The sequence below is a fragment of the Psittacula echo genome (assembly GCF_963264785.1).
Source record: "Psittacula echo genome assembly, chromosome: 7".
NCBI lineage: Eukaryota > Metazoa > Chordata > Aves > Psittaciformes > Psittacidae > Psittacula > Psittacula echo.
The window spans coordinates 26233049-26344435 of record NC_137740.1 but is presented as its reverse complement, the minus strand read 5'-3'; the positions used below and the strand labels follow the sequence as shown (position 1 = coordinate 26344435).

At 44.0% G+C, this 111387-nt stretch overlaps 1 protein-coding gene across 1 annotated transcript; it reads right to left on the bottom strand.

Moving 5' to 3' along the window:
* Positions 1-19202: 19202 nt before the first annotated feature.
* On the bottom strand, positions 19203-82659 carry MB21D2 (Mab-21 domain containing 2). The gene is made up of 2 exons (XM_080623901.1): positions 81700-82659; positions 19203-20918 (listed from the first exon to the last, which is right to left on the bottom strand). Exons 1-2 carry the CDS (start codon positions 81908-81910, stop codon positions 19654-19656), a joined length of 1476 nt encoding a protein of 491 aa, XP_080480027.1. The 5' UTR covers positions 81911-82659; the 3' UTR covers positions 19203-19653.
* Positions 82660-111387: the final 28728 nt, after the last annotated feature.

Genomic DNA, 111387 nt, shown 5'->3' with positions numbered 1-111387 from the left:
AACATTGCATATTCTAAGTGACAGTTAAATATAAATGTAGAAAATAGTGGAGATTCAAGGAAGAATCTGGGATTGCACTCAATGTAGCCAGCAAGTTACTCAAACCCTGTTCACTCTACAGCAGCTCTCCATCTCTACTCTTGTTGCAGACCTCTCAAAGGATGAAACAAAACTGGTCTTACAGCATTTGTAACCTGCTGCCAGTTAGATGGTCATACGGACCACAGCAAGCATAGCACTGAGTTAGAAGAACCACATACTCCTGTGCAGATTCTTCCTTTATTCTAGAGTCCAGTATATGTTAAGTATAAAAGGTTGGCTTTCCCCATCATGGATATCAGTCCAAGTTGGGTTTTGGAGGTTTTCTCAAGAACCAAGTCCAGAAAGCATTCAACTTATCCCCTAGTCGAGATCAGAGAAACTCATATTTTTCTGCCTGTAGGCTTAAATTATAGGTTTAAACTAACAATAGTGTGTGTGTGACTTTCAACTAACATAGTAAAGTACATCAACCTGTTCTAACTTGCTAATGCATAGGCAGTCCAGCTGACAGGGAAGGAACATCATGGGACTGATAACTAAGGAGGCAGTAAATAAGACCAGGGACGCTAACCTTCAAGGTAACAGAGACTGGAACAGAACAGAAGCAAGGACATACCAACTGCTAACGCAGCACTAGGAACTTGTGAGCATGCGCAAACACTGAGGTCCCTCAGTAAACACAGTGAGGAAGACTACCGGTGATCATCAGAGACCCCTACTCAGCAACAAAGTGAATGCATAATTAGAATGCAGATATTATAATTAGTTCCTGGAAATCTCATGAGTATGTAAATAGTTTCCTGGAAAAGCTGTGAATATGCATGAATATGCTAAATTTATAGATGCTGTCAGCAAGTAACGGGCGCGCTCACCTTTGCGAAACTATTTGCATGTGCACCCAGTGCTGCAATAAAGAATGCCTGCTTTCTAAACTCCAAATTCAGTCTTAGAGAGTTTTGTGGTAATATGCCCATCTTCCAGCCTTGCCCTTGAAGATCCTGCTCTGGCCCAGAAGCCCTGGAATGGCAAAGTTTTCTAGCTGTGTCAGTGGTTCACATATCTGCTACACAGACCAGAGCTGGTCATGACAGCCAGCTGAGAGGATATGTCAAGGAGCACATGCCTGACACTAGCCATCCCAGCCATGCTCAAAGCTGATCTCCATGTGCTTCAGGAGACTCAGAACAGAATCACTATTGCACTTTCTGAGGATCTCCTTTTCTACTGCACATAAAATTAGTCTTTCCACCCCTGCATTTCTAGAACCTTTTTCTTAGCTGACTGACGAGGTAGAAGGGTATTTCTGTTTCTTATTCAAAGTGGTTATCTTTCAAAACTGAAATACCAGAACCAAGCAGCAGCTTTAGCAAACAGTGCTAAGAGGACATTCCTCTTGTCAGAGGAGCAGCTGTGCAGAGAATGAATGGTGGGAAGAAGAAAACAGCTCCTTGGGCTTGCCTTTTTTTTTTTTTTTTTTTTTTTTTTTACAGTTTTACAGTATTTGCTGCATTTGTGGTTGGCTTTGCAGGAACACCAACCTTACACAGTTCCATGCATTAAAATAGCTGCAACCTGAAAACCCAGTGACCTAACCAAGTCAAGTGACATGCAGATTGAAGAGCTGGTGGCATTGTCCACTGTCTTTTGAAAAGCAGGAATGGGGCTGTAGATGAGGAGACACTGAAGAGGTCTGCTCTAGACTGATTGAAGCCAATAGCTGGATCTGCATAGAGATCTTCAGGATAGACCAGTTTCCTCCTGTTCTCAGATTGAGGAGATATGACAAGGCATCCACAAAGGCAATTTACTGTTTGGATGAGATCAGTCAAGTAAGATGTATAGGGAATAAAGAAAGAGCCTGAGAACAGAATGATATCGGACACTTGCACAGTTTTAATTGGAAAAGGCCAAAAGGAAGAACAGCATCCTCCAAGGCACTTTGTGAAAGACAGTCTTGGTGGAAAGGAAGAACAGAGGAGGAATATTCCATGTGGTAAGAGTAAGGACATGAGAGGAACGAAAGGCTGACTGATGAAGGCACTTTGCAAGTCAAGGTGAAGAGATGGGCTGTATTTAGAGAAACATGTGGGTGCTTGAATAGCAAGTTTGTTTTGTAAGGAAGAGCTGCCAGAAGAGAGGGTGGACTGAAGGGGAAGAATAACAGCATGGATAGGAATAGATACAGGGAGTTTAGGAGATGGGAGAAGTGCCTGTGCTCACATCCAAGGGCAAGAAAAGAGAGGACATCATCTTGAATTTCTTTTTAAACTTAGAAGAAGAGAATTTGGTCAGAAAGAGAAATGAAGGCAGTGGAGGAAGGTTTGGACTGACTCAAAGTGGCAGGAAGCCAGTTGTGACTGAATCCCATGCCAGCAAGAAAGCTGGAGAAGGAAAACTATTTAGTCAGCAAGGCGGCAAAATTGGAAAAGTTTAGCACAGTCAGCATGGCAATAGGTTTTGAGACCCTCCAAGTGACAGAAGCAGATGAAGCCATGGGTGGGGTGAAGCAGGCAAGAGATTCAGGATGACAGGGGAATCAGCTGTAGCAATCAAAAGGACAGACAGCAAGGAAACAAGAAGATGTAATGTCAAGGCTGAGAGCAGCAGAAACACCAAGTGATGGGATGTGCAGCCAACTGGCAACAGCCAAAAAAAGCCAGTAGCAACATAAAGTGGAAAAGGAATGGGGTTGTTTTCCAGTGGGAAGGTGTTTTCCTGCCAGCACCAAGAAAGCAGTAACTGGCAAACAGCTCCAAAATAAAAGCATTTGCTGGAAATATTTTCTGCACAATCCTGAAGATTTCCCATGCTGTGAATATCTAAGCAACAAAATTACATTCTCAGTGCAGTGCACAGGATGCCACCTCTAAGGTGACAGCATCAGGTAGGAGTAACGTTGAACTGAAATACCCAGGGCCAGTGTGTGCAAACTCCTTCTCTAAGCAGCTCTCAGTCTGTGAGCTCCAGCTAAGCCATCTCCCCCATTCCCTGGCTGCAGCCCTCCTACACTCACGATGCATTGCAATTCTGGCATTTGCACACAGACATGAGCCACGTTTGCCACATGGAAGAAAGCTATCATCTCCCTGCCCAGCACCAAGGCTTGCCACTGCCAACTGCTGTTCCTCCCCTCTCTGCAGTACCCATTCTCTCTCTTGTTTTTTTCATTCCTCCTTCCCCTGCTTTCAGCTTCTTCTCATCCCTGTACTAGAAGCAGCCTTCTTCCCCAGACACAGCTGAGCACTGTTGTCTCCCAGTTGCATCATGCTTCCTCCAGTGTCATGATCTAGGAGGGGTAGCACCACCTTAGCTGTAGGTGCCTAGCCCCTTGGAGGTAACCATTCCAGACAGTCATTAGGCATCAGCAGCCTCCCGAGGCCACACGTGGTTGTGCATGAACCTCTGCCCTCTCCTGGCTGGAACTAGAAATGTCGATCTCTTTTTCCCCCCCATCCCCAGCGCTGTACACAGCGTGAGCACTTCCAGAAATATTTACACTCCGGGCTTATTTTAACAGTCCTTGCAAAGTTGTGGGTCTGCATAGGATACATTTTATACCTCTAAGCATATTAGAGTTTTTCAAATGCCTTTTCCATAGCACACATATGCACTGTGGTTTCAACATAAATCATGACACTCGGCTATGCATGGAGGCTGCTCCAAGTGCACCTGTTATCCTCTAGCCTCTATCTTGCAGCATGCATCCGAAATGCTAAGGCACAACCAATCATCCTTGATTAGGAATCTGCTTAGCTACTAGGGTCAGGTTCATAGAGTTGCTTCTTTATAGTCCCTTTAGGAGTTCTTATTCCCACGTGCATGTGTTTAAGTGGGTCTTAAGGTCTTAATTTCAGGTTTGGGGAGGCTGGATATACTGGGTGCCAGTTCTTCTGTAGGCTCTGGTGCTCCAGGTGTCAGGCAGTCCAAATCACTGCCTTTTGGACCAAATTAGGTAACATGAACAGAGCCCTCCTTTAGGCACTTCTACAAACACAAGCTCAAGCAGCTTCATTCCAAATCCATGCTGGGGTAGCCCTTTGCCAGAGACGGGATCAGGACATGGATCACCTCGCTCAACTCTCCCACAGCAGTAGGCAAGGAGCCCTGCCTCTGTGTGACGGGCAGGTTAACACCATATGTTGTTCTTGCTGGAGTACATCATTCTTTTTGCCATCCCAATTTGTGTAAATTGGCATCATATACCAGTCCCCTCACGCACACACTTTGTATGAATTCAAGCAAAGCAAATGCAGGAAGCTGTCACCCCAAGCCACTCAATAACTGACTTCTCACCTACAGTGAGAAATAACAGGAGACTCCAGTTACAATGCCCATGGCAACACAGCTTTACCACATGTGTATATTTATTTAAATGCATTACAGATATTGCCATAAACAAGGAGTTCCAAGTAAGACAGATGCACAAGGGGGCATTCGTCCATTATTTCTGCCTGATCCTGGCCCTGCAATCCCCATCCTGATTAAATTACTGAGGCTAGGATTACCAGCAAGATAATCAGATGCAGTGTCTAATCTGGATAACCCAGTATTACTGGGCCTCACAACCCAGGATTTCACTGACTATCCAGCCAGGGCATTCCAGAGCATTACATCTCATTTCCACCACTTAAAGGATTCAAACATCTAAGAGACTTGTGCAGAGGGAAAGGCTAAGGAACATTAATCACAATTTCAGTTAAATGCAATAGCTTGCTTAACTGCTGTGGTTCTGAGAGCCCCTAGATCCAGTACAACTAGGATTTCAGAGCAATCACTTATCTGAGCATCTCACTGCATATTTAGAGGCTCCAGAATCTATATCTTTGGTTTTTTAATAAAGCCTTCAGATCAAACCCTATCTGTCAGGAGCAGGAGGGTGCAGCTTCATCGATCTCAAAGCAACAGCATTGTCTAAATAGCTCCTTTTGTCCTGGATACCCCCTTGACCCTCCTCCAAGCTTTCTACTTTATTGGCTTTAGCCTTGCCAAACAACCTATGTGCTTGTAGGTGGCCATGATGTCTTTCGAGAGGGAGATTCCAAGGATAGGTACAAGATCTGGAAGTAAGGATTATCTTGTGCTTGAAGGACTTCAATAACTCTACAGAAGATTTGTCAAAACTTCTTGCCTACCACCTGCAAGTAATTGCTCATCCCCACTCTTACCTCCCTTCAGCTGACACTTTCCTCCCCATGTTTTTGCAAGTTTGTCATTCTGGAACAGAAGGCAAGGGCTCAGTGATGCTCTGAAAAGAAAGTCCAGCTTCGGGAATCTGAACCTCGGCTAGCTGCTGCGCTACACAGCAAGCAGGGTTTTGTTCAGCAACAAAATGGCCTCGATAGGGTACAAAGACAGAAAATGAACCTGATCTTTCATCAAGTCCCTCATTGTTCATAGACAGCATGAGAGAGTATTTTAAAATCTCTTCTGCAGACCTGCACAACCTGAACTCCTGTTCTGCTAAAAAAATGAATCACTTAGATGCTTTCATCACCTTATCAAAGTCCTTGGTGGCTCCTACCTGCCCTCCCATGAAGAGTTTGCTCTCCTTTCAGGAAGAGGATAAAGCTGTCGTTTGGCAAAGCTGCTTTTCAGTGAAGTATTGTGCTGGTTTTGTGAGAACATCAGACATTTCCAGGTGTCCCTCAAACAAGTGTCTATCAATAGTTGCAGCTCAGATTTTTTCCAAGCAGCTCACAGAAAACAGACTGGGCATCTGACTTCCGTTTGAAGGGCATGTTAGGAATGTGATTCACAGAAGAGATGTCCAGATTATATTTCTGATGCTGCATAACTATGTGGGTCCAGCTTATCTCCAATTACAAGGGCAAACAGGGAGAAGAGTAGTGTGATGGAAGAAGTTGAGCTGAGAACAGATGAAAATGTTGGTGGCTGCCATCAGTTCATATTCACTGCCAAAAGCAAGGTCATGTAATGCTATCTTTCTGCATTGTTAAAAATCTCAAGGGTAAAAGGGCACTATCATTTCAACAATATAAATGGCTGCATGAAACAATCTTATCTCCCACCAGAGATGATGACTTGTTACCCAGCATAACCAAATCCTTCAGCAATTATGAAAATCCACAAGATCTGGAGCCCTCATTCATTAAGCATCAGGGACAGGAAACAGGCACAGCAACTGGCCACCCAGTAGGTAAGGTAAATATCCATAAGGAAGATCAAAATTTCCCCAAAAAAAACCCCAAAAAATCTTTAGAGACAGCTTCTAGAGCCTCATAGGATGGAGGGTACAGGAGAAAGAAGATGGTGGATCTTGTTTTCATACTTTACCATTAAAACTCTGAAGTTGTGAACTCCAGCTTCTGCCCATCTCCACTGATGTGCTAATCAGGCTATATGGAGAGCAATGACAATGCACCTACCACGTGTGCCTTAGGACCTGCCTGAAATTCTTACTTCAGGACCAACAGAACCAGTCTCTCCAACACTTGTTGGATTTACTTCTCTGGGGTTTTGTTTGCCTTTTTAACAAGTCACTCATAGGGAAGCTCTCCCTTGGGCCCACACTCTTAAGACAGCTCACATGACGGCTTCACTAAGATATCAGACAGCAACTGCTCTCATCTCTATGTGTAGGATAGTATAATCATACCCTTTAGCTATGCTTATAGGCAAGCAGAGCTGTAATAACACAACAGTAGGATAGACATCGAGTTCTAAACAATAATCCTTCTCAAGAGCAGGACATGGCTTTTCCAGGCTATATTTTTTACTTTAGAAAGGCAGATAAGTGAGGCATTATAGCATGGAGAAGAATTGCAACCTTTAAAATACAGTAAGACAAAATCAGACTGCACTGGGTAAGCACTCATGAGCAGTGGTAGACTGAAGAGCATATCAGTACATAGTTTCTGCTTTTAAGAAGCTGGAAACTTTGTGGAGGCAACAACGACTTTGAGAACACAGCCTAGGACACTGATGCATTAGCATTAAAAAAAAATGCACACTTATGCTCTGCAGATGACTCTCATACTGTTTCAGTCAGTGAAGCCACTACTGCAAGCATTTCAGCAGGGGTAATCCGAAGTCAAAATGCAGACAACACTCATCAGGTAAGGATCTAACCAAGCTACTGAATTTGCTTGATCATGAGAGCTCAGCTATTTCCCCAGCTGGGGCAGTCTCCTGGCTTCACAGCAGGCAGCCTTGCAGGGCTAACAGTGCTGCAGCCCAACGAACCCAGCACTAGCAGAAACATGGCTCTTCATGCTTATCTGCTCCCAGACTGTGCTCAGGTGAGCACCCCATAGGATATGTACAAAGTGCATGGGCAACGAGACTTAGCAGGATTTTCCTCCCTCAACTCACAGTGTAAAAGAATACCCCATTCCTAGCAACTTGTCATACAAACCAAGGAAACATTTCACCTTCCCTCCAAGACACCTCATAAGGATTTACAACAACTGATAAATACCTGTTGGTATCCAGCTTACTAGTGGTAGTAGTAAAAAAATGATGACTATGTGCCAGGATACATCCTTTCTTTACAGTCCGATCACTCACTGCCCCACAGATGAACATGGGCAGGCCCTGCAGGCTGAGCCAGTGTTATCACACAAGGAACAAACATCTACAGACAACTTGAGGACATCAGCATTTCTAAGGCTTCTTGTCTTCAAGATCAAGCAGATTTCTCCTGCTCTTCCCCAACCAAGCTCCTCCAGATATCACATACACAAGGCAATCACACTAACAACTTCTCCTTGTTTTGTTACCTTGATCCCTTCCTAAGCAAAAAGCAGGCAGCAGGACACTTGCTGCTACAAAAACTCCTAACATTGCCTCATACTCTCGAGGCACCCCAACTCCTGGAATACACAAACCCTAGCCTTTCATCTTACTCAGCTCACAAGTTTATTTGCAGCTTTGCTGTAATCTCTAGATGATAAGAAGAAATGGAAAGGTGAAAAAGGTGAGTGCACACATGCCTCAGAACAGGGGACCCCCTTTTCCACCATTTCACAGCTGAGGATCTAGCTCCCTTCTGACCTCTTTATGAACAGATCCATACTAGTCCCACATAAAGGCTCACATACTTCTCAGTCCATCACTGCCTTTCCACTGATTGCAGCTCACATCCAATCACCCTTCAGAACACAGAGCCCCATCAGCACAACCTCCCTAATGCCTCCCTTCTTTATAACTTTGCTTTGCCACATGGCTGCTGCTGCATGTACCCCTGATCTGCACTGCTGCTGCTGCACCCAGCCTTCCTAAGCAGTCAGCTGTGTGAGTGTACAGCAATGGCCAGGTGTGCCACGAAGGTCAGGGAAGAAAGAAATAAGTGCAGAAAGAAACAGAAAAACTAAGTTGGTTTTCTCCTCCTACTCTACTGTCCTGTGTATTACAGAGGAGGAGTGCAGTCATAAAACTCAGTCATCATCACAATTACTCCAGCCTGCCAATGGAATAAGAAAGTGATCCCAGACCCTCCGGGCCTGCCTGTCATAACAGTGGCCTCCCTCCATGTATGAGCTGTGTGCTTAGAGCAAATGAATACGCTTTTGCATGAACAAATTCCAGATTCAGCCACTGGCAATCCTGAGGACATGCAGCTCCTGTTAATCTGGTGAGAGCAGCAGGTGCTCAGCTACTTGGGCAATCAGGCCCAGCTGCAGGCTGAGTGGCTGGTTAGTGGATAACAACGTTGGATGGAGCATGGAGGCTGCCAGAAGTTGTGCAGAAAGATGTAACACACATGCATTAGTTCTGCCTGAGAGCCAAGTCAGGGATATGTGTCCCCTCTTTGGTCTGTGTCAGGATAGGAATTTGTAGGCACTAAGCAGATAAGGGGGATAGAACTCAGCTAGCTGTGTTCTGATGTGCTTGGAGATAGCCCACCTGCCTTTGAGTGTATGGTTAATGCACATTTTTCCCAGAAAGAGTGGTGTTCTTTCCTTAATTTTGGCTGGTAATACCCCCTGCAGTTTCAGCAACAGTTGTTTTCGTAAGATACGCAAACCACAGAAAAAAAACTAAACAAAAAAATATTGAGAATCATTTAGCAAATAGAGCAGTCAATCTTGTTTCTTTGCTCATCTGAGCAGGTGTGCTCTCTGGTGAGTGTTAACATTTGCATAAGGAACATTAGAGCAGCACTTAACAGTTTCAGGCACTGCATTTCCTACTATTGATTGCTACCATTCAAGCCCAGTTATAATACATGTCAGCAGATATAAGCCAGGAGGCAGCTATGTCCCCACTGGGAGCAATGATATATTATCACTCTCTTCAAATGAACCTGGAGAAATACTATATATATATATATATTTAACAGAAATTCCTGGCTCTGACAGCAAAGGAATTTCAGTGGCTACAGAATTGCAAATCAACATAATCTCCCCGTGACTAGACTAAAAATCAGGTGCTAAAACTGTGTTATGCATACAAGACATTATTTTACAAACACATTCATTAATTTGTGTTGCTATTCTGTCCTCACACCCCTCTCTTCATCTTTTGAATTCAGGCTGGCAAACATGGACATTTGCTGAAGTACTGTGTAAAACTGAGAACAGCAGATATCTTCCCCATCATCACCCTGACCCTCAAAATAATGTTTTATGTTGCCAGACACATGAACGGACAAGGCCACTGGCAGATGACGCCAGAAGTTTATTTCCAGTAAGAACTGGAAGGCTGCAATTCTGCTATGCGATATTATTTAGCTTCCTAAGCAGAGTGGGTATTTCCAAACTGGCAAATGCAATGCAGTTGAGAGATACCTGAGTTGGCTCTAAAAGATCTCTTCCCAGAAACAGGAGCTGCTTGTGGTCTAATTAGTGCCACTGAAGGGACGAGCAAATCAGCTTGTGTGCAGAGCTGCCTTGCCTGCAAGCGCTGGATTGATCCTGTGTGGGGCTGTGCTATATAGGCGCATTAGCTCTGCTTGCTGAATGTCATCAGTGCAAGACCCAGGTCTTATTTCTAATCCAAGCACAGGGTGCTGGGAAGGGATGACAAGATGCATCACATCTCCTCCTGGCTGGTGATGGCCCTTGGCTCCTGGTCACAGCTCTTGCAGTTCACAGAGTGTCTTGCTGAAAGAAGTGCTCAGTGACAGAGTGATGACTATTGAAAGAGAGATGGTATTTGTATTTGGAGGACCTTTTTGCAGTCAGGTCAGAGGAGTACATGTTACATGTGGAGCCTGCCAGCCAATGGGCGAGTTACTATATTTGAGGGACTAGGTCTGTGCCAACAAGCACCAGTGATGCAGGAGGGGCAAGACACAGATGTCTAAATACCTTGCTGGTCCCTTAAATCTCAGATCTGGTTCCACAGATAGTCAAATTAACTCAGTTCTTTGTGATAAATAAATCTTACCCCTGTCATAAACTGCAGCAATTCACGACACACACACACAGGTTTGTGCAAAGGTATGTTAGTTCTTTGGGTCATATGCAACTGTATAGGTGGAGTTATTCATGCCTGAAATAAAAGGTGAACAGTTAACAGGATTTGGCCTCTGGGACAGCTGGACTCCAAAGAGACATGATCACCCATACCTAGGACTGCTCTGCTGGGCTGAACCCAGAGCTGATCAGTCAGGGAAGGGGAGCTGTAGCCATCCCTCACACCTCTGGATCACACCTGAGATCTCTCCTGTGCGTGCATGAGTGTGAAGGCACATAGGGGCAGGAAAGGCAAACCAGGCAGGAAAGGCAAATTAGGCAGGGCCATTTTTACAAACACCATGAAGATACCCCGGCACATTGCATGGAAATTACCAAACATGCCTCATTCTTGTGCTGTTGCCCTGTACCGTCATGTAATTTTAGACAGAAGTACTGAGGTGAGAAACATCTCCTGGAGATTTTCATTGTTCAGCAGAATTCTAAGACACTAATATAGCAAGAAACTGGAAGACTAGAAGTTTAAGGATCTGACATACACAGCCACACACAAGCCACTGCTGTGCCTGATGCTCAGTATTGAGGTGGAGCGGTGGGACACAGGTTTGCATTTGCCTGTAAGACTGCATCTTTCCAAAGTTACCAGAGCTGTATAGCTAGACTAAATTCCCTTCCAGAGCACAATACTGGGGTTCCTTGTTGGTTGGCAGCTGGGCAGGAAATCCAAGTCTACTTGGATTATTTAAACTGATCATGTGAAGTTCCTTTTCACCCTTGGCTCTGTTGTGTGGAAGTGTTGTGCATGATGTACTCCTTTTTAGATGGTCGTCTTTTGGGGAGGGGGTGGGCCTTTGTTTTTTGAGCTGTTATTCAGAAGTGGCTTTCAAGCTCCAGCACTGACTGTATTCAATCAGTTGCACAACAATGCATGGTAGTGCAACCACAGGTGCCCGTGTGCAGGTACAGCAGCACCAGCTGAGGAGCCCACCAGCCTGCTCACGCTTATACTGCCCCCACACCCTGCAGCCTCATTCCAGCCCTCACACTGCAGAGCTTCCACCTGCTCAGTATGCTGGGAAGTTAACAGGCTGGAGGATTTTCTCAGTTTTCTCCATAACTTGCTTTTACTTGGAAGAGCGTGACTTTTGTGCATGTTGAACTAGTATGCCCTGGCAGCCCTGGGTAGCACAGTGTACCAGAACAACAAGCCAGTGCTTCTGAATTATTTACTGCAACTTGCATGAACTTGCACTTCTCTTCCTTTTCTGCACAGTCACCATGATGCTTGTGGCTCCATGAATAAGCTGGAGGGACAGACGAGGTTGCTCTAGGTGATTATAGCAACATACATCAAATCACTTATCCAGCTCCTTTTAGCAGCATTTAATTTAATTTTAGTTCATCAATGTGTAGCAGAACAATTCTGGACAGTTTATTTAAAGATGCTCTGGAGAAGGCCATGGGCAGGCTGGGTGCAATACAGAAACAGACTGGAGGAACCAGTTGAGCATTTCTTTCCATGGATCCTGGTGGGCTGGGTTTCACATTCTGCCTTCAGTGGGTTTTGATGCTGAATAGAGCCATGCGCTGGGGAGAAAACAAGTGAGGAACTAGTTTTGTACTACTGACCTGGTAACATATAGCTTGGTGGATTTACCAGTCGTTAGCCACAACATGCTGGTGGGATTCAGGACATTGGGTTCCATTTCTAGAGTTTCCTTTAACTGATGGGCTCATATGTTTCCTGGAGGCTTTCTGTAGCAACTCTCACCATCATTCCCTCCATTTTAATTAGTAGCAGAGATCATATTAGTGCAACCAGTTCAAGTATTCAGCAAGATAACATCCATATGTACTCCTAGCAGTCCAGGGGTTAAAGACAACACCTGCCAATCCCAGTGTTGCCACCAGCAGTTAACAAAATAATGTAATGAATATGGCACTGTGTAAATCAACCAAGATGAGCCAGAAACATCAGCAAATAGAAGGAACCTCTGGGGGAAGCTAAATGAAGGTTGCAGCTTTGATTTTTTCCTTGCTACAGCCCTTTTGCCTTTTACAGTGTTGAGTAGTAAGGGGCTGGGGTGGATTAGACACTCTCTAGAGCCTAAACATCAAAACCACCAGTGTCAGTGGTTTTGACTGTAGTGATGGCTGAACTCCACAACTGAGTAGGTCCCTCTGAGCCCTGCATCAATAATTAATAGTTGATGGAGGATCCTTACAGGACAATCACAGCTGAATGTGTATGTACTGGACACCACGGGAAGTAGAGAGGAAATGTGTCCTTCACAGAGACACTGTTGCTCAACTCTCCTTCATTACTTTATGCACCTGCAAAGAAAGTGTAAGGGCCTTGCAGGCACTCTGCACTTCCCTGAGTAGGGAGGCACGGCAATCACTCGGCTCACTGCAGGCTTTCCCTGAGTGCCATCTTTGCCAGGTAAGATCCAGCCTCTTCTTGAAAGCTCCACAAACAGTATCTTGTCATAGAAGTTGCAACCAGTTGCTGCAGATATGGTGGCATTGCAGAGATTGGAGGTCAGAGTGAGGGGAGAGTGTGCCCTCATCCACTCCAGCTTCCCCTCTGCTGTCCTTGCTGCATCATCCTAAAACAGTCCTGGTTTCCATCCCACATGGTGGCAGGAGGCAAAAGAGCCCCAATACCTCTCAGCGATAGTGGCTCTGCCTGCTGATCAAAAGCTCTTACACAAAGGTGCTTTTATGGTACCAACAGTCACGGAGTCTTTTCCTGGTCACTACAGAAATCATAGTGCTGGTGGGAAAGGCTGGACTTTGCAGTGGCCTCCCTGCAGGAAGGATTTTCTCCTCCATACTGTTTCAGATCAGCCAAGTGGAGTTACCTCTTGATGTGGCAGTTGTAGGAAGCTGTCCCCTGGCCTGCCATCAACTGCAGATGCAGACCCAGCCTGTACCCTGTAAACACAACCTGCTGAAGTCTACTCTGAGAGCACTGACTTCAGCTAAGAGCACACCTGCCCTGCAAGGGATGCCAAAGGCTGGGGAATGGCCAGGTTTGCACAGAGCACCTTGGCTTTTATTCTCTGGTCAGCTGAAGCCTTGAGAAGTGGCTATTAACACAGCAGATGCATAAGCCTTGGCACACAGGAGGGAGGAGAAGGACACAAGGTCACTAGCCCTTCATGAAAAAAGACCATTCCTTCCTTCACACAGTTCTTTTGTGACTTGCCTGAACAGATCATATAAACCTCTCCCCATCTCACCAAGTGTCATGGTAGGGCATAAAGCAATAGGCAGCTCTGGAGACAGATCATTAATGAAGGAAGTGTCTAACATCCTAAGCCAAAGCTATGATTTGTACCCACTGAAGTGGACAAAAGTAGCTCATCTCTCTCTACCTCCCCAAAAGAAAGCTAAAACAAGGGGGTCAAAGGGGTTGAGAATCAGGGAGAAAAGTGGCTGTGTGGGCTCTATTTTGACTTTGCACTAGAGTTTGCTTGACTTCAGAATCACATATCATGTTTTCTCTGTGCCCAGCAAGACTTCAGTTACATCTTCCATGTTGATATTCCTAACACACAAAATTGAGAAGGAAAGACAGGGACAAATCAGTTTAAAAAGAGCCTGATGCCCCTGAATATGCACCCACATCTCTCTGTTAGGCAAATCAGGCTGTCTGGAAACTGAATGAGAGCGTGTTGCTCTACCACAGAAGGTCAGTAAGATAAAAACAACCCCCAAAAGCCTACATTCAGCTTGGAAGCACAGTGCTGAGCCAGGGACAATAATAGGAAAACACAATAATTCCTCATAGCAGCCCTGGAATAAAGGATTATAAATGGGCAAATGGGGAGAAGGGATGGAGGACTATTTTATCACTATTCTAAAAGCACTCGGAGAAAATAAATTGGGATCCATTTATAGACAGTTCTCAAAAGTCAAAATGTGCTAAATATAATGCTGAATTTCTCTAAACACAAAACATATCAGCAAGAGTCTCTTGGCCAGCAACTTTTTAGTATCTGTGCTTTTTTGCCCCCCTCCCCTTGCTTAGTCTTTGCCCCATGATGGTTATATGCCTTTCCGGAGAACTTAATCAGGAGCTATTAGAGAGTTACTCTCAAAGTTGTATAATGTTAAAAGTCCATTAGCTCACCCCAAGCAAGGCTGGCAGGAGGGAGATGATGTACTTGCTGAAGATGAACAAGCTATTTGCATGCCGAATATTTCTAATCACTGAGCAATAACAGGAGAATCTGAACATTATCACACTCAGCTGCCCAGTGACTTTTTGAATACATTCGCTTTAAAACATAACAATGTGGCAAAACATATCCAGCAAACCTGCAAAAACGGACAAATGGATGTTTTTAAGCAATTCTAGGCACCAACTATGCAGACATTCAGGGAAAAAAATAGCAAAGTCTATCTTCCTTTTTCCCTCTGCCACATTTACTTGCATTATGCATGGTTGCTTGTATTATGCATAGGTTAATAAAATATGACAGATGTCTGCTTACTTTCAGTCTGATCACAATCAGCTTGATCCAGCAAAGCACACACACTTTGTTTCATGCACATTTCCAAGTCCCAAAGGACTTTAGTGGGATTTGGGCCCTGCCCTGTGACCCTCCAGCCCCAGCCACCACCTCCAGGGCCCTTTTCGTTCAATTACCCAGCTGCCATGAGCATTCATCACTATACAGCAAGCAGACTGGCGAGACACCTAAATAAACCTTCTTTATAGAAATGTTTTCAGAGGCTGCAGCTGAGTGGAGCCAGGTTGAAGCAACAGCCACAGCCTCTGGAGAGCAGAGCAATGCCGCCTTCAGGAATCTCTGGCCTTCTAAGGCTTTTAAGTAGTCATTTTTCCCTGTATCCTCAGATTTACCAGAAAATTGAAACAATTGTTTGGAGACCACTAGCTACTGGTGGATGTCTCACACCAGGACAGCATCTTGCATGAAGCCAGCCACCCTGTACTTGTTTTAGAGCACATTGCCCCCAGGGAGAGTTTGTGGATCACTTCATATGGCTCAACAGAAGTTGAGCTGAAGGCACATCTCACACCAAGAGTGACTGTTGTCTTTCAATGCCTGTTTCAGTCATCAAGCTGGCAATCTGTAGCACGCACAAGCTTGTCTCACAGCATCCTATATCCTCAATGAGAAGACCAAGAAGCGGAAGGGCACAGAGCTTGGGTGGCCCTGTTGAGCCCAGAAGCACCATAGCTACCAAAACAAGACTGCTCTCTACTGGAACAATGCAATCAAGGGAAGTCTAAGAATTTAGATGAAAATTAGAGCTATTTCACAGTGACAAAAGGACAATAGAAAAAAGACTTGTTAAAAACCACATCTTTCAACAGCTTTTGGGGACTGGCTTCTATTTTGGACAGTGGATGTTGTTAAAGTCCTGTTGGTATTTTGCTGAATCTCCTGCAGAGTGACTCTGATGCTCAGTTGTGGTTTTCTGGTTAGAGCACAAACATTTCTGCAGGCTAGAGTACTGGAAAACAGAGAAACCGATTTATCACAGCCAGCCAGAAGTGACTGAGGTTTCACATAACATGCTTGAAGGAGCAGAGACCACAGGCTTTCACAAAGCTGTTAGGCTGTTCTTTCCTTCTGCTCTAATTTGCGTACCCCCCTCAACATAACACAGAGAATAACCGCCCACTGCCCGGTGGTTTTGTCAGCTCCGGTGTCCCGCCTGAAGAAGTGACATGTTCTTCAGGGTCTCCCAGAAGAAGTCACAACAACTGGAATCAGCCAAATTAGTTGCTCCCCCCCATTGTGTTAATGGCTAGAAGCCTTATGAGAAGAGCAAAGGCAAAAGCTTGTCCCAACAGCAGGACCACAAAGAGGCTCATACTGAGAAATGGAAATGGAGCCACTGAAGGGCACTGTTTCTTCCTCCCCACCTTTCTGATGCCTCAAGGCCAGACCCTCTTTGCTGGGACTCTCCTCCCTTTTAATAGTGTAGGAGGCAGTAATATGCAGACAAATAAAGGAGACCTCTGAATATTCTCACACATGCAGCCAGCTCCTCACTAATTGTCCCAGTCTTTTTGCAACATCCCCTGGCTACAGGGCGTAGCTAATGAGCAAAACCAGAATAAAATCTTATCCTGATCGCATGGGCGCAGAACTGAAGTTCCCATTAAGACATGGGCTCACAGCACTGACTTGTCTCCTCTTGATGTCAGTAGGGAAGCTTACTACATTGCTAGTTTAAAGCAAATCCCCTCTTATTGCTGTGTTTGTCATTGGCCAAATCTTTAACCCCATGGGGTTGGGTGTCTGAAGTGTTTTTGTGAAGAACTTTCAAGAACTCCCTACTAGGAAAAGCACTGCAGTCCCCTTGAAACTTCCAGGGGGTAGTGAATAATAGTAGGTCATTAATATCTAAACCTACTCACTACTTTGAAATCCCACATAGAGAGGTATGCATTTTGCAAGTCTCTCTCAGCATATACTCACAGGCAAGAGCGGACAATAGGAGGGGAAGAAAATACAGGCTTCAGTGTTCTCTAAGATACAAAGCACACATCACCTCTCTGGGCTGGCAACCTGCTTCATTAAATTGAGCTACAGTATGTGGAAAAGAGCAAATGCTAGACTGAGATTCAAAACCTACTGGAGATTAGGATTCTGCCTCCTTGGAAGACAGACAGTTCAGACACAGGATATAACATTCTCCCAGACCTACCTGGGAAATTGCTTTCCAGTCCAGTAGAAAGCCAAAGCTCCTCTCCCCACAAAAAAACCCAACACATACATTTTCCTCATCATGTAGGAAGAACAAAATGGATACTTTTCAAAATGTTTTTTAATTAAAAACAAAAAAAAGGAGCACACACCAGAGCTTGACATGGGCTAGCCAAACTGCTGGTCATCAGGATGTTGAACTGGCATGAGGAAGGCTGTGTTTTTGCATAACTCAAGAGTACCAGTAAACACTGGGACTCACGGGCAAGTACTCTGCCTGCCAGGATACTGCTGCTTTGTGCTGAGCAGATCTCTCTCATGTGGTGATGGGAAAACTTCATCCTGCAGACCAGACTCTTTCCAACAAACAGAAGTCCCAGAGACTGGGGGAAAGACCATTTCAATGAATTTGCATTTTCCAAGCGCTTCTGGAGAGGATTCCCAGTCCGTTCTTCTGCCTCCCTGGCAGGTTACACAGGCTTAAATGGAGACTCATCTTTGGCAACAGCCACAATGGTAGGACCCAGTTCTGGTTCCACTGAAGTCAATACATGTCCTTCCCTGGACCATAAGCGCAGCTGCACCGGGGCTCAGGATCACTAGCCAATTGTGCTTTAAAGTTAAATCCTCATCCACTGCATCTAGCCAGCAACTTCTGAGAGCTTCTTCAGGCTCATGGAAGTGTGTACCAGTAAATTCAGGTAAATATGAACATCCTGGCTACAGCAATGGGGTGAAGTTTTCACATATGCCTAAGAGATGGAGAAGCCGAAAGTTTCATTTTAAGACATGACTTGAGCACTAGATCAGGTATTGAAATCTCCCTGCCATCTAATAAAGCAGTTTCTAAAGCTGCTGGTGTGTTGCTCCACCAGCCTGGTTTCTTTACCAGAAAGGCTGGGCTAAAAAAGTGACACATTTTCCATACACAATTTTTATCCATTAGAATTTACCAGATAATGCATCTCATTTGTCTCTCAAATATTTAAAAAATACTTCAACCTGCTCTAGTCAACACATTTTAAAACATGCATCAAGTTTGGATAGGAACAGCTTCTCTGGGATAATCAGTAAGCCCAAATTGCTGATTTAAGGCCTAAATATCAGTCACTGGCCAGCCAGCCACAACAGGTAACTCTATCCTTGAACTCTTGGAATTATTTTTGGCTCAGACTAACCCTTGTTACCATACATCTTATCCTACACACAAAAGGAAGGTGTATGGGTTTTTCAAGGCTACTGTTGGGCCACAAGTTTACACACAAACACAACTTTTGCAAACTTGAGACCAAAGTAAGATCTCATATGTCCCAGGGCAAGTCAGAAAGTCCACAGGAGTCAAGGGAATGGTAACTGCCATAAGGGATCAGGCCTAATACATGCATTAGAGAAGCAAGGTAGCTCCTTTGCTCAAGGTCTGGCTCATTCACTTTGCACATACTGCTTTAGCATCACATCCTTATCTAATGGTAAACCTGTTTCAACAACATGCAATACATATTAATGCAATATGCACTGCAACACACAATACGCATCCAAAGAAATATGCCAATGCAAAAATCTGACTTCTCACACATAGCAGGGCTAACAAGGAAGAGCCTTTTACAAAAAGACAATCAAGAAATCACCTGAAACCATGAGACCTGAGGGGCCTCAAGCAATCTGCAATACTGAGACCTAATAACAGATGCTAATTCATGAAAGAAACACAAACAGTGGGACTGAGGTAATGGCAGAGATTTCATTAGTGCAATTAACATTTATAATGGTATGTTCTTTAATAGAATTTAAATAAGGCTTTGAATAATTACACACACTAAAACTAACATTCCATAACCTTATTTTGCATGGAAAAGCAGCAGAAACAACCCTCTGGACTGTACAAGGTCCAATTATGAACAATTACATTCAAAAAGTAGATCAAAACAGAAACAACTCATCCCCGCAAAAGCTGCATCATTGTCTTTAAAGTCAACTTTCTCCCCTAGTGTGAGAAGTGTGAAGAACAGATGAACTGAGCTTCAGCCCAGTAGATTTGGCCTCGTCAAACTACCAGTAGTGCTTTCCAACCCAGAGTCTCTCCTTATTTCTTTTGGGTGATGGAAGCTCATGAGAAAAAACTGAATTTCCAAAGCAATGGAAGGTGAGTTGCCCCTTCCTCAGGCCCAACAATGTACATAAATTATGGAAGCTTGAAAAAAAATTTACATTACACTGTGGCATGTGTGTTTACGGTGCACGTTGTCCTTTAGAAACTACTCACAGACCAGGGGGCTGGGTGGGTGAAAAACAAAATCAAAGCAGCATATGAAATAGTAATATACTGTTTCAAAATCTGCACCGTCCTGCAGAACCAGGAATTATAATTTATTCAGATTGTTCTCAACAGATCCAATTTACGCTGGATATGTAAAAAACAAGAGACTAAGTCATCAAGGAAAACCAAATGGAAAAACCTGCACGCTGCAAGAGTTTATAAAAACGAAGCAAAAAAAAGAAAAAAAAAAAAAGAAAAAATCCCAGGAAACATTGATGAAAGCTCAGAAAAATTTATCATCAATTCTGAAGTGGGGCCTTGTGACATCATCTGGGTTAATGAAGACGGAGATGGACTTCCCAGGATTCTCAGTCACTAGCTGTTGCAACTTTTTGGCTAATCGGTCATCAGGCTGGTTGATGTCCCCTCCATCTGACTGCGGGGAGGGGATGCTGGTGGTGCTGCCCCGCCGTTGGAGCTCTAGCGTTAACCGGTTGGCTGCTTTGACATGTTCAATGGCAGTTCGAAGGTGTTCGGCAGGGTCTGAGCGGACTGAGGACAGCTTCCGCGCATGCAGCATGACTGTTTCTTCAGAGAGGTGCTCCAGCATATTGCACTGGGGGATGAAATAGTTAGGGCACATCTTGTTGACCAAGCAGTGCTGGAGATCATCAATGAGACCCAGGAGGAAATGGGCTGCATAATCCTCTTGGGCTAAGTAGCTGGCTGGTAGCCTGTCACAAGCCCACAGCATCATGCTCCGCAAGTGATATGGACTAATGGCTTTGGGGCGGGACAGCAATTTGATGATGATAGCTTTGCAGGCCTGATAGGCTTGCATGAGGCTGCTGGAGATGCACTTTTTCAGCTGCACTTCACTTCTGGCAAATGAAAGCCTCCATTCATTGTCCTTCTTCCCCTTGTAGGAACATGCAGGCACTAAGTAAAACCCACTTATGACTTCCTCCTCTGTGATCTTCCCATCCCAGAAGTGGTTCTCCATCAGCCAGCTCTGGGCCACAGCTGGCCAGCCTTTGAAGGACACCACAGGGACAATGTCGTACAGCATGCGGCTGCTGCCCACTCCCAGAATGATGGATATAATAGTCCCATTCTTTTCTACCTTCTCTACCTTTGGCATCCCTCGCTGGGGCTTTTTCTGGATCTCAGAGAGGACAATGCTAATGGAGTCATAGAACCAGTCTGCAACTTTTGTTGGAGAGAAGAAATAATTGGTAGCTCCATTGATATGGTCCACTATCGTGCAGCAGTCCTTCCATTTGCTGATAGTTCCTTCATCAAACAGACGCAGGCTCAGCCAAGAGTGGCACAAAGCTGAGTGGCGCATGTCCAGCGTAACTGGTTGGTTGCGGTCATGCAGCTTCAGTGCAGGAACAAGCAGGGTGAAGTCCATGTCATAGTCTGTGCCTCGTGCATAAACATTCAGCTCATCAAGATCAATGTCCACCACACCTTCCCGCACACCTCCTGAAAGCAGTAGGTACTCATTGGCTACAGGCAGCTTCTGGTCGAGTTTCTGAACCATGCCTGCAAAAGAAAGAGAAGTTCTTTCAAGAGAAGGCAAACAGACCTGGATTTACAGGATTTAACCAGGATTAAACCCCATCCCATACCCAGCAGATAAAAAAGCAACCAGAGGTATCCATCATTGTTTGTGAATGTACGAAAGTACACATGAATGTACATCACATCCAGCACCCAGGCAACCCTAAGCCCCACCTGACTCAGGGCAGAGCCTCCCCTGCATTCCTGGGTATAGGTGAATTCCATCCTAAACATCATACTGGAAACAATGGACAAAAGCAGAAGCCCTGGTAAAATAAAGCAAAACTACTTTGAGAACTAAATTTAATATCTTAAATACTTTCTAAACCAGTTTTTCACCATATTGTCATTCATTTCCATGGTATCCAAATGCTTCCCCAACACTTCAAAAAGAAAAGAGAATATTAATTGACAATAATGATCTTATTTCAATCTGGCATAAGGAAAAAGCTAGACTAGCATCAGGGCGTTGGTTTGTGCATGAGCAAATGAATCACTATAAATATTAGTTCAAGCAGGTCGATTTTACAATTTGCTTTACATTTACTGATGAACAAGACAATATGAATAAAGGTGATATATCCTCCTCTTAGGGGGAAATGGAAACAGGTTAACCTATCAGGCAATTACAGAAGCCAGCTCTGAAACTGGTTCTTCAAGCTGTAATATGGTATCATGCCATAAAATACGTGATCAGCTCCCCAGAGCACAGACATGAAGACAAATTTCTAATTTTGTCACCAAAACCAGACACTTCTCTTCACACTGCACTGTCCGCACTAGCTGCACAAAGCCATTTTTTCACTGTGTGTTCTATATATACCACTATACTCTGCTCACAGAACATGAACAGCAGACTGAGAAGAGACTCCTCACAGTATTTGAGATATCAGCACCTCATTCAATGTTCAAATTAGTCTTAAAATTGAGCTTTTCACTTCAGCTGCTCGGTACTCTGATTCTGCTGTTCTGGGCTGTTTCGCTACTGGTGTTTGTCTTGTGGTTAAATGCTCTTGATTCTTTCGCTGCCTCAGTTCAGACAACACACCTAGGCCATGAGGGAACCAAGGACAGTGACTACAAACGGAGATGCTGAATCTCTTACAAGCACTGCAAAAGGGACATATCATTTCTTCCAAGCACAAATGATAAAATTTTTGTTGGCACACGTTACATACTCTAGCTTTCTAAAGGCACTCTAGTTTGTTTATATCAAGAGTGGTTAAATGGAGACCTTCCATTACAAGGAAGCCAGTCTCAGAGAGACATTAGTGGGAATAACAAGCCAGAGGCATGCTGAGGTGAGCCAGAAAACTGCCAATCACACTGTCAGACCAGGAACTACTGACAGACACTTTAGGGGTATTTTTTACTGAAACACTAACACAAATGATCAGCACTAGAGTCTGAGCACCCATCTTGGCTTAGCTCCATTAATGCAAAACTTTTCCTGCATTAATGCATCCCCATGGAATCACAGATACTGCCTGAACTGAGCAGGTCTCCCTAGCAGAGTGCAGCAGCAGTACCCCAAGGCATGGAGTGTTGCACTAGGCTGAGTAGCACTGCAGTGATTGCAAAGACTCATCTTTCCATTCCTGCATGCTAGGACAGGGGCAAGGAAATGCTATCTGCATGCACACAGGTAAGCCATGACCTGGGCAAAATCTAAAGCTATGCTGACACTGATTCCTTGGAATAGCCAAGGAGACTCTAGGAAGAGGCCAGTGTGTGAAGGGGAATGTGTCTTGGGGCAATATTCAGGGTAACCATGCAATCCCTCATATGAACTTCCTTGCAAAATACACTTCAGCTATTTCATTGCTTTCATGAGTACTGGACCCAGTCCATTTTGCTGAACTGAGCTGGGATTAAATTCCTGCCAGGCAGGCAAGTACATAACCCTTTCCATTTCTTGTGGCTCCAGAGGCAGTAAAAGAAAACAGCTCTGGAGGAATGCTGAGAAACTCTTCCTGCTAAGTCCTGAGCTAATACCTCTCTGTGATCTTGCCACACGCTGCCCCATTCAACCTTAAAGGGTAATAACCAAGAAAAGCTTTTGTCAACTTCAAAAACGTTTTCTGGTGCTTAGATACGCAGTGAGCTATGTTACCCTGATCATGGAGTGGCAAAGCCTTGCACAGGGTTCTCCATCCCTCAGGCCAAATAAGTGGCCCTCCCTCCTTCACTGTACCCAGAAAAGGATTTCTAACCAGTGCCTAAAGTGACATGACTTCTGAAGATGATATTGACACACTGCTTCCAAATCTGCCCTTGAAACAGCGCAAGCAGCCTTGGTGCTTTACACCCAAGTTGTAAACTGAGTCCAAGATCCACAAAGTAGAATCTAGGTCAATCACATCACAGGGACAGGGAGCAGTTACTTTCTTCCAAGCATATATGTCAGTACCAACCCTTACTGTGGGGCAGCATAACTACTATCCTGATGGCCCATCTTGCCTCTACACTAACCCAAAATTTTCCACTCAGGATGGTGATCTGCAGCATCTGTCATGCACATCTGTGGGTGTTCCTGAGAGAGGCAGACAGAATGTAACCCTCCTACAGAAGAAACTGTTCAAACCTACCAAATTCAATAAAGGGTGCATTTTCTAAATATTTTTAAACTTGAAGGATGAAAAATGTCCTGTGAAGTTCTGCAGTGTACCTTTTGCATCACAACTTCTATCCTATGGTATAGCCAGAGCATCTGACTGAAAAAGAAAATACGATTTTTCTAAAAGGTAGAGATTCTCCACCTCAGAATCTACTGTGGGATGAGTTGCTCTCCTGGGCCTGAAGAAACCCTCTGTCCTTATGTGTGAACAATACTGCTGACAGACTGACCCCATTCAATCCACAGCAAGTGGAACTCAAACCCTGCTTTCTAAATGCCCCATATTCATCTGACTGGAAAACAACAGATCAATCTCCAAAGCCAGACAAGACAGGAGCCATTCCTGCAATGTTAGTTCTATACCACCTTACAGCACTCCCGCCTTCACTAACACAAAGCAAAGTTTGCACTGGGTAAAGCCTGCACAGCTGGCTCTAATGCCAGAGGGGTTACAAAATGCCAGCTAGAAAAGAGAAGACTTCTGCTCCTGGTGGGTAGGTAGCATTCCAGGAAGAACTATCCTGTAGAGTCAGAGGCACAGCTCTCCAAGCACTGTCATGGAAGTACTCCAACAGAAGAGATACTTCTCTTCCCTGCAGCAGAGAAGTAAAACACCAACTTCAAGCATCCTTGCAATAAGAAATGCCTTCTGCCCACAGAACGCTCTTCACACTTCCTATAGAAAGAAAACATTTTGTGTGCTCACCATTAAGCCTAGTTTGCAAGGTTGAAGACTCTTGAAAGGGAAAGGTGCCACACACTGCCAATTAAATTACTTGTTTTACCCCTCTCCAGAACTCTAGACCTACCAGCAGAGGAGGAATATTAATGTAGCAATTGCTACAGGAAATGACCCAATATATCATTAATGTTTCTATACCTGGCTGGCTACAGAGTTTAAAGCCTTAAGCTCTGTGTAGCACAGAATTTCCCCTTTAAGGGCCAGACCAGCAACATCTGCAGCTCTGCCACAGAGCTAGAGAAGGAATTTTTGCTAACAGGTCATAGCAGCATTGCTGATCCAAATGAAGCTGTGGAGCAGGGGATTGAGATGAGCTCCCCTTGAGGAAAATATATTTAGAATAGGCACAGAGTGTTCTATAAATAGTTGAGATGGCCAAATTCAGGTTTCACTAAGGCTTTAGGGGTTTGCAATGTGTTCAAACTGCCCCCCTTACACATAAATCTATTTGAAATGTGAATGGATTTCAGGGAAACCCGTTAACCAACATTTTATGGCATACACTACTCTGGCACAAAGCTTTCATCCTTAATTTCAACAGCCCAAACGCAAGCTGAGAGAACTATGTGTACATACAACAGAAGCAAGCACTCCAGCTCAGCAAGCATGGAAGTGCAAACACAAAGAAGTAAAACACCAAGATTCGTACTTGACACAAGTACTTAAGAAAATAGCACCAGTGGGCTATTTGAGTTGTCTTCTTTCCCTCTCAGCACCAGGACCACCTGGGAAGAGGAAGAAACTGGGGTTACGGATAACCTTATGAAATCTGTAAAAGACCTGTGGAGCAGTCTGTAAAGACCAAACCTAGAACTTGTCAAAGGATCAAACACACAAAAAAATTATTTCAGCTGAAGGTCCAGCTCTCATGGCATCAAAGCAGGTCCACTGATACTTACTAACTTCTCTTGCTGCTATCAGGCAAAACATAATTCGCAGTTGTATCTGGTGTGACACATTCCTCTGGAAAGGTTGTTTGGCAAAGCTGGTATTTTGCCAAGAGGCTGGTGTTCAGTTACCACTTCTGCCTAAAGCACCTTAAAGGAGTTCTGTTTTCCTAGCTGTGCAACTAGTTCAAGATCTTCCCAAGCTATACAGCATGGCATCGTAACAGTTAAGTATGCTTACAAGCATGAAAAAAGCAGGGAATGTAAGAATTAGAAGCAGCACTTGTAGGCCAAGCTTGCTGGTTAGTTTACTAAACAGTTCAAAATAACACAGGTGTGCAAACGAGTTCTACAGGCAGAATTTCACTCCATTGTTGTTCCTTCAGTTGCAGGAAAACAGGATTTATTTCTACTCCAAGCACTGTGATACAAGGAGGATAAAGACAGAGAAAAGAGATTCTACTTTTACATAATACCTACATTTGGGATACATCCTTGAATGAACTCTGATGCACATAACACAGAGACTATTGTTCCTTCAAAAAAAAAAAAAAAGGCAACACAACGATGCTCTCCATCCATTACAGAATTTCACTTGAACTGATTTCATGCAGATTACAGTGCATGCTGGGATCTGCTGCTATTTCATGACCAGCTTTGCATAAATAAGGAGGAACACACAGCACAGACGTGTCTTTGCAGAAACTGACCACAAGAAAAAAAAATGCACAAAACCTTATTTCTAACATATGCATTTTCTAACTTTTGGTTCCTTCTTGAAGCCTTCCTTCCTGATGCCTTAGATACGCAACCATTACCACCAAAACGAAATGTAAGCAAAGAAAGATGTTCTGTTAGTCTAACTTGGTCTCATGAAATTGAACTGAGTGATGTTCAGGGCTGTTACTGAATTAAAGGACACTTCTGCTGCATGGGAACTAGAAAAATCTCAAAAGACCAGTGGGTGCTCAGAAAAGAATGTAGCATGCAGTAGAAGCATGTCAGGGGAGTTCTTCTGGGAACCAAGCCAGACGCAGCCTCTAGTTCTGCACTGCTCCGGTTCTCCAATTTAGACCATAGTGTCTGCAGTAGCCTTGCTCACGTTCCACATCAGCATGGTGTGGAGGAGACAGTCCACACAGTGCACAGACTTGATTTTCTTTCTTGACCCTTGTATCACTCACTTGTCTTGCACAGCCTGCAAGGCTCCTTGTAGGCTGCTTGGGACCATGAGTTACTGTAATATGCCTCTCCTTGAAAGACTTTCTGTGCCAGGAAGGGCTTGCAAGCTGCCTCTGAAAGCTAATGTGGTCCCTCATAGACCATCTTCAACTTCTTAAAATTCCAAATGCATTCTCTATATCACCAGCCACTAAACCATAAGATACCATGGCCAAGCTGCCAAAGACCTTTAGAGGCATGATTATCCCCAGACGTGTGAATGATGAACCCAAGCTTATGTGTGAGGTATACAGCCAGGAACTTGCCCCTTCTCTCCAGAAAGAAAAGACCTCAGGTTATGTCAAGGGGCTGGCTGCAGCCTGCAAGGCAGCACTCCAGTGCAATTCAGCAAGTTATGGTGATGTTAGCTGCTGCTCCTCATTACCAGGCTTCTCTGCTCACCTCTTGACTTTGCTATCTAATCTTATTTCAGAAGCAGCATAAGACCGTATAACATCAGCTGTTAAAAATAGCTGCAGCACAGAAAAAACATGCAGAATAAGTGCCCTTCAGCCCCACACTGGAGTTCAGAAGATCCAGAGCACCCTCTTCAACTCTGTGGAAAGACCCAAACCACCATGAGTTCAGGTTAGGGACAGAGTGCTCTCTGTGAAGAACGAGAATAACTGGGACGCTTGGATGCTTTACACACTTCAACACATGGACATGGACAGAAGGGAGGGAAAGAAGAACTGGACAAAATTATAAGTGTCCTTCTCCCAGCTCCTTTCTCTCCCCCGCACACCAGTAGAAAGCCTACAGAATTAAAATTGAGATTTTTCACTAGAAAAATCCAATATCTGAGCTGCATTCTCATTGATGTCTTCTTCCCCCGTCCCTTCTTGCTCTGCAGGTAACTTAATCTCCACAAAACAAGAGATTTAGAAGTTCATTTCCTCAATCAATAACAATGATGTGGTGTTCTGGCACTGAACATAGGCTGACCTTACATTTAAAGTATGTCCTCTCCAAACCATTAGCTTGTGGCCTAACAAAAGTCTCCTATTACTTGCAGCCAGCCTTGCACAGACCTGGTTATTGTCTTAAGCAACATTTTTTAGTAATCATACTGAAAGAAAGTGAGCATCATGCCTCTGCTATTGCACCCCCATCACCTAGGAAGAAACACAGGTACATACCCCTCATAAAAGAGATCATAAAGTCCCCACTAACATCAATAGGGCTGTATGTTTGAATTCTTCCACAGACCCATTCAAGGACCTGGGCCAAGGCAACTCCCACACAGGGAAGCTCTCCGGAGGGGTATCAGGAAGCAATCACATCTCTGAGGAGACCAGAAATACTGGGAATTGCTTTTGATTCAACAGATGAGAGTTGTCCTCACTGTTTCAGCACTTCCAGCAAGAAGCAGCACAGAGCCCTTGCAGAGAAGCCTGCCATGTGACACTGCATGCCCCAGCTCCAGGAATGTTTTCTGGGATATGCAGAAATGTGTTTGCTGTGAAACCAACCACTTTGTGGGGATGTACAGCCTGAGCCCAGGATCTGAGCTGAGCCCCCCAGGTTTGCAGGATGCTGACACACCTGTTATTGGATGCTGGGGTACTGCCTAATCCTGTCACCAGGGTGGCCAAAAACCACTGTGCTGGGTGTATGCCCATCTCATGCCCCCCGGCAGCCTAGGGAGAAGACATAAAAGGGATCTTCCTTATACAGGTGATCTCTTCAATAGGGAAGGCTAGGAATCACCCACATACAGCACTGCCTCCTTCCTTTCTACTGCTTAATCCTTCCACATAACCCGATATAGTCAGAGATCTTCATTTTTCCCCCCCAGATCTACCCATTTTGATGCATAGCCTTGGCCAATGCCTTTTTTCATCTGTATAAAACCATTACCCCTTGTAAGCCCCAAAAGGTAAGGAAGTCTGACCTCCTCAAAAGCTCAGCAAGTGCTTGGAATTGCTCAGATGGCATTGACAACACATCAGATGTTATTAGCAGAGAACTAATTTGTAAGCTCACGATAAATCTCAGGATCCTCTGCTTTGGTCAGGCAACTTTTACCCTTGACTGCTATAAAAAATACACAAAACCCCAGGTTAGTAAAAAAAACACCAAACAAAAAGCATTCATCATTTTTCATAAAGACACTAGCCAGGTACTCTGTGGTTCTTTAACAATTCTGCTGCAAACAACAGATCCTGCAGAAGAGGAATGTTCTTCAAAGGAAAGATCTCTGCAGAGGTCTCCCACCTATGCTTGAGTGGCATGTGCTGAATTTCATGGGCTTCTTTAAGACAGAATGGGAGGCCAGCTCTGATGCAGCTGGGTTGCACTTATTCTTCTGTTTCCCTTGGTAATTGCAAATCTATTTATGAGCAGCACAAGTTTTTGTTGTGCAGAAGAACTGAAAGAGTCAGCTTTTTAGGGGAGTCTTTAGTTACCAAGCACATTTTGAGAGGACTGTTGGCGGAAGCAGGCAGGAGGGGTGGGAGGGGAGTGGGGAGACTGAACCGTGTGATACCAGTTTAGTTAAGTATGGAAGGCGAGGGAAGGAAGCTGCTCTTTGCAGACTGATACACCAGTGTCCTACTGATTCTGCTCCTTTTAGAAATCTTGTGACATGGTGACAGAACACACTGCAGGGAACCAGCACCCCCTTGTAAAAGAAATCATCTTTCTCTGAAGTCTTTTTTAAATACAATCTTAAAAGTAGCGTCCCAGTTTTCTTCCAGTTCTCGTGTGCCCTGGTATAAACCACCCAGCTAGCTTTAATCCTCTGTGCCAATGGAGAGGAGTACTTCACGGTGCAAGGGGAAAAAGGCAATAAAAACCAAAGAACAAGCCCAGATTCAAAGGGTGTGCCTGTATAGCAAAAGGCAGTGCTGTCACAAACCCACGAACACCCAAACCCACCCTGGCACCAAAACCAGCAGTGGTGTTACTGTAGCGACCTGCTTGGCTAAAATACCCAGGTCTTGGAGACCACAACAGCAGGGCTAGACTGCTTTCAGAGCTGGAACCAGCTGTTTCAGAGGGAGTCTCTGCATCACTGTACACTTCTGCTTTGCATAGAGGGGAGTTTAAGAGTCACCCTCCAAACTGATGCTGAAATTTCCAGCCTGCCGGTCTGCTTATCCAATGGACTTACTCCAGATTCATATTAGCCAACCTAAGATAAGAGTGTCTGAAAGCTTACAGAGAATATGAAGTGCAAGTCAAAGGGATGCTTTAGGGTCTGAAGAATATAGGTGGTAAGGTCTGAGAGCAGCTGATGAGCAGGTCAAAAGGAAAAGGGCACAAAAAGGGAACTTGTAAGAACAGCTTGCTGCTACACCTTGCTTAACACTGTACACTGTGCCCATACAGTGTCCATATGTATGTGCATAAAATAAAATTCCCTCTGGAAATGGCACGAGATGCCATTTATCCTAGAACTACAATCCCAGAAATAAAATCTGCTAGGGGACAGATTGCTTTATCAGTTCCATCCTCTGGCACGGAGAGTACACATTTGGCAATGGCTATACATACAGGGTCTAGATGGGCCATTTCTGCTCACACCCTTACAGAGCACTGCTAAGCGTTCAGCAAGATGTTACACTGATGGAGACTCACCACGACTCCTCTTTTGGACCTGCTTACAAGGTAACAACAGTGGACACAAACCAGATTGAGCTTCTTGAGTGCAAACATGTAGATTCTTGGAGGAGAGGCCGTTCTGCCCTTTTTTTCGTAGTCCCTTCACTATTATGCTCTTGTTACGCTTTTTACAAGAGCGTAACAACCTCAGTGAGGTACATAACACGTCCATCTACCCTAGCATCCTGTCTCAGGCAACTGCAGCTGACTGATTTCAGGGAAAGAGCATAAGAGCAAGAAAAGTACAGCATAGTAACTTTCCCTCTGCAACCTTTAAGCAGTCTCTGCCTTTGTGATTTTCCAAACCAGAGGCAGTATTTGCAGCTTTGTCTTTAACAGCACTGATGGACTTATCTGCTAGGAATGTCTCTCACTGCTTTCTAAATCATTTAAATTTTTGGCATAGTCAGTGTCTTGCAGCACTTTGTTTCACACAGTACATGTTTTGTCAAAATGGATTTCCTTTTCCTGGCTTACTAGGAAATGAGGAAACTCACCCTAACCATGGCATCTTCCACAGATCACTCAAGATTTTACAAGGCTTACCCAATCATCTTTCTTCCACATTAAAAAGGACAACTTATTTAAACTTCGGATACCTAACTGCCCTCCTCAGCACTTGCAGGGGCCCTGTTATTGTTACGTTCAGTGTGAAATGTGGTGGTGAACACTGCTTATCACATAAAAAGGTGACTTCTGTGTGGATGTCTGCTAAATTAGCCCCACGCCACTGCTAGTTTGCTCAATGTAATGGAGTCCTCCTCCCCCAAATTTAATTTCACCTTCAGGATATTCCCCTCAAACAAACCAATGCCACTTTACAAAGGGCACTGATGACACTGGAAAAGAACAGTGGAAGTAGGACAGGAGAAGATTTTGGAGGCTATACAGAAGAAAAATGTCCCCAGCCTTCCTCAATCTCTCATTGCAACCTGATTAGTCAGCGCCAGGTGCCTCTCACAGAAGACACGTGGCAGCTCTCCAGTGATGAGCAAAGCCGTTTCCTTCTAGACCAGGGAACAGGTTCCTCTCCTTGCTCCAAGTCAGCCAGAGGACCACGCGTACATGTTGGTCAGAACTTGACTCCAAGGTTACAAAAGCACTTTGGGTTTCACTGTGATGATCTTCTGTTTTCAGTTATGCTCTGGTATCTGCTTGCCTGTCCTGAAAGGCCCAAGTTCCTACACCACTTCATGTTCAGGTGCCAGCCAGAGGGCTGTGCCCAGAGGAATGCTACCACACCCTCACATCCTCTTAAGTAACACAAGAGCATCCCTTGTAAATATACTTTGAGCTGTTCTGCCAAACCTCCTTCTTACCGTTACCTAACATGCTCGAAATTCTCTCCCCAGCTGCTTAACTACCAGCTTGTTTTCTGTTCCCAGCTGTTTCCTACAAAAATAAGTCACAACCAGAGCAAATCACAGCACTATTCCTTATGAACTGGGCCTGAACCGACACTGTCCTCACTGCCTGCCTATTCTGTAATAATAGCTCTACCTTGCTGCCGAGCAGCAGGAGATTTGTCCTTGACTCAAAAATTCCTCACTAAATCATCCAGTAAAGCTGAATCTTACATGTGTAGTACACATGGCAACTACCAGCCATCAGAGTGTTGATAGATAACCACAGCTGTAATTCAATCTAATGTTCATAAAAACCGTCAAACTGGGGTCCTGCGGTCAACGACATGATCAGAATGGCATCCCCCTCAATCACTTTCATCCTCTTTAGTCATCTACCAATGACTAAATCTAGCTTTATGCCATGGGACAGGTCAGAAAAAGGGGGAATGAAAGATGATTCCAGGAAACCAGCCAAGCTCCAGAAGAGCACTGGACACACGGGAAATTGGTTCTCTGAGTGCAGAAGGAAAGCAGGTATCTTCAGAAGCCTTTCTGAAGCATGTGGTGGAGAAGACAACATGAAATAAATCCTCTCTCCAGCCCCCAGAATTCACTGGACTCCATCCATACAGCCCTGACCTGGCCCCTTTGACAGATCCTACATCCAGACACTGGGGAAATCCAAGACAGGATAAATATCATTGAGACAACCAGTGCCAGAACCACAATATAATTTTTCTCTCATGTAGATGAGCTTAGATTGGACTAGAAAGGTAAGGCAGGTACTTGGTCAGAAGTGCTGAAATTAAAGAGGCTTAAACAATACAGCTGTGTCTTAGGATCACTAAGCTAAAAGCAAGCTTTCCTGTAGTACTAACCAGTTTCCCTCCCACCACCAAGAACATTGCCAAAGTCACGTGGAGCTTTATGAAATATATTTGTTAAGACCCCATGTTCAAAATCAGTGCTGGTTGGCTTTGACACATTCTTCTTCATTCATATCACAAGGCAAAGAAGTTACAGGCCAGGTTTTCTGCTAGCAGAAAACAGAGCAGCTCCTCTGAAGGGAACAGGAACACTTGGCAGAAATTTCCTTTTCCCTTTCCACAGAAGACAGAGGAAAACCTTAGCCCTCCAAACCTGTCTGTCCATGTTCCATTGGTCCAACCATCCTGCTTCATTTTGCAGAGATTTGTATTGACAGCACGCAAAAGCCAGCATAAGTTTCTAACAGGGACTGTCAGTCCCTAATTTCTCAGATTTTATAATCATTTATGTGCGGCTGGGCACTGTCATCTGTTAAATAGCATAGCAGGAAGCACTGTGCTGATTCGATCTCCATCAAGTGCCAAGCCCATGGCCCCAGCAGCTGTCAAGGATCTCTTATCCCTGCACCACAGGCAGTGGCCAGGAAGCACACAGGCTGGAATTAATATCATAAAAGAGAAAGGGAAAAGTAACCACTGCTACAGCACAGTAGAACCTAGGCCACCTTGCATGAAGACACGCATCAAAATGCCACTGTCACTCCGGCACAGGACTCCAAAGGTGAAATGCTGCCACCTTAAGAAAACGACAGTAAGAAGTATGTAGCTACGTGGCCGTGCAAGATACAGGTATTGCAACTGCCCTCCTTCCTGTGTAAGGTGTGAATTGGCTGGTGGGCTGGTGGAGCTCTCAGACAGGGGATGGCAGTGCTCACAGCTGGCTGATGCCCTGTAAGCATTTGCAGTGAGAGGAGAGGTGTATTTTTGGAGCAGTTCTGTGTTACCAGGAACAGGGCTTGAAATGGTAGTAACTGTTCAGGCATGAAGCACTCCTTTGCACAGGACTCTCATCCCATTTTGCCTGCTTTGCTCATTCAGGAGAAATTCCAGGAGACCAGCTGCACATCTGTCACAGTGCCTTTTTGTGCTATCTGGCATGAAAGAGAGCATCACACACATTTATTTAGAGCAGACCTGGTGATCTCTTAGCTCATCTGGATGACAGTTACATTGTGAGATAAAGGAAAGAAGAGAAAGCAAAATTGTTGCTGATCAAATATGAAATTTACAAAGTATGTTCCAGGAAGCCATTCTCTCCAACAGCCTAGTCCAAAAGTCCTTCCTCGTCTAAAAATCTAGTGGAATATGGACATAAGCAAGATTTGTGTCCAGACAACTGTCAGAAACTAATGCAAAAGACTTTGTGGAGTAGTATCTCAAAGCCATCTTGCAATGGAAAGCTGATGACAATCTCATCTCCTGTCAGAGACTGCTTTGCCCTAGTGACTCTGAAAAGCTCAGGGGAGTAGGTTCACATTCACCAACTCCCCCAAGTTTTGTGAGGCAGTGTTGCCAACCCAAACATCCACGAAGTAAGAGACAGGCCATGAAACCACAGCAATATCTTCAAGTTTCATTTTCTCCAGGTATTTTTGCAAGGAGAACAGAGCAAAGGCAGCTATCTCTGAAAATTCAAACCCAGTGACACGGTAAGTTCAGTTGGCTCACTTACCTTTCCCCTGAAAATGCATGGATAAGAAATACCCTGTTTACACTCTGCTTTATTTAATAGAGAACCTCACATCACTCCATAAGCCTTAAGGAAAACCACAGTATATTGGTAGATTTTGTCCTAGCAGACCTGTTGCATTTGAAGTTTCACTCTTACTGTCTTATGCAGTGCATAATCTTGAATTTTAATTCTACAAATTCCCTAATATGTCTGTATCAATAATGAAAAATGCTAAAAAGCTTTGTTCACAACTGCTGATACAGAAGTTAGGTGTGGAAGATACAGGTACATGGAGAATACAGACCCTTTAAATGAATTCAGTAATTAGAAATCTCACCTATATTTTATAGGTGTTGTGTGAAAACACTTTGTAAAATTTCTCTGTGGACGCTCAGCTCCTGCCAGGCTTGCTATGCATTGCAGAAAACACTTCCCAGCACACAGGAATAGATATTGTCTGAATACAGCCCAGCTACACAGAAAGCAACAACTAACACTGTAACCACTAGTTTCCCACTGACAGCTGGCCCCCACCTCATGATTACAGCTGAATGAAGATTACTGACCTCCTAAATTTGATAACACAGTCTGTAGAATGAATTGCACACATTAGAAATGGCAATATGAAGGCATGAGCTGGCTCCTTAACAAGCATGCTCATCCCTGAAGTCAAAGGTGATGTACAGATAACGCCTAGAAGACACCTGAGCACAATCCTACTGACCTGGCTGCAGCTGAAGAAGGGATTGGAAGTGAAGAGAAATACTGATTCGTAGCTGAAGCCAATCGGCAGCAAAGCACAAGTCATATCTGAGCTGCACTGCCTTTCTGGCTGGGGTTGTTCTACTTGTGCTTATGTAGACCTACCATGCCAGACTGGAAGGGCCCAGACTTGAGGCCCCAGCAAATTCTTCTACCCACATACATGCTGGTCTGCTTGATCTGTTGAGGAGTGTTGCCATCAGGCAAAGAGACCTCTCAGATCTCCTTCCCCACCAGGTATGGACAGTGTCATACTGAATGGGGTTTGGGGCACTTCTGAGCTAAGCTCAGACATCATATTCCACATGTCCTCAGACAAATATTTCACAGAGCTTTGGGTTTGAGGAAAAAGTACCTTTTTACTCCTTCCCAGAAAGATGGGTTATGAAATCATGATGCCACCACAAACATCTCTTTGATTTCCCAAGTCTACTTTACTGCTGGTTCTTTAGATCATAATATTGACCTTCAAACATATTTCAAACATTACCGCCAGTTACGGAGCCACCTTAACAAAAAGACGGGAAATATCCCCTGTTGCTATGGGCATGCTCATTATCTTTCTGTCCACGAGATCCGCACAAAAGTTGAGAAAAACTCCAGCAAAACTAGTACATGCAATTATCTCTTCTGACAGCAGATGGCACGACCGCATCAGTGTGTCTGGGCTGCAGAGCTCGGCAGGCCGATGGGATTTCTGAGCAGAAAGAAAAAGAACCGTTCAAAACAAAAGGCAATAGAGTTTTCACACTGCAGTATGGGCAAGGGAAGAAGGTACATGCGGACATACAAATATCTTTCGCCACCACCTGCTTGGGTTTACAGTGAAGAGGAAGCCAGTTCTGATGAAATTATTTCTATGAGAGGAAAGAGACCTCCAGTAACACACTACCTTCTACCAAACCAGATTTGGTACATAATTTTCATCTAGTGTACGTCAGAAGTCTCTGATAATATACAACATATAGGGTGGGAGCAAAATGCAAGTTTAGGAGGGGATAAGCCAGAAAATAGACACCAAACCTGCCTACAAATCCTATTTAACGCCAGATTTCCAGCTTAGGATGACTGAAGGGAAAGGCCAGCATTTGTCCAAGCCATCTGTACAGGGCTCCTTTTGTGTCATTCTTCTTCGAGTATTTATGCCACTTTACACAGCAGCAGAACTGAGCAGGCAGTGTGCATCACAGCTTCAAAGCAGAACAATTGCTGTTTATAGAAGCACTGTTAAGAATTTATTGCTAATGCATTTTAATAAGCTACAAAAAGAGCAGTGCTCTGAATGAATCACTGCAGGTAAATTTAGTTCAAAATTGAGACATTCTTCATTGAAAAGCAAGCAAACTCACAGAAAGCACACACCTGCATACAGGCAGAGGAGCCGCTCAACAGAAGCAGGTACTTTGGTTTAAGGGCAGAGTTTCTGGTGATTAGGACTAAAAGTGAAGGTGAAATCAACAGATCAACAGATCAGTTTCCCTTATTTATTTTCATCCTTAGAACAGAGTGAGTACAACAAAAGTGATCTAGAAAAATTCAAAATTAAATGCAAAGGGGGTAATCTAGTAATGCACATATATCCATGCTATATGTCTGAAGAGCAGGACTGGCCTTTTGGAGCTGTTTCAGGGTAGTAATCTACCCAGAGATGGGGGAGGAGAAGAAAGCATTAAGGAAAAAAACCAAAACCAAACAAAACCAAAATTTAAAAAAACCAAAGCCCCCTCCCTCCCCCCAAAAAAAACCCAAACTCAAACAAACAAACAAAAAAACCCCAAAAAAGCAAACACCCCCCCCCCAACAAACCATGTTCTTGTAAAGTGGTATTTGCATGTTTTAATCCAGCATATAAAATCTCTGAACTAAATAAATTTAAAATGGACCTAAATAGCAGACACTTTTGGAAGTCAAACCTAGCTTATTTCTCTATGAAATTTTATTCCTATTTTGTCAGTGTGACTCCTCAGAGATTTGAGACACAGACCCTCTGCTGTGAGGAATGTGTTGTAGAATAGGTAGGAGATTACAGCATGACTCCACCAGTAGTACCAAGATTCATCAAATTATCTGTGCGTCAGCTGAGTTATGGGGAAAGTAACAAGTCCAGAGTGGCTAGAGAGTGCACTTAACGCAGCCTTAGACGTGTGTGCTCTAACACAGATAGTTCTGAACATCTGACAATGCCTAACACATCTGGGATGAAGGAGGATCAAAGGAACAAAACCAAGTACCCTTTGAGTTTACAGAATTAGCAAAGTAGCTACTGCAAGCAACGTGTTAGTAGCGTTGCCACCGCAAGCACTGTAGCACGGTGCCAAGCAGCAGCAGTCAACGCTCAGGGGATGCTGGGTATCTCCTACTAACACTTCTGAAGCTGCATTTAAATGGCTATTGTCACACCCTCACCTTAGCTGCAAGCCAGCAGAAACCTTAATGGATGACACAAACACATATTTCTCATTAGCAGACATACCCCAGAACACTCTCCACTCTGGAAACACTGCTCAAAGGCTCTCATGGGAGATACTGCTGAGACACTTCTCTTGCTGGCTCAAGCCAAACATCCAGAAGCAACCTATCAGTGAGCCCATTTCAAGCTCCAGAACTGGTCTCCAGGTATTGGAATATAACCCCTGGACAGCACTCTATGTGGCATAGGTTCACTGATACTATAGGGCAGGATGCAGGGTGTCTTGACATGTTCTTGTTCCCCTTTGTTCCCCCAATCTCTTCTCAGTCAGGCGTTTGAAAAACAAAGAGATGGACAGATAACTCTGAATCTCCATACCAATTTTCCCATTCCACCCCAGTTAAAAAGAAAGGGGTGGTGTGTAGGGCATGTTTGCACAGCCCTAGCAGTCAGTGTGAGTAGCAGTTCGCTTGTTGCAAGGGGGGTAGGTGGAAGAGTAGTTTACAGAACACAGGAGGAAATCCTCTCCTTTGGGGAAGTTAGGGTAGCAGGCACACATCTGCAAAACAGCAGGGGAACCAAAAGTGAATGAAGTGGCAAACAGAGCCCACATGTGACCACAAAGCTTGCATATTCCGCAATGAATAATTGGTGAATCCAAAGGAGAGTGGTCTGGGTTTAAATCAAAACTGTGGCAGTTCAGAAAACACACATGGTTTTTAAGCATTGAACAGCAACACTCGCTAGCTCCTCAACTTTATTGCTCACTCTACCAAGGATAAGATGGGCTGAGCATGTAGCAGAGAGAAGCCAGAGATTGCAATTCAGGGTCATGCTTTTGAAAGCCCTGGTATTTTAGCTCAGAGTCCTGAGACCAGAGTTTGTGTAACAGGAGAAACAAACATGGAAACAAGTAAAGCAAAGACTGCTTAAGGCAGGGAAGAAACACAGAAATTGGGCTTCAGGGGAGCCTCTGTCACTAAAGAGCAATCTCTTGATTGCATAGGGACGAACGCTGGGAGATGGCTGGTTCTCCCACCTGCTTGAGATGCTCAGCATGTAAACAGCCCTGGTTCAGTGAGCACTCAAACCACAGCTGCATTTCCCACACCAGTGGCTTAAGTGACAGCAGCCTTTCTCACCTACTTCACCTTCTGCTCAGTTGAGCTGATCTGAGTATGTGGTTATCATGCAAGCCTTCTATCCTGCAAGTAAAAACACTCCTGCTTTTCCCAACATGCCAGCTAGATCAGAGGCTGCTCAGCCAACCTTTGTGTTCAAAACCTGTAACAGGTCATATATGGACTTGGCCCATGGAAACACAGAAGGAACCATTGCCACCTTTGCCCCTGGGCTACAAGCTGTCAGACTACCTTTCCAGTTTTCCTTCCCCTGCTCAGAAACAAGGCTGAGATTCTCACAGCACCATCTACTAGCTCCAGAAACTGCATCTTTAATGACAGTATAAAATTTCATATCACTCTTGAATTAAAAACTAAAACAAAAAATGCAATTATGAGCTGGTACCACTGCAAGGCACTCAGCTGGTATTTTGACCCTGCACTGGAGAATGGCAGGGGCATGCCATAACTGTTACAGACTTGTACCAGCCCAGATGTAAACTACCTTGGTCCCTGACTGCTCAGGGCAGAATTGGTGTGTGATGGTGGAGAGCCAGCCCTTCTGCTGCCATGACAGCAGCATGGCATGCCAGCAGCCTCCAGGGTAACAAGGAAGACAGTTTTTATCACTTCTCGGTTACTTCAAGTTTCTGTCTCCACACACCATCCCACTAACGGCCCTGTGGACACTGATGCATACCCTGCAAGGTCACACACATGCACCATCCAGGCAACAGCTGGGACAGCCAGCCACATACTGTGGGCAGCATGCATATTCTTCCCCTGGATTACTGCCTTTTAAAAGCTGTTAAGCTGAAAGGGGGAGGAAAATAATCAATAGATGGGGAGTTGCAATCTCTTGCGAGTATCTTAAGAGCCCGGCTTTCAGCTATTTTCAGCAAATTAGTGTGGGGCTCTTACAGACTTTCTTCTGCTCTCTGTGAGGTGAAAGCAGGACCACTGCCAGCTCCATGACTCACATAAACACAGGGAAGCAAACATAAAGCAAGCCGCCTGCTTGCTCTTTCCCAGGGCTTATTCACACCCTTCGTAACTATTTAATGTGCCTGTTACAGCGCATCCCAAGCTGCAGAATGAGAACAAGCAAGGCTGGAGCTGGTCTTAGCTCTCGCACAGAATTGCTGGCCAGATCTCAACCTTCCTAGTGTACAGAAAGAAGAAAATGGAGACCTGCCTGCACCTTCGAGACAGTAGTTATCAACAGCCCTTGCCAGATGGGCCATAATGACTGTTATGGTTTTTACAAACCATGTTTGGCTATGACAGAGAAGACCCATTCTCATCCATCACCTCCACATATCAATCTAACAGACACCTACAGACCTGTGCCTCCCAAAGCCTCAAATCCTGAGCCACAAACAAGTGTATTGCAGTCAGGTCCTGGCACTAAGCAAAGATGTGCTTGCGGCACTTGTCAACCGTTCAATACTCAGCACTTGGCCATACTGCCAACTCTTACTTGTCTTCTGCATCTGTCTCTTTGCTGAAGACCCTGGTTTCTGGGGTCCAAAGACAGGGCGAAAGACTCAGCTTAAATTTATGGAAAGAGTTGAGCAATTCCTACCCATTACAGCTGTGAGGCTCAGAAAGGCTTAAAAAGCTGAAGAGAACAGAAATAAAATATACCAAGAGTTTTAGATTCCAATTCATAGATTGTGAGTGCCCCAATTTTAGCAAACCAGCTACTGCTCTTCCCTTTGAAGTTCCCTGTGGATGGCTGACATCAGCCCTCTCTACAAATTTACCGGGTAAAACAACTGCAGAGTAAAACCCACTGGGCCTCACACAGGAAGGTGGAGAGGTGGCACTTCTAGGAAGTGGATACCAAGTACAGCTGCCTAGGACAGTGATGTCCTGGGAAAACACTCCAAAAAGGGATCTGTCTGCAGCCCTAGGGATGGCAAGGGCAGGGCAGATTCTTCCAAGGGCAGAGAGCTCTTCTGGAGGGCAGGGATGCAGTGCATCTTTCCCCTGCACCTTCTCCCAGCAAGGCCTTGCTATGATATTCTAGATGCACTTTCACACTAGGAATTCTGCTGGATTTTCTAATATCCTTTCACATATCTTCTACCCAGCCAAACTCTCTTCAGACTCAAAGCAAAAGAGCAACAACTTGTACTAGAGGAGTTAGAAATGCCATAGAGAGCAGGAGCAAAAGGCTCTATTACAGGGACGACTGCCTGCCTGCCAGGTCCTGCAGTGAAGCACAATTTGGGTGCCTCTGCCAAGGACAGTGGCAACTGGCTTCCAGAGGCCTGGAGAGCCCTCACTTGGCTCGCCAGCTTTACTGCTGGGCTCCTTGCTCACTTCCCTGCTCAGCGTGAGTCAATCATTCCCACCAGAGTGCCCCACTTGCCCACTGGTGCACTGGGAAGAAACATTCAAAACAGGCACTTCACTCAGCTCTCAGGGCTGGCAGACTTCTGCTGATACCCACAGCACAGCAGCAGAAAACCTCTGCAATGCCATGCTGTAACACCAACAGCTGCAGCCTTCATCGCTGCTTGAGGATTATCCTCCTCTGACCTGCCTCCAGCTCCTCTCTGTGATCTGCCCACCCCATTCCACAGGCTGGCGTAAGGCCAGGCTCCCCCCTTCCAATCTCTGTTACTCCATCTGTCCAAGTCCTGGCCTTTTTCAGCACTCAGCTGATGCATCAGGGGCATAGTTGCTCAGTGAGCCTTCCACCCTTCAGATCTTCCCACAGAAAGCTCCCCCAGGGGCTCACAGTTTTGAACACGATGCTCCTTGAGACCGCTCATTTTTCCTTCCCCCCATCTATGTGCACACAGTGAGCCAACAGCCTCACTGCCCCGCTATTTCTGGAAGTCGGAAGACCCTCCTCTGCCTTTGCCATTGAAGATGTCTGACATAGCACACAGGCTAGCTCCTGGCATTTGGTTACTTTCCAGGCTCTGTTTAGCTTTCATCCAGTGGTAACAGATCCCTGCCAGAAAACTTAGTTGTCAAGGAGACCACTTTCAAACAACAGTTTGGAAGAAATAATGTTATTATCTAGGGTAGCATATCTTCAAGGTAGAGCATTCAGGTTAACTGCCTGCTACCTCTACTTCAGCTAAAATACAGGCTCAGAGACAGAGGAGAAAGCCAAAATGGAGTTGGCAGCGTAACCAAACCCTGGAGTTTGTAATTTCACATACATTCAGGATGCTTTGGAGGCAATGCAGAGGTCACCAAAGAGGTCTGTGCTCCTCCTAGAGCCATAGCTCAGTCTCCCGCTCACTCTTCCACACTGATTTTATAATCCAAATTCAACCTAAAATGCAAAGAAATAGATCCTAGCCTTATGCTAACATTGACTGTGTCTCCTCTGGGAACTGTATATTTCAGGTGGCAATATTTAACCTAGAAAAAGATGAAAGCAGAAGCACCTACCTGAAGATAGCACAGGACCAGACAGGTGGGCTGGAATCAGTGCTCAGCAGAGGGCTGGCAGATGCTTCCTAATGAAAGACATAGCCAAAGGGCATGCAAAGAGTTTCACTCTATCAATGCAATTCACCCTCTGCCGCTGCATGTTTCCTCTCAGTCCTAGTAGAGGACAGATCTCTAGGACAATGAAAGCTGCTTTTTGTTTGCCTCTCCCTTCAGCAATAACAACTTTATTTTCTCTGTTTCCTTCTTCAGAGACCAGGTTAACTAGGAGGGAGAAATTTGCCACTTCCACCTGTCTTATGCTACAAATAAAGCTACCTCACAGCAGCATTAGTAGCTACCAAAAACTTGACCAACAGCGAAAATGCAATCAGAAAATTGCAGCTGGAAACAAAGAGTGCATGTGGGTAACGAAGGAGAGTTACCCTGCATATAATTATCAAAACCAGCCAGAAATGAAGCAGTTGCAGGAAAGCAAGGTATTTGCAAAACTACCAGGTGTCAGCTGATCTATTTCTAATTGCCTAAAATGACAGCTCCTGACAGCATCAAGCTAATCTTTCATCTCTTGAGAGGAGTTTCAAAGGTAGGAGGCATTTCCTGGCATGGGGAAAAAGCCGAGCTGGGAATTCAGGTTATAAGGCACACAACAGAGTGGGAGCCATTTTAAAGTCTGCAAGCACTTACTACAATGAATAGCTTTATTTGGTGCAGCCTCTCCCATACAAAACATGTAAAAATAGCAACTGGTGAAACATGAAAACCGGAGAGAGTGAGCCTGTGCCAGAGACATTTAAAGGGGATGATGATCTGATGTTACAGCTCCAAGCAGTGATTTAAGACTCCATAATTTATTACTTGCTCTACAGTAGTCCTGAATGATGGGGAAGTGTCAAGGTTTATAGCTCCATCCTCAAGACAAAGCAAGACTGAAAACTCACTGGATGTAAAGGAACAAAACACAGCAAAAACTCAGAATATAAAGTTGAGAGTTTCATTCTCATACAAAACTTTTTGCTCAGTCTCCTACCATCAAAAGACCTAGACAGTTAAGCTTCTCATGCAATTTGTCTTGTAGATGAAATTCAGCACCAGTTTATCACATCGCAAGGTCTTCTCTGAAGAACCTTCTACTAAAAGAGAAGAAAGTATTAGCAGGTAAACTGGTAAATCCTTCTTAATACATATGCTTATTGAAATTCAAAGGTTGAATTTAGCCTACAGAGTGAAACCAAAGAGTTACAGCAAAATTTTAAGCTAAAAATTTCTTTTCCTTTTAGGAAAGACTGGTCACTACATCTTCATACTTTCCTCCCAGTGATGTGCATTTAGGATCTCTGCCAAATTGTATAAACTCTATCAGTTATCACACTGAGAGGCACTTTACACCCTCAGCACCATGGTGAATGCACAGTGAGTCCTTTAATCCAAGTGGCATGTTCTTATCCTGGGAAAATGGGTTCACAGCCCAGCACCAAAAGGCCATTTGCTCCACTGGCGGGCCACTGGAAGCCCCAGAATTAGTGCTGAGTGGAAGGAGAACGTAACCTTATAGAGTAGGAAAGCAATTGCAGAAATGTGACTCCAGTGAAAGGGTAGGTCCTACAAAAAAACTGGAAACAAAAGGTTCTCCTCTGTGGAGGATTTGTCCTCTTCTGTGCTAAATTCTGTGTTTGTTAAATATCAAACAAATCCACAGAGCAGTACAGAAGTCAGAAATACATTATGTCCATGATTGAAACATTCCAAAATTTGACTTCCTTTTCAGTTGAAACAAAGGACATAAAGCTACTGAAATTATTCACAAGAGAAAGAATCTGAAAATATTTCAGACAGTTGGGTACAGGAACAGCAAATAGAAAATATGCAAAACATTGTAAAAAAACTCCAGTTTTTTATTCCAGAAAAGAAATGTCAAAACTTGTTATTTTTCCTGTACAATGGAAAATTGAGGCAAAGCAGTTTTGTGAGTTACTCCCTTCAGATGGAAAATGATCAAGGGTTTTCGCAACAGCTCTGCTTACCAGGTGTTTGAAACAGCTCCACTCATGCCCTTTGCCTTCCAGAACAGGATGCTCTCTTGACTGAAAGGCCAAACTGCTGGCCATGAGCAGAGAGGGAAGCTTTTTCCTCTTGTAAACCAGTGGAGGACAGTCATGTAGCTTCCCATTCCCTCACTTTTACACAAGGGAGAGGTCGTACTCATGCAGATGGACAGGAATGGGATCCCATCCAGCAACACCAGAAACCCACAATCAGGCTTGGCTGCCCCAACACATACAGGACAAAGGCGAACAAGCTGGAATCCAGCCTGGAGCACTCTGCCAAAGCTGTTTGCCAGGGGGAAATCCCAGAAGATTATGGCCTGGAGCCAAGGATGTGGGGAGAAACAACTAAAGAAGTCCGTCTGAAGTTAACCAAATTTCCTTCTCCTCCAATTGCTATGTAGTGTCCTCAGGGCTGATGGGAAGTAACTACATGTCTTTCTGTGGAACAAGTATCAGGACAAGGAGGGGATCTCCTTTGGAAAAAAGAAGGAGAATGGAAAAGAAATATTTGTGAGGGTGTCTTATCGTCAGTGCAAGTCACTCCTTGCTTTCACACTGGATGATCACACAAACAAATCACACAAACTGACCCTCAAGGGTCAGTACTGGGACCAGTATTATTTAATATATTCATCAATGATTTAGATGAGGGAATTGAGTGTACTGTCAGCAAGTCTGCTGATGACACTAAGCTGGGAGGAGTGGCTGACACGCCAGGAGGCTGTGCTGCCATCCAGCGAGACCTGGACAGGCTGGAGAGTTGGGCAGGGAGAAACTTGATGAAATATAACAAGGGAAAGTGTAGAGTGTTACATCTGGGCAGGAACAACCCCAGGTTCCAGTATAGGTTGGGGAACGACCTGTTAGAGAGTAGTGTAGGGGAGAGGGACCTGGGGGTCCTAGTGGATGGCAGGATGACCATGAGCCAACACTGTGCCCTTGTGGCCAAGAAGGCCAATGGCATCCTGGGGTGTATTAGAAGGGGGGTGGTCAGTAGGTCGAGAGAGGTCCTCCTTCCCCTCTACTCTGCCCTGGTGAGACCGCATCTGGAATATTGTGTCCAGTTCTGGGCCCCTCAGTTCAAGAAGGACAGGGACCTGCTGGAGAGAGTCCAGCGCAGGGCGACTAAGATGATTAAGGGAGTGGAGCATCTCCCTTATGAGGAAAGGCTGAGGGAGCTGGGTCTCTATAGTTTGGAGAAGAGGAGACTGCGGGGGGACCTTATTAGTGTATATAAATATATAAAGGGGGAGTGTCATGAGGATGGAGCCAGGCTCTTCTCAATGGCAAACTATGATAAGACAAGGGGTAATGGGTATAAACTGGAACACAAGAGGTTCCACTTAAACTTGAGAAGAAACTTCTTCTCAGTGAGGGTGACGGAACACTGGAACAGGCTGCCCAGGGAGGTTGTGGAGTCTCCTTCTCTGGAGACATTCAAAACCCGCCTGGACACATTCCTGTGCGACCTTATCTAGGTGTTCCTGCTCTGGCAGGGGGATTGGACTAGATGATCTTTTGAGGTCCCTTCCAATCTCTAACATACTGTGATACCGTGAAACCACTGTTCCCACATGTACAAACTTGTCGGTGTCTTGTGCACCTGAGCAACGTATGAGCAGGCAGCACTACAAAAGGACTTAGCAAGATCTGGTACTGAGACAAACACCAGGAAGCTGGTTCAGGACCACAAAACAGAATTGGATTTTTCCACAGAGCAGGAAAAGAGCAGGCAATACGAGTAATTTCTAATCCTGGAATGTGTGACAAAAACAGTTTGGTATCCATAGCTCACACTAGGGTTTGGCCCTCTGTGCTCAAAAGAAGCCCTAGAGATACTCAAACAGAAAGAAATGAGACAGAGAGACCAACCAAAACCAATTAGCACACTCCAGCCAGAAGGCAGAATTATCCTAGCCATTACTGGCATGCTAAATTTCAGCTGCAGATGAAGGCTGCAAACTTGACAGTAGAGGAAAATCAGCTTCAGGGCTTCCAATAGGCCAATCCCAAATCATATAGTTAGGTTTATTTAATAAATAGAACACACTACAACTAGCCTTTTCTCTTGTCAGTCTTAACCGGGATTTGCAGGGTTGGGTTTTTTTAACTATTTGTGGTTTCCTACAAAATTCCATGGGAGGCACTGACTATTTTCGTGAATTTGTAGCCTCCAGTAAGCTTGTTTCTCCCAGCCACTTTTCAGAAGCCCTGGAGGAGTTGAATATTCTTCTTCAATTGAGCTGGGCTCAATGAGGAAAATGACAACCAGCAAAGCATCAACATGTTCTCAGGGCTCAAAGATCCAGAGGGGCAGGGCCAGAAATGAAGAGCTGAAAAGGATGCAGTGTATGCATTCCTGGCACTTAACTGATGTTTCATGAGATACCTCTGCCCTTTCTTTACTAGTCCAATTATCCATACTCATGTATGTGTGGGGGCAAATACCAACCCCCTTCCTCAGGATGCAGAGCAAGTAGTAACTCTAAAATAGCTCTACTGACATCCTAGAGATTTCTCCAAGAGTAAGAGCAAGGACACCAAACATAGGCTTTAGCAAGCGTGTAGCCCTCCTTCCCTGGATCAATTTATTAATTTATTCTGTGCCGGTGGTTATAAAGAGGGGGAAGGGGATGGGGAGGCAGAGACAAGGCCCTTGCGTGCAATGAAATTGAATGCACAGCAGCAACTATCATTAATGATGCATTATGGAGTAACAAAGGGAGCCTGGTTGATTGACAGTCCCTAACAAGTTGTGTATAATAAACACTTCTCTCTAAACAGAACGTTCCTGATTATGGGATATGTTCCCCCTCATGTTACTGACAGATCCATTGTGATAAGACGCACCCCACTTGAAAGGGGAGAGACACCCAAAACAAAAGGAGGATTGACTGGGGGATGCTTGACTGAAGGAGCCACAAGGCCACCTTGCTGAGGTCTGTACAGAGAAAAATGAGAATAAGGCTCAGAAGACATACAGGAAAACAAATGGCTGCAAAACAAGTATGAAGATCAGGGGCAAGTATCATCCAGCAATACCAAAATAAACCGTTCAAATGCCACTACAGATGCTCTGGATTTAGTTTCCTCAGAACAGGATCTGAACCATGTCTTTATGATCTTCTCTAAATGGAGGAGTACCGGTGCAGTTTCTTGGTTCCTCACATCCCATGTCAGCTTCTATGTATAGCACAGAAGCTGCCTAGGGTAGTCTGTTCAGGGATGCCAGCAGCCCTGCATACCCACATCTAAAAGGAGCACCCCAACAGAGGAGACAGGTTCCTTTCCTTCTCTCAGTCCCAGTCTGGCTCAGGATGCCAGACTGGAGCCTCAGCACTTAAACAGGACTGCCCGCAATGAACTGGTTATAAATCCAGACAGCTCATGCTGACATTGGTGGCTCCCATGGTCTCACTTGCCCTCAACAAACCAAGTCCATCTCTCCTCTGATAACTCCTAGCCCAATCACTGTTATCTCCTTCCTGCATCCTTCTAGCGGTACTCTTACCCTTCCTGTTTGACCCCAATGATTAGAGGCTGCATAGAGATTATGAGGGTTCACAAAAAATGTCCTATAAGCCACTACTATTTAGGTTCAAGCCACAGCCCCTGAAGCAAGGTTTAAGCTGCACAGGCAGATTCCATCAGCAGCACAGTCCAACCAGAGGGCTGTATGGTCCTTGCAGGGCTAGGACAGATCCCAGGACACTCAAGCTATGCAGAACTGCTCCAGTTCAGACTTCCCGAACCCTATCCCACCAGTAGAGGGAATACCTCCAACAGAAACAGGCTCATCTAGTAGCTCCTCACTTACTAGCATTAAGGCTATAGCTCAGCTTAACTAGAGAAATTGCATTTTCTAGAGGGGACCGAATTCCTATAATGGGAGGGGTAACATCACTTTGGGTTTTAAACATCTCTTGCTCCTCAGGACTGAATCTAAAATGAAATGGGATGAAAGGACACAAGCTCAAGAGAAGCAGAGGGAGCATTCGTAACCCAGAAACGTTCACGTTCAGAAAGGCACCTGAGCAAGCACCCCAATCAAACCTTTTTCCAGGCAGTGCTACAAGTGTGAGGTTATGCCATGTAGCATGTGATGAGGAAGTTTACTGGCAGACATTAAACAGAGTGTGTAAACTCTGAGTTTCCCAGAAGCGATGAAAAGAGAAAGGCAGGAAATTTGCAGCTCTGTAATTAATGCCAGCAAGAAGTCAGAGCAGAAGGTGACATCACCACAGCTAATTACAACCAGAGTGAAGGGCAGGACTAAACATTATCCTGATCCTGTGATCCATATCTGACTTACTCCAATTGTGCTCCTAACCAGACTTCCCAGGAAGAGTGTGTTTCCCATACTCAGAGGCATGTTTCTGGCTCTCTTCATGCTGAGCACGTGTGAGGCCAGACCCCATGTATTTCATGTGGATGTTAAAAAGGAAGAGTAGTTAAGAGTGAGTCTGTGGACAGATCACAGGGCTGCCCATGGGCGTTGCAGCAGGACACCCAGATCCTTAAACCTTCTGCTGTGACAAGATCCTGTAAGGTATAGAGGAACAGCCAGTGACCCCTTTCCCCATCCTGCTTTCAACTCCCCAAATCCCTTTTTCCACACCCACCCCAGAGCTGGCATTGCTCCAGTAGCCAGAAATAGCAGACATCTGGCACCAAATGTGAGTTAAGCACTTCTGCACTCCTTGTGCCAAGACAATGCTCCCCAAGCTGTCACCAGTGGCCTGGAAGCTGTTATTTCCACATCCATGGGATGGATGGCAGGGCTCTACGGCTCATTACCATTGCTGGGTAGCTGGGTCACTCAGACCAACAAAAGCCAGAAAAAGTAGGCATTGCTTAAGGAAGGTGTGCTTTCATCTGCCAGCAAAGGACTGGGAAGACATTATTGACACATCTTGTTATCCTGATGCTACCAGCATACTGGGATGAGCCCATTAAAGAGGCTCTGTTTCACCATAGGAAAAAGTCAAAGGTAGGTCCCCTTCTGAAAAAACATTGCTATAGTGCTGCACAAGGTCACTAAGACTTTAGGGTACCAGATACCAGCTGCTCAATTCAGCCATTGCAGCTGATCCTTACTACCTGTTTGACCCTCTGATTTGGTGCCATTTGGCTGCCCCACTGTCATGCAAAATGATACAAAAAGGTTGACAAGTGGTCAGCAAAAATGCAACCCTACAGCAAAAAAATCCCTCTGAAACAGGAACTAAACCAAGGCAGCCAGCACACTGTAGCTTGTGCCCTCTACCACCCTAAAGGGACATGCATCCACTCTGCCATGTAAAGAAAATTATTTTCAAAGTTGTTTCAGAGAAATGGCACTTCAGTAGCTGGAGCTGTCAGTTCCAAGGAAAACTAAATAAGGTTAAAAGTTAACCAGCTTTTACAGACAGAAAAAGAAAAGCTATATCCAGAGGAAGGGGAAGTTGCATGGTCTTGGTTTTATTAAGAAGATTGTTCTTTACAGAAAATGTGACATGAGTATCTGCAGCCACTATTTTGACACTGCATGAAAGCAACAGGCTCAGTGCAGAAGCAGAGGAAGCAGCCAATTTCTGATGTGCTTCAGTAATGCTACAAAGATTAAAAACATGATGGAAATCTACAGAATGGCATCAGACATCAGTCGATTTATACAAAAAAAAAATACACTAACAGACCTGTAATACCTGTTTGTCTGCAAAGGTTCATTAAAAATTTCTTTTAAAATCTTTCTCATATTCTCCTCCCCTTTCCCTATCCTAGTTTTCAAAAAGACTGTAGGAATCCCTTGGATTAAGGGGGAACTCACAGTACAGTAGCATGCAATATTCAATCAGTCCTAAGGCTATTACAGCACAGTGCTCCCATGCAGAGATAAGCAATGGTTTAGAAAAATATCTGAGCAGTTCCAAACATCAAGATGATTTCACACCCTGATGGAAAATATGCAGGCTAATATCACAGCAGTGATTATGGCATTCAGCATACAGTCATGCTAAAATTCACACAAGAATGCAGCTACATTCCTTCATAGGATTAGAAGACTGATCCATACGCCACTGAAACCAATAAGATTTCTTCCATTAAGTGGGGACTGGATTGGATCCTATAAAACATTTACTCTGTGAGCTTTCACAAGACATGAAGCCGCAGAAGAGCTACACAGGCAATGCCGAGATACACAAGCATGCTCGCAATTTGTAACTGCAGTATGTGCTTATTTTTTCCCCTATTAGACAGGAAAAACTGATGACAGAATAGGGTGAGCAATGAAGTTACATGTCTGGGCATTGCAAATAATAAATAAACATGAATAAAGAAATGAACTAGCTACGGAATAAAGAAATGACTAGCTACGGAATAAAGTTAAGGTAAAACCAATAGCACCCCTTTTGCATATGCTAGAAAGGCTATGCATGCAGCTTTTGAGAATAGTCATATTTTAATGTGATGGTTTGAGAAGGAAGATTAGATGAAACATTCAAGTAGTCCTAAAGTAATGCAACAGTTCTTCTTAATGAAAGAGCTTTAAGTTGCAAATTTTTATAGCACATAGACTAGCGTTGTGTTATCTCTGAGCACACAGGCTCACTAAAGTCAAAGAAACACAGTAAAGTAACCTAACACATATGTGTGGCCTTAAAAAATCAGCTAAGCCATCTGTCTCCCCTGCTGCTGGAGATGTAGAGACTGACCCAGTGTGCATTTGAAAGCATCATCCAAAGCCCCATAGTGGGTGGTAAGGTGACAAGAGCAGGGTGACAGGCTGAGGGAAAGACAAGCGCATGCATCAGAAAGAAAACTGGAATAGAAAGCCAGCAACATTAGTGTGCTGTGTTTGGTAGGAGGAAAAAGCCATCACTGAACACTGTCAGGATGCCTTTGCCTAGTAGTCCAGGCCAAGCGGTATCCAACTGCAGCCGATAACAAGTCACAGACCAGCATTTCTAACACAGAACCTCTCTCTTCATCCTGAAGCTTTGCAGGACACCAAAGCCTGAACCCCCTGCCAGGAAGAAGCCATTTCAACAGAGATCCAAAGCATCTAATGAATGGCTGACAATATTATTGTCTACTAAGAAATATCACGTAAAATTGAAAGCAATTAGCAGAGGGCATAGCAACTGGAGGAGAGGAAGGTAGAAAACAACACAACCAATCAGGCTCACAAAAAGCTGTTCATGTTTGATCATAACATTTGTTCCAGCATGGCAAGCTCTGTGAATTACATTTTTTGGATAAGAATCCTTAAGAATAGCCGCACGCAAAGAGTTGTGGTCAATGGCTCCATGTCCAGCTGGAGACCAGTAACAAGTGGTGTCCCCTAGGTGTTGGGAAAGATCTTGTTCAACATCTTTGTCGGTGACATGGACAGTGGGATTGAGTTTGCCTCAGCAAGTTTGCCGATGACACCAAACTGTGTGGTTCGGTTGATACACTGGAGGGAAGGGATGCCATCCAGAGGAACCTCAACACGCTTGTGAGGTGGGCTGATGCCAACCTTATGAAGTTTAACCATGCCAAGTGCAAGGTCCTACACCTGGGTTGGAGCAATCCCAGGCACAGCTACAGGTTGGGCAGAGAAGAGATTCAGAGCAGCCCTGCAGAGAAGGACTTGGGGGTGTTGGTCAATGAGAAAAGGAACATGAGCCGGCTTCAGTGTGCACTCGCAGCCCAGAAAGCCAACCGTATCCTGGGCTGCATCAAAAGGAGCGTGACCAGCAGGTCAAAGGAGGTGATCCTGCCCCTCTACTCTGCTCTCATGAGACCTCACTTGGAGTATTGTGTGCAGTTCTGGTGTCCTCAACATAAAAAGGACATGGAACTGTTGGAACAAGTCCAGAGAAGGGCCATGAGGATGATCAGGGGAGTGGAGCACCTCCCGTATGAAGACAGGCTTAGAAAGTTGGGGCTGTTTATCCTGGAGAAGAGAAGGCTGCATGGAGACCTCATAGCAGCCTTCCAGTATCTGAAGGGGGCCTACAAGGATGCTGGGGATGGACTATTCATCAGGGACTGCAGTGACAGGACAAGGGGTAATGGGTTCAAACTTAAACAGGGGAAGTTTAGATTGGATATAAGGAAGAAATTCTTTACTGAGAGGGTGGTGAGGCACTGGAATGGGTTGCTCAGGGAGGTTGTGAATGCTCCATCCTTGGCGGTGTTCAAGGCCAGGTTGGATGAGGCCTTGGGTGGCATGGTTTAGTGTGAGGTGTCCCTGCCCATGGCAGGGGGGTTGGAACTAGATGATCTGAAGGTCCTTTCCAACCCTAACCATTCTATGATTCTATGATTCTATAAGAAAGTCTGCGCCTCACACAGTCTGCTACAGAGCACATCCCCGGTTGGTCCCAGAGAGAAGGACCTGCGGTGTACAAGCCATCCATCCAGAAACACATCAAACACTAAGCAGCATCACCTTCCCAGTAGCAAAACTCTTGAGTTTCGTATCCAGGCCCCTTGAAAAAGAGAGGCCAAATAGGGGGTTGGATAATATACTTTATATTCCATTGCTATGAGTCAGGGCAGTGTAACATGCCAGAAAACTGATGCATTTATCTCTTTAACATTTATCTTTAACATATTTAGAGATTCTTGCAGTGATAGTGCCAAAGACAAGGGCTCAGCAAATGAAGGAGGAACAAGAAGGTATCAAGCTGCAAATGGCAAGCACATCAGAGAAGCTCACATAGATCTAAAAAGCAAAACAGATGATCTGTCTGCACAACTGAACTGCTGTGCCATTTATTTTTAAACACCCCTATTGCTCATGATACCTTTCCTCTCTCACCCACACTGGTGCAGTTGCCTTACTTGTGTGAAAAGGGAACTTTTGAGCTCCAGTGCTCATTAAGATGATGCCTCATGCAAGCAGGTTCCAACTGGGATGCCTGAGTGAAAAGTCTCTGGGCAAAGGTAAAAATGCCAGTGGTGGGAGAGAGATAGTGACAAAGCAACAGTCAGCATTCAACAAGAGTAGAAAAACCATCCTGGGTCATTTCATCTACCACAGACTGTCTGACAGTGACAAGGAGTAGAAATTTCAGGGGAAAGTGTAAAAAGGCAGCGTAGCCTACAGCAATACCTCCTCTGATACACCTTCCCCAGATTGCATCAGTGTCTGGCGTGTTTCTGCATGCAGACTTGGAAATGCTAAATAGCCACCGACAGAAAAATTCTCTCTGAATTTGCACAACTCCTTTTAAACCTGTTTGTATTCTGGCCTCCAAGTGTCATAGAGCAACAAGCTCCATGCTGTAACTATGGGTCATGGGAAATGCTTGCATTTCAGTGGCCGCCTGGTAAATTTATTGGTGCCTGTAATTCTTCTGCAGCATGGAAGACAACTAGAATTCTTATCATAATCACCCTTTCCATCCCACTCACTGCCATTCCTATCAAGGAAAAAAGGAGGTTAGCACAAAGAGGAGACTCCTCTTAAAACGCTGTAGCAAACGCCACAAGTCAAGAGTTCATTATTTTAAGCTGCTTCTTTCCTACAGCATTATCTCAACAATTTGGGCCACTCTATGGCTGCTTTAGAAGGAAGAGAGAGATTGTATTGTGGCCTAGGCCTAATGATGGAAAAAAAAAAAATCAGTCAAGACAAATCCCACTGCATAACAGAGAATGGGGTGAAGAGAGGAATGCACCAGCCCACACACGTCTCTTCTAGCACTGCTGGCTAATACATCCTGCTCCAGGGGAAAGAACTGACCAACTTTGTCTGGTTTCTGCACTACTAAATTAAAGCTGATTTATGGGAGATAAGTAAGAAGAGCTGTAATAGAAGAATACCATCAGGACAAAAGGGAAGATATGGGGATTTGTTAGAAAAAAACCACTTTTTCTGTCCATCTGACTCTACAGACAGCTACACATCAGTCAGACTAGAGGTACAACCACCTCAGAGTAGAAGCCTACTGAGCCTGCCACCCTGCCTGTAAAACCAGCTGTCTGGCTGTTTCAGGATAGGATGCAAGACCCTGAGGTTTCTTCCACTTGCATGCCCCAAGACACCAGAAAAGGATTATTCCTTGTGGCCTGTGATATGATACTCCCCAAAGCCTGTCTCTGTCCTGGGTTCCAGGCAGCCTGACAGCAGCACTGAGCATCAACATCACTCAGTGCACGGCCAAATAGCTCTGTGATTCCCTGCACACTGGCTGGGACCTTACACTTTGTGGAGGACAGCAGTTGCTTGTGTTCCTTAGGAGCCATCTGACATAGGTCCCATCGGGAATCTGGGTGCAAGCTCCCAAGGGTGGGCTCTGCTCAGCAAGAAATGTATGGGCAATAATCTGTGCCCTGATTTGACATTCATAGCACATTTCTTTCCTTCTGTTTTGAAGCTGAATCAAGAGATTTCAAGTTCACTTCTCAGGGTCCCCGACCAAGTCTACCTGTGCTGTAGTGCTTTCCTTGAGCAGCTCAGGCCAAGCAAACAGAAGCAATTCCAGAAACAACTCTGGACTCAATATAACTCTCAAATTAGAAATAACCAATCTGCACAGAGCTACTCAAACAGCTAGCAGGGTGCTAAGACGTCCCTTTGCACACCACACCCTGGGTAATGTGAACAGCAAAACTCACATGTGGGAGCACACCGAGCCTTAATGAAGGGTTTCAGAATCCTGCCTTCAGCCTGCTGGACTACAGCAGGGCCAGGCAGTGGCTCCCAGGACACTATTGCAACCCTTTGTTTGCTCTTCCTAGCAGCACCACTCTGCTTGGAACTAGCAGCACCAAACTCTGCTTTGAAAGGCAGGGTGAAGAGAGACCAGAGTGGCACAGAGATTTCATTTCCATGAAGCCAATAGCATCGTGGATTATTAAAAGCAATGTTTTCTATCCAGGACATTTCAGGCCCAAGGCTAGTACTTCAAGAAAAGGACAAAGGAGAGCAATACTTCACAGGTTCTGTTTTCCAGCCTTTCCTTTCAAGTGTCCTCTAAGTCCCAGCACACAGTGGAATCCTTACTAGTGTTGCATATAAATCTTAACTATTGACTCAGTACTGGCTAGGGATTGATAGAGAAAAGAAAGAACTAGCCTGGCTTGTTCTAAAACAAAACTCTCAGTACAGGTTGCATTCCTGATGTTCAGAGACTCATAGAATCATTTAGGTTGCAAGAGATCTTTAAGACCATCAAGTCCAACCTGGCACCTAGCATCGAGTTAACCTAGCACTTCCAAGTCCATCACTAAACCATATCTCTAAGCACCACATCTACACAATCTTTGAAATACCTCCAGGGATGGTGACTCTACCACTTCTCTGGGCAGCCAATTCCAATGTTTGACAATCCTTTCAGTGAAGAATTTTTTCCTAATATCCAATCTAAACCTCTCCTGGTGCAACTTGAAGCCTTTTCCTCTTGTCCTATTAGTTGCTGCTTGGGAGAAGAGACCAACCCCTATCTAACTACAACCTCCTTTCAGGTAGTTTAAGAGAGTGACAGGTCTCCCCTGAGGCTTCTTTACTCCAGGCTAAACAACCTCGGTTCCCTCAGTTGCTCCTCCTAAGACCTGTACTCCACATCCTTCACCAGCTTTGCTGCCCTTCTCTGGTCCTGCTCCAGCACCTCAATGTCTGTCTTGTAGTGAGGGGCCCAGAACTGAACACAGTATTTGAGGTGCAGCCTCACCATCGCCAAGTAGAGGGAGACAATCACTTCCCTGGCCCTGTTGGCTACACTATTTCTGATACAGGTCAGGATGCTAAATGGCCTTTTTGGCTGCCTGGGCACAAGCTGGCTGTCAACCAACACCTCTAGGTTCTTTTTCTAGGTTTCTTTTCCAGACAGTCTTCCCCAAGCCTGTAGCATTGCACGGGGTTGTTGTGACCCAAGTGCAGGACCTGGCACTGAGCCTTGTCAAACCTCATACAGCTGGCCCAAACCCATCAATCCAGCCTGCACAGATCCCTCTGTAGCGCCTTCCTACCCTCAAGCAGATCTGGCACTCCCACCCAACTTGGTGTCACCTGCAAACTTACTGAGGGTGCACTCAATCCCCTCATCCGTATCATTGATAAAGAATATTAAACAATACTGGCCCCAGTACTGAGCTCTGGGGAGCACCGCTTGTGACCAACCACCAACCGGATTTAACTCCATTCACCACCACTCTTTGGGCCCTGCCTCAAACTACTCTCCTGGCTCCTGGAGCTCTGTCACTAAGCAGAGCAGTCCCTCTACCTGGACACACCCCTGCACGTGTGCTCACTACTAGGGTATCAGTATGCTCCTACCGGAGCTCTGCCTGGGCAGCTGTATCAGTCATGGTGGGTGGTGAGCTTGGAGAGGTAGTGGCTTTCTGCTGAGTGGATAACACTGCTCCATGGTCAAGCTGGCAGGGCTTCAGCTGTGCACTGTGCTGGAGTGCTCCACTGGTGCTAGGCAGTGTTGTAACTTCCTCTAAATAAGACTGAAAGGTGTGCTCCCATCTAGTGCCCTGATAGACGGGTAAAATTAGCTAAGTTTTACATTTTCGTATTCAGATTTACCTCAGGTAAGCAATGGGCTTCAAGAACAAGAAGAGCTATTGATGTTAGCGCGTATGATCCAACCTTTCCCAAACACACCATTAAAGTCTACCAGTCTGAATTCCTGCTCACTGGGTAGGCAGAGTATCCCTTTTTATCTAACCAGTGTTCTTTGCTTTGCTTTATTTTCTATTTCTGTTAAAACTGTAACTAACCCAGCCTAGGGAATCTGTGGCAACCTATTATTACTGAGAGATCTGCCACACCCCTGTAACCAACTTACTGTATTTACTATAAAGGAACTTACTTAGACCTTTATTTTCTTCCTTCCTGCTTGTCTCTGCTTATAGCTTTGCACTGAAACTACGCAAACACGCTACTAGAGTAGCCATTGGCATAATCAAATCAGCTAGTGGCACTATCATACACTTAATGACAGAGCAGCACCATCCCTGACCTCACAAGGTTTCCTTGAAGCATCATCCTTCCACTCAGCTGCTCACTTCACCCACAGACTAGTACACACATGCCATTTTTGAGGGCTGCCTCCCATCAATTACATCCTTGGCTTTGTGTTCCTCTCCTTTGACGAGCTCTTGCGCGTATTACACCCTTTTGTGCTGACATCAAGCAGTCTTCTGTTGTTTAGAGGCACTTGTTGCCTCCTCTGGAGCTTAGTGATTTAGGAGTCCTGGGTTTTCCCTCCTATTCCTCTTGCTAAGGGTGAATCTGTCTCCAAAAGCTCTTCCCAGCACCTCAAGATGCTCTATGACATAAGAGAGAGAATGGGGATAAAAACACTGGGTAGAGAAACACAAGGTTCTTTCTCGTGCTTTGTTTTTTAATCCTACACTCAAAGGGTCCCTGAGGTGTGGGACAATTGTGCCTTCTGGGCCACTGCATTTAACGACTTAACAGTATTCACTGCTTAACATTTCAAGTGATTAATTCTGGAACAAACTCATATTTAGCTCATAAGATTAATTCAGTATATCAGCCTCTCCCCTCACCTATTGCTTTACCCATTACCACTGACCTTTACTGTCAGCTGCAATGGGTGACATAGTATGTCACCCATTATAGTTTAGAGAGGTGTTTGGTGGCTCCTGTACTCCTTTCTCACCTCTATAACATAACATGTCTGTCCCTATGGTTTATAACCACAAATTACAGAATGTCATCACTTTAAATCACATCATCACGCTCCAGTGACACCTACACTAAGTCCCTATTTCTCCTCTACTGTATGGGTTCATCAAATTTGCACCTTGGCAGAGAAGCTGAAAAGCCAGAGAGATTCCTGACTGTTTCTATGAGGCTGTATGAGAATTTTTTCAGGGACTGTGTATCTGCAGCTCTCAGCTGTGCCGAGTCATAATCACCAGGCATGCATTCACAAAGACATCAGCCACTGCACTCAGTGCCCTGGAACTTCTCTCTCATGTTGGACGCCTCTGCTCAGCACAGTCTGGGTTTCCATCCCATTCACTAATACAGAGATACCTCTGTGTCCATCCCACCCCTAAGAGACTTTTTCTGTCTGTCAGCTCTGCCGTCTCCAGACGGCTCCTGGTTCACAAGTTGTCACATCATCACACAAAGCCATTTTTCTTCTCTAGCAGCTGCCTGCTTGTTACCTTTGGTTGAGGCAGAACCATAACCACTCCGAACAAACATCCCAGGTTTACAGACTGTCTCCCAGATGGTCATTTCTCTGACAACTCCCCACTAGCTAAAGGAGAATGTCATGGAAGAATACACAGGAGACTTGAAATCCACAAGTTAAGAATGCCCCCCCATCAACCTTACTGGTGCCAGTGGGTGCCACAACCATTGGTTTATGCCTGAAAGACACTTCTAAGGATCTGGCAAAACTCTCAAGGTACCATCTGCCCCTGCATTCTGTGGCTGAGCTCATAAAAGGGTTGACAGACACATTTTATTAGTTTGATATCAATGTATCACCTCCTTGGCATCTTTTAACATGCTGGTTACTACACAGCTTTTGTTTCCAGATATGATACTTCGAGGGAAAACTAATATTCATGCGTGCACCTGCTGACACAACAGGAGGAATCTGAAACAGTAGGTGCGTGCAACCTGATCTCCTACTTACATCAACCATCCCAGGCTGAACACAAAGCACAACAAACCCAGCCAGGAGCCAGTTAAACCCATTGGAGTGGTCTTCACTGTGACTAAGCAGCACAATGAGATTAGGCAGGAGGAGTAGGGGGATGGGGAGGACCCCACTGCCTTGTGCTTATGGTCACAAGATTTTAAACACTACATATGACAAGAGCAAAACATGGATGGGAGGCAGGGCATGCTTTCAGTCTGAGACCAGGGCATGAGATAATTTTGGGTTTTCTTCAGGACTCCTGTTTAGTTTGCTGCAGCCCAGATCATGGTCATATACCGGCAGTGAAGAGCTCATCCAGAAGAGGAGGGTGCACCATCTGGGTCTTACAGAAGAGGCACCTACCCTGAGGCGGAGGGGAGAGTGTGGCTACCATAGAGATTTACCTCATCTTTGAAAGGAGCACAAAGGGATTTTGAGTCTTCTGGATTTAAATCCTGGCAGAGGTCAGTGCCAGCTTCTTTTCAATATCCCCTAAGAAGGTCAAGGCGATAAAAGCTCACCCCCCAGTACTCAACAATCAGCGATTAGCAACCACTTGAGCACACCAATAGGTTCTCCTCCTCTCCCAGCAAGTCTGTGAGTGGGTTCAAAGGAACAGATGTCTTCATTGTGCCTTCCCCCTCCTTTTGCTCACAGGAAGAGGTGGAGCAGAGAGAAATTAATTTCCTCAAAATTATGGTTTTTGCCTACTGCATTCTCTCCATTATTCAACGGTCACAGGGATAGAGATGGAACGGCAAACTTCTGATACTGTGGCAACTTATTCAGAGTGCAAGTAACTAAATTACGCTTTGAATACACAAACCAGCCTCTTTATCCAATTAGCACCCACACTGCCATTTAAAATCTTTGGGATAAAAGTGAAAAAAAAAATACCTTGGTAAATACATTTTGCTTCATCTTTGCATGCACCTGGGCTTGGGTTTATGTTTACTGGGTGGTTTTTATTTACAAGGCATACCTCAGCCTGCAATACTCAGCATTTTACTGTTTAGCACCAGAGCATGCATGCAGTTTCAAGTGAAATTCAAGAGACCACAAAGTACACTAAAGAAAATTTGGTAGCAACACAAAAGTGCTATTTACCCAGCCTCTACTGCAAGCTCTTCAGTCAGCATTGCCAAAAAGTGCAAGAGATGGAGTTCATGATTAACAAAGAGTTGCCATTGAAACCGAGCAGTATGAGCCCAGTCTATCTGCTGCGTGGAGCCATCTTTTGCTCAGACGCAGGCACAGGCAGGAAAGAGCCTTCCTGGCAAAAAAACCCAAGCATCTTGGCAAGATTTTGCTGACAGAGCCTGCCCTTACTAACCTGCAATGACATCAAGCCTCCTGCTTCAAAAGCACCAGACCCTGCACTTTGAGCTGCATGAAAATCTTCAGTGGCTGGGTAGAGAACAGAAGACACAACATCAAAGAAACCCAAGAGGCACAGCTGGAATACCAATTGCCTTATTTATTAATTACATAGAAGGAGGCAAGGCAGACTGTGCAAACACTGTCCCCTCCACAAGCAGCTGGACTCTATAGGCGCAGAGCATGGGACACAGTGGAGCACCACCAACCCTTTAAAGGACCACCATCTCCCACAGAACACCAAAGTTACAGTAGTATGGAGTAGCCCAAGCATACCGCACTTGACTTCTCCCACATTACCAGGAGGTGGACCAGAGGCGCTGAGTAGAGACTGCTTTTTTACCTGTTCTGCTTGCTAGCACAGGAGATCTGGTTTACAGACTACAGTCCAGAAACCAGGAACAATAGCAAAGTATCCCTATTTCTGATGGAAGTCAGGTAGGGCTGCTGAACCATAGAGAGAGCTCCCAAAGGACAGATACCAAGAGGAACTATTGTGCCAAGGTGTGAACAGCTTTCCCATGGGAACAGCACGACAGCTCTGCATTTCTGATCTCCACCCCCTCCTGACTCAGCAGTCACAGAAACAAACCACAGCTCTTCCTACAGTTAGTTCTCTTTATTAAAGCAGAATGTGTACAGATTTCAGCAGAAATCTCTGACAGAGCTTAAGTTTTTCTGGGAACAGGGAGGATAGAAAATCCCTACCTGTACACATTTCTTCCCTTTGATATATCCATAAGAGAGGCTCCTAGCAGCCCATGTTCTGGCTGCTGGAGGCCAGTGGTACCCTGCAATCATTTCGCACAAACGTGATTTCTGTCAGTCATAGACAGAACACTGTAGACTCCACATTCTGCAATGCCAAGACTCACTATTCTGTAGTCAACTCTCTGTGCAGTAAAAACCATGCCTAGTTCAGCTATTCATCAGTTGAGATTCAGAGCCTTGGGCAACATGGTTTAGTGTGAGGTGTCCCTGCCCATGGCAGGGGGGTTGGAACTAGATGATCTTAAGGTCCTTTCCAACCCTAACCATTCTATGATTCTATGAGTTACAAATTCACCAGTTTTTGCACTTTGGGCTATATTCCCCAAGCACCAACAGCAGCACACTTCACTTAGACTTCACCCATGTATAAAAGTTTAACCTGATTTAGGGTTAAAGTGCTCCAGTTTACAATATAAGCAGTAAAGTCCAAAGAGCTGCACTGTTAATACTTACTGATTGAATTCGATCAAGCACTTCTGCTCATTCTCTGCACTTCTCAGTCTACATATAAGCAAGTTCTAAACAACAAATGTGCACTTACAGTGCTAGCCTTTCAGGTGGCTGCCCAGTCCCATCTCTGGCATAAGTCTGTGTATACATCTACCCCCCAGAAAATCTTCTGGGAGACTGTCAAAGTGACTGCAAAGGGAGAAATAGGTGAACTAATTACACTCCTATTTATGACAACTGAATTTTCTCCATCTCAGCAGAAGGTGGAAAGAAATACATTTGGCCAAGAAGACCCCAGTGATCTCTATGCTGATGGTGTCTGACAATAAAGGAACACTTGGAGTGGTAGAAGCAGCGTCTAATTTTGGCACAAGCTGTGTGTAAGCTCAGCATTTCTATCAAGTTACTCCCTTTCTCAACCCAACAGCCAGCTGAGAGTTCTGAAGATGTTTTGGCACCAGTTTTAGCTGAATCATCTAGTAATGTGAGCCACATCTGTTCCATACACATGATCTGGAAAGCATCTTTTCTTTAGCAATTTCACAGGAGAAGGTAAATTTGATAGCAGCTTGGCTTTTGGCCTTGAATGTGCAGTACGCCAAGGCAATCAGCTTTTCTAGTCCAGACTGCAAAACGGAGATCAACCCAGTTTATCCTCCGTAACTCACTAAACCAGCTCAATTATTGCTAGAGACAATGAGCAAACTCCTGCCAAGCTCCTCAACCAGGGAACTTCCAGAAGTAAATTAAGAGAAACCCTGAAAGGCGATCAGCAGGGATTTCTGCTGAGATGCAGAGGAGCAACCAAATAACCAAGCAACTGCAAACAGGCCAGTCAATGGTTAAAACAACCCAATGAAAGTGAAAGTTAACAAAGTAGCAGAAGGTACAGGGCTACTTAAAATGCTTCTGCTGCTTATATCCTAAAGGCATCATCAAAGCAAAGATTACTGTTTTCCATTAATCTTTGCACAGATTTGAATACTATAGGACTCTGTCCCCAGCCAAAAACTCCTAGATGTACTAGCAATATAAACCAATAGCCTCTGTTTAAACATGAAATGCTAGTTTAAGTATTACTGCCAGCTGACACTCGTGGGATGGCTTTGCTGGATGTATCAGATGACACAGTACTGATGGTTCATTCCCTGAGAAGACCTCACAGATAGTGTGGGTGTCTCTCTGGCCACAGCTCTGGGAGCTTCATGAAAAAGTCTGTGAGTAGAACACCCTTCTGGGGCATAAATCTTGGGAAGCAAAGAGGGCTATCATGTTGTCTCTTTTTTGAAGCCTGACATTTGGAAATCTGGCAGGTACAACCTCGCCTGCGGTAATCGTAAGGTGTATGCATCTCCTGACATCGTGAAGAAAAGACTAAGAGATGGAGGAACCTGAGCTGCTTGCAGATTGCTCAGTACCAACAGGCACAGTACACCATTTCAGATCAGTGACTGAGTTCTCAGCTCTTCAAAAGGCAGATTCAAACTCCCTACTACATTGGGACAGAAAGAAAAACAAAGTAAAAGAAAACAAATCTAATAGTTTTGCTGAGTCACATTCCCTCTTAAAGAAAAGCTGCAAAGAGTTCAATACCAATGAAGACAAGAATTAGAAGAAAAATAAAGTGACAACAGGCAGATAAGGGGATTTCACAATGATCCAAGCCAAGCAGTGCTGTCTTATGCTGTCCTTGACAAGGGAAGCGAGAGATCTTTTCAGAGAGCACTAGAAGTACAGAGTTGATACATCTAGGAGCATTTTAGATTGCATAGGCCATGTTATCACCCAAGTAATAAAAAAATCATCTTTTTCTCTGGGACAATAAAAACAACTAAGCAAACTTGCAAAAAAAAGTCAAACCTTCCATTTGCTTTTCTTCTCTTTCCTCAGTCACCATTTTAGTATCTCCTAGATCTAGTCTTCCTTTGTGCCAAGCCAGCACAAAGGGATTTTTCAAGGTGTTGAGAAAACTGTGCCAGTCTGGACAGGAAACAAAATGTGCCGTAAACTGCTGTGGCCAGTGACCAAAATTGCTTCAAGAATGGTCTTAAAAACAAAACATTTTCTTTAAAAAGTAAAAATAAATCTCCCCAAAAGCCTCCAAGTTCACCTTGTCTCCAGGAATTAGGAATTTGTACAAAGCATCCTTGACCTGACAAAATCCCAGTTTAGCAGAATGCTATGCAGCAAAGGTGGACAAAAAGAGTCTACACGCATACTAGATGCCTTATGATACAGTGCCATGTACATACTGTGAATCACATTCAGCCAAATGTTTTCATAACTTGGCTTGCATATTCCTATCCAAGCTGTGCGCACCCATTAGCCATCCTTTCCAAATACATAAACACAATAGTTATTTATGGCTAGAGACATTTTGTTTCAAACAGCCCAGTGCAAAATTTGCAACATTGAAGCGAAGCAGAAAGATACTAGTTTGCAAGTAACCCTGCTGGCCTAGGGATCGGCATTCCCGAGTTAATATCACTTTATTATTGGAAAGAAAAGAGATTTACAGAAAACAATCATCACGCAGCTTGGACAGAGAGCAATCACACCTCCAGATGGATGGAGCAAAAGAGGAAAGGAGGATGGGAGAAAGGGTGAAGCCTGAGTGCAAATCTAACCCTGCCTTTGAAATGGAAACAACTGGTGCATTTTCACCATAGGCTTCAGAAGGACAAGTAAATATGTACTTCTGTGGTCTGCAGACAGATGCCACCAGGGAACATGGAGCAATCCCTGTGTGGCAGAACATGCTTGTGGTGTGTTGGTCCAGTGGCCCTGTCAGCTGTAAATGCACTTCAGGTGTTCCCAGCACTTCACTACCAAAGCAGGCTGTAGTCCGGTTTAGCACTGTGTGTGTACCTCATATAGGAGTGCTTCTGGCAATTCACTGGTACGAAAAACATGGGTGCTAGGAAAAACGGCTCATAAAAAACCAAGACTACTTAAATATAAAATAAAATGCAGCAAAGTGCAATCTGTGGCCGCAGTAAGTCCCTTAGGAATCCTGAGACACTTCCTGACAGATCACAGGTAAGCACAGAGTATTTCTCCCTCCCTTAGACAACTAACAGAATCAAGCCCCACCACTTAAAATTCAATACTCTAAGAGACTGCTGGCTTCTCTGTACATTGGAAGCAATGGAGGAAGCGAACAAAGCTGCTTTACTTTCCTCTAATCTTTCTCCCTTGTGTGCCTGCACCAGCTGGTGCCAAGCTGCAGGTTGAAGGGAGATAATAAACCCAGAAGGAAAAAAAAAAAGGTAATATTAGGTTATAAAACAGCTGACCTTCAAATATGATGTCAGCTCCTGTTTAATTGAGGGACAGGTCCAGGCAGACAGATGCTTGCACACTGGGATGTCCATATTCAGCACCTTCCTAACATGGGAAGAAGACATACACATAGCAGTGCCATTAAGATGATCTGTTCAAACTTTACAGGTGTGAGAATAAACAGAGAAAAAGTCAGACCCTCTGTTTATTTTGAGACAGACAGACCCATTCAGAGAAAGCATTCTTGCTGAAAGTGGTTTTGCTTAAACCCCTGGTCCAGTATTACCAGCCTCTACTGAAGACAGCCCACTTCTTCCACTGTAAATGAAGCGAAATAATCCCAGAGTTAAAGAGCACAGATCTTCCAGAAGAGAAAAATTATCAAATACAAGACTGTTTTAAGCTTATGGCTACTCCAGTACAGAGCTTTGCTCCTACCTGCCATCACTGAGAACACTGCTATGAAGAGTGTTAAGGACTGGGGCTATCCTGGTTTGGTCAAGCACAAGCTCTGGAAAACTACCACAACATACTGTAAAATTTTTCAGCCAATTTTGATATGCTGATCTTGAACATTTTCCACCTGCCTAGTGTCGAATGACTATTCTGTATGTCAACTTTGGGATAAAGAAAGCAAAACACACTCCTGTTGATGAAAAGGAAAGTGTTGCGCTAGGCTCCTGTGAGGAAGATGGAGCAGTGTGAAATGCACAGGCCTGAGAGTGGGAAGCCCTGGGTGGCTCTTATGCTTCCCCTACAAACACACACAACACAGAAGGTGGCATCTCCCTCTGCCTGGGAAGGAAATCATCTCCTGCCCACCTGCCACAGCTGTCTCCAAGTACCTGAAAAGGGCTTTAAGACTATTATGTGGTTTGAAAAACACTGGATTTTGTTAGTGCTTTTGGTGCTCTCCAAGCAAAGGTGACAGACAACAGCCGCAGCTAGAAGAGTGAACGTCTCGTGTCATAATTAAGGAAGCACCCTGCATTGTACACTGAGTCACAGGACTTTATGGCTTTGTTCAGCCAATCTCAAGGGAAATCTATACAGAAGCTCCCAACAGCAAGGGACAAAGCAACACTGAGTGACAACACTGAACAGTTCAGTACTTATTAGACATGTAGAAAAAATAGCTTGCTGTAAGCAGCTCAGTGCCAAAACACTGATTTTCAGTTTTCTTGCTGCATCAAAGATGCTTCAGTCGGGGAGGAACAAAGCCAAGAACAGAGCCAGTCAATCACTGTGTCCCAGTGGAGTGTCTGCACCCAGACACCAATACATCCCTCCATCACATCACAGCAGTACCAGATGTGCCTGGCTCTGATCTCTAGAGCCAGACAGCTGTCTGAACAGTGGCCAGCATACAGGTCCCTCCCCAAACTACCACTTCCTTGTCCCGTGAACAGCCCTGTAACTTATCGTTGTCCTTCTCAGAAACTAAAGGTTGCTAGCAGAGGAAATGCCTTCCCAAGAAATCAGAAATTTTGCACAGAGCTTGGAACTGGGACAGCAGTGATTTAACATCTACCATTAAAAAGAGTTTAAAATTTTATAGTCAGAGCATAATAAATCCTACCCAGACATTTTCAGCTTGCAAGTCAGGTCATCAGCAGGGCAGAAATAGATTTGCTGCAAGGTGACCAGGAACAATTTTAAGTGTGTTTTGTAGAGAACACAAGCCCTGCACTGTCTCAAACCACAGCTTTCTTCAGCACCTAGATAAGAAGACACAAGGTCAGGAAAGGAGGTACTCAAGCAAGCAATATTTGCCAGTTAAACTAGATGGGACCAAGAAATGAGGAATAAGGCAGAACAATGCTTAACTGTGGTGCAAAATTGGAGCATTACTCTCCTTGGTGCAGAACAGAATAGCAACAACCCTAAAAATAACCTTACATTTTCCTCCAGAATCGCACTGGGTTCTTATTTGGGTCCAGGTTGCTTCTTATACTGCACTTAGCATCTCAAGTAGCCTGGCTCACTGCCTAGCTATCAAATGTGGCACTGAACACCTGCATGTGTAGGAACTCTGTGCTAACACAGGTTGGATGGGACTCCAAGATGCACAGCTGAGCTCTTTCAGAGATGCTGGTCACATGGCTGTTCTGCCATGCTGAGGACACAAATTGCTATGCCTTCCTTTGTCAGGAGGTCTTCAAAGCAAACTGAAGGACCTTTTACTATCCATCAGAAGCAGAGACAGGGACTAAGGAGTGCATTCCTTCACCCCTTATTACCATACCTACTACAAAACAAACCCACAGACTCAAGCTGCCTTGCTGTACAAGACACGCACACAGCAAAGATACACACAGGGCACAGAGCTGTGGACAAAGCCAAGCAGCTGGTGGGGCCTGTATGACCAGCTTGGCACCTATCTTTCTTCCATATGGGTCAACAGCAGATCTCCCACATTCTCCAAGAGGAACAACTCCAGTAGCTGGAGGCTAAAGATGAAGTTGCTTCCGCACAGACAGGACATTAAAAGAGAGGTTTGCATTGGTGATATAAGCTCCATTTTCCCACAGACTTTCTCCTCTTACCTCCTTAGATCAATTACCCCTGTAATTTGGGGCAATAGATCACTAACTAAAGCCTCTTTGATATCCCAGTCAGTAAAGTTTTAATGCCTTAAAAACAAAGGGATTGGGAGAGGAGATGGCGAGGAGAGAGGGGTGAAGCTGTGCTGTGCCAGGGAAGGGAAGAGGACTCTCTCCAGCTCTTTGATGTTGCCTCCTGCTGTTCTAGGAAAAATAAATCTTTAGTTAAAGAATGCAGCAAACAACCACAATGTGGCTTTATCCTGGTAATACCAACCCCACTGCAGCTTCTAAAGCTCCTGGTTGAACAGGAGGTGAGCAGCAGCAACCCTATGCTGTGCTGAAGTCCACATTCCTAGAATTCCCCAGCAAATGCAGACATGCTCAGAGAAGGCAGTTTAGTGGCCCAGGGGTTACTAGCTGAGAGTTCAGGTTCAGATGTGCCAGGGATGGAGGTCAGGGCATGGATACGGCTCCCTCTCTCTCCTGTACTTTCATTTGAAAGTCTTCAAGCATTCTCAGCGTAGCACCCTCGGTGCCCTCTCTCCACCCACTATTGCACAAAGTGGTATTTGCTTTTGTACTTCCAGTCATTACAGCCTGCATAAGTGCTGTCTCCGGGGCCAAAGTGCAAGAAGCTTCCTGCAGCAGCCTCCTGGGAAGTCTCATGGAAACAGCAGCTTCCCTCCTACTCCCTGATAACCACTACATTAGCATGAGGGAGGACGTTAGTGCTAATGCAGCAGGAATCAACGAGCCTGCTTGTTTCTTATTCCAAAGCAAAGACAAAGGTGGTGTTTGTTCAGAGAGGCAGTAAAGCCAAGCCTTGTAAGGAAGGCAGAAAAAAAATGTAGGTATTTTTTATTTTGTTTTGGACCAAGTCCCTTGAAACAGAATGGGTGTATGAGTCTTTGATAAAAAAAAGTGAAAAACTGGAAATGCAGAAGAAAAACACTTGTAAGTGCTCTACACCTGTCCAGTAACACTGCTCCTCCAGAGACAAAGGGGACTGTGAGAAGACAACACAGGGAGAAAAAAATTCAATGCTTCAAGCTTATATTATCCTAACTTCAGAACAGGAAGGAGTCACTAAACCTTTCTGAGTTTTAGAGCAGATGAGAAATGGAAGCAAACACTTGATTTTGAAGTGTATTTTTGAAAAAATATGGCACACTAACACTAGCAAAAAGCAGAGTTGAAAGGTAGCAGGGAAGTCTGGACATAAACCAACAAAATATAAGAGTGAAAGAAGGTCTTTAAATTCCGTATGCTTACAGCATAGGAACACATGGAGAAATTGGAGAAAATTAAATGTGAAGGTAGAAATTTAATTCCTATTACCTGGAAGAAGTCCTCTGATAAATCAGTTTTCAGCCAAATCACACAATCCTTTTTTTTTTTTTTTTAAAGCAATTCATTTGCACTGTTTAATAGGAACATTTTCAGCCTTAGGCTATGAGCTGTTATTTGGCAGCTACAGTGCTAACAATAAACTGCTAAAATATCTTGATCCTTCAGCTCACCAGCTCCCTTAAAATGTCTTGTGGCAGAAGCCAATGTGCTGTTTGACCAGGATGTCTTGGAGACATCTTCACATACAACATCAGCTCAGTCAGTCACTTTGAGTCACGCCACCTAGCAATCTGCACATTAACTTCAAACAGAAAATAAGGATATCAAAGCCACTGAAAGAGAAATCATTACCAGCAACAAACATGCTGTTCTTCTCCTATGCACTGTTGGCTGAAGAGAAAGCTGTAGCAAGGTGAGTTTTGATCTCAAATTGCGCTGCTACCTCCCTGTGTAACTAGGTCACTAAGAGGCTAATGGTGTTTCTGCTCATACAACCATTTATAGGAAAATGATAATCTGTGCCATTCATTCAGAATTAGTTTCAAGTCAAACCTGCAGGCATCACTTCTGAAAAAGAAAGTTACCAAAAGGTTAGGCCAAGAGGCAATCCAGAAATGCCACTACCTAGTTATAACTAAACCTCATGGATTAGAAAGAGGGTTATAATCTCAAAGCACGCAGGCAGTTCTATAGCACCAGGCATCAGTTTACAAAGACTACCAAACAGTTATTTCTAAGGTAAACCACTAAATCCAGGTCATGTAACCTGATTAAAAAAAAAAAAAAAAAATAAAAATGTTTATCTTCTTGTCACTCTAATGGAATACTAAAAGCAGATGCTATTCTCGCAGATAAAAAGTAGAACCAACCCTGTCCAGCTCAAAAATAGAGAAAGATGCATCGAACTCCCTCTTACCAGCTCTACAAACACATACAGAGAATGCCAAGGCAGAAAGCAAGTCAAATGCCAGATGAATTAGACCCATGCCAATGCATGTATTACTCCATGTTTGGGATTCAGGATTACAAATAATAGGACATAGCATCTTCAACCACCCTCAAAACTCATCTCTTACCTGGCAATAGGTCTTCTGTTGGGCTTTCTTCTGCCCCAAAAGATAGATGGGTGCCCTAGCAAGTATTGGACCTAGTGAAACATGGACCAAAGTCATCCACCAAGCATCCTCAATTCTCTTCAGCACACGATCTGATGATCCAGCATAGTCAAAACTGACAGATGTTTATTTCCTTCCTGAGCCTTGAGGTCTACTGGAGATGGTGGTTCCCCGACAGCCTTATGCAAGCACAGAAGGATGCACTTAATGCATCACCATCTTTGCTAACTCAATAGCTTGTGAAACCACAAATCTGTTGATTGTGGGTCTGCATATTTGCATCACAGAACGTACAGACAAACCTCCTGCATAATTTTCTGAATAGTACCACATATGACTTGGGAGTAGTCCAATTCGTAGGCCCCCTTCGGAAGATATCGGGAGAACTGGCTACCCAGGATCTGGAGAAGGCTGAGGTTCTTAATGACTTCTTTGCCTCGGTCTTCACTGGCAAAGGCTCTGACTGCAACACCCAAGTCTTGGAAGGCGAACGCAGGGACTGTGAGAATGAAGACCCTAGGCCCACTGTAGGAGAGGATCTGGTTAGAGACCATCTTAAAAACTTAAACGTACACAAGTCCATGGGACCTGATGAAATCCATCCGCGGGTCCAGAAGGAGCTGGCGAATGAAGTTGCTAAGCCACTGGCCATCATTTGAAAAATCATGGCAGTCAGGTGAAGTTCCCAATGACTCGAAAAAGGGAAATATAACCCCCATTTTCAAGAAGGGGAAAATGGATGACCCGGGGAATTACAGAGCAGTCAGTCTCACCTCTGTGCCTGGCAAAATCTTGGAGCAGATTCTCCTGGAAGGCATGCTAAGGCACATGAAAAACAAGGAGGTGGTTGGTGACAGCCAGCATGGCATGGCTTCACTAAGGGGAAATCCTGCCTGACCAATTTGGTGGCCTTCTATGATGGGGCTACGAAACTGATGGATGGGGCAGAGCAGTTGATGTCATCTACCTGGACTTGTGCAAAGCCTTCGACACTGTCCCACACGACATCCTTGTCTCTAAATTGGAGAGACATCAATTTGATGGGTGGACCACTCGGTGGATAAAGAACTGGCTGGATGGCCGCACGCAAAGAGTTGTGGTCAATGGCTCCATGTCTGGCTGGAGACCAGTAACAAGTGGTGTCCCCTAGGTGTTGGGAAAGATCTTGTTCAACATCTTTGTTGGTGACATGGACAGTGGGATTGAGTTTGCCTCAGCAAGTTTGCCGATGACACCAAGCTGTGTGGTTCGGTTGATACACTGGAGGGAAGGGATGCCATCCAGAGGGACCTCAACACGCTTGTGAGGTGGGCTGATGCCAACCTTATGAAGTTCAACCATGCCAAGTGCAAGGTCCTACACCTGGGTTGGAGCAATCCCAGGCACTGCTACAGGTTGGGCAGAGAAGAGATTCAGAGCAGCCCTGCAGAGAAGGACTTGGGGGTGTTGGTCAATGAGAAAATGAACATGAGCCGGCTTCAGTGTGCACTCGCAGCCCAGAAAGCCAACTGTATCCTGGGCTGCATCAAAAGGAGCGTGACCAGCAGGTCAAAGGAGGTGATCCTGCCCCTCTACTCGGCTCTCGTGAGACCTCACTTGGAGTATTGTGTGCAGTTCTGGTGTCCTCAACATAAAAAGGACATGGAACTGTTGGAACAAGTCCAGAGGAGGGCCACGAGGATGATCAGGGGACTGGAGCACCTCCCGTATGGAGACAGGCTGAGAAAGTTGGGGCTGTTTATCCTGGAGAAGAGAAGACTGCGTGGAGACCTCATAGCAGCCTTCCAGTATCTGAAGGGGGCCTACAAGGATGCTGGGGATGGACTATTCATCAGGGACTGTAGTGACAGGACAAGGGGTAATGGGTTCAAACTTAAACAGGGGAAGTTTAGATTGGATATAAGGAAGAAATTCTTTACTGTGAGGGTGGTGAGGCACTGGAATGGGTTGCTCAGGGAGGTTGTGAATGCTCCATCCTTGGCGGTGTTCAAGGCCAGGTTGGATGAGGCCTTGGGTGGCATGGTTTAGTGTGAGGTGTCCCTGCCCATGGCAGGGGGGTTGGAACTAGATGATCTGAAGGTCCTTTCCAACCCTAACTATTCTATAATTCCTGTGCAAACAGGGGTACATGCAAAGGCTTAAAAACTTCAGGAAGAAAGACGCTGTCCCAGTATAGAACATTCCTGCCACCAACATCTCCAGTTAAGAGGAAAAAGAAAAGCCTGGTCCCAGCTTTAATGAAAAGTTCCCGTGAGCAGCAAGAAGAGTAGCTTTGCTTACAGTGTATTTGAATCTCAGCTGAATTAGTTGATGTGTGTTGAACACTCTGAAAATTGTGAAGTGGTATATAAACACTAAGGTTTGTTATTTATTATTGTCTTGGTGCACAACAGCGGAAACTAGTGCCATTTACAGATGTGAATTAAGAACAACAGGAGGTCTATCAACATGCTGTGGGTCTGCGGATTTTGTTCATTTGTCTCCCCCATTCCTGTCTCCCTCAGACAGAAATCTCTCCACAGGACTCCTACAATCCTCACCGAGCAGGGCTGGCCAGTGAAGCCTGTTGCAGCTGAACAGCTCTGCTGGGAGAGAAAGAGACCTCTCTGCATACATAGTGTATAAGTGAAGGAATGAGAGGGATTGTCTAGTTTTTAAAGCTAATCAGGAGTGTCCTATGCTTCCAGAACCAGAAATCAAGTTTAGTCAGATCAAAACAACTTGGTTTTTAACTGTGACTTTACAGACTAACTAGTAACTTAACTCTGCAGCTCTGATAAAGTGCAAATAGTTTTGCTAAGTGCTTACCTAGCATATAAGAATCCCTCCCCAAGATAATTAAAATAACTGCACAGACAGTCATGCTTAGCTATTACAAGACTCTGTCAAAGTGGTTATTTTCAGGATAACACTGATGCCTCAATGCATGCTTTGCACATTCACAAAATTCACAGGATATTAGGAAGAATTGGGGGTACAGGGTCAAGCTCTTACAGGCAATTTAGCACATAAAATAAACCTTTGACAGATGCTCAGCCAAATTGTAATAGCTCCTTTTTCTTAATAATGCACTTAGATGTGCATTACAGCTTGCACATTGGGAGGGGAGGGGGAACCACAATGAAAAACATCCACCCAAGAACAAAAAACCCACACAAAACCAGGCATTTAATTCAGAAGGTGCTGCTTGTCAGAGACATACGGCACTTGCAGAGAAACTTACATTCCTCTTATTTTCCTCAAATTACTGATTGCTTAGCACATGGTTCCCCTACTGTCTATGAAATACAGACATTTCAGCAACTCAAGCTTTGAGGGCCTAATATCAAGGGGCCAATATCAATACCTGATCTGCCATTCAACACACTGTACGCGACTTTCAAAAGGCTAATTTCAGGCAGAGAAGGAAACAGAGCCCCTGAAGTGTTGTTACAGTGACATTCCCTCCTCTATCCATAGAGCTGCTGCCATTCAACCAAAAGTTTAAACAGCAATTCACTGTCCGCACTGGAACAGAAGCGAGCTGTACTGGCTGTATCACCAGGACTAACCACTGGAGAGCAGCTGTACATCAGATATGCATCCGCACACAGGGTTCAGAATCATATGCAACAAAGAGGAGTGGATTTAGGCACCTCTGAATCAATATAAACGCACCACTCTGAAGGCTGGCAAAGGAAGAAGTGTATTTAGAAGGAGATTAAGGTATTTCCCCCTTCCTCCCAGGATAACCCTTATTTCATTTGAATGCAGTCAGCTGGCTCCTTTGCACTCAACTTGAGATTCTTCAGTGCACCATGCAATCCTGTACAATCACATTTGAGAGTGGTAATGTACAAAAAAAGTTTACACAAATTGGTGACAAAGTACCGACAAGAGCTTGCAAGCTCCTGTGAAATGCCCTCTAGAACAGATTCCTGTCACACTAAACTAAGGACAGAGATTAGAGTTATCAGCTTTGACACTCAGCAGGAATGTGTCACAAAGGATTAAATCATTATTTCATGAAGTGTCAGCAAACGCAGCTTTCTTGCTGTTCTACCTCTAAGTTATACATTAATTAGTGAAGCACAAAACACATGAAATATCTCTAAGCATCTGCCTGTGCATCAGGCCCAGCCAGAGCTATTAGCACAGGATTCATTTCCAAGAGGAGTCACCCAAAGCATCACCAGCTCTTCAAGAGATCCATTAAAATGCAAAGAGTAGAAGAGCTGAAGGAAAAAGCACAGAGGCTAATTGCAATGTTTGTCTTAGCATTTTTGATAGCTTTTTAATATAACTCTTTCCACACAACCGCAGCATCTGATTTTCTAAACAAGGTCATATATGCACCACTGAATAAAAACATCCTTGCATGAGAGAGGTGTGGAGCAGTGTCAAAGGATCCTACGACATGAACAGGAGAGTTGAGAGAAGACATTTTCAAAGAAAGAAGAACATGGCCTAAAAGACTATGCAGTAAAGCAAGAACCAACTTGGTTAAAGTGTTCCCTAGCTGCTCAGCAGCTTTGGACCAAATCAGTTATGAACTCTCACTCTGTCAGTGGGGGGAAGAAATTCAGCATGGTCTGACTGCAAGCTGTAGTAGAGAAAATCTAAGCAGACCAATGACATCCCACACGTAAACCTCTACTTTTCCTCTAAATCATGACCTCAGAAAGGTGTCACTGAGGGGGCAAAAACCCAAACAAACAAAAAACCAACCAAACAAAAAACCCTACAAAAAAACCCACCCAAAACAAAATAACAACAATTAAAAAATATAAAACACAGAAAAAACCCAAACAAACAAAAAAAAAAAACCAAAACCAAACCACACCAAAAACAAACAAACAAAAAAATTCTCTGCCAATTCCTTATGGATACCCCAGCAGGATTTCTAGCTTCAGCCATGTCTTGTATTTTTCCCTTGCTTTCTGTCCCAAATTGTTGCCTTCTACAACATGTTGGCATTGCCTGACTGCCAAATTACATCATCATACAGACTGTGGCCAGGATACATTCCTCAGACTAATTTGTCCCGGTTTTGCTTTGGGATCCCTTCAGTATAAAATAAGGTTACTTGCTAGAACTACCTAACTGGGTCAGGTTGTAATCTCTCTCTGAGGCTGAACTGTACTTGATCTTGAAGCCACTAGATCAACACTCAATGACAGAGCAACTTTTTGCCTTCACTATTTAAATACTTTCTGAGGCTAAACACTCAAAAACAAACTTCATTTGCATTGCATGGTTAACCATCCTATCATAAAGAACAGCAACACCACAATGTTCCTCTCTTCCGGTACCATCCCACCTTTCACAGGTTGCTGAAGCACAGGAGATGAGGAAGGCTTCTGGTAGTACCAAGGTCCCATTACGTATCATTACATTTGAGGGCAGCTCAGAATGGAACATAGGTCTACGGAACATAGGTCCTGAGTCAGTTTTTTTACCTACAGTGATCTTCTTAGGGTGAAATGGATGCCACCCACCTCCTGTTCTACAAGCTGAAGCCACCCAGTGCTGTGCAAACTTCTGCAAACAGCCCTAAACATGAGTGGGTGGAACTAGCTACCACTGCCGTTTCAAAGACCCAAATATCATGAACCTTAAAGTAATTAATCACCTCCACTCAGTGGTATGCAAATTGTAATTTCAACACCAGCATGCATGTATCAAAATGTATTAACAACCTTCTAATTAAATGCTTTAAATTAGATTAAAATCGTACTGTCTGACAGGTGAAATATAATGCATTAACAAGATTTTTGTAAATTCCTTAGCATCAAGTGTTTATTGAAAGCTCAAATGTAAAATATGTTGGCGAGGAGAGAATCTATCCTCCTCAAACTGAATGCTACAGCACATTTTGACTCCCTTACAACCAGAAAGTCACTAAAATGGTGCTTTCAAAGAAATGCAGAAAGTTTACCTAATGCAGAACTACATGATCCAGGGACCTGTCAGGTTGGCTGAAGTACGAAGGCGCAGATTAATCCACTCAGCCCAGGACAACTGCTATTTGCAGTAAAAGTGAATGCAACAGAATGGTAAGAATGAAAGCAAACAGTGGAGTTCTCTTTACTAAAGAGAAAAGCAAAATCCATAGCAGCATCTGTCAATTGGAACATCAGCTGCTGCAGGAAGATTTATTTTGAATGTCTCATAAGCTGCCTTCCAGTTGCATTAGCAAAAAAAGAAGCCAACTCTCATATTTTTGCTAGTCAGACAGTAAGACAGATTTGTGATAAGTCATAAACCTCCACTGGATATAAAATCCATAGTTAGATGGGGAACCTATGAAGTATGGCTGCAAGTTCCAAAAAAGTTCTAATCTCCTGACCTCACATCACACTACCATTGATCAGAACAAGATCCCGGCAAATAATTTGAGACATTCACCTAAAAGTCATTCTTCACCCTTGCTCTCTCACCCTTGCTCCCTTTGCTCCCTCCATGCACACACCTTTCTTCTCAATGAGGGGCATTCTGTGAGTACAATATCCAAAGCTGCCTTCTGCTTTAGCTCCCGTGCTAGGTCCTCTGCTTTTCCAAGGAAAAAAGCAGGGCAGATACCCTTCTTTGATCCCCCAGAACTTCGTCTATTCTACTCTGCTCGTTTCATGCCCCAAAGATAGGCAAATTAAAGAAGGTCTAAATAATAGAGTAATATAGTATGTTGTACACATGAATGGACTGTTAGTCTCAGAGAATTTTATCTCCTTCAGGCAATAGCAGACAAAGCTACCAATGGGCAGAATTAATGCCTTTCTTTCAGGATATGGAACTGAACCCATCTCAGCTGTAAGATCCCTAGGGAAAACCTGGCTCAGGAGGTATGTCACCCTACATAATGCATTAAATTCTTAATCCTCTCTTTTCATAGAAAATGAGCTACAGCTCTTGCTCAAGTTAGTTTCATACACTTGCATCACCCAGCCACAGGAAGTAGACTCAAGGGCAGGTCATTTTTCTCAGAGAGAGTTAAGAGTTCTATACCAGAGCCTCTACCTATGACTGCCACCACAGGGTCTCACACAGACATGCATGGAAATGCAGTTGTCATCTTAATCACTGTTCAGTGTCATGCTGAAGCAGCCCCTGTAACTGAAGCCTCCTTGACTGGAGACAAGAGCTAATCTCTTCGACTTAACCACATTTCTTCCTGGCACTTTCTTTCCTAACCTGTCTTGCAGAGTGCAAACCAGTAGGGTCCGAACAGGACAGAGAAGGGAACACAGGGAAAGGTTTCAGAGGTGTGCTTGGGAAAACTACCTTTGCAGCAAGAGGACTGGGACATGTACAGGGGCAACAGTGTACATGTCAAGGCCCAGCAAAACTTTCAGCTGTACAAGAGAGTTAAAGACAGCAGGAACCTGTCATTTGTTAAATAAAAATTAAGGAGGGCAATCCCAACTATCCAAAAAAGTTGCACAGCTTGGAGGTTTCCCTTGGGAAGTCCAGGCAGGACTATTACATCCTGAATCTCCTCCAGAATGAACTCTGCCTATGGTTTGCTCTAGGTCTCCAAGCATACATCTGTCTTACAGATTATCAAAGGTATAATAAAACATGCCCGCCAGCCTTCCTGTGCAATGTTGTATTTGTCTTCCATATAGCTTCACCTATAAAAATAGCCAGCTGCCTAGAAGAAAGTTGAACAACTGGTTTGTGACTACAATTGCTCTGAATGTTTTAGCATTCATGCAAAGTCATGTGGAAGAAAAAAGGAAAAGTCAAAACCCCAAAACCTCATGTATCCTAGTTACAATCCTTCACTGTAATTATAAAATTGCCCTTAAAACATAATTGCATAATGGGGCTTGGCAAGTATTCACCCAAATCTTTTACAAATATTTCCACAGACTGAAGAAACAGGCAGTGGGCAGTCTGACAAGCCTGCCATGAGAATTCATGCCCTTAAGACATGTTCCTAGCTATTACACTAAATACTTTGCATCACAACCTAATGTTTCAAAACAGTAGTTGAGCAAAAATACCAGCATCTTAAAACAAATTGAGAGAAAGATTTTCAACCTATTTGCACTGCACACATACTTGGAGCAGCAATACCTTTGAATAAAGGGACAGAGGAGGCTACCGATCCTTTTTAACTAGTTACACAGCAAGAATCCCCAGTTAGATTAAATTGATTGACTTCTGGTAGCTATAACCAAATAGAAGCTACCGATGCTTTGCTAGGATTACTTTACCAGCCTAGCAACCTGCAAATTAACAAAACAAAACACAACACAAAACCCTCTCAACCTCAAATGCAAATACAGAAACATGTGGCATGCAGGGAGAGGAGACCCAAAAGAAGCCAGAAATCAAATCTGCAATACAGTAAGGCTGTTTTTAACAGCTGTGCATTATGCATTCAGCAGCACAGGGAATGCCAGCAGGGAGCCTTTATTAACATAGGCCGCACAGTACAGTGAGCTCCTATCACGATTGGCCTCCCTAGAGAAAAGGCGCACACACATGATAGACTTAACCCTGGAGATCACTCCAATCCTGTTGCTATTTCATCAGCTCCACAAAACAACAAAAAACAGAGAATTTCCATGATGTTTCACAGACAAACAGATAACACTTCCAACAACATCTGAAATCTAATCTACAATAGAAGTTGTACATCAGCAAGTTATGCCAGGTAGGAAAAGGGAGAAAAAATGCTGCACAAGCCCACACAACAGAGTCCCACTACCAGTGCTGTTCTGCTATACAGACCTTGGGTACAGGGGAGGACCATAAAATACTCCTCTTGTAGAAGACACTAATAAAAGCAAGCTGTTGTCAGAACACGTGTTCTCAGCAAAGCAATCTGCACCTCTACTGCACATATTTTAGGGGCCCGTCAATCCAAGAAACAGCTGGAAGCCTTGCTACAGATGCAGGAGCCCAGCAGGGTAACTCACTCCATTCGGGAAGATGGTATTGGCAGCAAAAATATTTTGCTGATGCCAGCTCTGCCTCCACTGTGAGACTTGGCCTCTATCACAAAGACTTACTAGCACACCCAGCTCAGCACTGGGCATGCACCAGAAAGAAGGGAAATGCCCTCAGAATAGGCTCACCACCTCTCCTGTATCAAGTGCTGATAGAAGCTCTCTAGAGGTCTTGTCAACAGCTCTAAGTTGCAGCTGGCTGCAGATCCTCAAAGTGTGGCCTGTCCTGGTGGGCAGCTCCTGCAGAACTGAGATGCAACAACTGAAGTAACAGAAAGATACAACTAGAGGCTTTAAAAAAAAAAACAAAACAAACAAAAAAGGCCACTTTAGTCCCTGTCCTTCCTCTGAACTGTGGAAAGAAGGCAATGGCAGGAAAAAAGAATGGCATGAAATATCCTGACCATTCCTCTTCTGACTCTGCAGAGAAGAAAATGTCTCATGATAGGAAAGGGAAACAAAATACCAACCTGAAGAGCCTGAAAACTGCTCTAGATGACTGAATGCCAATGTGTGCCTAGAGTGAAGGAAATAGCTCTGTATAATCTGCATTTATTCATACCTCCTTACTTTTTTGTCTTCTCTTGTTAAGAAGTAAAATGCAAGAGTCAGTATCCCTAACAACATGCAATAGCAGCAGCAATAGCACTAGAAATTTCAAGGGGTTATTTAATATGCAGTATTCTGGTTCCCAAGAGCATAATATATAGCTTTTTAAGCCTAGCACATCTGTGCATTACCAATCCTTTTTCACTTAGATGCTGAACAGAAAGAGACAGGTAGTGTTTTTTAAAGAAGTTTCCTGGAACTACTTGTACTGCAGGATCAATACGCTCTAGGTCAGGTACCCCTAAAAGGTTTTTAATATGAGTGCTATGCACCTCTCATTACAATAGCAGCAAATGCTTTAAAAATCAAAATATCATTGACTGTAATATCATCACTTGATAAAAATACTCCTTTATCACTCTTCAAGCGCAAAAAAAAACAAACCCAAAACTGAGTCACAGTGAGAATAAGTAGTTAGCTCTTTTCATGGCTTGAAGACAGAGACTTGGTCTCTCAGTTACTCCCAGCCAGCCCACTGCCCAGAACACAAGACTGTCTCTTCTCCACTATTCATGATTAATACAGCCTTCCCTTCCTTTGAGGCTCAGTTATACCTATGTCAGAGACAGGTAATTGTCAGGCACAGCTCAGCGTGAGTACAGGAATTTACCTATCAAAGGCAGCAAAAGACACCTGTTGTTCCAGTGTAGGTGTTAGCAAATGGGATGACCAGGAACTGCCCACATCCAGAAAACACTCACTTCCCCCACCAGATCCGGTCCTAATGCTTGAGGCACAAGATTTTAGACAAAGGCATGACAAGCAGTACCTCTCCCTAATTTTATCATAGCCCAATTTGAGATCTCCTACAGTTAGGTCGTTAATAGCCAGAGCAAGACAACGCATGTGAAAAAAGAGTTAATATAAATAGAAAGCAAAGATCTGACCTAGAGGGCAAGCCATGCAGAGTACAAACATCTGAGAATCTGCACACTCTCCTCATCTACTATTCATCCACCAACTACACACCAATATAATTAAATCAGGAAAGCTACATTTAATTTTCCTATCATCACCCGATGAGATAAGAGCAGTACATATGGGAGAGATCAGGCACAGGGGAAAGAGCTATTTATTAATAAGATAAATCCTTTTAGATTTAAGAGCCTCTCTGGCTAAGAAGGGTCTGATCCACTAACAGAACTTCCATGTTTAATGCAGACAAATCAGACACCCCATCTCCATTTCTGTCCCTGGCTTGGTCCTTCAAGTCTGTTTTGTTGAGAAACAAGTCTCATTGAAAATTGACAGGCATAACTTAGAACAGAAATACAGCTTTTGTTTAAACCCGTTTTACTCTACAGGTTTAAAACTGAAGAACACTCATCTCTCAGCCATTATATTGACAAAGACAGCCACATTAATTTACGTTACCTCTAAACAGCCTAAGGCTCCCTGTTTTCATGAAAAGCAAGGCATTAGGGTGTGTTTGCAGAAATACAAGGCACACTTCAGCCATTCTTCCCTCTTTCTTGTACTGCCTTCTCCCACTTAGTCAGGAAAAAATGCTGTGGTCCCTGTCCCCTGCAAACACTATTAATGCTTAAACAGGACTATATAAAGCTTTCTCTATCTGCTAGCTACACACCCAGAACTGCTGCTCTGTTTTCTCTCCACTCTTCCTTACTTCATCCCATCCAGCCCTGCTTTCTCAGCTGTGATTTAAAAATGTATCAGATCATAATAACAGATGACTTCCACAGTATCAGGTTTTCAATAATAAAAATCCTACAGGCTTTAATGCAACCACGGCTTCATCACATCATCTTTTTCTCAGGAAGGGAAAAATATTTATAACAGCAACTATAAATATACATGCTACTGACTTTTCAACTTGTTGTCCTTGTTCTCAAGCTAAATTTAGTCTGCTATATCCTGTCCAGCCCTTAGTAAAAAAGTGATACTAAATCGTGCAGATCCCACAGCAGGTAATTATACTTATCCAGATACCTTACAAGACAACCACCTGGACAGCTAGATTCTCATTTAATGAGTGCAGATACGTTCATGGCTATAGAGGAAGTGGACTATTATAATGATTATCCCCCAATGCAGAAAATAATTATTATTGCAACAGGACAGCTCTCTGCTCCTGAATGAGAACAGTGATGTAGGTTATTCACAAGTGTACATGTGGACCACACATTTGGTTTGTGCCAAATACACTTCAAACTCCTCTGAGCTATAAAGAACCGTTCACTGGCCACACCTGCTGTTTACCCATGTTCTCATTTTACATGCAAAAATGTTTGATGGTTGATTTCAAGGTCCAACCTCTATGTTAAAGAACATCTCTTCATACCCTAAAGGCTCTCATTCCTGTGAGTGATTCCTTAGTCAAAACAAGGTAAATATTTATCAGGAACTGCCTACCTAGAGAATTAGGTTGTTAGTCATTCCACCGTTAATCTTGAGAAGCCTTAGTCATGCCAGAGCCCAGGTGATTTCTGCAAGGGCCAACACGTGTTTCACCCTGGTTTAAGGATCCCAGCCCGCAATTAAAAGTTTCACACAGATGAGGACTCCCCCACTACAATCTTACTCCACTCGCAGCAAGTTTTGCAACCTAAGCAAGAAATGCAGTTCAGAGGATGCTCCCATGCAAGCATCAATTGGTCTGATGACAAAAATAAGCGGTCCAGAAAAAAATACTTGCTAGCTGGGGGGGAAAGCAGTGAAGAGTCGGGCTCGCTTTACCTCCAGCCCCGCTGGCTCGGCGTGCTTCTCGAGCACCGGCCAGCTCTGCGACCCAGCCTCTCCTCTGTGCTTATAAATACATCGCTGCTAAGGACTAGGTGGGTAGGACAGGAGAAAAAAAAAAAAAAAAAAAAAACAAAACAACAACACACCAAACAAAAAAACCCCAAACAAACCCAAACATTTTCTTGGGCTGAGACCCGCTCTGCGGCCGGGGATCTCCAGCCCGGCGCGCCTGTGGCACAGGGAACGGGTCCGTCGGTGCGGCGGCGCCGCCGGGGGTCCCTGCCCATGGTCCCCTGCCGGCACCTCCTTTGCCCGCGCCCCGCCCGGTCCTTGCCCTACCCAGCATGGAGAAGATGAAGTCCTTCGCCGTATGGATCTCCAGGGCTCGCTGGTCGTCGTACTCCCTCTGGTCGTGTTTGGTGAATTCTTGGATGAGTTTATTCAGTTCCTCCACCCTGGCTCCCGATCGGAAATCCAGCTCCGGGAAGGGAGGCTTGCTGGTGGTGCCGGCAGCCCCTGCCTTGCTGGCGAGCGGCGCCGCCATCTTCATGCAAAAAAAAAAAAAAAAAAAAAAAAAAAAAGGAAAGACAGGGAGAGACGGAAAAAAAACCCAAACCAAACAAACCCAAGGAGGGGTCTGCGGTTTGCAAGGTAGCAATGGCAGAATGCAAGGGCGCCGCAGCCCAGCGGCCACCCGGGGCGAGGGAGCTGCCTGCGCGGCGCCGAGTGGGGCCCGGGAGGCGCGGAGCGGCGCTGGGCGCCGCGATCAACAAGCGGCCGCGCTGGCTGCGCCCCCGCCCGCCGCCGCGCTGGGGGCCGGGCCGGAGCGGCGCGAAGCGAAGCGGAGCCGCCTGCAGCTGCGGCCGGGGGCGCGGGGGGGGCTCGCTGCTCTGGCGGCGTCACGGCGGGCGGGCGCTGAGACTGGAGCCAGACCTCTGGCTCGGCATTAAATTCACCCTTTTTCTTTTTTTTTTTTTCTTTCCTTTTTTTTTTTTTTTTTTTTTTTTTTTTAATCTATGTTTAAACTTCAGTAAAAGCCGTGTCCTGAAAATGGATTAATAACCGGCTGGGAACTCTGCTCCTTCCATATGTTCCTCAGACATTCTGTGTTTATTCCTTATTTGCCCGAAAAGGCAACCTGAGATTTCTACATATATGTATACATATATACACGTACACACACAAAGTAATTTTATCGTCTGTCTTAGAAGCAATGACCAAGATAAAGTATCCTCACTGCTGCACCTAAGAGCAACCCTGCCTAGGAGCTCCTGAGACCTACACAGACAAAGGGTAGGAGGGGAGATGGGATCTCAGAAGACTCGCCTGAGGCTAAGCAGCCTGTGGCAAGGAGCCCAGACCTCTTACCTCCATCCATTCCCCCATCGTCAAGACTATATGCTTTTCTTCTGTATGTATTTTTAATGCCTTCCAACTTTTCAGTCTGGAGTGGTTTTCTCCCCTTAGCCTGATTTTCTGTGCCTTGTCCCATCATTGAACATATATAGCACAATCCGTTATATACCTAAGTGCATCCACCGGAATGTCTTCCTGCCGAGGGAGTGTACAGGTACATTGCGTTAGCCTTCTACAGTGCATTTCAGATGCTATGGCACTGATGCAAGCTGCTGGGTAATGAATTATCCTCACAAGAATCTTGGGATGAAACAAAGCTTTCAGCTCAGTCCCACACTACAGTAAAATGCATCTACCAAAATTAGGCATGAGGCATTTGGAGAAAAAATAGGAAGGTGAAACAACTAAGCTCAGTGTGAAGAGCTTACAGGCTGGCTTCCCCAATACGTAGTAAACACAGATGCTAGTGTTTAGACCTGAGCTCGAGGATGTGGCTTGGTTCCTCTGGACCACTCACTAATCTTGGTGAGAAATAGGAGTTCAGCACCTTCCGCAGTAGGATCTTATCTGAATTTGGACCCTGTAACAGAAACCACAGCCTGTTCAACAGAGAACAGCTGATGCCTCTGGCTTTGTCCTCTAAGTACTTACACAGCTTTTGAGAGCACTGATATGCTCATTATCTAAGAAATGATGTCCCGAAGGTAAAGGCGGGAGTGCTGGTGTGTGCACGCACATGCCCTCTGCTGGGTACGCAGGCCCTACTGTGTTCAAACACTGCCCACAGCTGACTGACATGAGTGGACTTCATTCACCATGTAAGCCTTGGTGGTCAGCTGCATTGTCACATAAACCTCTGACTGGTACTATGTTTGACTTAGACCAAGCACATTTCCGTCATCACCCCAGCAAAGCCTACAAATAAAAACAATTAACTGATAGCATTGACATAATGCAGGATCTGACTTGCAGAAGAGCAATTAGCAGTGTGCAGTGTTGGTGGCCCGCCCTGCAGAATTATGTCTGCTAACTGTCTCAGCCCATGCTCTCCTGTGCTAGTGTGCTGCAGTCGCTGCCTGTCTGATCGCTCAGGACCTCTTGCCTCTGCCAGGGTTTGAGAGCCCTGCTATTTCTCTGCAGTGTGTTTTTGCCGGGGGTGACAATCTCATACAGGCGGACAGCTCCCTCTTGTGCTAACACCTCTCCCGCAGAAGTTACAGTAGCTTCTGAACCCCAGACCTCCTTAAAATCTTCTGGTTTGTCCTGCCCATCACTGAACAACGGTAAGTCCTCTCTGTGCCTGACATAACCATTTCTAGTTGCGTGGTATTTGTTTCACTTCCACATGATGCCAACTGCTAGCAGCTATGATGTATGCACCACTGGCACCACTTGGCGAAGTAGCTGGACCTTTTCATACCAGCTACACTTTAAATCCCCAACCCTCTCACCTGATCTTTTTCAAGCTGATGTTCACAGACATCATGGACTGGGTAGCCTTCTTTCCTAACTATATCTTATTTGCTGCATCATATTTCAATACTGGGACTTCCAGTGGTTTCTTCATGAACATTTAGTCTCTCATTCTGTCTTTAGGTGAGTCTCCAAAAGGTCACACTGACTGTCTACCTACATCAATCACAGACTTACATTAATGTTTTTCTGCCTCTTCATTTAAAATGTTTAAATCCCATCCAGTAACAGCTTCATAGCTAGCTTTGCCTGAAGTCACTAGACACCTATTTGAAACATACAGAGCTTCAGAAACAGCTAATGCCAGAAGCAATGGAGATTTCAATTTGATTGTCTTTTTTAATGGCACTTCTGCCTGAAGTTATAGACACGTTCATATTTGCAGAAAGTTTCTCTTAGATCAGGGTGTTAACTGCTCCAAGCTTCTTGCTTATCTGGAGTTTGTTTTATTCCTGACACCATGCATTATTGAGAAATTGCTCATAACCAAAGAACGTGCTTCATTTAGTTTCTGAATTCAGACCAACACTGTTCACCAAGAGCAACATCAAGCAAACAGTTTTGATTTTCTTCAAGAGTCTTGGACATGCACTGCACCTCTGCCTCACACCAGTGCTAAGAGAAATTCTCCTTCATGAAAAGCAGTTGTACTTGCAAAAAAAAGAAGCCTTTTAAACACCTTATCCGGAAATCTTTGAATGGGCTTGGGACCCTCAGTGGCAAGTGGGATCTGCCACCCTGTCATATGTTTTAAATTGCATCCACTTGCCCTTGAAATTGCAGCAGCTTGCAATTTTACCTCATCACATCAGTGCAATTTAAGATCTCTGAATAAATACAGAGTTAATTCAAGTCTTACGTCAATCAAGCACTGGGGATTACTCAAGCAAATAAATGAGAATGAGATTGAAAGTAAGGTTGGCCGGGAGTTTTGCTACCAAATCTTTTTTCTTTCTGAAGTGTAACTCTGTGGAAGCATTGCAGCATCCTCAAAGCTCCTCCTGTAAACATTATCTGGGGACTAGGAGGAGTCTGTGGCCTCTGCCATACTGGGCCCAGGAATTACTGCTGGGAACATTCACCTTATTTGAGATAGGGTTTGAGCACCTTGACTCCTAAACTGTTTCTCACCTGCGCTAGAATATGTGCCCTCCCTCTCACACGCCCTCTTCCTTTCTCCCATGTGTTTTCTCTTTCCTTCAAAGCATCTTCCTCTTTTTCTCCTGCAGAACAGATATCCTCTTTTCTGCCCAGCACCACTTCCAGCATTTAGAAATAGAACAGGCCACAGAGAAATGAAGCGAAAGAGAAGAAATAACTGTTCTCACTTCTGTAGCATGACCTAAGACCTCAGAATGCTTTTCACACTTGAATAGGCTGTCTCAAAAAAATATGTATAGCAAGCAAGTATTAACACCACCATCCTAGGACTGGCAAAACAGTTTTGCAGTATTTGTGAGGATCAATTGGCCTGGGATACCAAGGGAGGAAGACCAGGCAATTCAGGGCCTGACGCTCAGTGCATCTCATTTAGATGCTGCAGACTGGTAGGGGGAATTAATTAAAAATTGGAACAAGATCCAGAAATAAGATGGAGCCTCAGATACATCATCTTAGGATATTTCACTGCAGCTGGTAATTAGAGTATGACGCAGACTGAGCTAGTTTCATCCCTCATTTCATAGAAATTGTACCCAGATTTTCTGAGGCTAAAAGTAGACTCAAGAAACATCTTCCTTTTCTGTACTTGGCAGTGAAGCAGCTGTAGCTCAAAGCTTTGTGTGGCAAGGGGCTTCACCAGGCACAAAATTACTGTCTGGAGCTGCTCAATTTTTCCAATCTGGTGGCTGCAAATTCTGCTTCATATTATTGCAGTACCTTCAAAGCTGTTCAAGGGTCCTTCATGCCTTGTGTTGCAGAAGCCTGGTCCTGGCCTATAGAACAGGCTGTCTGTGCAGATGAGTAACACAGAGCAGGGAAGTGAGCCACACAAACAGAGGGAGTCTCAGCAGCAGACCAAGGATCCTGCTCTTCTGTCCTTCTCCCTCTCCTGCACTGGCTCTACATCCAGCTCTGCTCTTCCCACTGATACCTGAATCCCTGCCAAGATTTTCCTCCTTTCCCTTTTCTTCTCCCTGCACACTTTCTCTGTGTGGCCTTAATTCCCAGATCTTCCCAGGAGGAAGGAGCACAGAGTAGCACCAAGCCTAGTTTCACATTTATCAGGACCTCACTTTCATTAAGCTGCACCAGTGATATCCTTACGTACTTCAGCTCCTTCACTACGCTTCAGGTCTTTCCCTCCGCTAACAGTTCCTAGTCTGGCTCTGAAGTGAAGTTTTTGGGATTCCTGGAAACAACTGGAATGTCACAGCATTCCATGCTGTTAACAAAGCACTCCTTGTGTTTCTCTGCATCAGGACTTCTCGTCATTCTGGAGCCAGAATCTTCGCCCCTATTTCATGCACCCCCAAAATGTCTACAAAACAGCAGCTACAGGTAGCTGTCTTTGGGCTCCACAAGCCTGAGATCAAAAAAGGCCGTGTTTACTGCAGACTCAGAGCAAAGAGAGTCTTTCAGATAAAGTTTGGACTCATGATCTCCACTGGTTCTCTATTCAAGTTGCATGCTTCAAAGTGGCAGGACTTGAAGAAACTGTAGTGAACATAAAGTCACACAGCCCCACCAGACCATTTCCAGACTCTGGAGATCTGGAGCTGGCAAGGAACTGAGCTTCTGCTCTGTACCTAGGGCTCTTCCTTGCCTTCCCCCATTTATAAAGAAAAGCCAGTCGCATTCTTGTCCATGGGCCCCATTAATTTCACCACCTAGAGCTGTCTCCACATGAGGATATGAGTGGTACCAGCTAAAAAATCTGCCAGCCAAACCAGCATGGATTATACTCAACTCTGTGCCCCTCTAAACACCTAGTTTCCCAGAGACCATGAGAAGCTCTGCCTGCCCTGCTCCACAATTTCCACCTGCAAAGGATTATGACAGATCAATAGTACCCAGCACACATCACAATCTTCAGACAGTTTTAAAAAGGGGTGTGTTTCCTCCTTGACAGACTGAAACTTTTTCTCTAGATTAAAAAACCTGCCTCCCCTGTGAAGAGTTGTGATCTCCTACATCCTGTCAGCAGAACACAGCATCGAGCTGAGCCATCCACACGGCAGTGGAGCTGTGCTCATTAAAATCTTTTGAAACAATGGCATTTCATCTGTCATAGCCAGCCTCAAAGTACCCACACTCAGGATGTTTATAACATTTTCTAAAAGAATAGCAGATGCTTAATGCATATCCCAAGCTAGAAATATATCTAGCTTGTACATCCACCAGGGCTTTTGAAGTAAGGTTCTAAGAAGCATACTCCTGATTCTCAGCCAGTTTCAGGCACTAGCTAGTGAAAGACCCCAGCCAGATCATTTACTATTCTTGTCTCTGTGCCTTTTTGCCTTTTGGGTTTTCTGTGTGTGTGTGTGTGTGTGTGAAAATATACTGGTCACCTGTTTATCTTGTTGTTAAGTGTAATTAGATTGCATACAGACACCTTTGAAGTTGATCTGATAAACTTCATAGTCTGTAAATGTGTTGGCCTGGGACCTCTGTAAGCGATATTTGGAAGTATTTCTGCTGCTCATTTCCTAGGCTTATATGAATTTTCTGTCATTAGTTTTATTTTTAAATTGGAATTTGAATGCAGATCTGAGCAGTGCTGAGCATTGCAGTGCTGCACTGGAGATAATACACTAGTACAGAGATATGGTCAGAACATTAAATACCTGATCAACGTGCAAATTCCCCCCACAGGGAAAGGATAAAGCTTTGGTGTTTGGGTTTGTTTCCATATATAATAAACAAATCCTGGTGGGGCAGAATGGAGAATACAAACAGCAAAACATGCTCCCTTACACATTTACATGCATTATGTGTTGACTACACTCATTGCTGTTGTTCATCTGTAGCTAATTACTTGTATTACAGTAATATCAAAAGCCACAAATGAGAATCAGGGCCCAATTGTACTGGAAACCGGATATAAACATAATGAAGAACTGGTCATTAGCACTTCTGTTTATTTCACTGTACGCTCAGACACTTCACCCAGCAACTCTCTACCCAGGAGCTTAGAAAAGTTACCAGTGGGTCTGTGCTTGCAGTGATGTATAGATCTAGGGTGAGAAGAACCAATTACAGCATTTCTCCTGTGCCAATCCTCTGCTCTCAAGGTGGCTACCAGAAGCAGTTTAACCCCCACATTGTATTCTGCAGCTCTTGAGCAGTTTTCAACACAGCACTTTTCATGAAAACTCTAAAATAACAACGGTCCGTGTGATTTAAACATACCTGCTACTTCTCTGAAGCCTTATAATGTACCAGTCCCAGCATCATTTGTTATTAAAAATACCACACTGAGTTCACAGGTGACTCAGTTCTCCAGGCCATTGGGTAGTTATTGTAGCTGTGAAAAATGGATATTTTTCCAAGTTTGAAAATAAGAAAGGCTCCATATCCCAGATTCTTTCCTATGCAGAACACGCCTCTTACAAGTTGTCATAAAGCTGTGGGAAAAAGGAGTTTTGCAAGAAATACCTACAATTCCGTCTGGCATCATCCACACAAAGAGAAACACAGTCCCTTGGTCATATGTTGAAAGCCAGTAGTCCCTTTCCTCTGCCTTTGCTTATATTATGCTTCCTGTTAGAATATCCTAATCTGTAACTGATCATCAAACCACTGACTTCTGCATCCATTTCCCTTTCATTAGCATGAAGATCTAAAAGCTTTCTGAGTGGCTTTTTATAAAAATACATTAACATACAATGAAATCGAGGAGGCCTGAGCTCTGTACTGTATTTAAGTGCCCTACTCCACTAAAAAACCTTTCTGCATCTGGCCACTGCAGACAGATTTTTTAAGAGTTGTTTTTTGTGTTGCTGGGAAGCAGCATGTGGCACAGCTCTGGCTGGTAGGTAGGTTCACGTCTGAGGAAGGGAAGACCTGAGATGGATAAACAAAAGGTAGCAACAATCTGTAATAAAGAAATCTCCTGTAGTGCTTGTGACAGACTGCAAATGTGTCAGATAAAACATTTTAGTGGTCTGTAATATGGAGTAGGAGTTTGTGTCCCGAACACAGGACTTGTCTGTCTGCCAAGACAGACAATTGCAAGCAAAAAATAATGAAGAAAAAAGAAAGGGGGATGGGGGATAAGAGGAAAGTTGTGGAAAATCAAGGGAATTGTGCTTTTCACCAAAGAAATATATTAGTGAGCCATGATTTGGCCAGAACTGCATGAATGTGTTTTTCTAGCTTTGGTTCAACTTATAAATTTATTAGCTAAAATAATTTATTTTCTGCCTTCATATAGGCATGCTGGTTTCTGCTTGCTGGAATGGCTGTTAAGTGTTTTCTGCTAGCAGCTGGCATATAGATACCTGAAATAGAAATGAGTCCCTTGGAAATTAAAAACATCTTTTAGTCTGAGATTATCAAACACCTTTTGTCATGTGAACTTGCAATGTGTGAGTATGCAATGTTGGGATACCTGCCACAGAAGGACCTTTGTAATATTTTCTTAATTTAATTTTTCTCAAAAAAAAAGCCACAATATCCTTTGGTGCTACAATCCCTCTGTGGCTCCTGTTCTGAAAGCTTGGCATGTTGTCACCTGAGAAGAAAGTCACATAAAGTCATTGTGTTTGCTCTTCCCTCCTCAGCTCTTTTGCAGACACAAGCTAATCCTGAGGCTTTTGCTGTCATCTTTTCTCCATCCTCCCTGCTATGAATTTGCAGGAGGTGAATGAGGATAGATGCCTAGACATTTGCTATGACTTCTCTTGTTCTCAGCTTTGCAAACACTTGCATCTGGCAGCCTTAGCTGTATTGCTTAAACTCAGGGGAACTCTGTCAGAGAGTGCCAGTGTCAGGCACTGTTCAGCATGTCCCACATCAGGTGGTGGAATAACAAATCTGTTGAAAAGCATACAACTACAGTCAGCAAGGTCTTTTCCTTCAAGGTTCTATAACAACAGAGCAAAACCAGTTAGCATAAGCAGAAAAAGGAACAGAAATGCCCATCAGAAATTGAAAAGTACCAAAGCAGATATTGCATAGCCGTTACTTAAGGCCTTTTGACCAGGGAGTTTGGAAGAGGAGCTTAATATCACCCCTAAATATATGAAGTTCATGACAGCACCCCAACATGCTCTGTATGCAAGAATTCCTCAGAAGCTTAAGCATGTTAACTGTGATGCTGGATCTGTAGCAAACGACTGCACAGCTAAGATCCAGTTCTCCCTATAGTTATGTGATAGTGTTGATGTCTGTGAGGTGGGAGTGAGGGTGCAGAGCAGGGTTTGGGGAGTCCTATTCTGTTAGTGTGACAGGTACTTGGGGAGAAAGAAATAGGCTGCGTACAGCACAGTCTGCTCAGAAGGCATATGTAATTGCAGTTGAAAGATCAGGCTGCTTAGTTTAAGAAAGCAAACAAGGAATTGATCTGTTATTGGTGCATTACAAATGCAATCATGATTTCTTACATGCAAGCTTCCAGGGCATGATCAAACTCCTTTATCAATTTACAGTGCTAGTCTATGAAGCTGTAATCCGAAGTAAAGCTCTTTGCACCTCCCTAGAGCTGTGGAATTTAGGTTGGGAACAAGGGTCTGCCAGAAGTAACATCATGGAGGATCAAAACCTTCGCTTTTCTCTGCCTTTCTTGGCTATGTGATACATTTTCATGGGGTTGTAAGTCTGGTCTCCTGTGATCTCACTCTGTCCTTTCTCCCAGAAACCAGATCACTGGTCTCTGCTGTCTAGTTTTGCTTTTATACTCTAATGAGTGTGCATTATAAACAGAGGTGTACAGCATAATAGAACCCCCTGGAAGTATTTGCAAATAAAAGGCTTTTAGAAACCTTTTATAGGGAAGCCCTATAGACATTAATAGATAGTGAAAACTTTTCTATAGGCATTGTTTTTCTACTAGTCTATATAATTCAATAGTGAATTATATTCCTGCTATCAAATCCCACGGGATGATTTAGAAAACCATTAGAAAGGATCTAATTCTCTGTAATTTTCTGCAGTAATTAAGATAAAAGCGTTTCAGGGTCTCCTCTATTACAGTTCATGGGATTTTTCCACAGGAAAAAAAATATGGTCAGTTTAAATTCTCCTTGATTACTCAAGCAAAGTAAAGCCAGTAAATTCTGGAGGTTTATTCAGACAAAATTTCCTTTCATTTCTGTGGGAAATCTACTTAATTTCAGGAGACAGTGAGGGCAAATGTTTATGCTCCCTGTCTGTGATTTTTATAACAGGGAGTCAAAACACCAAACAGTTTCAGTGATTTTGCTGTTTCTTCACTCTGGGTTGGCAGGGAATGTGTACTTTGTGGAGGTATTGTACACAGAAGTAGGTTCCACTCCATTAACAGATGGAGGTAGTGAACTCGGGGGTCTGAGAACCGTGGCATGCAAAGCACTAATTGGAACACCATTAGTGTTTTTCCCATTATGTGCTTGGAAAACTGTCTGAGGACCAACTCAGCTCTGTGTCTACCTGTATCTTGTCCAGGAAGCAAAGGCAATGTTTCTAGAATGTGCTGAGCTCTTGTGAAACCTGAATGTTTCTATGCCCCTTGTCGCCACATTTGCTGCCCCAGCAGAAACACTAACTACTTCTGCAGGGAACTCACTGGATAGAGCCCACACATATGAGAGAAGAATATCATAAATGCCGTGATGATAAATCAAGGAGCTTAAAGGCAAAAATCACTCCTGTGCTATGCTTTGTTGATGCTTCCCTTGTGAGGTTGTGACCTATACTTTGTACTACACAAAGATGAGGGTCAGGCTTTTGTGAAATCCTGACCTTGAGGAAAACAGTAAGAGCTTTTTCACTGACTTGCCTGTATTTCTGTTATGAAAGATTTGTCCGTGGCCCTATCATAAGCCCACTCCAGGTAGTGCCTTCTCTGCCCATCCTAATGGTTTTTCCTCCAGCCTCCTTCACTCCACCCTTCTCCTCCACCACTCTTTGAGGCTGACAGCAAACTGCCCACAGTTAAATGGCAACAGTAATAGCTTCTGATGTGCAACATTTCTCATTCCCAGGTCTCTTCGAAGCCAAGTGTTTTAATACCACTGGCCTTTTACATGCAGCTTATAGCTAGCTCTTCCTTGGAGAAGTCAGAGTCAAAGCTAGCTACAGAATAAAGTTCTTTGGATTTATATGTCTTCACTGATTCTTGTATCTGTATCTTTCTGTATCTCATCATCTGCATCCCAGACACAGTGTGAAAGGAAGCTACTCCTGTTTCCAGAAGCTGTAGATGGCAGACCCTAGCTGATGGTACAAGAATGTCATCAGGGGCTAGGAGGGCTGTGAGAAGCCATCCCTTGCCTGAGCAAAGAATGGAAGCCTGCAGAAATGGCTTATCAGAAATGTTATCACCTCTGCTTCCCAGAGGAGGTTTGGAGGTGAGTAACAAGACTTCCTGCTGAAATTACTGCATCAATTAGCCACATGAAAAATGTCATCCTGCTGTCTTCAATTCAAACAGATCCTTCTTCTCAGTGCGTGGTGCCCTCTTCATCTTTATTACAGCGTGATTTATTTCATTTAGTGGTGCATTGCAAAATTTTCTGGCCCAGCACTGATACAAATGACTTATTTTTCCTTCATGTACCAAAGTGTGACTTTCATTACATCACTGTCCCAGCCACTCTAAAACCCAGCCACTTAGCAGCAAACTTAAAGTAGGTCGCAATGAGCTCAGAAACAAATGGCTTACAAAGCTAAATCTTCACTCCAACAGAACAATGCCAGTACTGTACAAGTAAGTAAACTAAATCCCCTCAGCACCACTACAAGATGTCATTGTAATACTCCAGAGACCAAAGGAAACAGAACACACTCTGAATTAGCTGTTTTTGCTTTTATTAATTTCAATGGCTTTTGTTTGATGCTTTAAGAAATTACCATAACTCATGAATGGTGCTCCTTCTTCATGTGACACTGGGAAGGCTGAGAAAACGACATGACTCAAGGCTTTTTCATTTTACTCAACTAAATTGTTTTGTGACCTTAGGCAAGCCACTACACTGTGTGTGGCTGTTTCCCCACATGCCAAACAGAAACACTGCTTGCAGCACAGGTAAGTTGAGTGCTGCCGACCCTAACCATCAAGACCCTTAACAGACTGCCTATCTTTAAGCTCTTATGAAAGTCCTCCATGGAACCTTGCTGTGGCTGTTGATCACAGTGGACTTTATGATGCTCTGTCCCACCTTGCTAAACTGGAGAATTCAGAGCATCAGAAAGTCCACTGTGGCCAACAACCACCACTAGTAATTTCTTCTCTGTGTAAATTTTGATTAGGAGTTTGCACATGGCTGCAAAGTCCTCATTTCACTATTACTACTTTCCCATGTTTGGAGAGATGGAAGTCAGACTGTACCAGTGTGGTTCTTTCCAGAGTTTCCAGGGGGCTTGTTTTAGCGAGCTGTACAAATACCCATCCAGCTGCAGGCAAGCCATCATAAATAATTTCCCGCTGTTTTTACAGACACGTATTTTGTTTCTATGTACTGAGTGCCCACATTTTCAAAAGCCTTCTGCCCAAAGGTGATGTTTGCCTTAGTGCACAAGAGCTGCCACAGTATTTTTCGGTGAGATTTTTGCTGCACACAAGTCTTTCAGCAACCCCTTTACAGGATGAATTTCATCCACCAAAAAAAAAAAAAAAAAAACCCAAACCAAAAAAATAAAAAAAAAAATAAAACCAACACCCCACCAAAACCAAAATTAACAAAAAATCCCAAAACAAATTAGTTTCAAGATTTTGAGCTGAAAAGCACTGTGTAAATGCCTAGGGTTATTTTCAATTAACAATATCTAATTCTAAGCACACCATGAATCACATTTTTCTTCTGTCTTTACTGTCTTTACTAAAGATAGAGCTAACATGTTAATCCTTTGAAACAAAAATAGCTGCATTTTAATGAGAGTTTAAAAGGGTGAAAGTTCTGCTCTGGTACACTGAATATAATAGATTATTTTTGTGATGTATATCTTCCATCCACTCACTTTAATTTTCAGAATAATATCTGTGGAGAAGCCCGTTTTATCTCTGGTCTCTCCTCATTCACTCCACTTAGCTTTCAGAGGGTGTATCACAGTTAATAAAGTTTATATTTGTTATTCTTTCTGGGCAATATGTTACAATAACACCAAAAAGATTACAGTGTTGTCCTCTCCAAGTTGGCCTGCACAATGTATCTCAGAGAAGTATTTGTTTATAATTGCATTTTTCCGCATTACTTCCTGGGGTAACGGGTTCAAACTTAAACAGGGGAAGTTTAGATTGGATATAAGGAAGAAATTCTTTACTGAGAGGGTGGTGAGGCACTGGAATGGGTTGCTCAGGGAGGTTGTGAATGCTCCATCCTTGGCGGTGTTCAAGGCCAGGTTGGATGAGGCCTTGGGTGACATGGTTTAGTGTGAGGTGTCCCTGCCCATGGCAGGGGGGTTGGAACTGGATGATCTTAAGGTCCTTTCCAACCCTAACTATTCTATGATTCTATGATTCTATGACACAGAACTTAAAGAATCCCTTGTTAGATCAAATCCCTAGCTGACAATGTGGGCCATTAGTGTGGCAAAGCCTTCCACTGCCTGAACAGATCCCATGCAGGTCTGCAGTGGGTTGGCTCATGTCTGTCCTTCTTCAGCCGCAGCTCAAGTCATATGATGTGGTTTGGAGGGGAAGTGATATCCTAGTCCGCCAGTGAAACACAGCAAGGCTAGCTGCAACCTAAGAAGGAAATTTCCTATCCCATTCGTGCAAGACACCAAGCCTGATACCTTGTCCATGTGCTTTGCCTGTATATGGTTGTACATACCTCCTCTCCAGTGCAATTTTGTCCCTCCCATAGCCTGTTTCTCTGTTGCTTTAGCCAGTATTCGGGTCAGAGGTGTGGAGAAAAGCAAGGTGTCTAGCAAGGTGTCTAGCAATATATCTGTGTGCCCTTTTCCTCCATTGTGCTCTGCCCTGAAGTGAGAAGCCCAGGTAGGTGTTTATGTTGTGGATGCGGAGGGGTGGAGGTACCTGTGAAGTAGGTATTGTTTTGGCATACATGGTCAGAGTAAGAGAAAGCCATAAGAAATAGACCCACTCTGCTGTCTGCATCTTACATAGACTAGATGACAGAAAATAAACAAGAATAAATGGATACAGAATGTCACAAGACTCTCTTGTACAGGAGAATGCACACTGGAGGCTGTGAGCTGTTGCCTGAGAAATAGCAAATAATTTAATCTGTCAGTCCTAGCTGCTAGCTCCTAGAGATGTAGCTAAATGCCAAGATTTCAATCCTGATCCAGGTCGGCATCCCAGCCCACACGCCAGCCTGAATTTCATAAATTTTGGACCCATGGGACCTTCCCACAGAATTCATTCATTCTCCTGCATTGTTTCACTATGTGCAGCTTAGAGGAAATCCAGAGTGGAAAAGGAGTCCTGAAAGTGCATAAGAAGTAACTACAGAGCAATAGCTAGCTGACATATCCCAGAAGGCATCCCAGAGCTGAGAAATTGCCTCCTTTCACCTCTAAGTTGTCCACAGGACTGCTTCCCAATCTATTTGCCAGGGCCAAATGCAACCACTTACAAACGACCTTGGAAGGTGCTCATGGTTTCATCTTGGCCCACTTGTGACTTAAATAACTGTACGCATGGATGTTTGATGAAATATGATAGGCTTGCTTGCCTCTCTCTATTAGGAAACTAGATGTGCATAACTGCATGTCCTAAATGTGGACATTATGTTTTGTAACCAGATATCACCAACACCTTCCTTCCTTCCACCATGTGTTTTTCAAGCAGTTGTACTCTGAAAGGAGGGTGTGGCAGGGAAACTGTCTCAGAACTGTCTTTGTCATAGTGCAGAGACACTTTTACACAGCTATAATAAAAGCTCTGCTAAAACACTAGCTTCAACATCAGGAAATCCACTGGAACGAGTTTATACACCTCAGAAACTTAGCTGTAAATTGTACTGTGTTTTTATGGTTTGCATTAGATTAACAGCAGACCCTATATATGCAGGAAATAAAAGGTGTTTCTCATCCGCAGAGCTCTGAACTGATGTAGATGAAACAGGTGGATGAAACTAGACAATGGCTGTGAGCCCACTGTGACAGCTATTCACTGCAAATGTTTGCATTTTCTACTGGTGTATACACAGCTACAATTGACTTTAAACAGCATCTTGAGCTGGGCAAAACTGACTTCTTCATTTTGTGGGAAAAGGGAGACCTGAGGAAGTGTGTATAACGTTTCTCAAAGGTTTAAAGAAAGAGCCTACCTTTATGCAGAAAATCAAACTGAATGAACCATTTTTATCCCCAATTCCTTTGATTACTCCAATCAGGGCACATAAACAACATGCTGATAGAGGAGAAGGAAACGAAGACTTGAAGCATGCACAAAAAAGACACTAACAGCTGCTCATGGAAGAGTAAAATAAGGACAGAAGAATAGTTTGCAAAATGTTATGGAAAAAACTACAATAAATCACGCCTTCAGCCAGGCTAGCCCAAGTATATTACAAGCGAAAGTGACTGAGTCATTGATACCCACTGCATTGTGTATAACAGGGTGCAGAGATGGGCAGATCCATAGTACAGAGGTATTATGGAGACGGGTAGATGGCTGTCTGACCAGCATTTTGGCTGTAATACTCAGTGGCTCATGACTATGGTCATACTCTCCACAGGTAATTTAGCTCCTGACTCCTTGAGCTATCCTATTCTTCCTTTCTCAGTTCTGCTTAGTTATTGTGAATGGACTGTGACTTTTTAGTTTTAAGATATTTACTCAACTTCCAGAAGCAAAGCTGTAATAGAAACTGTGCCCCACAGCATGTTGGGGAGGTAACACTGATGACTGTGTATTAAAGACAAAAGGTTGGTGATTCAGTCAGTTGACTGCCCATCTCCATAACACCAGCACAATTCATTGTAAAATTTGGGTAGCTGCCACTATTTCTCCCCATATAGCCCCCTAAAATGAAGACGTATGAGGTTATTTAAACACCATTTTCTTGCTGGGAGGTTTCTCTAGCTACCTCACTTTGCCTTTTCTTATCAGCCTATCCAGAAGTGACTGTGTTGTGCTGGGACATTCCACTGTAGTGTGGCCTCCTCAAGCGGATCTATGTGAGCCTGCCAGAGTAAAGGAGTTTCAAAATTATTTATGTGTCTACTCGAGGGTCCCCCACTCTAGAAGGGAACATAGTCAGCGACTATGCACTCTCCAGTGAAAGGAGGGCGTGAAAAGTTGAAATTTAAATTTGAAATACAAGTTTGTATGTGTAAATCCTTGCAGATGCAAGAATTTGTACCTCCTCGGTTACCAAAATGAAGGATGGGATGGAGCTGTAGCTATGACGATGAGGCAGACTGTGACAACACGAGAGTACCTGCCAATTTTATTCATACATAGCAGCCATCTGATGTTCTGTAGTTGTATGTGAGGTAAGAGCATGAAGTAAGTGGACATATCTTCCACTAACAGTCTGCTGAAATTTTTAGTCCACTTTGGATTATAGGTGAATTTACAGTCTCTTGCATTACAAGTGACACCATAAAATCACATCCTTTTCCCACTAGATTTGCAGATGTGCACAGTCCTCTCCTGAACTGATTCATGGCAGTGTCTCTCTGCTTCTGTGCTGGCTCAGGTCCTCCTGAAATTTCCTTTCTCTACCACAACCACTTAACCTGGCTGCAGTCACTCCAGAAGCAACTGTTGTCACTTGTGTCCAAATCAACTCGGGACAAGAGAGAAGCAGTAGACAGGAAAGGACGATGCTACCAGTGTTAATACACTTATTTGTAATGATGGCTGGATTCTCATGGCTCATTTAGACAGCAGCAAATGAAAAATAATTTGCTAATGGAAATTAACTTTATAAGCATAACAGAGAGTTTGCAAGACCTGATCCCGTTATTACTCTGAGAGATTTCAGATGTAATTTTCACTGAGTTCAATAGAATTTCTCTGGTTTAACAAGGAAGATCAGTCCTTGCTTTCAGCATGCTATTTAAAATATACATGAGAATTCTCCTCTCCATTGTGGCAGAACAAAAGCCATTCTCAGAGCTCTAGTTGGAGAGGCTTTGGGGCAAAATGCATGCCAGCATGTTACCTCAACTGACTGATTTCTTTGCTGCACAGATGAGCAAACTAGGAGTCATCAACTTCAGCTCACCACAGGAATCAGAGCACCTGTTCGCTTGCACTCTGTGCTCTGCCTGAGATGAAAGAAAAACCAAGTAGATCAGTGGTTGTGAAGCAGAGCAGCAAAGCATAGCACTGAAACAGTCTTGCAACACTCCTGCCCTGGCCTGACCTGATCGGTCCCTGTTGACCCAGATTTGCACCACTGACAATTCAGGTAATGAGCATCAGTTCAGCTCTTCTCCTCTCTCCTAACAAACATCCCCCCTAAGAGCAGAGATGTCTGGATCTTAATAGGTGTGTAGGAGGTTTCATTACTTTAGCAGGGTGAAAGAGAAACTGGAAAGAAGACAAGACTTTGGAGCATCACTTCCAGATTGCGTTTCTGCATTTCAAGTGCTTAGCAGCCATACTGGTTCCTACATTCAACCCAGTACTACTGCTGGTATCAATTCACTTGCTGCAATGACCCCCCTTAGTTGTACGAGGGTCTGAGACTTGGCTTAGTGGGCCAGCTGTGAATATAGTTTAATTCTTTAACCATTTTCTTCATCATAAAGCCAGATCAATTCCCTATTCTGGTTCTTAGTATGGGCTCGCAGAAAAGGTGGCACTGATAAAACAAAGTGGGTAGGTGGGGTGAGATGTAGGGCATGAGAGTTCCCTAAATCATTGCCTTTGCCACATCTTCAGAGCGTAAAACCCTGCCCCATAATGAGATCTCAAAGGATGGAGTTCACCTATACACAGAAGCCTAGCACAAGAGAAACATGCAGTTTTAAAAGTCTGATTTGTTCTTAAATAGTGCTAATGTCAGAAATGCTCTATGCTAGCACACAAGAGCTGGTTATGAATTCAAATCTTACTGTGTCAGATGCTCTGCCAAAAAAGAAAAAAAAGAGGAGGATCTCCGCTGCCTCAGAGAGCTCTCACACAAGCATAAGTCTGTAAAGAAACACAGAAACAAGGCAATAATGGCCCCATGACAGATGAAGAGTCCTGCACCCACATTCACCCAGCATCACATTCTTGTTGGTGTTGCAGGAAAGGAGACTTTCAAAGAAGTGAAAGCCACAAGTTAATTTTATTTTTCTCCCTTCATGTGGAAGGCCTGTAGAAATCTGATTTGAATCATCTGTCACTGGCTGACTGACATGATTTCAGTGGATCCTTCAACCTATCTAAACTTTTTGTTGTAAGACTGAAGGCGTCAGGGACATGGTAGGCATTGTCCTACAGTCCCACCATACTTGAGTCTGATTACCCTTGACCAAACTAGACAACTCTGCACGTATTTTTCTCATCTGTTCTCAAAGTCAAATACTGAAAGCTACAGAAACAAAGACACATTTTGGCCACAGCCAGTGAAAACACACATACACACAGAGTGGAAGACCTAGGAATTTTTCTAGAGTCTCAAAAGACGGATACTTGTCTTGCCATATTTCCGACTGTCATGAAATGCTTCACTTTTACCGTAAAGCAGAAGTAAGCGTTGGGATTATGGGCACTAATGCTATGTTTATTCACAGGTCTATCACCTGTAAATAAAATATAGCGTTTCCTTTACTACAGACAACAAACTTCATAGCAAAACTTTGTTCCTGCTGCAAATAAACTTGGTCCAACAGTTTCCTGTTTAGACTGCTCCAAACTGACAAACAAGACTGCTTAAACTGCTCCAAAGTTTAGAAGACTAACTTTAATCAGAGACACTTGGGAAGTTTGATGGGTAAAGTTAAGGCAGATTATTTAGGAAGTACACTTTGGAGCTGCTCTAACACACACTGAAGACCTCAAGGTAAATCTACTTATTCGGTGCACTCTGCCATGTAGGGGTTCTCATGAAGTAGAATGCAGGATGAAGTAATGGGGTGTTGTTATGATCAAGAGAGCATAATAGAAAGGGATACATATGGCTCCCGGCAAAGCACTGCAGGCAGGATGTAGATGAGACTGGAGCTCCTTGGAGATGAAAATTGGGCTCTATGTAATAACCTTGAGCAATGTAGCAGCCATTTCGTATGGCCTTGTGGCCAAGCAGTTTCACAGGACTCTTCTGTTGCTCTGGGTCTTTGCCCTTGTTCTGATAACGATGCAGTGTATGACCACAGGGACTGCTGGAGTGAGATTTTGAAAGGCAGTCTGCAAGATGGTAAGTTGCAGAATAAAAGAGGAAAAGCCACTCTTGATTCACTCCAGGTGGAAGTGCTGATAACCCAAAAGAAGAGTGTCTTCCTCTGGACAACCCTGAACCATCTTATGAAGCCAAATCAGAGGAAATTCATATGTGGATACCAACTTAAATCCCCTGAATTTAAAGAGGTGCGGCTTCCATGGACAGCCGAGGAGTAATGGATTTCAGAAGGTAAATGTCAGTACATCTTTGGTGAGCAGAAATGTCTAAGCTCAGAGACAGGCTATGGTGAAGCATGAATTCAGCACAGAAACATTGGTATTTCAGTTCCTCAACTATCAAGAAGGCTCCTGCTTCTCTTTCCAACTGATTAGGCAATGAGGTGAAATACTGGGCTCAAGGGTAGCTGTTATTCACAGCAATATCTTGTGTATGTTTGCATTCAGAGGCAATTCTATTCATCTGTCAAGAGACACAGGTCCAGATAAATTTCAAAACTGTATGGGAGGATGCAGCCATAGAGCACACAGCAACAAGACCCCCAGTGCAGCAGTCTGGGTGCTGGCCCAAGAAGATGGCAAATGGGGAGTTGCTTACTGGGGACTGGTTGAACAGGAGCTCCGCTTTGTTCCCTGCACCAGGAACAATATCCATCATGCTGCAACACTGGCTGTAGAGATTTAATTTTGTGAATTTCCCCCCCAAAGTCTGATATAAAGCAATTCCTGTGTGCTGCTTCTGCAGTTGCCTTGTCATTAGAGATGCCTGTTTCCCAGATGTGCATGTAATTTCCCATTTCCCTGGGTTAGAAAAACAATGTAATTATACAGTGAACTCAAACCTGCTCTGTTTCAGGGTGGGGCAATATTTAATACACAGCGTTTGTAAATGGACATCACTTTGCCATTTCATAGGCAACAATATCAGTTTCTCTTCTGCATGATTTTTTTCCATCATTTCGAGAGTCACTTCCAATTATTTTTTTTTATACTTAAAGCCCAGAATGAATCAATTCTAGTATGAACTTTGTAAAAAAAGGTATCCCCAGTAGAAATGCAGATAAGTGATCATCTAGCCTACTAACTTTTACCCAAGGAGACAGACTAGTTGCACTGGTGAGCACAGGAACATAACTGCAATCTGTCAACTGGTTTTCGCTTTCATGCAGGTATTTTATAATTTAATTTTTATTTTCTTTTCACTTTTTCATTTACCCACCTTGCATTTGACTGTGATTTTTCACAGCAAATATCTCATATTTAAAACATAAATCCATGGTTTTACTGTAAAACCATGCAGAAGTCCCTTTTTCTACAGCTCGCCCATTAAAATTTCACACATGGGAAATTCAAGCACTAGACTCATGCAGACATGAGCTATAAACAAACTCTCTGAATTGGAAAGGCCCTGATTTTCACAGACACTTTACTCAGAAAGGCTTTGGGCTTAAAATGCCAATAGTTGAGAAATGGAAATTAGGTTGCAAGTTGCCGGTTGGAGATATGCCAGGTCTGTCCTGCTTTCCTTCCATTTTGCTGGGCTGGAGGACATTGACCAGGGATGGCCCTGAATCTGGATCAAGAGCTCACTTCAGCACAGTGAGGTGGCTTGCTGCTCATGTGAAAAGGTGCTGTGTTTTAGGGATTCGTAGTAGTTCAAACTTTAGGCAAAGGTTAAAGAGTACTCTCTTTTCAGGAGCCAGGTCCCATTTGAGATGGCAGGGTGAGCTCCACAATTCACGCACTTGTCTCAAAATTCTGCTCTACATCCCAACCAAGCTCCTTTCCTTTCCTACTCCCTCAGGGCTGCCCTCACTGCTTCTCCTACCTCTAGAAAACAGAGTGCATGTTCTTCCCAGCAGCACCCCACATTCCTGCCCCACATGTGTGTGCAAGGATGTTCTGATTAATTAAGAAACATTAAGAAATATTCATTAAGAAACAATGAAAGCTCCTCCCTGTGCCCTAGAAACAGTGAGTCCTGCTAGCCTTACAGGTTTATACTGAGTACCATCAGCCCTGCTGGCTCTGTGGGTAACAGAGCTCTGCAGACATCCCCTAAGGCCTTTCCTGCTGTCCTCTCTGTACTAATATGATATTTAGACTCCTCTGGCTCTAAGCAGATCATTTCCTTTCTCATTTGTCTCATCTCACAGAACCCTGGAGGTCTGCTCACATTTATTTTAGGCTTTGGTGTAGCTGATTTCCCTGTTTTATTCTGTTTTACCTTCATTCCTAGACAATTATGTTTCCCCTTCTTAGGGAGGACAGTTCTTGGATTAAATAAAACCCACGTGTTCTTACTGGTATTATTTTTGTTATCAGCACTGTACTCCTCATTCACGGGGATGATGGGTAGTCTGCCTTCACCAGCAAACTGACAACCCATGGAAAGGGTGCCCTAACTGTGCAGACATACATGCTGTGAGTCTGTGCAGCTCAGGTTTGGCTTGTAGGTTCCTACAGAGGTTGAACTAGGAAGGATTTCAAACATCAGAAAAGTAAACAGCTCTGCTTTCAAGCAGACATCAGCCAGTGTGGCCAAGACATGTTTGCCCTAGCACACAAGGAGCGCCTGGAAAACCACTGAGGGGGTTCCCCTGGGCATGATGGATGATACTAAGACACAATCCAATCCAGAATGAGGCCTTCTGGGTGAAAAAAGCCTGTCTCATGCCTAATCTGATTTCTTTGACAATCCAATATAATGACTAGTTTAGTGAATTCCCAGACCACTCGCATAGCCCCACAGGAGCAGAAAGCCATAGGGTTTCTCCTTTGAAGAGCTCAGTTTCTAGCCTTATGTCCATATTCCCTACATGGCACTGGAAGTGCTTTGAATTGAGTAAAGGGAACTGCATACTTCTGCAAAGCCTTGGAGAAGAAACTGCCTAGGGGTAGAGAGACAGCACAGACCAGCACAGCCTTCTTTCCTTGCTCTCCGTGCATAGCCTGAGCCCTTTCAATCACTGGGTAGATCAAATACGAAGCTCAAACCTGCTTCTAGGGCTGCTATGGAGCCATTAGAAGGTGCATCTTCAGTCCTTACTCCCTTTGCACTGAAGTCAATGCAACTTGGACATTGCCCACAATAATGCGAACACAGACATTATCTTTCACCCTCTAAGATATATCTCTATGATCCATGGACTGGGCTGACAAGGACATGACAAGGCTTATTTACTGGTAGGGGGTAACACTTTGCTCCCACAGCTGGAAGGCACAGCTCAGGCCCTGCAGACAGAAATACTGAGCAGAATATTATTCCATACATATAGCTGTAATTGAAAGAACAAGTGTGAGAGCTGCTCCCTCCCCCTCCCCATGCTTCAGGACAGGGATTATGGTGTCCAAGGAACCATAAAGGAGAAACTTTCTCGACAGTATTTCTAGTCTTCTCTGCAGCCTCTTATTGCTATTGTCCTGACAAGTGTAACTCATGTTTCAGTGTAAATCTGGACTCAGTATATCTGTCAAGTCCAAGTGGCAATGTTGGCTATATTGTTTGTAAATCCACTGAGAATAATGTATTTGTGCTTTGGGATGATGTCTCATCATGATATGGTGATACTCTATAGCCCAAGATTTGCTATTTGTGACAAAGACAGATCTCATGAACAGCAAGGCTGTTGGGAGATCTCTGAACTTAGGAGACATTCATAAGCTGGGGATCTTTCTAACCTACTCAGCCATAAGTCAGATACAGGAGAGGCAGTTTCTAGTGCTTTTCAGTCTAACCACCAAACACCATTAGCTACATATCTGGCCATATATTTGCATTCAAAACACCACACAGCTCAAAATAACTAAATGTAGAAAAGCACAGTCAAGAACTGCATATATTTGCAAGCCAGCCTATCATATTGATCCAACTACACTTAATATAGCAAGTGGAATAGTAAAAAAAAAAATAATTAAAAGAATTCCATGTCTAGAACAACTGCATTTATTATCCCAAGATTTAGAAAATGAATCCTTTTTATAATGAAATTCTGCCTTTTTCTTTGTTCAGCTGTAGTTTATTTATGGAAAGCTTAGAAAAATGTTGTCATCCTTATCTGTGGAAATACACATATGCCACATCCTTTAATTCTGTGCTGTGAGCAAAAGTTGTCTATGTGTGTATTTATGCATATGTACAAATCTGCATGTAAATTCATGCCACTCTAACCCTCTTAGCTAGTAAAAGAACTTACATCTGTTTCCTCTATCTCATTAGGAATTAATCACTTTGGACTTAGTAAAGTTGTTGAATTAATATATTTATCTCATTTTATCAAAGCAGCCTCAGAAATCCTGTCTTGTTTGAGGCCAGACAGTAAGAGGAGAACTGTTAAAGCACAGCCTCTGTATAGACCCCAGCAGAATTAGGAATTCAGCCTAAGCCTCTTGAGTCTCAGACTTGCTTCCCTGGCACTCAGACCACTTGTCTTGTATTAATTTAAATGCACATTCCTTTGAAACTTCTATTTTATCCTATAAGTTGTCTTACTTGCCCAGGGCAAGGGGAGTGATGGCTCAGTTACTGGAAGCTGAAGGCCTTCTAACTCTTCTGAACTGGAAGCTGAGTTAAAATCAGTATGAAACCAATGCTGCCTGCTCTACTGGGGAGTTGTACTCAGTGACACAGGGCATGCTCTTAGCCCTAGTTTCCCACAAATGGATCACAAACATTCCATTTCACAGGTGGATAAAAAAACAAAAAATAAAGTGAAGCAATGTGTCTTTGATCATAAAACATGTCTATGACAATGCAGTACAGGCCTCAGTTTCTCTCTAACTTATTTTGTCAGCTCCTGCAGGTGAAGCTACATGCACTCCACCTATGCTGGGTACTGTATGTTCAGATGTATAAGCAAATGTGTGTCATTTATTTGCTCTCCTGCCCATCTCTACATGTCTCCAAGCATAACAGCTGACCAGAACTGCAGATGGGTAAAGAAAGGTGCTTACACATGAATCAGTACATATTTGACAGCTGCCACCTCCCAAGACTATCGTACAGATGTGGACATCCAGAGCCAAGTCCTGCACTGGGAGAAGTGGACAGGGTTTCCCTGACATCAGCACTGTTGTGTCTCTTGAGCCACAGTGCATGCTTGGCTCACTTTCCATAGCCTCAATCAGGCAAAGGGCTTCTAAAGCAGCGTAAAAGAAGCATTGATGGGGTTGAACATAAAAAAGGTAGAATCAGGTCATTAAAGCTGACCATTTAAATCCAGCAGGTCACTGACTCTTTTGTGTTGATCTGAACTAGCATAATCAAAACCCGGCTGGATTCCTTTTGTGGTCTCTCTGTCATACATTACTTACCATCTGAATTTCCCTGCATTCAGAGAACACCCCCACCCCCACCCTCGCCCTGCTCTCTGAAGGAACAGTTAGTTTGAATAATGAGATCTCTTTTTAAGAACATTTTCTCAGAAATTCAAAATGCCAGAGACTGCACATCAGCATGTGCAATCTCAGCCATTCACGTATACACATCAGTGATTTTTACCATCTCTGATATGTCAATGCCTTTTACAAATTAAACTTAGATATATTTCTGCCCTTTAAAAAAACGTAGCATAGTGTGACTGCAGTGACAGCCCCACGCAACAGCAGAAGTTCTATTCCAGAGGTACTACTACCAAGAGGTGAGCTTGCCTGTAAACAAGAGGCTCATGCAGCCCATGGGCATGGTTTCTAGACACCATTTACATGAGGAGTCCTTAGGTTTTGTAAAGCAGATAACAGAAGGCCTTTTCTATGTGTTTTGTGACCCATATTTCAGATTTATTATTACCAAAGGACAGAAATTTCCCCTTTCATTACTAATCTTTAGCAAAATGTCATGGCCACCACCACTAAAAACACTAATACCAAAGCTACCTTTGGAGTCTTGAAAAATGCCATTCCAGTGGTATCTCCATTTCTGTCACACCTGTCTAGACATTTGCCTGGAGCTGGTTTCTGCTGCCTCAGGGGAGGCAGTACAGTTGTGCTGGCGTATGTTAGATGACAGGGACCTCCTGCAGTAAGGTTGGCTTTTCAGAACATTTGACTTCAGCCAGTGTTTTGGTAAAGAAAAGAAAATTGGGGGAAAATGATCCTGGAATCATAGAATCATAGAATAGTTAGGGTTGGAAAGGACCTTAAGATCATCCAGTTCCAACCCCCCTGCCATGGGCAGGGACACCTCACACTAAACCATGCCCCCCAAGGCCTCATCCAACCTGGCCTTGAACACCGCCAAGGATGGAGCATTCACAACCTCCCTGGGCAACCCATTCCAGTGCCTCACCACCCTCACAGTAAAGAATTTCTTCCTTATATCCAATCTAAACTTCCCCTGTTTAAGTTTGAACCCGTTACCCCTTGTCGTGTCACTACAGTCCCTGATGAAGAGTCCCTCCCCAGCATCCTGGAAGACAATCTCAAAAAATCTGGGATACTGCTGGAGACCTCGTGGAGTACTTTGAGCATCTACATATTTTGCAGCCAGGTCCTCTGATTTCTACATCTGATCAATGCAGCAGCCTGAAAACTAAGCAGCAAATATCTTTGAGAGCTGGTATCGTCTAACCATCTCCTCTATAGATGGTCATCACAAATGACATAATGTTTGGAGAATTATTTTTTGTGCTTTTTATTTATTCATTTATTTATTTACTATAAATTGGATTTCACTTGACTCTTCCTCACATATTCAGCTTCATGTGTTCTGATCTCCATGCTGATAGCTCAGGATGGGGCTGCAAAAGCTGTCCCAGTTGGAGACAACGGGAACAGTGGGAAGGGAAGGCAATGAGTGCTAGCCAGACTGCCACAGAAGGCAATTTGGGATGTTAAGTAAATTAGATGCTTCTGCAATAAGATCAGTGGCAAAACAGAACGGACAAATGCACTGTTGTGGTAGTAACAGTAGTAACTTGGTTGTGGTAACTGCATGTGGATGCCTCAAAACTCATTTCCCACACTGTTTGCAGTACCAGGAAAATAGTATTTTATCAGTGACATATATTCCTCTTAGATTTCTGAAGTTTTCTCTACATCTATAAGCACTTATCATACTTCTCCTTAATGATAGTTCCCCCTGCAGAGCAATGTCATGTGGCAAGAAGCACTGAATGGTTTGGTTGGTCCTAGAGCAGGGCAGCACAGAACAAGCAGGCCTGAATCTTTTAAAAGACTGCTGCCAACCACAGTGGGACCCGCGCCTTCTTGCATCAGCACTTAATTCACCCTGAAAAAAGCCTAACGATGGGCTGGAGTTGTTCTTAGTACAACTCTCTTGACTTCAGTTGAGTTCCCCTTGCAGTGAACTTGTCCTGACACACTCACATTGTGCAGCCAAGCCAAGCAACAGAGGCTCTGGCTGGCAGGCCGTAATCAAATCCCACTTCAAGTAACCCAGCCAGCCTGCTGCCAGGGGTGACGCAGCAAGGAGAGAGGCAGCATGCCAAAGCCATCTCCTGCAAAACTGTATTCTTCCCTGTTATTTAGTCATACAGATGCTGACAAATTTATTTTGAATCTTTAATTTTTACTGTCTGGGGCTACCTCACCAGAATTCAAAGCCCTTCTGATTAGACAGCCAGATCACCATCCATGAAACTCAACATTTGTTCTCCCACAGTGCTTGCTGTGGTTACAACCAGCATCAGGACTGATGTGAAGAAGTTTGTGCTTGCCCTTCTCTGGGTGACATTTGCAACAGTGGCTTTGGGAGGCCCTACTGCTCTCCTCTGTAAGGCAAGACTATGTTTCTGGTCCTGGGTGTGGCAGTTTCTGCCTTAGCAACACTAGAAGAACAAGCAAAGTCTGTTCTAGTTTGTCAAGCAGATGCTGAGGAAGAGATGTAAAGTCATTTACTTCTCTAGAAAATTCCAGCACGAGGACATAGAATCATAGAACAATTAGGGCTGGAAAGGACCTTAAGATCATCCAGTTCCAACCCCCCTGCCATGAGCAGGGACACCCCACACTAAACCATGCCACCCAAGGCCTCATCCAACCTGGCCTTGAACACCACCAAGGATGGAGCACTCACAACCTCCCTGGGCAACCCATTCCAGTGCCTCACCACCCTCTCAGTAAAGAATTTCTTCCTTAGATCCATTCTAAACTTCCCCTGTTTAAGTTTTAACCCGTTACCCCTTGTCCTGTCACTACAGTCCCTGATGAATAGTCCCTCCCCAGCATCTTTGTAGGCCCCCTTCAGATACTGGAAGGCTGCTCTGAGGTCTCCATTCATAAGCACTTCTGGGATGAAAACGCTTATTTCCCAGAGCAGCGACTAGACTCATTAGCCATTTGTAACTTCAATTCCTTTAGGATATTGTTGTGAAGAAATAAATGTACACTGCATAATATTATGCCTTGTGACAGGAGATTCTGTGTAGAAAGTGTTGGGGACAGGCACAAATTTACTGCAGGCCTGGTATGAATTTCCCTATTTCTTGGACAATACTGGAAGAAATCACTTCCCTGTGATTTGTTAGAGCTGAGGAATAAGATCAGTTCACTTTCTCACAGAAATTGCTCTCAGAATTTTCAGTGAATAAGATTCTTCCTTTCCTATGAAGAACTGTGACCAGCACTCTCCTTAGCCTTAAGAAAAGAAAGCTGGCCACAGCCAAAGTACAAAATGATGACATCTCTTGCAGACTTTTGATGAAAAAGTGAGTATTTTTCACCAGAAGATAAGCACTTCCATACACTAAAAATACTTGTGGGAGCTTTTACCTTCCCCCCTGCCAAGGAGAAAGCCTTCCCCTTTCCTCTCCCAATTAATACCAATGGCAAAACCAAAGTGCTATGGCATTCTCTTAACAGCCCAGGTGATGCCCAAGACAGAGGAGACAGACTTGGTCGAGTGAGGTTTGTCTTTAATGAAAGAACGATTCCTTGTGTTCTCTGTTTCCTAACAGAGATGAACTCAGACTGTATATCTCAATGATTGCCTAGCTGCCGTGATTGTGGAGTGATTGGGTTTGGTCACTTTAGAGCTCCCTCCAGGTCTGTATGCCCTTTTCAGCTGCTGAGAAATAATTAGGTTTGGGAAACTGAGCCTAGACTTCCTGAATTACAGCAGTGGGTGCCTAAACACTACTCACGAATTCTTGACAGCATTCTGCAAATACTCTACCTTGCATGAACCACAAGTCTTAACTGAGACACCATTCAATCTGCTCTGCTATGCCTGATTTGCATTCAAATTTTCTGTGCTCTGTTTGTTTCTTATGAATGCAACAGAGTAGTCAGTGTGCATCCCAGGGTGGTGTACTGGAAGCTGTATTTTGAAGCCTGTGATTTAGAAAAAGCCGGTAAAAAACCTTTTGATCTCTGGGCTCAGATTAGATGCGTTTTGCTTTGATAAAGGGTACCTATTTGTTTTGTGTATTTTCATATTTTATTATTTAAAATTAAACTTAGCTGTGGCTGAATAGACTGACTTCATACCTGGTAGAAACGTCACTGTCCTGTATTGCAGGTACAAAGATGAAGCTGTATAGTAGCTTAGTAATAACTCTGTGCTTCCAGAGAAATGCAATTGTGATTTACAAGTTAGTAAATCTTGAAATATAATAAAACACTGTGGTTTTGTTGTTGTGGGAGTGGCCTTTTAGAGGATATGAACTCCAAGACTGATTATTTCTCATGGCAGTACCATAGCCCCTGCAGGTAGTCACCCAGATAGTCCCAGCCCAGTTAGCAGGGATTACACACCACCATCTCCCCGTGTGGTATATAATATTCACTATATATTATACATATGTAGTATATATTATATTAATAGATAGAGCCATCTACACTTACTATGCATTACATAGTAAACGTAAGAAATTATGCGTAATCTAAATAGATTATATAAGTGTAAATAGGTACTACAGTAAACATATTAAAGTGTAAATAGAGATAAGCATAAAGAGATATACACAAGTGTAGCTAGATATGTATGTAAACGTGTATATGTCTAAATACTGTGTATTATGAGTGGAAATGAGTAACATATATATATACACCATATATGTTCAAACCACACACATATGTGTAAATAGATACATAAATGTAAACGTCTATGGTATATGATGTTTTCAAAATGCAAAGAAACTCTGTTATAGAACAGCTTTAAACACCCCATGACTCTTCTAAATAGCTACTGAAGATAAAAAAGAGTTTTCAAAAGCTGCCCCTTTGCCCTTCTCTTTTTCCGTTTTTCCATGCTGTTTTGGAGCCGATTTCCCCAGATGGGGACTTTCCTCTGCAGGGCCGTGCACATGGGGTGGAAGCTGCTGCCATGGCATAAGGATATTCCAAACCCACTGATTTTGATTCTGCAGTGGTTTAAAACCCAGTTTGGGGCTCCTGGGACAGCCAAATCCACCTGGCTTTATGCAACAGAAAGCAAAAAACCCACACCTCCTTTTCATGAACAAAACCAAAAATTAGCAATTTCTATGCTGTGGGTATGCAGTAGAAGAAACCTCCAGCTGAATATTTTTTTTTCAAAAGCAAAAAATATATGTTTCTCCCCAATTTCTATGTTACGGGAAAGCAAACAAAGAAACCCAAAACAACCCCACTGCTGGGGTGCAACTCTGCCAGTCTGAGGGGCACCACTGGGAGTTATCTGATGTGGGTCAGTCATCTGGAGTGGGTTATACACTGCAATTAATCCAGGTGAGCTTTCTGCTGTGGATTACCCTGGATGGGCTCTGTGGTTAGATCATCCCCATGTATGACCCCCCACGCAGGGTTTACCCACTTACCCACCCCCTGTGTGTGTTGCTCCAAATGCTGTTGCCCAAAACATATCCCTA

Excerpts from the sequence above, each read along its gene's own strand:
- MB21D2 (XM_080623901.1), bottom strand. The coding sequence starts at position 81,910 with ATGAAGATGGCGGCGCCGCTCGCCAGCAAGGCAGGGGCTGCCGGCACC. Across the intron at positions 20,919-81,699 it reads CTTCATCTTCTCCATGCTGG|GCATGGTTCAGAAACTCGAC; the intron begins GTAGGGCAAGGA and ends TTTCTTTTGCAG.